Here is a 103342-nt window from a genome sequence, read left to right on the forward strand (position 1 = left end):
GATGGGAATGAATAATATAAATAATATTTGCAAAAACGATAAATTTGATTATTGATTGGAGATTAAATTTGATGTGGGTTGCGGAGGGTGTTATTGAATCGATTCACAATACACCTTCATTGAATAATAAACACATGCCTAAAGGGTATCCCACAGTAACCAGTGTGGGCTTAGCCCACAAATAAAATATAGAATAAGAGAAATTCACTGCATTGTAATTTTCGAGAACCCTAAAATTGAAAATCTTCAACTTTAAATAACTTGAAAATTGTAAAATTTTTTAGTAAAACTTCTGAGAGAAGAGGCTTCTTTTAAATAACAAAAAAAAAAAACCTTTTGAGTGAGTACTGAAACATGTCTTTTACATAACAATTGACTGATTTATAACAAAAACAATGCCGCTTGCGTTTACCAGAGTAAGCAACGCAAAGGAGTGTTAATGTGTTTATCGGTCTATGTCTGTTCCTATATGGTACACTACAGGCCAAACGCGTCGGTCGATTTTGATGATTCTTACGTCAATCGATTTGTTTTAACCTTGCGAGTGCTGCTAGATATGGCAGTAATAAAAATTCAATATGGCGACCACCAGACGGCATATTGTGAAAATGAAAGTGTGTACCTATATGGCACGCTAGTGGCCAAACGCGTCGGCCGATTTTGTTGATTCTGACCTGAATCAGTTTGCGAGCGCTACTGAAGATATGCCCATAATGAAAATTCAATAAAATGAATTTCGGCGAACTACGTTACGTGGGGTATCGTTGGAATAGCTATTAAATAGACAAATCGATTAACTTAATAATCATTAAAATCGGTTCACGCGTTTGGTCTCTAGAGCGCCTCAAAGACCAAACATACAAACATAGGCTGAAAATGAAAGTCGTCAAATTATGGTAAGTGAGGTATCGTTGAATAGGTATTTGAAAATCCTAACTAAAAAGTTTAACCGAAAATTAAAAAAATCAAAAAATCCGACGATTTAAGTATATATAAAGTGAAAAGAAATCAATCGCTATATAAACTGCTTTAAACAGCAGTTTACATAGCGACTTTAACAGTCGGGACCCAGTATTGTGAAAATTCGAGCCGGTGTAGATTTTAATGGGTCCCGACTGAAAAGAAATCAGTCAGCTATGTAAACTGCTGTTCTTGTTTTTTTCTTTTCATTTTATATTTAACTATTTTAGTCGGGTTTTTTAAATTTTTGTTATTAATTTTTTTTTTAAATTTACCAATTACACTCTTGTCATTACCATTGTGACTATAAATTTTTGCCTCAGTTTCTTTGAACAAATAAAATCAAATGAAACAAATGAAAATTTCGATGATAATCTGGTGCATGAAAGCTGGTGTATGAAAAGCAAAAACCTGTTGTCATATAATACAATGATAAAAATAACTTTATGTTTTTTTTTTTACTAAAACAACTACGGTGAAATACTAAGACAATATTCATTTAAATAGTTACATCAAATATTTAAATAGTTACACCGCAAAAGATGTTACACATTTGATATAAAGATGATTATTCAGTAGTTTATATTGTACAGGCTACTCCGTAAAATTATATTATTAAATTTAATAAATCAAAAAACCTTAAAAAGAGAACCAATCTGCATAAAAAATTTACTTTAAGGATGTATGAGCATGGTAGTGGGGGCACAAATTTAAAAATAGATATTTTCAATTTTGATGATAAATTTGTATTATTACTTGACGATATAAGACGAAAAGTAATAATAAAATTTTTCGATATCTGCCTTGATTTTCAAAATATCGAAAATTGAAAATTTTGTTTAATTATTTAGCTTTCGATATTTCGAAAACCAAAACACATATCGAAAAATTTTATTCTTATTTTTCGTCTACATTCATGAAGTTATAACAAAATTCATCATCAAAATTGAAAATAAGATAAAAATAATTTCAACCCTTAATCTACCCTGCTCTTACATCCCTTATATAGACGGTGACATTAATTTTTTTTTCTAATTCATTGCTAATATGTTTACTTTCTATTAAAAAGTTTTTTTAAAATTTGTTTTCAATCATTCCAAATGAAAATTATCAAAAACTTCCAAAATATGTCGTTTTTTGAGATTCCTCCATAAGAGCCAATGTATTTTATATCGATTTTTAATGACTTTTTTCTTAAAAATTTGCACGGATACCTAAGCTGAAATTTTAACCACATATTCTTTGAGTAAAAGACTACACACAAACAAATTTTGAGCCTTTAAATCAAACATTGTTGTCATGCTCATACATCCTTAACTAAAACTGAAGAGAAAAAACAAATTCAGTAGTTTACATAGCTGGTTTAGATTTTAATGGATTCCTACTTTTAAAGTCGCTGTGTAAACTACTGGACTTGTTTATTAAATTAATTTTTTTATTTTACACTTTTCAGATAGGATTTTCAAATAAATATCCTACTTAACATAGTTCATCCACTTTCATGTTATGTACCTATGTTTGGGTCATTTTGGCGCTCTAGAGACCAAACGCGTAGACCGATTTAAATGATTCTGGCCAATTGATTTGTCTATTTAATACCTAGTTAGCGATACTCCAATTAACATAATTCGCTGGCTTTCATTTTTTTCATTTTACAATATGGCGTATGGTTGTTTCCACAATTTTTATAAGTGCCTTGTCTTTAGTGACATTTGCAAGGCCAAGACAAACCAATTCCGCGTTCGATCTATTTAGTACCTACCTGAAAGAAACAAATATACATATGCAAGCTGATAAACACATTACCACTCGTTTCTCCACAATCTTGAAACCTAATAGAGCTAGGTTAATTTTGATGACAAATTTGAAAAGTATAACCCAAATTTAGTAGAATTACATACTTGGTTTATCAAAAATGATAAAATTTGGATGTGATAGAGCAAAATTAAATTTTTTGGATTCTGATGACGTCATAAAGTTCAAAAATTCAATTTTTTTAATAACACAGGCAATTTTTATCCGATCTTATTGGAATTTGTTTTGAAACCCACTAATTTTGGGTCATTCTTTTCAGCTGTGATGTCAGTTTTTCGCTAGCTATCACATATGTGCTTAATTCCGGAACCAGGCGTCCACATTCTTGAAATCTTATACAGCTTGATTAATTTTGACCATAAATTTGAAAAGTATGGCCCAAATTTAGTAGAATTACATACTTGGTTTATCAAAATTGGATAAAATTTGGATGTGATAGAGCAAAATTAAATTTTTTGGATTCTGATGACGTCATAAAGTTCAAAAATTCAATTTTTTTAATAACACAGACAATTTTTATCCGATCTTATTGGAATTTTTTTTGAAAACCACTAATTTTGGGTCATTCTTTTCAGCTGTGATGTCAGTTTTTCGCTAGCTATCACATATGTGCCCAATTCCAGGACCAGACCTCCACAATATTGAAACCTAATAGAGCTAGGTTAATTTTGATGACAAATTTGAAAAGTATGACCCAAATTTAGTAGAATTACATACTTGGTTTATCAAAATTGGATAAAAGGATGTGATAGAGCAAAATTAAATTTTTTGGATTCTGATGACGTCATAAAGTTCAAAAATTCAATTTTTTTAATAACACAGGCAATTTTTATCCGATCTTATTGAAATTTGTTTTGAAACCCACTAATTTTGGGTCATTCTTTTCAGCTGTGATGTCGATAGTTTGTTTCGAAAATCTTTGATCATATGTCGAATTTTCTATACATAATATTTTTTTTCAGAATCACTTGTATATAGTAATGTCAAGCATTGTTTTATTTGGTTGAGTTAATTTACACCTCATGCATCTGATATACATTACTAGAGTAGATTAAATATTAATTAGTTCATAATTTTTTTATTTATTTTATATAATTATTATTATCGTGATAATTTAATTATTCAGGGCATTCCTAAACTTTGTTATCATTACAGTTTATTAAAATGTTTATTAAATACTTTTATGTTGTGTTCTAGAATTAAATACTTTTATGTTGTGTTCAAGCTTGAATTATGCTTAAGCAAATCATACTATTTTTGGATTAAATGAAAATCTATAAAAAAAATTTAAGCGAAAATGATTTTACTTGATAATTTAAAAATAAAATTCTCGAAAGGAAAATTTGTACAATGTTTGGCTTGTCTTACAGGTAATTATTAATTTAATTAATTAATGAGCTTACTTATAAAGCATTTATTATTATTTTATTGTTTATTTTATACCCAAATAAAAAGTGATACTGTGATTATAAAAGTATTCCTAAACTTTTTATGAAAACAGAACGGAACATATATAGAGTATATGTGCATTTTTTATGACGCAGAGATATTTTTTCAATTTTGAGACGACGCAAAGTTCAAAAGGAGCGCTCATTCTATAATAACAATAACTAGGTCGGCCTTTCGGGCCGTAGCCCGTGGCTACCCTGTACACGAAAAGTAGTGAAGAAAATCAAAAGTTTTTAAAGTAATATTAGGAGAACATGTATTAAAAATAGAAATTATGTGTCTAGATTATTAGGAGAGCATCTGTAAAAACTAACATGTTTGCCTAACAAACTTATTATTAAGATTTGTTTAAATTTATGATATTTTTCCGTTCAAGTTATTTTTCTAGCGTGTTTTTTCCTAAGCGGTACATTTTTAGACCGTGAGTATATTTTTCGTCAAACATACACATTATAAGGTTAAATATGAGAGGTGAATCATGGAATTTGATAAAGGAATAAAGAAAATGAGGGTAGGACAGAAAAGAACTTGCTAGAGTAATTATAATATATAAGATAAAAAAATTAAAAATTGTAAAAAATTATTTTATTATTGGTGATTACATAACTATTCATTAATCATTTTAGATAATTCGATCTAAAAGAAAGGTTAGAGTCACTATGTTATGACTTTTCTTTCTCTATTCAATACACCTTGGTAAAACCACCTATATTAAGTTAGCGGACCTTATTCGTGAAATTCATAAATTTGCCACTCAATTATTTTTAAAAAAAATCGAATTCGCCCGATAATTTATCGTACCACTTCTAAATTTTATTTTACACAGAATTTGCCGTAAATTATTTGTGAAATTTTTTATTTTGTCGTTCAATTATTTAAAAAAAATACGGGTTGGTCCGCTATCGTAAACCACTATAAAAAAATGAAACCTTTCAACTTTACCACACTGAAAATTTGCTGTTTTTATCCGCAACTTATTCGTGAAATTTCTGATTATGCTCTCAATTACTTTTCAAGAAAGCAAACTATCTAAATAATTGAAAAGTTCCCAACTTTACCATACTAAAAATTTGTTGTTTTTATCCGTAAATTATTCGTGAAATTTCTGAATTTGTCGCTCATTTACTTTTCAAGAAAACCAAAATTTCCGATAGATTTGTATGAACATTTTCCTATCTTTCATATTATCTGAAACAAATGAAAACAATTGACTGAGCTAATTGTTGAAATACCATGTATAGACAGTGTTGATTACTCTGTCACATTACACATATACCTATACATGTCATACATATATATAACTGATATAGCCATAACATACATACTATACAATTTGCGCATAATTTGCGGCCTCACGGATAAACAGTCATGTTTACGAAAAATGTTTCAAACAAAAGTTGTTTACTTTTTTATAAGGATAATTTTTTACATTTAAACTTTTGTTTTATTCTAATGGTTTACAAGACACAATTGACATATGTTGCTCATTTACGAACTTGACCTCACTTTTTACGTCCTCAGCATTCTATTCAAATTTCAGCTTGATATCTCTTTTCGTTTTTGAGTAACCGTGATGGCAGACGGACAGACAAACAGACAGACAATCAGAAATGGACTAACTAGATGATTCTATGAACACCTATACCAAAATTTTTTTCGTAGCATTAATATTTTTGAGCGTGACAAACTTGGGACTAAACTTAATATACTATGTATATTTCATATATACATGGTATAAAATCTATGCCCATGTTCAATTTTTCGTGTCTTTGGTGAAAATTCTTACTAATATTATAAATGTGAAATAATATTATTTATTGTGAAGTTCTTAAAGTGGTCTGCTAACTTAACATAGGTGGTAAAACCTGTCTTAATAAATCGTTGAATTAAAGAAAAAAATTCCCGCATAAGACACCTAGTATAGTCAGTCTTTTATAGTTTTTACAATAGTCTGTCTTTCTAGAATTTATTTTGAATAGGCACCTATCAAGTGTCGTACAACAATTACCGAAGTGTACTAAAATTCACTTTAAACAATACAATTAATTGTTACCTACTATCCATAAAATTTTTATTGTTTAATTTATTTTTTGGAAATAACTTTCCTGAATTGACTAATTTCGAATTTTTTTAAAATAAATAATGGGGAAATAAAAAATTTGTAATTTTATTAAAAATTTGTATGATCTATTGAATGAAAATACTCAATTGAGTGCAAAAATGGGTGATGTGTATTTAGAACATAGTCAACGAACTCGTTCAGCAAAATTTAAGCAATATATAGCATGTTTTGCAGGTAAATATCACTAATTTGTTACATTATTGCATGCAACTTTACATCATGACTACCCTTACGCGCGTGTCATAAGAATCAATGGAAAATTAGATTGTCAAATTTTATTTTTCAAGTTAAAAAAATTCAGCCAAAAAACAAAAAGTTTTTTTTTGTAAAAATTGGCTCTAATGTGTCTGGCCAGATTTCCCTTCATATTAAGTTATGTGCGTAGTCATGGTAGGGACAATAAAATCGATACCAGCGCTACCAGTGAAAAATTTGGCGTTAAAGGGGGCTGTTATTACTAATTTGCAGTTACATGTTAATGTTATAGAAATGTCAAATTAAAATTAATGAAAAACACGAATTAATTAAACTTAATGCATTAAAAATTGTGAAAATAAGAAATCAAGTTGCACAAATATTATTTTTCAAATGTAAATTATCATAATTATTTATTTAAATTTGTGAGACAATAATATTAAATTTTCAATATAAGTTATAAATGCAATCCATACAATTATATATGCATCTATACAATTCTATAATTAAAGTAGTGTATCGTTACCATGGAAACGCCTCCTAAAAAACTCACGCACGGTGCGAATAAGTAGCATATAATTAACATTCATAATTATGGCGAAGCAGTACATCTGTATAATATTTTATGTCTATAAAGTGACCTATAAAAAGGTTCCAGTTATAATCGGTAGATAGAGTCCTCAGTAGGATTGTCCATTTTTTTTTCAAATATTTTGACATTTTTATAAAGGATCCAAAACATTTAACAATCGATTTGGCTTTTGGTTAAAATTAAATTTTAGATACAGCACGATATTGTCCTCCTTATTCATATACCAAAATGAGCGGATAGAACTATTCATTTTGGTATTATAGCCCTTAAAATAACCAATAAAACAGAAATTTCGTATTTCAATACTGATTAATCATATAAATAGATTATTGAATTAAACAAATTAAAACTTAGGTATTTAATTAATCTTAATCCATGTAATTAAGCGATAATTACTCTTCACAAGGTCGAAAATAATTTGTATTTACCTTTCTTATTTTTATTTATCTAGATTGTTATTCCCTGTTCACGTGAGTGTTTCCCTGTCTTCCTTATTCCTTTATCAAGTTACATGATCTATCAATCATTTTCAAGCTTATTCTGCTGGCCGCTGACGAAAAATAGACTCGAGGTATAAAAATGTCTCTTTGGAAAAAACAGGCAGGAGAAATCATATAGGAGTAAATTTTGTTCACTATGTAATTTGTATATCATATCTGTAATAAAATTGCCTATATATAAGAAGAAAGTTTGTAGCCACGAATACTGGACTGTAGAATTCCGCAAGAGTAGAGCTAGTTTTCTTATAAATGGAGAAATATTTTTATTAGAAGAGTATTTATCGGATGAATATATATGTCACCGAAATATTTTAAGAATCGTTATTTTATAATAAATCTAGACATATTTTAAACTAACGATAAATTGCGTACGATTAATAAGATTAACAATCTAACCTTTTATTTTTTGTAGGATTATAAACTAAAAATGGCTGATTCTCTGTTTACAAATTTAACGATTTGCAGCCGTTAGTTTATAAAAAGAGTCTGGAGATAATGTCTAGGAAATATGTCTCAAAAATTTATTATAATACAAAAACTAAACAAAATATTTAAAATATGCAGTTTATAATAAAAGCATAAATTATTGATTTAAAAAAAATTGTAAACATATTCTAGCATTTCTTAAATATCACAGAATGAATAAAATAAAATAATTGTAAGAAAACTATAAACATAGTCTAGCATCACTTAGGTGTCGTCGAGGAAACAGTTATCGCATATTTTTAGCATGATGGCATTGTTTATCAGATGGTTGATTTCCTAGAATTTTCGCTTAATTTAATTTATCTATTTGTTAGATTACACTTTTATCTAATATATGAATCATTTTAGATCAAAAAAGGCTAAAATGAAGAATTTTTATGTACCTCAACCTATCTGGCCAGTTTTTTTTAAAATGATCAGTAAGGTTCATATATCAAAATCTACATATAAGTTTTTTCCGCTTGAAAGTTTTACCATTGCATGGGCCAAATAAGCCCATTGTAATAGTTCATTTCTCAGGTTATTAACATTAAGCTGAAAATATGCAACAAAATGGGCCAGAAACACATACTCGGAGGTTTTTGGGATAGCTGATCACTATTCCGAAGTTATAATTTCAATATAATCCTCTTGGGGTAATTTACCAGGCTGGCCAAAATTTCAATATTCTGTAAATATTAAACAAAATGGACCCAAAAAGTATTCTGAGAGTAGAATGTGGATATACCTCCTCTGCGGGAGGGGGTCTATATAATTCGCCTCCCGCTGACCCAACACAGCAATGGAGATGAACAATCGAATATTTTCAAATATACCCAAGTGGGGTATCAAATAAAAGAGCATAACGTGTACATTAACGCATGACGGTGTGAAAGTAGGGACTAAGGATCGAATATTTTCAAATATACCCAAGTCTACTATCAAACAAAAGGGCATGTTGTGTACATTAAAAAACTGTAAGTTACATGGAAATTAGTTCACTCGTTTTAGGGTTGTTTAAACTGTTTCATCGTGGCATTATCAAATTTCATAAAATTTACTAGATACTTCTTATATATTTCTATTGGTCTAGGAGAGGGATTTCGGAATTTTGATTCCAGAATCGTCATCAACGACTTCAAAAACCCCCAGTATACTTTTTTGGTCCATTTTTTGAATATTATAGAAAATTGAAGTGTTAAGCCAGCGAAGGCTGAAAAATTCTAAGAGGGAGAGGGAAGCATATCCCCATTCTTACTTCGGAATCGTGATCAGTGACCTCAAAAACCCTTGAGTATACTTTTTTGATCCATTTTGTTGAATATTTACAGAATATTGCAATTTTGGAAATTGGAAATTGGAAATTGACCCATTTGGCCCATAGCAAATACCAAAACTTTCTAGCGGCAAAAAGTTAGATGTAGATTTTGATATATGAACCCTGATCATTTTAAAAAAAGTGACCCGATAGGTTGAGGTTCAAAAAAAATCTCTATGAAATGCTAAAATGACACGACTATAACTAGTTTCATAATTCTTATAATTTTCCTTATGTACACAAAGATACTTTTGTAGTTAGTTCTATGGCAAATTGTTGCGTACCAAGGTAATTTATCACTTTATTTCACCTTTAATATAAATTACCTATGTTTTATTAATTTATAATTTATAAATATTTATAAATTTAAAAAATATTATTTCAACACTAATAAAAACTAATATTAAATAACGCCTATTAAATTATCTTTCTTATTTATCGTTTGATTTATATAATAACTAGCTTGATACTCGCCCACTTCGCTATAGGCTTAAAAGTACAGACTGGTAGAGGCCACCTCGTTATATCCTGTAAATCCCTTGCTCCCTCTTTCATAACACTCGAAATAGGGACAGGGATTGTTTTACACATTTATAGTTTTCAATTTTTTCTAAACTGATAAGAGTCATAACTCATTGATCAGGACAGATTCTCATGAATTGTATCTTGTTTACCATTTTTACAGAAACTTATTTATGGTTCAAAATGTTGCTCATGGATGGATGCGCATTGAAATGGCAGACTAAATTTAATTTTTTTAATATATTTTTATAAATTATAGCTCATGTGTTATTCTGATGCATGAGCTACATTATGATAGAGTTTCATTCAAATCCATTCAGTAATTTGTGCGTGAAAGCGTAACAAGCATACATATGTAGGGAAACATATAAAATATATAGGGATAGAAATTAGTTGGGATTGGTTAGAATGATTTAAACAATCCACTAAATTATTTTAAAGGCAAGCTTGAGATAAGTGTTTTATCATCCTTCCAACTATCGTCACAAAGCGTTAAGGGATAATAACAGTTTTTCCACTTCTGATTCAAAAACTAGGTAGTAAAAGCTTTTGAACGATCCGTAGATGGTTATATTAGACAGACAACTGCTTATTAGACTGTTTTTCTCGATGATACAGCTTTTTGGGGAACCTTGATTAAATTTAAATTATTTAATAAAAAAGGCGATATATTATGGTGAATGTTTTTTGAGATGATATTTTTTTAAACAAACTGGGTTAAAAGTCTCCATAATAATATTCCTCAGTTGTTTCTCAAGATATCGTTATTCTCTCCCGAACAAGTATAGACTTTTAGTCTTAAAAACTTAGAAAGATTTGCTTTTTTCGCGTAGAGATGCTTTTGTGAGACACAATAATCAAACTTCCATACTATTCTTACTTAGTCAGGTTCGACTAATGTATATTTTAAATCCAGTTCTTGCAAATCTAGCAATAGGGTGGAGAACTTGGAGGATAATTATACCATAAATCTGTTCTTCGTCAGAAATCAGAAACGAGGAACACGAGATTGTAATAAACGAGACTTTAAATCAGCATATTTAAGAGGATATTTTACCAAAATTGTAAACAAATTTTCCTAAAACTCAGTGCGGATGTGTATATTTTAGAGCATTTAATATATATTCATTAAATTACTTTTATTTGTTCTAGCAACAATTGCATTGTTTGATGATGGTTTAATGTATGTCTGGCTTTCACCAGTAATTCCAAAATTAATAGCAGGAGATTCTGGGATATCAATAACTTCAGAACAAGAATCATGGCTCACATCAATGCTGTTAATAGCTGCGCCAATTACAGCAATATTTTCAATACAATCAATTCGCTTAATTGGCAGTAAAAATTTAATTTTATTGAGTAATATTCCAATGATTTTATCACTCTTATTGATCATATTTTCAACATCTGTTATCGAATTGTATATATCAAGATTTTTAGCTGGAATGTGTGATGCAATGTGCTTTGTGGGTGCACCCGCATATATTGGAGAAATTTCAGAACCATCTTCTCGTGGAATATTGTCAACATGTATTATGATTTCATACAATTTGGGAGCAGTTATTACTCTATACTTTGGTTATGTCCTTCCTTTGAAAACATACCCACTGTATTGCCTTCCAGCTCCATTTATAATGTTTATTCTTTTCCTGTTCATGCCTCAATCACCTTCTTATCTAGTATCAAAAGGTAAAGTTGAAGAAGCTAAAAAACAATTGGAAGTGATTCGTGATTCTGATATTTGTGAAGAATTTGCAGACATCAAAACAAGTATCGAAAATGATGTCAACGTTTTTGCGAATTTTTTGAATTTGTTCCGAGTGAGGGCCAATATAAGAGCTACGTATATTATATTTATGACAGTATTTATTTGGCATTGTTCAGGATTTATTATTATGGCTATATATTTACACACAATTATCTTGGAAGCACAAATTAAACTTCCTGAAACAACTTCCATTGTAATATATTCTCTTGTACAAGTTCTGTCAGGAATAGCTAGCACATTTTTTGTAGATCGATATGGTAGAAAGCCATTATTATACATTTCATGCACTGGCACAGCCGTATGTTTATGTGCCTTAGGGACTTTTTTTTTCTTCAAAAATATGAACTACAATGTTGAATCAGTGACGATTTTACCATTGATCGCCTTAATTTTATATGTATTTTTCGTAAGTATTGGATTATGTAATATTCCAATTGTATATACATCAGAATTATTTGCGTATAATATGAAAAATTATGCTGGAGCTTTATTCTCTCTCAGTTATAATTTATTTGGTTTGGGTGCAAATTATTTATTTCTGGTTTTAACTAAACATTGGGGTATGCATGTTTTGTTCTGGACATTATCCGTGGCCACATTGTTTGGAGTGTTAGTTACATATATTTGGTTACCGGAAACCAAAAATAAATCAATTATTGAAATTCAAAATTATTTATCATCGCGTAAAAGTAAAGTATCGTTACGTAAGAGCTACGTAGATCTTACAGGAAAAAGTTGATACAAGAATATAAAATAGTATATTATACATCTAGGGAACAAAAGTAAATAATGTCTCAGATCTCATGTACAATGCCCGAGGCGAAGCCGAAGGTGACAAATATGAGATCTGAGACATTCTTTACTGACTCCCGTGGTGTGTGTGTCCTATTTTTCTCCCCGACGGAGGTGGAAAACGGCAACTTTGTTTTGTAAAGTGGGTAGAAAGTTGATACTTTCTGCACGGAGATGAGAAAAATTTCATTTATCATTGTTTGCTGTACTGAAAAATTGTTTTTGCCTTAGTAGTGTTTATAATTTATTCGCCTCGTTGTTATTTTAAATTGTAGTTTTTATCTTGAAGAAAATTATTCTATTTGTGTGATAAGGTTGTCCGAAAATAAGCCTACTGCACTTCGGAAGGTGATTCGGCACGAATAGGAAGAAAAACATGATCCCTTATATGTGTGAAAATCATAATTTGTAAGCCCGCTGGGGCATCATAACTAAATTATTCCGTAAGCGGACTAGAGATTATGCTTTTTTAACTTTTAAAAGGTTCTAACCACTTATGTTTCAGGACCTGTGCAGAGAATCCATGAGGGAGATTAATAGATAAATAAAATTTTAAATTTTTGCATTTGAACTCTTTAATGTATTTTGATACCGTAAATTGGAAATGATACCATATAGATTTGAAATTATTTATCAATTAATTATCATTTTATATATCTTTTTTGAAAATAAGTACTCTGAAATTATAAAGCTTTGTAAAAAATTTAATAATACTACTAATACGGATTACTTTAAATTCTCATTAGCTGACCTACATTTAGAAAATTTCAAATTTTTTGTATCGAAACGCCTTAAGTTGTTTTCTGGGCGCGCTGTTGGACTGTACGCAGCTTTAAGAACACGGATATGCATATGAGCATAAATAATGATACATTGTTTTAGGCGTGGCAAGCTCAGATTCAATTTTTCATTTGTTATATTGCAACAATCTAATACATGATCAATATAATAAAATTATCAATAAAGGTTTGTAAATTTGTAAATATGATCAATAAATATTGACAAACTCCAATTACGTTGCAGTATCATTTTATTTATTGACAATCTAGTTAATTACAGGGTCAAATTGTTTGTGATAGAGTAGAACCTGATAGAATGTGCAATTAAGTATGCCATCGAAATAAGGTGAAGAAACAACACTGCCACGGAAAAAGGTTCTACAAATCGGTTTTGTTCAAGGTAGTATGAGCACCAAAGCAATTTTAGATTTAAGGTTGAAATTATTTGTACCTTATTTTCAACTTTGATAATTAATTTTGTTATAACTTCATGAATGTAGACGATAAATAAGAATAAAATTTTTCGATATCTGTCTTGGTTTTGGAAATATTGAAAACTACATAATGAAAACCCAAAATTTTCGATATTGTGAAAATTACTCCAGATATCGAAAAATTTTATTCTTACTTTTCGTCTTATATTGTCAAGTTTAACATAATTATTATTAAAAATAATTTTTTTTCAATTTGTGTCCCCACTACCGTGCATATACATCCTCAATTGGTCAGACACAACGAGTTTTTTTTTTTCAATAATTAATTAAGGTTTTAACTTTTAAATAGTTTTCTTTTAATTTCTCGACTATTTTTGGAGAAATCTATGAAAACATATCATCCATCTACCGTTGTACCATAAGACATAAACAGAAACTATCACACACTGGTCGAGCGAAACTGATAAAACAGTTAGCTGTTAGCTGACAAAATAAAATTTTGCTGAACCAATAATTTTGTTTAAAAGCGTTATTAAATTACAGTCTTTTCAAATCAAATTTTTCAATATATGATCGCATCAAACAAAACATTTTATAGCTTATAGCTCTTTTTTAATATGTACAGGTTGTTTCGTTATTCGATAGTCACCTGGAAGGTGTTTATATTTGCAGCAAATCATTAGCAACAAATTTGACATATTAAATCGAAAATTCTTGACTCACGAGTTAGAGCAACGTTTAAGTTATTTCATGTATTTCGCTACATGCAAAAAAGTGTAAGCTGTATAAAAATCATTGCACCTTCTAATGTAAGTACCTACCTCAGATCATCGCACGGTGAAAAAGTCAGACGACTTATAAGCTTGGTACGTCTTTATGTACATATCTATATGTATCTATGTAACGGATGACAATACAATAATTTAATAAGTTCTGTTAGATTATACTGATCAGGATCTTCAGAATTAACGATTAACTAAAAAATCTTTGGTGGTGGAAGCGCAGATAACTTTCAATAACACTAATAAATATAATAGTTTCAAAAATTAAAATTCACGCTTTTGTAGCTAGCTGAACTAAGAAGTAGAAAATACATAATAGTCTGAGAAAAAACTTTGTAACTATAGCTGAAGTAAACAGTTGATAATAATTTCTATAAGTTCGAAAAAATAGAAGCGTAGTAAATAATCAAAGTTATTTTCTTTCATCTAAAATAACTTATTTCAATTCACTAGTTACAAAAAATATTTTTTATTATTATTTATTTATTTTAATGAAGTTCTAAGAACTTTTTATCAATATTTCTGTTTTTTATTTCTCAAAATTTGACTGAGGTATTTAATGGAGGTCTATTTTGTAAGGTCAGAATATTCTTTTATTGAATATTTTTATTAAATATTTGATGTCTAATTTGCGTTTGACCTTATATGACGTAGATTGTTTTTCAAAATATTTTTAAATTATTTTATACGAATAAGAGCCACCGGAAACAATATTCTCCCATTTTCGATAATAGGATAACACCCGAAACATGTTAAAAATTTTATGAAATAAAAGTAAAATTACAAATCAAAAATAAATGTTATAAAAGTTATTTATTAAATTGAGTAATTTACCTTAATATCCACAAAAAATGAAAATCCAAAAAATTTCAAATTTTATTTATCAAATTAATCATCCTTTTCTACGACTTTTTTGAAAAATTCATATCGATTCTCTATATGGCTTAGGAGAAATTAACAATCTAAGCCACTATTTTTACAAAAAAAATGATTTTCATTTTTAAGCACAGTTCTTAATTTTGGTATGATTATAAAGCTTAAAACTTGAGGAATATTGATAAAAGTTTATTATGTAAATCGTAAAATATATTTAAAAGCACATTGGCTAAAAAATCAACATTTATTACGACTTCTTCATGTACCACCATGTAAAAAGGTCTGTTTTTAATAATTAATTTATCGTTAACCTTACAGAAAATCAACCTGAAATTATTACAGGAAGCGTGTTAAATACTCATTAATTGACACACAAATTTTCAGTTTTTTAGTAACCATTTCGTTTTGGTAACGAAACACCTTAAATGAATGAACTCATGTCGGGTATGAAGTATTTAAGTAGCTCACTTTGTATATTTTAAAAAAAATTTTAAAACAATAAGAATTAATAAAAGATTGTTATGAATTGATGCAAAAATTTTTATCGATTATGGTTTAATTTATTTAAAATACATATTTTATACTTACAATTAATAAATTCTTTTTAAAATTGATTAATTCAATATACTAATTGAAACAGTGGAATTCAAATTTTAAATAAACCAATAATAATTATAGAAAATTTTTAAAACATTATGAAATAATATTTTTAAAATATTTTTGAAATTCTTTTAAAACTTATTTTGCTTAAAATGTTTAAAACATTTTTATCTGGATACCCGATACAAATTTTATCAAGTTTTATTGGTAAGTAGATTTTTTTTTAATTATATGTTAAAGAGAAATATTCTACAAATAATGTTTCTATATTCGCGTCTACGAATATCATATTCAAAACTGCGAATAAATTCGTGTAAACTACGAAATTTTCTAACTTTGTATATGTTTTTCCCTTTAAATGTCCTATTCGTCGGCCTATTGGTAAATAAAATTGTTTAAAATCAATAATTTAAACGAGTTTGTCCATTATTGAAAAAGTTCGGATTGTGATATTTTTAATGAAAATTCCAGTGACGAAGTTTTTTTTTCCAGAAGTTTTGAAGGGTCGTAGATCGAAGGGAAGGGTTTTTGAAGGTTGAGCCTATAAGAACTTTTTATCAGCATGATCAAAACTACCTTAATTCATAGTTTTCAAATAATTTTGAAACCAAAAATCAATATATCATGTCCGGGATTCGTTAATAATAAACTGAATATTTGAATTATAAATATTTTTATTTTCCAGTAACTATTGGAATATTTTCATTTGGACTTGGACATTTATGGATTGCACCAGCTATACCTAAACTTCAATCAATTAGTAATGAAACGATTAATATAGGAATACAAATTTCACCAGAAGAGGGTTCATGGATTGCTTCAATTGAATTAATTACCTTACCAATCAGTTCATTTTCAACAATATTCTTAGCAAATTATTTTGGTACAAAAAATATTTTAACATTCGCACCATTTCCATTAATTTTATCATGGATAGTCATCGTTTTTGCACAAAATGTTTGGTATTATTATTTTGCTCGCTTTTTAGTTGGTATCTCAGAAGCACTTTTCTATAATTGCGCACCAGTTTATATCAGTGAAATATCCGATCCAAAAATACGTGGTGCCTTACTATTTTTAATTCCTGTCATGTTTAATGTTGGAAGTTTAGTAACATACTATTTTGGATATATTTTATCGATAAAATTTTTTGCAATTTTATCAATTATTCCAGCTTTTTTGTATTTTATACTTTTTTTAATAATGCCACAATCACCATATTTTTTTATTATCCGTAAAAACTATCAAAAAGCTGAAGATACATTACGGTTTTTACGTGGTAAAAATTATCAAGCGAACGAAATTGATATTTTAAGAAACGCTATCCAAAATGATATGTCGAATAAAGTTACGATTCGAACAATACTAAATACATACTCCTATCGAAAATCATTCGGAATAGTTTTTATGGTTATGGGGTTTCAACAATTAGCAGGCACTACAGCTATTGCAAGCTATTTACATCTTGTAATAAACGAATCGAATGTGAATATTGGAACAGAAATACCAGCTGTAATTATTGGATTTGTTACAATATTATCAAGTATGTGTTCAACATTTTGGATTGATCGAAAAGGTCGTAGACCATTGCTGTTAGTTTCAATTTTTGGTGCAGGATTTTTTATACTAATTGGTGGAATTTATTTCACATTAATGGAATATAAATATAATTTAACCAAATACACATGGATACCAACGATTATTCTTGTCTTTTACGAAATTTTTGTAAATTTTGGTATAATTAATATGGCGTTAGTTTTGGCTGGTGAATTATTTTCAACAAATATGAAAAATTATGGTGTTGGTGCTGCATTAATTAGTTACGGAGTATTTGGATTTATTACAAATAAAATATTTCAATTCATAACAAATACATTTGGCATGAGTTATAATTTTTTTGGATTTAGTTTTTTTGCTTTTTTTGGATTTATATGTTTTTATTTGTATTTGCCAGAAACACGACAAAAAACATTAGTTGAAATACAAAATATGCTTCAAAAAGAAAACAAAATAAAATCCTTTGTTTAAGGATGTATGAGCGCCAAAGCAATTTTAAATAAAGAGCTTGTTTTTTTTTTTTTTTTTAAATGAAGATTGGTTAAGTCAAAATCAATTCTGAAATTTTTAAGGAGTGGGAGGGGTTGCTCGATTAATTAAATAAATAAATTACATCAAAAGTAGGCATATTTAATATTGATTTTATGGTAAAATGATAGGTGGATGTTTTCATAGATTTCTCCAAAACTAGTCTGTGGAAATTATTTAAAAAAAACTATTTAAATTAAAGTTAAAATCTTTATAAATTATTGAAAAAAATAAGAACAATTTTTATGCTCGACTAATTAAGGATGTATAAGCACGGTTGTAGGGACACAAAGTTAAAAAAGTATATTTATTCAATTTTGATGATGAATTATGTTATAAATTGACTATATGTATAAGACGAAAAGTAAGAATAAAATTTTTCGATATCTGAAGTAATTTTTAAAATATCGAAAACTGAAAATTTCGTTTAATTATTTAGCTTTCGATATTTCGAAAACCAAGGCAGATATCGAAAAATTGTATTTTTATTTTTCGTCTACATTCATGAAGTTATAATAAAAATTCATTATCAAAATTTAAAATAAGGTACAAATAATTTCAACCCTAAATCTAAAATTTCACAGCGGTGCTCGTACAACCTTAATATTAATCACTTTAAAAGGAAGTCAAACTATTTTTATACAAAACCAAATTTGTTTGTCCAAAGACATTTTGAATAAAAACTCATCTCATCGCCCGCTGATCAAATAGGACGTTTTTAGGCAAGTATTTTTTCAAGAAAAATGTTTACGATAATCCTTTTAAAAAAGCAAATTTCCATCTAGGGTGTCACCTAGGGGGGAGAGAGGGGCAGCTGTCCTTCGCCATGGCTTAGGAGCGACAGTGTAATAAGGGGGCAGCAAACATGTTATTAAAAATTTTTTAAAGCTTATTTATTTTAAATTTATGCAATTTTTTTTCTTAAAGTACAAAATTTAAATTTAAAAAAAAAAAAAATATTTTGGGTTTTTTAATCATTTTGCTCTTCTGATTTTTCCTCTAGACGCTTAGTTTTCGAAACTAAAGAACCTTGAAGGATATATTGGTAAAATTATATTAAATATTTTTAAACTTCAAAAAATCATAATTTTTTTCAAAATTGCAATTGTATATTTGTTTCTAAGCTAATAATATCTTTTATTTATGATAAAAGAATTACTCTAGCAAGTTTTTTTCTGTCCTACCCTTATCTTCCTTATTTCTTTATCAAATTAAATTATTCACCGCTCATTGTCAAGCTTATTATGTCTAGGTTTGACCAAAAATATACTCACGGTCTAAAAATGGAAGGCTTAGGAAAAAACACTCTAGACAAATAATTTTCATAAATTTAAATAATAAGTTTATTAGACAAACATGTTAGTTTTTACAGATGCGAATCTGATACTCTAGACATATAATTACTATTTTTAATACATGTTCTCATAATATTAATTAAAGGACTTTTGACTTTTTCACCATTTTTCTACGAAATTTGTTTTTTGTTGTTTTTTGTTGTTTTTAGCCACGGGCTACTGTAACTACGCATGATCGCATCAAGAACATTTGATAGAACATGATAAAAAAAAATAACAATATAATATGTAAATCGCTTAAAATATTTGGTACCTTGACATAAAAGATTTTAATTTTTGTTATTATTTACACAACTAACTTGTTTTTGTTAATACGGGTCACATTATTGGACAATCTAACTACGGAAAACTCTATCTACCGATTTAAATTAGAACCCTTTTACAGGTCATTAAATAGATATTCTATGGAATGTGGATGCATTATAATATGACCTTTGTTCATGAACATAAATTAGCCGTGTAAAAATAATAAACTTTAAAATTTTTTATGTCGGCATTGTACATAATATTTAAGTGATTTGCATAAACCCATATTTCATATCAAGTTTTATCAAAAATTCTACTATGATAGTAATATTAATAATTTAATTTTTTTGCCCATAAAAAGTAACTGCACCATGTTTCAAAAAAACGACCTTGATTATCGGATTCAGCCAAAAAAAATACGCTGAAAACCATAGATAGAGTATATATGCAATTGAAATTGTAAAGCGCATATTCAAACTGAATTGCGTATATGAAATCTCGAACCAGGGATAATGTTGAATTTTTTATTGCTTGATTCGTTTTAGGTTACGGGAATTCAAGAAAGTGTCCCGTAATCGAGACTTAAGGGATAATCAGGCCATATTTACTTAAAATGTTAAGGGGGAAAAGAGGCAATTGTACGTTTCGGGTCAAAGGAACTTAAGGCAGAATCAGATAAAGCGAAATCTAAAGCGAGTGTAGACTTAAGGATTGTAACATTTTAGTTTAAACGGACTCTACCAAACTTGTTTGATTAATCATATTGATATATAAGAAGTGAAAACAAACAATTGACTGAGTTAATTGTTGAAATACCATGCATAGTCAGTGTTGATTTCTTTATCACATTACACATCCAAACATGTGACCCATACATAACTGATAATCAGGTATAGTACATATTATAAAATTTCCGCCTAATTGGCGCCCTCATGGGTAAACAGTGATGTTTACGAAAAAATGTTTCAAACAAAAGTTGTTTAATTTTTGATAAGGAACATTTTTTACATTTAAACTTTTGTTCTATCTCTAACGGTTTACAAGATGGGTCCTACGGACCCAGGACCCAATTGACCTATGATGCTCATTTACGAACTTGACCTCACTTTTACGTCCTGAGTACGCTATAAAAATTTCAGCTCAATATCTTTTTTCGTTTTTGAGTTATCGTGTCTAAAACAAAAATGGGGTAATGGGGTAATTAGATGATTTAGTGAACACCTATGACAAAATTTTTTTCCTAGCATCATTATTTTTAAGCGTTTCAAACTTGGGACTAAACTTAATATACTATGTATATTTCATATATACATGGTATAAAAATGATCATGAAAGTCAATTTTTCTTTTAACAAACGTAAATAAAAACATTTTTTATACCCATGCAACATTTGGTATATTGTATCTATATACAACTAGCTTGATACTCGCCCGCTACGGTAAAAACCACCACGTTATAGCCTCCACCTCTCTTGATCTAACTTATCCCCCTTCCATAACACTCGAAGTAGATTTCTATTGTTTAAGTGTAATTTTTACACTTAAACATGAGTCCTTGGTTAAACTTAGTCCTTGGTAGAAGAGTTCTACCATGAAATAGTCAAAACTCATTGGGTATATCAGGAAACATGGCCATGAATCGTTTTACATTTACTATTTTAAATTACAGAAATATTTAATTTATGGTTCAAAATGATGATCATAGATGGAACAGTAAAATGTCACATTAAGTTTATTTTTTTTTAAATATATTTATAAATTATAGCTCATGTGTTATTCTGATGTATGAACTATAATCTTGTAGAGTTTCATTCAAATTTGATTTAGCAGTTTTTGCGTGAAAGTGTAACAAACAAACAAACAAAAAAAACAAACAAACATCCTTACTTTCACATTTATAATATATAAAGATTTTTTTTTAAATGTTGCGATGTTTTTAAAATACTTGTTTCAAACTGTCTTGTATATTTATGACGTCCTTCAAACATTTCATAATCCAAGAATTTTTAAATGCATAACTAACTATACATTAAATTAGTATATTCCGCGTCTACAGTAGCGTTTTTAAGTATGCCAATAATTTTTTTTTTAGAGATAAATATTTTAAACACGTTTTTAGTTTCTAAAAAAATTTATTTCGTTTCTTTCTTGGCTAATTATTATTACACTAGTTCGACCCTTGCGGAATTCCACTCCCGTAGTTACCGTAACCCGTGGGTACCCTGTACCCGTGACTCAAAATAACAAACAACAAATTTCGTATGAAAAGTGGTGAAGAAAAATTACGTCATCAAATTGGATGCCCGCGTTTTTGACAGTTTAAAACCGGTTTAAAATTTAATTTAAGTTTTTGGCAAGAAAGCGTGTATGTATTTTTCCGAAATAAATTTTTGGTGGCTTTTTATTAGCAAAATCAACATTTTGAAGTACTTTTTCAAAAATAGTAGAATACCCTATTTTCACTCTTTTTTGGTTTTCTAATGGACGAAATAATTTAATTTTAATTTTATCTTGAAGAACTTAACATTTCAAAATTTATCCCCAACAATATTTAATGGCACTGCCTCCCTCTACGGATAGAACCCGCCCCCTCCCCCACCGGACCAAAGTTTAATAAGGACTTTAAAAAGTTTATGAGAAAAAACTTCAATTTTTTTATTAAAATTTCGATAAAATTAATCAACTAAAAGTTTTATGTTTGAATAAATGTACAAAACATCATGTACAATACAGTCGTTTCGATCCTATATTACATCTTATTTATTATATCTCTAGAGTGTTTTTTCCTGTCCACGCGAGATATCTTTTTTGCCTTGAATTCCAGTTTTTAAACAAACGATCTAAAAATTTAACACTTAAGAAAAACATACTATAGAGAAATATTAAGATTTAATTTTGTTAATTATGTAATTTGTATATCATATTTGTAATAAAATTGCCTATAAATAAAAAGAGAGAAAATTAGAAAAAATAAAAATGTAATTTTCTATAAATTACATTTATAGAAATCCAATATAAACAAATTTTGTATAAATTAAATTGAATATTTTGAGAATGAACGCAAGTTCGAAAGATTTTGAGATCAAACAAAAAAAACTTGTTGTCATACACCAATAATAAAATTATTTTTTATTATTTTAATTATTTATTATAATATAGTATGTACTACCAAAAACCTAATATAAATTCAATTAAAAGAAAGTAAATTACTATTGATGTTTTGTACCAGCCTGTTTTTGGTACTGTTATGCTCTTACATTATGTTAGGCCATCAGTCATCAATTAAGAATCAATGACCCGTTCAAATATTCAAATATTATTTCTAAAAATTATTTCGTAATATCATATTACTAAACATGCTTGCATTTATAATAAGAATCAAAAATAATTCTTATTCTCAATTATCGTCATTATACCATGTATATATGAAATATACATTGTATATTAAGTTTAATCCCAAGTTTGTAACGCTTAAAAATAATGATGCTAGGAAAAAAATTTTGTCATAGGTGTTCATAAAATCACCTAATTAGTCCATTTCCGGTTGTCTGTCCGTCCGTCCGTCCGTCTGTGGACACGATAACTCAAAAACGAAAAAAGATATCGAGCTCGAGCTATTTTTACAGCGTACTCAGGACGTAAAAAGTGAGGTCAAGTTCGTAAATGGTCATCATAGGTCAATTGGGTCTTGGGTCCGTAGGACCCATCTTGTAAACCGTTAGAGATAGAACAGAAGTTTAAATGTAAAAAATATTCCTTATCGAAAATTGAACAACTTTTGTTTGAAACATTTATTCGTAAACATCACTGTTTACCCGTGAGGGCGCCAATTAGGCGGAAATTTTATAATATGTACTATACTTGATTATCAGTTATGTATGTGTCACATGTTTGTATGTGTAATGTAATAAAGAAATCAACACTGTCTATGCATGGTATTTCAACAATGAACTCAGTCAATTGTTTGTTTTCGCTTGTTTTTAGTCTAACTTATAAAAAAATACGTCATTTTTTAAATACACTCATATTTTTTTGTATAAATATCATGACAATTTTATCAAATTTTTGGCAAACAGTTCTTTGTATTATAAAGTCCTGAATAATCTTTGGTCGTATTAAGTAAATATAGGCATATATTTATTATATAAAATATATATATAAAATCAAGCAATTTTTTTCCATATTTGTGTCTGCTTTCTTCACAAGATAAATGACTAAAGTACTATAGTGTAATATTCGTGTCTAAAGTACTAGTGTTATATAAAATTTATTGATCACACAAACTATACGCACCAGAGTACCGCATTGCGAAATTCCACTCGGGTCGAGCTAGTTAGGTTTATTAAACTTAATTAATAATTATAAAAAGATATATTTTAATTTATTTGTTTTCAAAACAATCATCGACGTAAACTTATATTAAATTCATATTTATTAATTATATAACGTTGTAAATTTTCGATGAAACTTCTCCACTTCTAAATAGAATTGATTACTGAAAAATCTACGTGATTTAATAAAGGGGTTATATCCAGTTAGAATTTTCAAAGAATCGATTTTTCCGAGAATCGAATCCGAGAAATATTCAAGAAGATAAACGCGCCAAAAAAAAAAACAAAAAATTTTAACTGACTGTAAACGTCTGAAACTTTAAACGCGTTTTGCTCAAAACAGCGTTTTAATGTCGGTCAGCAAGATTTTTCCCAGGTATTAATCGAACGAATAAGATTTCTTAAAATTATTTGAGACCACATTAAAGAATTTTGTTTTGAAGTCGCCATTTTGTCAAAAATCATAATTTTGACTATTCCTTCGATTAATACCTGCATTCGTCTATCAACTAAAGAAATTTTCTGATTTTTTTCATTATGGATAATCCAAACCAGAGATATGGTGATCACCACTGGACAACTTCTTTTTGAAGATCTCCAGGAGTAGTTTCATAGTACCATTTTTGAAATCGGACAATGGGATCTTAAAATTAAATAAATGTCCTATGTCTATACGTTTTTTATATTTATGTGAAATAAATGGTTTTCCCAAAAAAAAAAAAAAAAAAAAAAAAAAAAAAAAAAACTCATAAAAAACGTGTTTTTTTGTGCTCGAAACACATATCAATTTAACACACACAGGTATAAATAATTTAACTCTTTCCAATTTCGGCTAGATTGTGGTAAAATTTCAATCAAACAATTTGATGGTTGTGTGGATTGTTTATTTCCTTCTGTTTGCTTAAGAGATAATATTTTTTAAACGACACTGACCTATCATCATCGATTCCAATGATTTTGTGAATTTAAAATTAATTATAAGTTTATCAGTTGTTCATAGAAATTCTTCTTCTTACAAAAAGGTCAAGGAATCATTTAAACTGGTTTCATTATCATTCCACACAAATAAAATATTCATATAGTAATATAAATATTTTTGAACGCTAAATTGTTAAATAAGTATTTATTTAATCATGGCAGTTATTATTAATTGTTCGAACAATTAAAATAAATTAAAATATTTAAAAGTGGGGGAATTATTTAAATTTTAAAAAATATAATTGATGTGATATGTTGTGATTATTGTAAATATATATTTTTGGGTGCGTAAAAGTTTAGAAAGTGTGTAAAAAAAAATATGTCCACAATGTATAAAAATATGCTAAGTGGATATCCAATACAAATTTTATCCAGTTTTATTGGTAAGTATTGTTTTTTAATTAGATATTTTTATTATTTGCACGGTCACAATTAAAAGTTTTTTTCGGTAACTTTTATTGCAGTAAAAAGTCAAACATACATTTTTCTTTAGTCACTTACATATATTTATTTGTAAAAACTTAAGATACTCATGTTAAAAATATTAAAGACATTTTGAATCGACGTGACAATAGATCTTTGCCCTGGTGTTTATTTCAATGTAGCTTTAAAATTTGTTAAAATTTGAAAATGCACGAGAATAGATGACAAGCACTTAAATCAAAATTAAAATCGATTGATAAACACAAAAGATATAAGCAATAAAATAATTTTTTCTATCTTATTCTTGCAAAACAACTTTTAATATGTAGTCTCCATGGCAATTTCAGGAATATGACGTCACAAAGTGTTATTTTTCTTTATTTCTATTTGTACATTTAAATCCTTCATATTTTCGTAGTCATTGATCTAAAAATTGATTTCACACGATGTTTTGGCTCGATAACAAACGTCTTTTGAAGCAATAAAAAAAGTTTTAGGGCGAAGGCCTATTCCTTTTTAAAACAGTTGCACATTTACTTTGAAAATTATTTTTTCAAAACTAGCAAAAGTGTGTAACATTAGTTCAGTTTTTCAACGCTACTACCATATTCCATTAATTTTTCTATCAAATTCTGAAATTTTCACATACCATAGGCTATGCTGCGCACCCCCAAAAAGTGCTCAGAAAATGAAAAAAGTCGTAAGTTCGAGATACCCGATTCATACCAATTGAATTAGATATAATGTTTGTCAAAATGCATCTACATTTGTGTAAAATAAATAAAAAAGAGTTTTTTTCCCTATGCCGTGATTTTATGAAAAATGTGTGCTTAAAATTGCTTAAAATTATCCGTGTTTTTTATTAGTTAGTCGAAAAACTATGCCTGAAACAAATAAAAAAAATATTTTTGCCTGACCCTCGACAAACTAGAATATTCAAAGTTCGGCATTGGACTAAAACTGGGTCCCGATTTTCGAGATTGCCAATTGTTGTTGGTCCGCCCAAGAGGTGCGACTACACAAATTTTTGTCTTTAAAACAAGTTATTCATATGCTTTAATGAGGCCTACTCACAAATTTATTTCGTAAGGTCTGTTTACGTACTACTCTTAATAGCCTAGCTCTTATTTTCATCAAGCACCATAGTTTTTTTATTAATCTAACCATTTTTTTATCTTTTGTTCAGTATCCCTTGGTATTCTTTCGTTCGGTTTGGGACATTTATGGGTTGCACCAGCAGTACCAAAATTATTAAACAATGATGGAAACGGTGATGATACACCCGTACAAATATCAGAAGATGAGGGCTCTTGGATTGCATCAATGGAATTAATAACATTGCCAATCAGTTCATTATCAACAATATTTTTAGCAAATCATTTTGGCACCAAAAACGTTTTAGTTTTTGGTCCAGCACCATTAGTTATCTCATGGATATTAATATATTTTGCACAAAACGTATGGTATTTTTTTATTGCTCGTATATTAGTTGGTCTATCCGAAGCGTTATTCTACAATTGTGGACCTGTGTATATTGGTGAAATATCAGATCCAAAAATACGGGGTGTCATGTTGTTTTTGATACCGGTTTTCTTTAATACCGGTGGATTATTATCGTATTATTTTGCTTATGTGTTATCAATAAGAACATTTGCACTTTTATCAATTATTCCTGGAGTATTATATTTCGTCTTATTTATTGGAATGCCACATTCACCATATTATTTCATTATCCATAAAAAGTATAAAGATGCTGAAAGTACATTGAGATTTTTACGTGGAAAAGATTATAAGGAAGGAGAGTTGAAACTTTTACAAGAGGCAGTTGAAACAGAAATGCAAAATAAAGTGAATATTAAAACAGTATTATCTAATCAATCATATCGAGTATCATTTGGAATTGTATTAATGACAATGTCATTTCAACAATTATGTGGATCCACAGCCGTGGCCAGTTACTTACATTATATAATAAATGAGTCATATGTAACTCATAATACAGAAACAGTGGCTTTAATCGTTGGTATTATAACAGTATGTGGCAGTTTAACATCAACATTTTGGATTGATCGTAAAGGTATGTAAAATAAATTTTTTTTTTTTGGTAGGGGTACCTGGACACAGGGACATTCCAGGATATTGTGAAGCCAACGAACTTGCTACAAATGGCACAATTCTGCCGGATAAAAGTATCAATAGACATCCGGGAGTTCCATTTGCGAACTACAAGTTGCTCCTCAAAGAGGATATCTTAAAAAAGGCCAATATTAGATAGAGGGAGGAAAGTACTTGTGGTACGTTCAATCGTTCCGAAGATCTTATATCACTTCCAAGGACCTATTAGCAAAAGAGTTGCGGCTTCTACAGGACACTGGCTAGGTGGTAGGCACGCTCAACGCCTGGGCCTGACAGTGTATCATGATTATTGCAGGAGCTGTCACAGTGAGGAAGAGGAGCAAACAATGCCTCATCTTCTCTGTCACTGCCCAGCTCTTGCCATGAAGAGATGGACTCACTTGAGCCAGCCTTTCTTTGGCGATCTCTCCAACCTGGAGTCCGTTAACGTCCCAGCATTCCTGTTTTTCTTAAACAGCTCCAAATGGTCCATGTAGTAGTGGCCGGGAATACTTCAACCTTTTTGTGGGTATCACAACGGACGCTATGGTCTAACCGTGCCCTACTTCCAGACACTCTGGCCACCTAATCTAACCTAGTATAAATTTTATAAGAACAAAAAGGAACAGGTGAAATTTACAAAAGTAAAAATCCCCGACTAACTTTTCGGATGCGGAACCCTAAACTCACACTTGAAACATATTTACGAACACTCTCCATTAAATTACCGTTCAAACGAAACAAAAAAAATCAAAATCGATTGATCCAGGCAGACACACCGCCACCAATTTTTAAGTTCGGGGGTTAAAACTTGATATAGTCCAAGCAAGGTCCCTATATGTATCGACCACAGAAAGAAAGTAAAGCATGGTCGAAAGTTTGTACCTTTTTGTCTTTAATGTTAAAAGTCATGCGTAGTTCAAACTACAAAAACATTTTGGTAATAATAATATTTTTTCAATGTTTTCTACTTTGTTTCAAAGGAATAATGACTGTCATTATTTTCTTTCACCATTTTGGATCTGATCAGAAAAACCTATGGATATAACGTAACTTTCTTTCCCTGTTCAATAATTCAATTCTTGTTAAATTAGATTATTAGCCCAGATTTTTAGTTAGGCTATTAGGCTTTTACATTTTAAAGATATTTGATCTGTGAAGAGTTATAGTTTTTTTTCTGTGAAGAGTTATGTTTTTTTTTTCGAACACAGCGAGTAATTATTAACATTATTTAAATACATAAAACAAGTCCTTTCAAATATGATGTATCGTATGTAAATGTAATTGCATTGGCGAACTATCTTCAACTTTTTTTCATTATATCAATGTACTATACATTTATAATACACAAACTAGACACAAAGCATAACACCCTGAATAACAGTTGGTTGCATAATTCTCAAAAAATGTAGCCGAGACTGATAAATTGCATTTATTTATTAATAAGTCAAGATGTCATCAATATAATTCAAAAAATATGCCTTATGACAAGAGCATGATAAAAACGGTATTGGAAAAAAACGGTTTTGGCTAATTCAGCACGAAACGTTGCGAAATATATATTGATTATTATCTCAATTAACTTATGATTTGACCCTCAATCTTCTTAACTCCCATCACAATTATTAATTAAATAAATTTTGGTTGTAACGGCGGGAATCGAACCCGCTACTCTAACCATACCGCGCACGAAATTGATTACGCTCTAACCAACTGACCTACTAGGGTTAACCTCTTTACTTTACTCCAACCTAATGTTAATAACAATAAATTTTAATTCTTCAAAAATAAAACTGTAATATGAACATTTAACTTTCGTTACAGGTAGACGACCATTAATATTGGTATCGTTAACTGCATCAGGTATTTTAATGTTATTACTTGCTGTATGGTTCACATTGAAAGACCATGGATTTGACTTACGTTCATACGATTGGTTATTGGGTACAATATTATGTGTTTATCAATTCTTTGTGAATTTTGGAATCATAAACATGTCGTTTGTATTGGCTGGTGAATTATTTTCAACAAATACCAAAAATTATGGAACAAGTACTGCATTAATTGGTTATGGTGTATTTGGTTTTATAACAAATAAAATATTTTTATTTATAAATAGTGCACTTGGAATGAGTTATAATTTCTATGGATTTAGTTTTTTCTCCTTCTTAGGAGTTTTATTATTTTATATATATTTACCGGAAACACGACAAAAAACATTAGTTGAAATACAGGAAATGCTTCAACAGAAAAAGAAGAAGTTACCAAAAATGGAAATGAAAGTTGTTAATAATGAAAGTGTTAAGTGATAAGCGTTAATTACAAGTGTTAAGTGTAAATTAATTTTTATTGGTAGCCAGTTGTTACATTCATTATTTTTATTATTAATGAATGAATCCAAAACTGGATATTGTAAAACTGGATTTAAGTGGATTTTGTTTAAAAAAAATTGATTATTTAATAAATAAAATGAAATACAGGGTAAGACTAATTTTAATAGAAATCTTGTAAACATTGTGAAGATTTAAATTTTGAAATTGATTTCTATTGTTCGCTGTTATTATTTAACCCCATTATCGTAAAAAAAATATCGCTTATCCATTTCAAACTATCACTTTCTGCCAAAGAATGGAAAATGCATTCGTGATATAGTGCAGTCAGTCATTGAAGCGTTATTGCTCCGAATTTTTTTTACTGTGAACCGATTTGCATGAAATTTTGGAATTAGGCTCATCTTACCCTTAACTTCAAAAGTGAAAATGATCTGAATTCTGCACCTACCCTGGGGGATTAATTTTGTAATTTTTTTTTTCCAAAATAAATCGGATATCGATAGAAAGCCTTATTTTAAGAAAAAAATGCTCTAAAAAGTTTTTCAAAAAACCCAATACTTTTCAAGTTATTGACACTGAAAATTTGGAATTTTTTCACGTTTTTCATCATTTTTTTGCAAATATTGTGATTTTTTTTCTCTAGACGCTTAGTTTTCTTATCTATACATATACACATGTATAGTTTATGTGTCTCTAGCATCTCGAGGGAATTCACTTAGTGAACGGAGCTTCTGAGCTACGAATTTTTTCGTATATTTTCTGTCAATTTTTTTCAAAAGCACTTTGTCTTGAAAAATGAAAAAATATGTATCCAATTTTTTTTTTATTCAATCCTTTGAAATGAAAATCGAAATCTCAAATTTTTAGAGTTTGAAGTAATAATAAAAACTTTGTAATTTCTCTAAAAGTGACGAAATGTTTTTTTCTTTTCGGTTAATGGCGTTAACTATAAAAAAAACTATTTCATGTGAATGATCTAATACTTTTTTTTCATAGGCTTAAGTAATTTTTCGAAAAACAACGACAAATTTTTTTTGCGATTATAGTGTTAACTAAAAGCGAATCAAAAAAGAAAATGTTTCGAGTAAAATTAACAATTTTATATTTAGAATGATAATCTGTAAAAGATGAAGGTTTTTAAAACTTTTTTTTTTTTCGTTTTTTTTAGTAGAAAAACCCTCATTAAAAGGCGAAAAAGATTTCTGAGACATACTGTATAGTATTCACTGCAGACATATAATATAGATAAGAGATATGCAGTTTTTTTTGCAAAGAAATGACGATATATGCACATGCAGTTTCTTCCAAAAAGAATTCAATGTTATGTAGATATTATTTCGTATCAATACTTGTGAAATATGTTTAAAAATTCGATGATAAAAATTGGGGATTTTTTTCTGAAGGTTACTAAGTGACCCGTCTAAAATCTGTATGTAATCGTATTCGTTCAGTATATCATTAGTACAGTAAAAGATGTTACAAAAATCGGCTAATAAAGGATAATGAAAGAAACCGCTCACATTTTACTCAAACCTCATGGAAAGTGTTTCTTAGGTATCAAATATCATTAGTAACGCATGAGTAAGTGGCGTAAATGTTTCTATTTGCTAATAAACAATAAATTTTTTGTTCAATGAAACAATCAATGTTAAAAGTTTACTTAAAAAAATTAGTAAATATTCAACTTGTATGACGTAAGTGTTATGTCAAATAATCTAAAACTATTATACATGTATAACGTGTCCGTAATTCAAGTTGCCTATTTATTAATTTTGTGTGTCAACTTTAACATTAATCGTTTCATTGAATTGACAAGTTTTTGTTTATTAACAAATAGAAACATTTGCATCACTAAGTCATGCCTTACTAATGATATTTGACACCTTAGAAACACATTCCATGAGGTTTTAGATAAATGCAAGGAGTTTCTTTCATTTTCCTTTATTTGTAACATCTTTAACTGTACCTTTAAAAACACTGTTATTAAACAAAGATTATTCCTGCTATAACACCGGGTTGTTCTTGATTGCAAATGTATATATTATTTATTATTATTATATTTATACAAATTTAACTATGCGTAATGTTAACAGGTTTTCGCCTAATTTAGTACCCCATGGCATACATAGTACTTAATACTAAATAAAGTAGGTACTCCATAAAAAATTAAATTAAGTACTCAAAAGCTAGATATTTCGGATATTGATATATCACAAAAATCTTATCCACATTTATAGTTTTAATTTAAAAAAAGAACCAAATAAATAATATAATTCAATTCAAAGTTTTTAGTGTTTTAATTTGTTTTTAACACCATGAAATAGTAGCCGCCATAATATTAGGTCATAAGGCTGTGTAAACTAAAAAGTTTAAATTATAAACAATTACCATACAAAATATCAACGCTTTTGTTTACAGACCCCACTGTCGTCATGATCACAGAGTAATATGATATCGGATGCATCCAATGCATCCAGCGTTTTTTTTATGACACTTTTTTTTAAGGGGTTTCGCTGCCAAAATGAAAGTTCAGCCAAAAAACAGACATTTTCGGTGTCAATTATTGAATAGGTATATAATACGCCTTCTGTATAAACAAGACGATTTTCTGTACGGTTTACGATAAATGAATTATTAAAAACAGCCGTTTTTACATGGTTGTATATGAAGAAGTCTTAATTAATGAATTTTTACTCAATAAATGCTTTTTAAAATGTTACCATTTACATAAAAAACTTCAATTTCAAGTTTTAAACTTTAAAATCATACCAAAATAATTTTTCGATAATTTTTCACAAAAGACGTATAAAAGAATGATTAATCGATAAATCAAATGTCAAATTGTTTGGATCATTTTCATTTTTTTGGTATCGAAATATTTTAATAAAAATTTTATGTTTTTTAGTGGTTTATTAACACCATAGAATCTAATTGAGACACTTTTCAAAATAAGTGTACTTAATCGAAAATAGGAAATTTTTTATACAAATACATATTTAAATGTAAATTACATTTAATTAACTTAAATTTAAAAATAGGTATAGTTATAATAAAATGAAATTGCTATGTAATTTCTTATAATAATTTATCATTCATTATATATTCTGATTGAATGTAGTTAAAACAATTAAAATTGAACAAACAAATAAATTGTGATTTATTGTCTCCATTAATTTATTTATTTTCTTAAATATTCCTAATAATTGGTTCTTACTGGCTGGAAGTTGTAGAACAAACACTAAGTGTAAGTAGAAAATGACATTACATTAATAATACATATTTTTAAAATTAGGGGAGACCGGGTACAAAAGTAACACTTTGTACTTTCACCTTGGTTGCAATGGTTAGGTGTTAGTATTTTGATGGAATTATTATATCTCTATATATTATAAATGCGGAAGTAAGCATGTTTGCTTGTTTGTTTGTTTGTTACGCTTTCACGCTAAAACTAGCGAATGGTTTTTAATGAAACTGTACAGCAATATAGCTCCTACTTCAAAATAACACATGAGATATAATTTATAAAGATATATTAATTTAAAAAAAAAATTAAAATTAATTAAATTTGACATTACCATCAATTACAGATTTCTGTAAAAGTAGTCAATATAAAATATTTCACGACCATCTTTCTGATATACTGAATGCAAAATTACGACTACTATTCATTTAAAAAAATAGAAAACCATACATATATTTTCCCTGTGTAAAACAATGCATTATTTCGAGTGTTATAAAAAGCGGATAAGCGAGAGCAATTTTTATCTTTCTTTACTTTTAAGCCCAGCGTAGTGGGTGGGTATCACTCTAGTTGGATATAATTTGGATGTGATAGAGCAAAATTCAATTTTATGGATTTTGATGGCAAAATATTGGGGTTTCTCTGACACAATTAAGATAAAATAATAAGTTGTTTCAAATATATTTTACTACAATAATATATACTTAATCTGCAATTTAGTGGTCTTCCCTCCAAAGGCTATACTCATCATTGTTTGCTTTACATAAAAATATTGTAGATATTGTATCATCATGCCATATGTACCTATAATCTTTTTAGATAACTCGAAGATTGAAATTTGTGTTCCGCATTTTGCATTGTAACTAAAAAAGATAATGTTAAGTAGGTACTTAATCATATTATGTAAACTCCTGTCATAATCTGTAATTCTTGTCAAAAATCTGATAAGAACGCTAGACAACCTCTATACATAGTATAAGGAAATCACAGTGATATAGAAGAAAAACTTCTAAGAAAAATGGTAGGAAGATTCAGTTTTTGAATCCAATATATTATTCTAATTGCAAATAAAAAACATTTGGTTCTTACACCCTTTTATTAATTGAGAATTTCTCGAAATTAAAAACGCCAAGGTGGAAAACGGAGAAGAAGTGGGAACTGTGGGGTTTTTTTGCAAAATATCTCTTAATCAACCATTTTTTTCTGATAGAACTACACTAGCTAAACAATGCCTAAACTTTGGAAAATTTATTTTTATTCCAATCCACGATCTTTTGAACTATTATACAACGCACAGTGGAGTATTTATATCAAATTGCCGCACAAAATATAATGATGAGATTATTGTCCTCAAAATTGATTCAAAAGATTATTTAGATTTATAAACATTTTTTACATTGTCACTTTTGTTCTATCTCTAACGGTTTACAAGATGGGTCCTACGGACCCAAGACCCAATTGACCCATGTTGCACATTTACGAACTCGACCACACTTTTTACGTCCTGAGCATGCTATAAAAATTTCAGCATGATATCTCTTTTCGTTTTTGAGTTGTCGTGTTGGCAGAGAGACAGACGGACAGACAAATGGACTAATTAGGTGATTTTATGAACACCTATATCAAAATTTTTTTCGTATCATCAATATTTTTAAACGTTACAAACTTGGGACTAAACTTAATATACCATGATATATACAGTCAAACCTGGATAGGCGGGAGTTCAAGGGAGCACAATCTCATTCTCGCTTATAAATGTTGCTTGTTTCTCACTAATCCGACTTTCTCGCTAATGCAGGTACATGGGTAACGTTTCTCTCTTAGAGAGGTACGCAGCAATAACAAGTCACAGCAAGGACGAATGTAGTAAATCGTTATCATATGTAATATGATAAAAGTATGTGCATAATTATGTATGCACAACATATATTATGTTATTATGTTGTACATATATATTTTTAATAGTGTGTATATGTTACGTTCATTAGATTCCAACATATAAGTACTGTATAACTGTCGCTTATAGAACTATAGATAAGTAACAGTCTCACTTACGGAGGTCCATGAGGGAAAAACGACTCTCTCTTAAAGAGGTTTCTGTTTCTCACTAATAAAGGTTTTGGGAGCTTAAAATGGCGGGTTCTGGCTATTACTCTCACTTATAGAGTTTTCTCACTTCAATAGTTCTCACTTGCCCAGGTTTGACTGTATTACATATATACATGGTATAAAAAGCAGCAAAGCCAACCTAAACCAAGTTTTAGCTTTTTACTTTTAGAATGAAAATTTTCATATGCACAATAAAAAGTACCCACATTAAGGAATTTTAATTTTATTTCTCTGAGAAAAAACGCAGAGATTTTTACAATAAAATAGTTTTCCGAAAATACGAAATATAAGATAGGTAAATTGAAATATAAAGATCAATAGCAAATTTTACATTTTATATCATTGTGCCCAATTACATTGTTCTTAAAACGCCTAGTTTTAAAGGAAAATTTTTAAAAAAACAAAGCGGAAAATTTTAGATAAATGTAGATTTTTTCGATAACAATAGTTTAGCAATACACAGAACGATAGCGATTAGATACACAGTCTATAACACAACAATTAGGAGATCAGGCAAAAAATTTTAATTTAGACCCTCTTTCAACATCCCAGCAGCTAATTTTTTAGGAAATTTCCTGCCTGATTTATCACCAGTTATTCACTTACAAAACATCGGACGATTATGACTTTTAGATAAGGATGCATGTAAACTAGTAAATAATACTTTTGTTCATAAAATTACGAGATTGATACCCACCCGCTTCGCTGGTTTTAAAAGTAAAGTTTTTGTGAAGATAAAAGTGTTATAGCCTTCACCTTCCTTGCTCTCACTTATCCCACTTCCAAAACACTCGAAATAGGAATAAGGATTGTTCTACACAGATAAAATATATGTACAGTTTTCAAATTGTTTTATTATATATAAAATAGTCATAATTTTTTACTATATCAGAACAGATGGCCATGGATTGTACTTTTATCATTTTTAAATTTTTTGATTTACTATTTTTACAGAAATCTTTGATTTATGGTTCAAAATGATGTTCGTAGATGGTGCAGTGAAATGTCAGACAAAATTTAATTAACTTTTTAGTATATCTTTATAAATTATAGCTCATGTGTTATCAGATGTATGAGCTATATTATTTTAGAGTTTCAACTGAATCCATTCAATAGTTTTTAAGTGAAATCGGCACCAACAAACAAGCAAACAACCTTACTTTCACATTTATAGTATAAAAGAATGTGTGAACTTGTTTTTTTTTGTTCATATAAAATTTACTGATAAATAAAATTCTTTGCAAAATGTTTCGGTCAAATTAAAAATATTTTTTAAATTTATTTAATTATCACTATAATTATAATATATAATTATTTATAATTAACAGTATATTCATATAATTAACAGTAGTTTTTATTGATACTATTTTTTCCAGGCACAGTATAAGTTATACAGTAACATTGTCGTCTGAAAGAACGGGGTAGTTTTCCCCGTAGCCAAATCCAGTAGTTCTGATTTTTTTCAAACTTGTTTCAATTATCAATATTTTCAAAATTACGGAAGTTATAAGTTATAACATAATTCACTATCAGTATTAAAAATATGTATTTTTTTTAAATTGTTTATCTGAAATTACTTGATCATACACGCTCATACATTTTTAACACTATTATTCAAAAAAAAGAAGAGTAATTTTTGGTTTGGTTTCCCCCACTTTCCCATTCACAAAAAGTAGAAAAATAAAGTTCATAAAAGACCCCGCACAAACTTTGTTAAAAATTTAAGTATTTGGTTCTTTTCATAATAAATAAACATCTTCGCAGTGGTGGATCCACCCATATGGACATGATGGACATGCCCATCACTTAAATAGTCTTATGATTTAATAAAATTATATTTTAAAAAAATGAATCGCTTTAAAATTTTGTTTGTTTAAAAATCCGTGTCAAAGCATGCAGATAACAAAAATCGAAAGAGAAATTCTAGTGAAATCGGTAGAAGAGTACTTTCGGAAATCAATTTACTTATCCCTATATTAGATTCCGTTATCAATGAACCAAATGTTTGTCTCAAATATACTTGAATATCGTTATCTAGGCAGTGAAAAAAGTGGTTCAGATGTACCGGTGATTTACTAATGATAGTAAATCAACTGTTATAAATGAATACCGACTCTAGATGGCCAAATGAAAAACAGAATGTAAAATAAATTCCGCTATACCAGAGTTTGGAAAGAAAAACAAATCTTGAATTCGTTATTTAAGCTAGCACTTAAGTAAAATTATTTAATGTAAAATGTAGAGTAGCGTTTAATTTAATTTGAAGTAATAAAAATTTCATCAAAATTTGCAATCACTGTGATGTGCAATCACAGATTTACTTTTGTAATTTTTGTGAGCGAACAAAATAACATCTTACAGGTTTATTAATTTACTAGTGTTCGCCCCACGGCCTTGTACACGTGGGCAATTACACTGTACAAAATCTTGGTCAGGGCGTCATAAATTTTGTAAACATCTCCTTCGTAGGAATGCACTATATCGATCATTATGCGTTCATACTCCGACTCGTATTTAGCTGATTTTGGAGTGGCTGTAACGTGCCCATCACCTTCTTGAGGGCTGAATCCGCGCCTGCCTATGCGTGACCTCACCCCACATATTTAGGAGGAGGTACTAAAAAGTTTCAGCGCTCGAGTTACGACACAAATTCCCTCTTGGGCTCCCCTGTTATCAAGTTATCCGATAATACTAGTTAATTGGAATTATTGGACAAAACTGGGCAACTACGTATACCACCAGTCTGGGTCGACATGTCAATAGACGCAAACAACAAATATATACAGAACGGCGTAATAAATCAAGGCGAATTTAATGTGGCAAAACAAGGTCACTCAAACATGAGTGATCATTCAAATCAAAGTTTTATGACTGTAGGTCTTGGTTAATAAGATTTGTGCGGGGTCCTGCATCAGAGGATTAATTGAAGGTTGATAGTAGGTAATACAACAAAGAAACTTATACATTCACTATACAAAATCATCAATAAATTTATTTATTTTTATCTGAAAATTTAATTTAATACCTACCTGCCACAAAGTTATTTTAAAATGATTATGTGATTAAATATGAAAAAAAATTTATTTATAAATTTGATTAATAGTTTTAAAGGAAATGTGCAATCATTACCAATCGATAGGAAGTTAAAATTTTGTGTAATTAGCTTTTTTAATTTATTAAATATTTTCAAAAGTAATACGAAGATAAATAAAAGTTACAGTGTCAATAATAATGTGGAAAGTTAATCTTTTTAGTGGTATTCCACTACAAATATACTCAGGATTTGCAGGTTTTTATTTATTTAATAAATTATATAATATTTACCTTGTAATCATTGATAATTTATAATCCAAGCAATTTAAGATAAAAATTATGTTTCGGAAAAAAACTGTATAGTAAAGAAAAATTTCTTATACAGACTATTTTTTCACATGAAATATGAAAAAATTTCGAAAAATAAGTATTGTTACGTAAAATACTTCAAAAATTATTGAGTTCAAAGGTGCATATCTCACGCATGTACTAAATTCGACCAAAGTTTTCAGAATCAATTATAGTATAAAAAAAAATCTTTTACTTTCGAAAAAATTGTTAGCTGGGTGTTTTGACTTGCGTTTTTTTGCATTGGCTTCAGAAAAGTTTTCTAAAAAAAGTCTATATGGTTTAAAGCGGAAAGAAGCTTTTTAGTTTTAACCCCCGTGCCATTGGGGTGAAGGGTGTTTATATCGTAAAGTAAATCGGATAACTTTTAAAATATTTTAAAAAGGTCAAAATGCTAAAGTAACCCCCTTTCGGGGGTCTGAAAGACTCTCAGAATAAATACAGCATTTTTTTGCAAGTTAATGATATAAAAGGGAATTTTGGGGTCGCACATTTCGAATTTTCAGTCAAAAAGTTTACTTACCCTCTCCTCTTTTAAGCCACATAAGTAGACCCCTTACATAAATCATCTCATTTTTTTGAAAATTTAAGCATTTTTAAAGCATCTAAGGGGTTTTAAAGTTGCTGATCTTGAATTTATGATCAAATTGATTCAATTTTCATCCCCTCCATCTTTTAGCTACATTAGTAGACTCCTGAAATAAAAAATACGGTTTTTTTGCAAATGAAAACTTTTAATGACATGTTTTTAGGGTAGCTCATTAATTTTTAACCCCTTTATCCTCTTTTAACTCACATAAGTAGACCTCGGAATTAAACATTTTGACATAAAATTCGAGATCAGCGACCATTTTTTGCTTTAATTGCTACTTATGTAAGATAAGTAGACTTCTTATGTAAGCAAATTTTGGCGAATTATTTGGCTTTCCACCAAGGCAGACAGGGAAAAATTTTATTCTTATTTTTCGTCTACATTCATAAAATTATAACAAAATTCACCATCAAAGTTAAAAATAAGGTACAAATAATTTCAACCCGTAATCTAAAATTGCTTGGTGCTCGTACTACCCTTAAACTTGAATATTGAAATTTAAACTCAAATATTTTAATATTTTCCAGCATCATTTGGAATGTTTTCGTATGGCGTTCAACGTGGATGGACCGCACCAGCAATAGCCAAATTAGAATCGAATGAAAGTGGTATACCAATAACGAGTACCCAAGCCGGATGGATTGCTTCTTTAGAATTAATTACACTTATGTTTAGTGCAGTTGTTGTGATACAATTATTAAAGTATTTTAGTGCAAAAATGATAATTCGTGCCCAAATAATTCCAAGTCTATTATCATGGATTGTGATTGCATTTGGGAAGAGTATTCCATTTTATTACACATCACGAATACTTTGTGGAATTGTAAATTCGTGTGTATTTTGCGCGGTACCAATATATATTAGTGAAATATCCCATCCAAGAATTCGTGGTGGACTAATGAGTTTAGTTCCAATTGGAATAAGTGGTGGTTTTATATTTTCATATTTATTTGCATATAAATTATCACTTGAAACATTTGCTACAATTGCAATATCAATTCCAATTTTAAATGCATTATTCGTAATTTATTTGCCAGAAAGTCCATACTATTTAATTTTCCACAATAAATATGACGAAGGAAAAGAATATTTACAAAAATTAAATGGTACAAGAAATATCGAACATGATTATGAATTAATTCGAAACGATTTAGAAATACAAAAATTAAAACCTGGAAGTTGGAAAGAAATATTTGTACATCCCGTAAATAGAAGAACATTTTTTCGATTATCAGTTCTAAGTTTGATACAAGAATTTGTTGGAGCTCAATGTGTTGGATCGTATATACATTCTATTGTTGAAGCATCTCAAACAGAAATAAGTGTTGAATTTGCTACGACATTATTTGCTGTTGTACAGTTAGTTACAAATTTTGGTATTACATTATTTATGGATACTAGTGGTCGAAAAAGATTAGGCATTATTGGATGTATTGGAATATTTATTACAACATTTGTATTAGGTTAGTATTGGAAAACAACTTGACTTTAAGGATGTACGAGGGCCAGGGCAATTTTGGATTTTGGGTAAAAGGATTGATTTTTTTTTATATGAAACTAGCTGTGAACTACCCGCTTTGCTGGGCAACATCCCCACTTGCACCCCTCCCTCCACATTTCCTTGCGTTGGATAACAGTTTTGTAATGTACACGTCATGCTCTTTTATTTGATACCCCACTTAGGTATATTTGTAAATATTCGATAATTCCTTCCCACTTTCTCGCTACACCTTTCTACCCTCCGAAGGTTAAAAGTAGATAAAAACAATAGATCTTTGAAGCTGGTTGTATATCGTGTCAATATTTGAGCTTAATCGATGCACCACTTTTTTAGTTTTTGAAGCATATCCCTTTCAATCCCTATTTCAACCCCTTACTCTACTATAATATGGATGTATTATACATAAAAACCTTCCTCTTGAATCACTCTATCTATTAAAAAAACCGCATCAAAATCCGTTGCGTAGTTTCAAAGATTTAAGCATACAAAGGGACATAGGGACATAGGGACAGAGAAAGCGACTTTGTTTTATACTATGTATTGATGATTGGGCTAAGTCTAAATCAAATCTGAAAATTGGGATTTTGAAAAACAAATTTCATTATTTATTTATTTATTTATTTTTTTTTTTTTTTTTTTGTTATTTAGGTGTATACTTTTTAATTCAACAAACAAATGATCCTCTTCTGGATGGTTTTCGATGGATTCCATTGCTAAATTTGTATCTATTCATATTTTTCTATTGTGTTGGATTAAATTACATTGTAATTTTATTGGCCGGTGAAATGTATCCAACAAATATTAAAAATTATGGTATTGGTTTGGCAAGTGTTTGGTTTGGATTCTTTGGCTTTATTATAAATCAATTATTTCAAATTATGTACAATTTAATTGGACTTTATATCATTTTTTGGATGTTCTCAATTAGTGCACTATTTGGTTTTGTATTTATTTATATTTTTATACCAGAAACTAAACAAAAAACTTTAGCTGAAATTCAAATTATGTTAAATGAAATAGGTGTTAAATCGTGTTAAATAGTCGAACAGGAGTAACAAATGCAATCAATATGTTGTAATTTTTTCCAGGTTCTGAAGCAAGAAGGCTTTAAAAGACTGTTATTTTTTTAGATATTTCATATTTCAAATGTTTTTAAAAACTGTTCGACTGCTGAAACTAGTCAACTAGGCAATTTGTATGACGTAAATGTAAGAAAATGCTCTAAAAATATCGTAAAAGCATCAAAACCCAAAGATTTTTATGTTTTCTTTTTGGAAAACACCGTAAGGTAATATTTTTTTACATAAACAAAATCTGTGATAAATTTTCTTCATGGTGAAAACTTTTTGAAGCTCATTCACCGATTAATTTTTGTACAATTAACTATATGGCCGCAAAATTGTGTACACTTTTGAAGTTAAAAACAAAAATGTGTACGATCTTGGGTATTGGGTCCGTAGAACCCATCTTGTAAACCGTAAGAGATACAACAAAAGTTTAACTGTAGAAATGTTCTTTGTAAAAAAATTAACAACTTTTGTTCGAAACATTTTTTTGTCAATCATCAAAGTTTAACTGTGAGGACAAGGGCACTAATTAGATCTGGAAGGTTAACTAAGCTTATACCTAATTAAAATTCTTAATTAAACAAAAAATAATACCAGAAATTGTACTAGATCCAAATTTACTGAAAAATACAATATTATCGCCAAAATGGTTCATTATCTGATGATTTAAACTTGCTTCTTTCCTTCATTTTATCCGCTTATTTTTCAGATAAAAAAACACCTACTTTTCCAATAAAAGTCAATTGAAGTTGCCGCTCAAAGGTTCTTCTTATGTGGAGAAAAAATGAATACTTATTTTTTGGCCTAATTAGTGTTTTCACAGGTAAACTTTGATGGTTGACAAAAAATATTTCAAACAAAAGTTGTTTATTTTGTTACAAGAAACATTTTTTACATTTAAACTTTTTGTATATCTTACGGTTTATAAGTCCTACGGACCCAAGACCCAAGATCGTACAAATTTTTGTTTTTAGTTTCTTTAAGTAAGTTTTAAATAATGCAGTCGAACAGTTTTTATAAAGATTCATTGACTGGCCCTGGATTCTAAATATCCATATGACCATCATTTAAAGTTATCATTAGTGTACGACCGAAGCTTCAGCTTCGGCTTCGGCCAACCTCCTAGCCGAAGGTTCCTAGCAAACGTCGGAATTGAACGAACTGTTACGAACGAATGCTTCAAGATAAGTTCGCGTAACGCGCAACTACTTTGCTTAGTGTGAATGTTTTGTGTTGTTATTTTAGATCATAATCTCTAGATCAACTTTAATATTAAAGTTTTAAAACCATGTTTTTAAACCTTGCCCGAAGGTTGTGGCGATAGCCGATAAATCGGCTTCGACTTCGGCCAAAAATCGTCCTTAGGTCGGACACTAGTTATCATGTTTCAGAATTTTAACCAAACGTTAATTTCTGCTGGACTATTTAATTACTTAAAGATAATTAATTCTGTTGAACTATTTAATTAATTAATTAATTCAGATAAACGAAATCATTATAATGTGTTTGAAAATGCGTTGAATTATTTTTATTTATGAGAATAGTGCCACCGAGAACTTATTATCAATCCTACCTTGTGAACTCAGCTCGTGGGTATAAGTTTTAGAATATTTATAAAATATTAATATTTATTTTTAAAAATAATAATTTGTGCACGGGTCCATAATTAAATTTAGTTGATGTTTCAATTGTATACTTACTTGCATAATATTTATGCATTTTTATGAAGAAGTCTAATTGTTAGTTGTGTTGAATTGAAGAGCATCTGCATCGAAGTTCAACAATGGATTCTTGAAAATCGGGGAACTCTAGAATTTAGAATGTTTTTCAAAGTTCAAACAGAATAATATTTGACTTAATAGTTTTGTAAATTTCTGCGGATGCTTTTGATTAAAAGAACCATTTGTACGTTAATAAAAAGAAATTTTATATATTATTTCTAGCAAGTTTTTTTTCTGCCAGACCCGTATCTTCCTTATTTCTTATCCAAATTTTATCATTCAACCTCAACCTCAACCTTATCATTTTCAAGCTTAATTATGCCTCGGTTTGATGAAGATCTCAGGGTCTAAAAACTAAAAACAGATAGCTAAGGAAAAACTCCCTAGACAAATAAATGATTTGAACGAAAAAATATCATAAATTAATAAGTTATAATAATTTAAGTTTATTAGGCAAACATGTTAGTTTTAACAGATGTTCTCCTAATACAGAGGAAATCATTAAACCGGAACAACAGCTATTTATTTCGGGAGCGTACCGGTAGTTGAATATATTTTTTAAAACGATATTTTTGTGCTTTATCTTATATATTATTTCTCTAGACGGTTTTTCTGTCGGTCCGCGAGATTTTCCTTATTCCTTTATCAAATTCCTTAAAGCTAATCGTGTTTGCTAATGACGAAAAGTAGACCCACGATCTAAAAATGTTTCTCACCGATTTGGTGCACACTCCGGAATTTCGAAAAGATCGACTATAGTTTAACTTATTATTCTAATTCAGATCCATCCATAAATTAGATCTTATTATGACTCATTTTAAGAAAAAAATACGCGTACGTATGAAAAAAATTTTGACAGTAAAATGTGCAAAAATACGAAAATTGCATTTCCATGGGCCTCATTGGCTAAAAATAGGCTTTCCCAGCGATTACAGATTTAATTAAATCAAAGAACTACACATAATCAAATAGACATATAAATATATCAAAAAAACAATAGTAAGTTGCAAAGTGCCACAATAAATAATTGCATTGTAAAATTTGTTTAGTTATTATTGGATCTTCAAAAACAAACAAAGATAACAGAACTAATCCAATTTCAAATAATCATTTAATTTTCATATTTTTCCATTATTGTTGATGCAAGCTCTATATTTTTCCCAAATACTTAATAAAAATTTCCAATAAATTGAAATTAAATAAAATTAGATTAAAACAACAAATGTAATATTTGTATATGATATTGAATAAAAAAAATTATTTAAAAAATAAAAAAACCCGACTGAGTTTATAAGTATAAACTGAAAAAAAAAGAAAACAAGTTAAGCAGTTTAACAGTGCGGACCCAATATTCGAAAGATTTGAGTCGGTGTAGATTCGAATAGGTCCCGACTGTTAAAGTCGCTACATAAACTGCAGGACTTGTTTCCTTTCTTGTCAGGTTATAGTTAATTTAGTCGGGTTTTTTGATTTTTTAAATAATTTTTGTTTATTTTACTCTTTTAGTTATTATTTTCAAGTACCTCTTCAACAACGATATCCCACTTACCATAGTTTGTCGACTTTCATTTTCAGCCTATGTATGTATGCTTGGTCCTTTGGTCCTTTGAGACCAAACGCGTACAGCGATTTTAATAATTATTACGTTAATCGATTTCGTCTGCCATATTTGATTTTCATAACTGCCAAATCTTCAGTAGCACTCTCAAGGCTAAGACAAATCGATTGACGTCGGAATCATTAAAATCGCCCGTCGCGTTTGGTCTGTAGTTTGCCACAGAGGAACACACATACATTATTTTTCAAATATGGCGTCTAGTGGTCGCCATATTGAATTATCATTACTGCCATATCTTCAATAGCGCTCGTAATGTAAAGACAAATCGATTGACCTCAGAATCATCAAAATCGGTCTACATTTTTGGTCTTTAGTGTGCCACATAGGAACACACATTTTCACAATATTACTGCCTTATCTTCAGTAGCACTCGCAAGGATAAGACAAGTCGATTGACATTTGAATAACCAAAATCGGGCCACGCGTTTAGTCGCTAGTCTGCCATATAGGAACACACAGATATAGACTGATAAACAAATTACCACTTCTTTCCGTTGTTCAGTCGGGTAATAATTGCCGCTATCTCACAATTTATTTACTCTTAAGGGTAGGGATTCATTAAAAAAAAGCATAGAAAATATCATATCTGCCATATAGGAACACACAGATATGTACTGATAAACAAATTACCACTTCTTTCCGTTGTTCAGTCGGGTAATAATTGCCGCTATCTCATAATTTATTTACTCTTAAGGACGGGGATTCATTAAAAAAAGCATAGAAAATATCAGACTTAATTGATATATATTAATCTTTATTAATTGTATTTAAATTCGGATTCATTTAAAAAACTTAGTTTCTAGAATATACGCACGAACACTTTTTCAGAAAAATAGGTAAATAATAATAATAATATTAATAATAAAAAAATTCGTAACGCAGAAGCTGTGTTAGCTAAGCTTAAAATCAAATATTTCTTTTTTTATCTGCAACACCCCCCCCCCCTACAATCCTTGTTTATCTGCCGATTTTTCTCATTAACGAACCTTCAAATCGGACTTGACTTCAAGGTAGAATCGATGAACATTTGAAGAAATTTTTTCAAAATTCCGTCAGCAGTACAAAAGCAATTGCTTCATTTCCTTCGAAAATTTGCTAATTTTCACTTAACAGTAATGCTTGTATATCAAAAACAAAACATGAGTGTTCTAATCGATTCAAACGTGAAAAATATGCTAAAATCTATCGTCTTAATATCTTAAATAATCTAAATGTGCGTTTTCTGAAAAAGTTATGTGCTAAAACTTAAATATGAAGTTTGATAACTATTTCCAATCTTTTGGTAATGAGAAATTGCTACCAATAACTCTCCACTTGTATAGAAGATCTTCATTTGGTATTTTCCACAACAGTTCCAACATATTCCACCCATGTTCTTGAGTAGTTAACACATACATATTAGAAGGATCTTTTTCATGAGCGAATGCTCCCAAAACTAACGATTGGGCAATTCTTGCAGCTATGCATGTCTGAAATATTATATTTTATTAAAGAAAATTAATTTTGTAATGCTAAAGAATAAATAGATATCATTATGGAAAGCGAAGCTTTGAAATCTACTTAGGTATATGGGCTTAGAGCAGCACTTTGTTACTTTCATTCTTTGCAGAAATAATGTTCATTTATGCAAATACGTCTAGGTAATTGATAATTTTTTTTGGAATGATTTTAAGATCAATTTCCATCGATATCAGCGAATGTTTGAATATTTTTAGAGTAGCACTCCTTATTCTAGATTTTTCGATTAAGAAAAACATTCAAACTTCACTTTAGAAATTTATTCATGAATTAAGTTCATTCTGAACACCCACTGGTCTGAAAAATGGTTGATAATTCCAAAATAAATTGTTTCGCTAAATATACCTAACACTCACAAACAAATCATATTTATTTTCAGTGACGGGTTTAAGGAAAAGGGACCATTAGGAAAAATCTCCCTATATTGAACTATAGTTTCAGGACAGAAAAATCTAATTTTAATAGAACGTAAGTTTGAAGAAATTAATGCGTAGAAAATATTATAACTTAACTTATTGAGCACTGACCGTAGGCTCCATTCGCCCCATTTTTTTTAATTTCTCTGAAGGGAGCAGTGGAAAATACTCATTTTCCCACCTGTTAATTCCTCCATTGTTTACCTTAAATAGCCAACCCTAATGGCTTCGTTGATTAAAGCTAATAACATCCTTGGATTAGCTCTGGTTTATGCATGAAGGAGCTCAAGCTCAGCTCCTCAAAATAATGTAGGAGTTCATCTAATCAGCGAAAAAAGTGTGTAAAAGCATATAGGACAGGCCTGTGAGCACGGGGAGGGGGGTCAAACCCCTCTCACTCAGAATCTCTACACACAAATTTGATCTAACGGTTTAGCCTCGTTCAATATACATCGCGGTGTACAGATCGATGCGCATAGAACACATTTTTGATAAAAATGACTGAATTTTGCAAAGGATATCACAATGAGTCTCCGAGTGACTTTCGGCACTACCTTTATCGCACCTACTCCCTACCTTCAATAAATTGATTTCGAATTCAAACACATCTCGAACTGCTAAATATCCAGCCATCACTAAACCTCCCATATCGATACTTTTACTATGTATTATTGCATAAGCTATTGTTATGGCCAATTCAAATAAATAATATGCAACATTCATGTCACCAAAATCTAAAACACCTTTTATAATCCAATAATTTTTAAGGTTCTTCTCAACTACAATATTTTGTTCATTAAAATCGCCATGTATAACGCCTTTATCTAACAAATGTAAATTTGGTTGAACATTCTGTTCAAATGCGTCCACAATTTCATTAATTAAATTTAAATGTTTATCATTTTTAATACAATAATAATATTCTTTCAGTTTGGGTACACATATCATGTGCCATATCGATGTGTGCGTGTCGATACCATCCACTGAAAAATTCTGTAAAAAGAAAAAATTCATAATCAATCCTTGGTAAAGCGAAAAGTCGCCACACCCGTGTATTTTCTAAGAGGAAAAAATATTTAATCTAATATAAATAAAAATTTTGAGAAATTACGAGCTTATAACTATAAATAACATTTTAATTAATTTTACGTTTGTTAATCTTATATATTATTATTACTCTAACAAGTTTTTTCCTGTCCTACCCTTATCTTCCTTATTCCTTTATCAAATTCCATGATTTAGCCCTCATTTTCAAGCTTATTACGTCTAGGTTTGACGAAAAATATACTCACGGTCGAAAAATGTACCGTTTAGGAAAAGACACGCTATAGACAAAAAATTTGAACGAAAAAAAAATTCATTCTTTACAGTTTTCACTAAATTATTATTTTACTTACTTTGAGCAATTGATCCAACTTTGCAACGTATTCACCAATACAATAAAATAAATAATCAGTTATTTCCACATCACAAAATATTGTTCCAGATACAAATTCCAACATTCGAACTACATGATAATTATTTGATATTTTTTCCACCGAATAATATTTTCCATGTACGTTTTTTATTGGAATAGGACATATAATTCCATTTTGAGCTGTAATCAATTATATTTACAATTTTTATTGGCATTTTTTTACATAAAACATGAATGCGGCCAGGCGTTTCGAAACCAAAACGAAAAGGTTATCAAAAAACTGAAATTTACGTCATTTAATGAGTATTTAATACGCCGTTTATATAAATGGTCCGCTTAAAATAGTGCTTTTGCGTAAACTTATTCAAAAGCTTACGCAATGAAAGAAATACCGAGAAAGAAATGAAAGTACCTAAATTTTACCCTGGTCGAAGATCGGGTAGTAATTCCTATAGGCGACGTCGATACCTGGGCGAACCGAGCTCTAAGTGGACTCTGGATCTTTTGTATCGTCATATTCGCAATCAGCGACCTCCGAGTAACAAAATTCAGGACTTTTTATACATAATTCGAGGATATCCAATCAATATATTTAACAAAAAATATATAATTGATCGTTTCGAAAACGGCTAAAGATATCGAAATTGTTTACATTCTTTTTAAGAAAAAAAATTTCCGACAATTTTTTTTTGAAACTTTTCATAAAGTTGATATGGTTTCCGAGATATTGACCAAAAATCGTTTTTTATGTATATACCTATAGCGTTAATTATCGCAACCCCAGCACTTCTGAGATTCCGCGTTAGTAGGGTCTTAAACTAGATGTCGAAAGCTTCCTTTAATTTTAGTTTTTTTTTTTAATTATTAAAACCAGCCCATTTTACATGGTAGTATATGAAGAAGTCATAATAAATGTTGATTTTTAGTCAGTGCGTTTCAAATGTTTTACCATTTACATAAAAAACTTTTATCAATATTCCTCAAGTTTTAAGCTTTATAATCATACCAAAATTAAGAACTGTACATAAAAATGAAATAGTTTTTTTTATTGTACCTAAATATAACATAACACGATTTTGTGCTTCAACAAATGCAATGTCTTTGGACTCAAGACTATTCATTATTTTTAGTACATATCCATCCAAACAAATATTTTCAATGAATTTATTATTAATGATATTTTCAACATTAATTTTATAATTTTTATCATCATATGCTTTTAATTCACTTATATTTACACAATTAACGCCATATAGATTTTTAACTATTTCACAAGCATCTTCATTTGTTAATTTTGGCTTATATTCAATAGCTGATTTAGTTTCTTTTTTATTAGAACTCATTTTAATAGTGCGTTATAATTTGTAATATCTTTAACATTAAACAAATTCTTTTTGAACTAAACTGTTTTTAACTTTAACTAAACAAAGTTATCAATAATTTATTATTTATTTAGTCTTTAGTTTTTTATCTTTATAAATAAATTCGTATGGAATAATTGAAACATCCTGAGATTAGACAGTAATTGTTATTTTATTTGCTTTAATTTAATCAACGTTAAAGATGTGTTTATTATTTCACCCATTCATTTTAATTTAATTATTGATATGGCTATGCAATGTGCAGTGCAATCTAGTAAAATAAATGCATAAAAAATTGTGTACATTTCAAAAAATAAGCATTTTGGGAGAAAATATAATTTCTCAAATAAGTGCGTACAAATAAAATAGTACTGCAAGCATTTTTTACTGAGCTGCTAATGATTTTGGCTCAAATTTTCATCCTAGAACGGCAAAGAAAACATTGTCAGATATCAAAAAAAAAAAAAAAAAAAAAACAGAAAATTTATTTTTATTTAATTTTAGGAAATTTTAACCCTGAAAGATTAATTTTTCAAATATAACTACGCTTTACCTTTTTCAAAGGAGTTTAAATTTAGTAAATTTGAGGCAAACCGTCTTGGTACACTCAAGTTCTTCTAAAATTTAGCTATTTACTCGAACTCTTAAATTTTAAGCAATATATAGTCGTTTTGGGTCTATTTTGATCCTGCAGGTTTTCTTCGAAAAATCATTCGTCACCGGTCTTTAATTTGGAAAAAAGCACTGAAGAAATTTGAGGGAACTTAAAGATGAAACACATCCAACGTTTTCGTACCTCGCATTACTAGCTATGTTCTTTGTATTACATTATTGATTTAACGATTCGTAATTATAAATCCTTTTCTCGATCATAAATCCGTTTCAAATTCAGTAACTATTTTTGTTGTTGAGTCTTTTATGATGTAAGTGCACTGAATATCCCAGTTCTAGACCTTATCTAGACCTATCCGACAGTATTGAGAAAATCAGAGGGCCAGAGCTAATTTTTGGTGTAAAAAAAAAATGCAAGTATTTACTAACTGGTTATTAACACTGTATGTATAGTGTATTTCAACAGTTAACTCAGTCAATTAAAAAGGAAAGTTAGAAAATTCACAAAAAATAGTTATCAATTAAGTCAAGGCAGTTATATTATTACATTTGTGTAAAATAAGTTGCCTAACTACTAATAGACGTTGCACAATGGAAATTTCTATTTTTCAGCGTGCAAAAAATGATTTTTGACTTTTTTATTCAATTGTCTTCTTAATAAAGTATCATCCTCAATGAAATCCCCGGTTTTGAAAATTTTCGTAGGAACGACTTGAATAGCAGCATCCATGCCTGAAGCTTGTGATTCATTTGTTTAATTTCTTGAAAGGGTTATCTTCTCAACTTTTGGAGGATGCAATCGCCCCAATTACATTTCTTTGAATTCGCGAGACCGCCTTTTAAATTTTTTTTTTTTCAAAATTGTTTAAACAATTATGTGATAGCTTTTGTTTGGGATAATACTCCTACTTTTTTTATAATAGCGACCTGGATCTTAAAGTAATATGTGACCTTGAGAAATTCAGAATGTTTTTAAGATAAAATGATGCCATTTATATTTGTATACCTGGGTCTACCTACAACTACAAAGTTTTTTGTGCAAAAACTATTGCTCTACCAATAATACTACTACACTATTCATTCGCTATTTCACATGGTTCGTGAAAAAAAAACAATGCAAATGACTTAAACAAAAGTTTATTATAAGGGCCCCTTGCATACAGAAAGCCCCCAGCTTCCATTGAAAACAATAGACAAGAACATATATACATAAGGATGTGAAATTCGAATGGAGAGGTTAGCAGGAAAAAAGGCGTCTAACTGGGCGAGATCTAGTCCTCGGTCGTTGCGTATTTTGTACTGCGCATCAGGCTGTCTTTTGTTTTTAATCAATAGAAAATGATCGGAAACAATTTCAACTGTTTTCAATCACTTAGACAGCTTGATGCGCAGTACAAAGTACGCTTATAGCTCGGCATAGGTAGTTTCACGTCCTGATATATATACGTTCTTACGTTAGGCATGACCAATCCACGGATCACAGGGTGGAAGCTAGTTAGCACCCTGCGATGGTATTTTGACCAAAAGTGGAATAAGTAAACATTTACCATTTTGTTTTTTTGAGTCAAGTTTATTTTTTATTGAATTCTCTTGCTTACATATTCGATTACATAAGTTTATTATTAATTATTTTTATATCTACATGTTAATATTATTATTACTAACTTAATAATAAAATAAAAATCTAAAAGCATAAAATTATTAACATTATAAACGTCATCAAAAATTTAATCAATAAATCTAAACTAAAACTAACTACGTAATAACTAATTTTGCTATTCTGTTAAAAATTCCAATTTTCTAAGTTTTCCGGTGAATAGCAATAAAAAAAGTACAAGCATAGCATGAATTAAGGGAGTACGAGCTCCAAGGCAATTTTAGACTTAGGGTTTAAATTCTTTGTACCTTATTTTCAACTTGATGAATTTTGTTATAAACTTCATGATATCTGCGTTGGTTTTCGAAATATCGAAAGCTATAAAAATTAAACAAAATTTTCAATATTTTGAAATTTACTCAGGATATCGAAAAATTGTATTCTTACTTTTCGTCTTATTTTGTCAAGTTATAACATAATTCACCGACAAGTTTTGGAAAAATATCTATGAAAACATCATCCATCTCCCATTTTCTCATAAGGCCAATGTTAAATATGCCTACTTTTAATAATCGACAATCCCCCAAAAATTTTCAGAATTAATAAAGACTTAATCCAACTTTATATGTAAAAAAAGATCAAGCCTTTTATCCAAAATTTCCCTAACGCTCGTACATCCTTAAGTAGCTTTCAATCATTGCTTTCAATCAGTTCAGTGTGTCATGCTCAAAAAGTATTGTGTTTAGTTCATACTTCATACTCTTTTCATGTGTACAAGTGTGGTGCAGTATTTTTTATTTCACGTACAAAAATGAGTGACAACGTGGTGAATGGAATTGAAAAACTAGATATTAAAAATCAGGATAAGGCATGAAATATTTATATAATTTAAATAAGTTTAAAAATACCAAAAAAAATGTTTAAATATATTCGAAGAACAATTTATATTCAATATAAAACACACGCGACATTGGTTTGTTCAATCAATAAATTAACCTATTTTGTAACTTCTGTCTTTCTCGGTACCAAATGGTTATGCATACCTAGTAATTAAAGAGGACCGTATATAAATGTTTTACCTGTGAAGAAAAAGTGATGTAATACCGGTAAATATTAACGAGTAATTCATTTTAATCTTTTCAGGCTGCAAAAATGAAACAAAATAAAGAAAAAAAATCAGGTGGTGGTGATAATGCATCAAAAGTAAAAGAATTAAAACCGTGGCCGTCTTATATACAAGATCGTTTAGATTTATGGGATAAGTTAAAAGTTAAATATGAAGAAGAATTAGCATCGAAACCACAATTACCAATTAAAGTTACCCTTCCAGATGGAAAACAAGTTGATGCCGTTGCTTGGAAAAGTACTGCTTATGATGTTGCAAAAAGTATTAGGTTTGTGTTTTATTTTACATTTTTTAGAATAGAGTAGAATTTTAGATTCATTATTATGATTTTCAAAACTAGCACAATAACACGTATCTGTGTGTACAATCTCGCATAAATTCATACATTCCAATTTTTCCATGCAATTCCAGTAATCGAAACACTCCTGGTTTTTATTAAATTCATATTATCGAGATTCTACCGTAAAAGTACTTAGTTTGCACAGTTTCACGATCAACTCTGCTAAACACAGTCATTCTAATTTATGAAAATAATTTCAGCCAGGGGCTAGCAGATAATACAATTATAGCAAAAGTGAATAATGTTTTATGGGATTTGGATCGTCCTTTGGAAGGAGATTGTAAACTAGAATTATTAAAGTTTGATGATTCTGATGCACAAGCTGTATTTTGGCATTCATCAGCGCATATTTTAGGCGAAGCTTTGGAACGTGTATATGGTGGGCATTTATGTTATGGTCCTCCAATTGAGTCTGGTTTTTATTACGACATGTTTTTAGACAGTGCGGGCGTAAGTAAAATAAGTCGAGGTGCAAAGCAGTTAATAAGCCGGGATGCATAGGAAAAGTGGGGAAACAGCACCATTTATAATGAAACTTTTTGTAAAGTGTTTATAGGACCCCAAAGAACATTTAACCAACTTTACCTAATCAGAAGAGGGAGCATGTGTAGCCTAAAATTTTGAAATGCTTATTTTGGCTTATAATTATCATCTAGTAGGTATTTTTGCTCGCTGAATACGGATCCGATGTCAGATTACACGATTTTCTGCCACGGACTCCAAAAATCGTGGCATTTTTGATCCGGAATTCCACTTTTGACACAAAAACGGAAAACTAAGTATTTATCGTACAAACCGTTATCTAGGAGATATTTTTGATTACGAATCTGATGTCAGATTAACGAATGCTGATTACGAATCGATCGATTCTTACGAATTCTGTCGGGTATTCCGTAAATCTTGCCATTTATTGACAAAAATTTAACTTTTTTTGACAAAAACGGCAAAATAAGTATTTGATTCACACTGATTCTATGATATCTTCCGAAAACCATGCCATTTTTGATCAACACTAAATTTGCCGTGCCGTGTTGTGGTCCTATAAACACGTTACAAAAAGTTTTATTAAAATTGGTGCTGTTTCCCAACTTTTTCTATGCATCCCGGCTTATTAGTTGTACTATTTATTTAAAAAAAGATTTTAAAGTTTATAAACTTGATATTTATATAATTTTTTTCTTTATAGATTTCAAACTTAGACTTTCCTTGTCTTGAAACCTTAATGAAAGGGATTGTAAAAGAAAAACAGCCATTCGAAAGGCTGGAAGTATCCAAGGAAGATTTATTAGAGATGTTTAAATATAATCAATTTAAAGTACGCATTTTAAATGAGAAAGTTAAAACTCCAAAAACTACGGTTTATCGTTGTGGTCCATTAATTGATTTATGTGTTGGACCCCACATAAGACACACTGGCAAAGTCAAAGCTTTAAAAGTAACGAAGGTATGAATCTTTTCTAATAATTCGACATTTAGTACAATTAAACTAAATATCCCTTATACCCACCAAAAAAGACGGTTAGGTACGCCCCTGAGAGGCCGAGAGGTTTTTACAACCTAATAAACAATTGTGGATTAATAATAAACAAGATTCGTTAATTTTTTCCTTTTTGATGTTTAGTTTCATTGTACGAATTCGACATTGTTTTTTTTTTTTTTTTTTTTAAATTATATATTTTTGATTTTGATGAATTTAGAATTCCTCTGCGTATTGGGAAGGAAAAGCAGATGCAGAAACTTTACAACGAATTTATGGCATAAGTTTTCCCGATACGAAACAATTAAAAGAATGGGAGAAGTTACAAGAAGAAGCTGCAAAACGTGATCATCGAAAACTTGGTAGAGAACAAGAATTATTCTTTTTCCATGAATTATCGCCAGGATCGTGCTTTTTCCAACCACGTGGAGCTCACATTTACAATACACTTGTGGAATTTATTCGCAAAGAATATCGTAAACGAGGATTCCAAGAAGTTGTAACACCAAATATTTACAACGCTAAATTATGGCAAACTTCAGGTCATTGGGCTCATTATGCTGTAAGTTAATTTAAGAAAAATGATTTTCGTACAATATAATTAATATTAATTTTGATCTAATCATTTTTTCATTTTAGGAAAACATGTTTTCGTTTGAAGTAGAAAAAGATACTTTTGCTCTAAAACCCATGAATTGTCCAGGACATTGGTAAATAAAAATTTTATTAAATATCAGTTTCTAAATAATTTGGACTAGTGATAACTACAATTTGGTTTTAAAAATAAATTTTCCCATTCCGTCTCCACCCGCAAAAACTTTATTATGTTTCTTTTTTAACCCCTGTACCAATAAAAAGAGGTGTTTGTTCGCTAAAAGTTTGATCACTATGTATGTGTGTGTCTGTCTGTGGGATCGTGATCTTTTTTGTTTCGTATGAAAGGTCATTTAATGGAGACTCTTATGTTTCAAGTGCGAGTTTAGTAGATTTGTCGGGGTTTCTAAATTTCATGAAAACCGTTGGAGTGGTTTCTGAGATTCCAGATATACAGGGAAACCCATTTTAATCGATGGACCCGAATATCATCTAAAATACTTACACTACAAACAAATGTTTCTTAAAAAAATTGTTTAGATTAATATGGGACATCATATTCTAGCTGAATATGATGCCCCATGCATCTTCTGGATCCTTTAATAGTTAACTCAGATCCTTAACAGTAGGAGTATTTTTTAATGTATTTAATTTAAAAAATTTTTTTTTTTTACAAGGTCAAACTTTCTAATTTAAAGTGTTGTCCTATCTCCTACTTTTAAGGATCTGAGTTAACTATTAAAGGATCCAGCAGACGCAGGTCAAATCTGACACTAGAATATGATGTCCCACTTTAATCTGAATAATTTTTGTACTAAACATTTTTTTGTAGTATTTTAGAAGATATTTGGGTCTATCTGTATATATACAAGAATTGCTAAAAACAGGCTAAAAACCATGTACTGCACCAATCTTTTAATTTATTTTCTTATTTAAAATATTTTTAAGTCCTAATTTTTATTTTCAGTCTAATTTTTGATAATCGTAATCGATCATGGCGTGAATTACCTTTACGATTGGCTGATTTTGGAGTTCTCCATCGAAATGAATTATCTGGTGCTCTTACAGGTCTTACTAGAGTAAGACGTTTTCAACAAGATGATGCACATATATTCTGTACCTCCGAACAAATTAGAGATGAAATGTTGGGAGCACTCAACTTTTTGAAATATGTATATGGAGTATTTGGATTTACATTCCAATTGTGTCTATCAACCAGGCCGGAAAAATATTTGGGAGATATAGAAGTTTGGAATCAAGCAGAAAAAGTAAATAAATTCAATCTTCTTTCTCAAATAATATGTTTTATCCGAGTTTTTCTAATCATTCTTTTCAATAATATTCCGAGAATGCACCTTTTTTTGTTGGTAATATGTATTTAATTAGTGCTCGTGCAATTAATTTAATTTTTCATTTCAAACCTCGGAATTAACTCGAAAAAATATTCAATCAGAAAACTATTGGTACAAAATAATTCACCATCAAAATTGAAAATATATTCCTTTTAAATTTGTGTATCCACTACCGTACTCATACATCCTTAATTAGTCGGGCACTACGGGTTTTTTTGTTTTCAATTATTTATTAAGGTTTTAACTTTAATTTAAATAGTTTTTTTTTAATTTCCTTGACTAGTTTTGGGGAAATCTATGAAAATATATCATTCACCTACCGTTTTCCCTTAAGACCAATGTTAAATATGCCTACTTTTGAAGTCATTAATTTAAATAATCGGCCAACCCTTCCAAAAATTTTAAAAATTGATTTAGACCTAGCCCAACTTCATAAAAAAAAAAATCACGCTTTTTAATTAAAATTGCCTTGATGCTCGTATATCCTTAAGCAAAAGTTATTAAAGTTATTATTTACACATATTAGGTTTGAAAATTATCCAGTATGTATAAGGCTTAATTTAGAACCTCTGATTTAGAAGGACCATACGAATTTTTGCTCCCATAAAAGTTAACTGTAAGGAAATGTTTTAAGCTTCAAGATTTTATTAGCAGCAGGTTTATTTATTCGTTTAATTTTAGGCTTTAGAAGACAGCTTAAATGCATTTGGTGAACCATGGAAAATAAATCCCGCGGACGGTGCTTTCTATGGTCCAAAAATTGATATTACCATCATGGATGCATTAAAACGTCCACATCAATGTGCAACAATTCAATTAGATTTTCAATTACCAATCCGATTTAATTTATCATACATCAATGAAAGTGGTGAAAAAGTTAAACCTGTAATTATTCATCGTGCAATTTTGGGCTCAGTTGAACGTATGATTGCTATTTTAACCGAATCGTATGCTGGAAAATGGCCATTCTGGATATCTCCTAGACAAATAATGGTAATTCCTATCGGACCGGTATTTGATGATTATGCTCAGTCTGTGAAAGATCAATTATTTGAGGCCGGTTTCTTATGTGAAGTGGATATTGATGCTGGTGATACTATGAATAAGAAAGTTCGAAATGCTCAATTAGCACAATTTAATTTTATTTTGGGTGAGTAATGACAATAAACATTTTATTTTAATTTTATCCTTTTATCCCTTAGAAAAATTCGAAAAAATCGTAAAAAATTATTTGTTTCGGAATTTGATGAAACTCAGTTTATAAGGTAATTTTGACCCAAGAAATTTTTATTTGGCGATTGGCCGAGTAATTTTCGAAAAAAACGATATTTCGGATCGATTTTCGGTATTATCTCGGGAATTATTCGCCCAATCGTTAAATGAAACCGATTTTTGTATTTTTTGGGTCAAAATTACCTTATTTACAGAGTTTTATCGAAATTGGAGACGGTAAATTTGTATCGATTTTTTGCAATTTTTTCAAGGGGTACCCCTTAGAAAAATTCGAAAAAATCGTAAAAAATTATTTGTTTCGGAATTTGATGAAACTCAGTTTATAAGGTAATTTTGACCCAAGAAATTCAAAAATCGAGTTGATTGGGCGATTGGCCGAGTAATTTTCGAAAAAAACGATATTTCGGATCGATTTTCGGTATTATCTCGGGAATTATTCGCCCAATCGTTAAATGAAACCGATTTTTGTATTTTTTGGGTCAAAATTACCTTATATACAGAGTTTTATCGAAATTGGAGACGGTAAATTTGTATCGATTTTTTGCAATTTTTTCAAGGGGTACCCCTTAGAAAAATTCGAAAAAATCGTAAAAAATTATTTGTTTCGGAATTTGATGAAACTCAGTTTATAAGGTAATTTTGAACCAAGAAATTCAAAAATCGAGTTTATTTGGCGATTGGCCGAGTAATTTTCGAAAAAAAACGATATTTCGGATCGATTTTCGGTATTATCTCGGGAATTATTCGCCCAATCGTTAAATGAAACCGATTTTTGTATTTTTTGGGTCAAAATTACCTTATTTATAGAGTTTTATCGAAATTGGAGACGGTAAATTTGGATCGATTTTTTACAATTTTTTCAAGGGGTGTACCCCTTAGAAAATTCGATGGTACCCAAATTTTTTCAACAAAATTAAGGGAAAATAATTGTTTAAATTCAAGGATTTTGCTGACTTCGTTTTTTACTTTCTCAAAAGATTAAAGAATTAATTGGAAATTTTTGTTGTTTTAGTGGTTGGCGAAAAAGAAAAAACCAACGGTACAGTAAATGTACGAACTCGTGACAATGTGGTGCACGGAGAATATTCCATTGCAGATTTAATACAGAAACTTCAACATCTGAAAGATAATCATGTATTAAAGAGTGAAGATAAACTTTAATTTTTTTTTAACTATTTTATATTTATATATTTATGTTAAATTATTCTGCTTTCATAAATAAACTTGATAGTATTCAATGGACATTTTTATATTTACAAATATGCACTTTGGCTAGATTACAGAAAATTTCATTACAGAAAATGATTCTTTGATTTTGTATATTATTTAAAATTAGAAACATTTCGGATGGGGGGAATCTGAATCGCTAATGATAGAAGTTTGAAATTTCCAGAAGATATTGATTTTATACTACAGGTGTTCCATAAGAAAGGATTTTTCGAAATTCATTCCCTAAAAGGGTGAAATAGGGGATGAAAAATTGTATGAAAATATATATAAACCGTCATTTTTGAGTTCAATACTTCACCGATTTTAAAAGTTCTTTCAGCTATAGAATGCTACATAATCAGCAAACTCCCGACTAAAAACATTCATGTATGCGACTAAATATCTAAATCAAAAATTTCTGATTTGACCCATTATCGGTAAAAAATTTTTGTTTTACTCCACTCCCCTTAAACCAAAAGCTAATTAGGTGCCCATGCCAAACGGTTTCACGATCTCAACCTGCTGTAGCAAATTAAGCTCGGTACATTGTTATTATAAGACACTGATCGAGCTCAAGAAAACGGGAATTTTATTTCAATATGTAAAAGTCAACATCATATATCAGCATTATAGGTCTGTTATCATTACCCAACCCTCCCCTCCAATCATGTAACTTTTATCCTAATTTGATTCTATTTACATTTTTATGACTTCATTTGAGTTTATTTCAAATATAATAACGGAGTACATAAAAGAGGTTCGTTTAGTCTATTAAGTAGTTTCGATTATTTGCATTTGAGTTTGAACTTTTATTACCTTTTTTTTACATCTTTTGTTTGAATAATCCCGATCATCTATCAATCACTACTTATCAAAGTTGAAGCAAGCGCGTAACTATTCAATTTTAATTCAGAAAATTAAAATGGCCACAAAACGCGCTTGTGGTTTTGTAATTTTTCGCAAACAATGCCAAATTATTGAATACCTTCTTTTACAAACATCCTACGGAATAAATCATTGGACTCCACCCAAAGGTAAATAAAGTAGGTCTTGATTTTAACAATAAATTAATTTGTAACTTTAGGTCATGTAGATCCTGGCGAATCTGATATGACTACAGCCTTACGTGAAACGTACGAAGAAGCAGGATTAAAACAGGAAGACTTAAAAATTTACGAGGATTGTCAAAAAATTTTAAATTACGATGTACAAACTAAATCAGGAAAGACAAAACCTAAGGCTGTTATTTATTGGTTAGCAGAACTCATAAATCCAAATCAAAAAGTTACTTTGTCGGATGAACATCAAGATTTTAAATGGCTAGGATTAAATGACGCTTGTGAATATGGAAAATTTGAAGAAATGAAATCATTACTTAAAGAATTTGATGAATACATTAAAAAAAATTTATTGTAACATGTTTTTTTCTTAGTTTTAAAATATATCGTAATAAATTTTGACATTAAGCATGTAGATATTATTCTTTATGTTTCCAAAACCTGCCACCATCTGTCGACTGTCAGATTATTGCGTTGACTCATTATAAAAATTCTATAATAAAATCAAGCAATGTACTTTCTCTCATAGTGAAAACCTATAATTACTCTATTTTTCTTAAATTTGCTTTTTAAAAGTTTATCATTAAACAAGTAAAAAAAATTAATTATTTAAAATGAGTTTTTTAAGTAAAGTTTTCGGTGGAAAACAAAAAGATAAAGCTCCCACGACTGGGGAAGCTATACAAAAACTTCGAGAAACTGAGGAAATGCTCACCAAGAAGCAGGAGTTTTTAGAACGTAAAATCGATCAAGAACTTGCTGCTGCTAAAAAACATGGAACAACTAATAAACGAGGTAAGTTTGAAAATTTTTTTATGATTGCCTTTGTTTGCTAATCATCCTTGTTTTTCGTAAAGCTGCAATACAAGCTTTAAAACGAAAGAAGAGGTATGAAAAACAATTACAACAAATCGATGGAACACTTAGTACAATTGAAATGCAAAGAGAAGCTTTGGAAGGAGCAAATACGAATACTGCTGTTCTGGAAACAATGAAGAATGCTGCGGATGCTTTGAAAGCTGCACACAAAAATATGTACGTATTATATTCATATTTTATATTTAATTTCTTTGATAGTGATGGAGGTTATTTAAAAATTTGCTTTGAAATTAGGTCCTTTAAAAATGTTCGAATTCATTTTGTTGTGATAACCAAACAATGTAAAACTTACATTCAATTCAAAAACATCTCAAAGTTTTTATACCCTGTATATATGTAATATCAAGGTATACTAAGTTCAGTCCCGAGTTTGTAACTCTTAAAAATGCTACGAACAAAATTTTGGTATAGGTGTTTATAAAATCAAGTAATTAGTCCCTTTCCAGTCATTGTCCGTCTGTCTGTCCGTAAACACGATAACTAAAAAACGAAAAGAGATATCGAGCTAAAATTTTTTAACGTGCTTAGGACTTAAAAAGTGAGATCGAGAAAATGAACACAATAGGTCAAGTGGGTCCTGGATCCGTAGAACCCGTCTTGTAAACCGTTAGATGTAGAAGATTTAAATTAGAAAGTTTTTACTCATAAAAAAGCAAGACCAAGAAAGTTATCAAGGACACTGAAGGTCACCGATCTGTGTTAATGATAATGGCCTTAAGATTTTTATGATATTTCGATTGCCATGAGACTGTCTTTTAATTGCATTTTGAAATGGATTTGATGTACTTGAGTTGATTAATAAATGACCCCAAAGACTCAGGTTAAATTAGATGCCAGGATAAGATGCCCTATAAACTCAATAATTGTCTGGACCAGATTTTTTATATATCATGTCTTAGGAGATTTTTAGACGTATCGATTAAAATTATGCACCTTGTGTATTTTTTCGCATTTTTAATTAAATGTAACAATAAGTTTTGCGTAATTTTAAATATCCCAATTATATAATTTTCAAAAATTATATAAATTATTTGCAAGGTCATCATATATGCTTATTTGGTTTTGATTATATCAGGCTAGTTTTGAATGACCATGAACCACATATTTTAAATCTAGTTTTAGAGATACATATTATTACAAAAAATCGCGATGGGTGTGACCCTTAGAACAGGGGGGCCACGTTTCCATAAGGTCCGAATCGTAAGGTTCACATAAAAGGTGAAGTAAATCGTTAGCTTTCGCTAGCTACAGAAAAAACCTTTAGCCAAAAATTTTAAAGGAAGGATCATGACTCTAACCTGTAATTCTTGTTTCAAGATCTTTTGACGTTGTTCTTCAAATGAGCTCAAACTTAATACAAATAAATTAAATATTTGAGATTTTCAAAATCTTTAAACCATCTTTGAACATCTTTTTTTTTTTAAACTTGTTCAAAACACAATCTCTCCTTTGCTCTCCATGTTAACCACCCGAACTTATTATCTCGAATTAATTTTATTTTGAATCGTAAGTACAAAAAAAAATCAGAATATGGCTATAGTGAGACAACAACTTCAAAAAAAGCAAATTGATTAAGGCAATGTTAATAGAATATACAGGACTTTCATTCCATGGAACTGTATCAAACAATCTAAATTAATTTTTTTTTTATTTACAGGGATATTGACGATGTTCATGATATGATGGATGACATTGCTGAACAACAAGATGTCGCTAAAGAAATTTCAGATGCAATTAGCAAACCAGTTGCATTCGATTCAGAAATAGATGATGAAGAACTTGAAAAAGAATTAGAAGAATTAGAGCAAGAAGAACTTAATAGAAAACTACTTGAATTCGATGATCCAAGCAAATTGCCAACCGTACCTACTGATGAACTTGCTAGCAAAGAAAAACCATCAAAAGGTATGTCCAAAAAAATTTTCAATTATTAAAGAATGAGTTTTTACTAAAATTTGTTTTCATATAGACATGATTTTATATTTATAATATCTCTAATATAATATTATCTCTTTTAATAATAATATTATCTCTATAATTATTCCTAAGTTAAAAAAAATTCGTAGCGCAGGGGCTGCGTTAGATAAGCAAATTTGCTCAAGGATTGAAAAAAAAAATAAAAACATTTTTCTTAAAATCGAATATTGCAATTTTAGTTTTCCAAGAATTTTTATTTGGAAAACCAAGCGTCTAGAGAAAAAAATCACAAGAGTACTTTTTTGCTTAAAACTGATCAAAAAATACAAAAATATTTTTTATTTTGAAGAAATTCAAAATTTTTTACTTTTCGCATTTTGTAATTGATAATTTGTTTATTTTTCAGCAAAACTATCCAAAGAAGAAGAAGACGAAATAAAAATGTTGGAATCATGGGCGTCATAAATCTAATGTGAAGCAGCCGCAGAAATAAATCACTTTGTTGAACAACAGCCCAGTTTTTAAAGACATCGTTAAGGATGTTGTTCCAGTACAACATTCACTTAAAAGAAGATTTAAATATTAAATAGGCTTTCGATAATATAATTAATTGTGTATATAAAATAAAATAACGATTTAATTATTCATAGTTTTTATTTTTTAGATACTTTTTGTCTAACAATTATTTGCTTTTTGGCTGAACGCAAAATTAATAATCATTTATTTTCTTTTTATTGTGATTGGAAAGATTTAAATATTTTAAAAAAAAGATAAAATAAAATTTTTAAAAACGATATGTTTTATTTTAGTTATTTTTTTGAGAAACTTTTTTCATAGCTTTCAGATTTCTCCATAGCTTTCAGTGGGAATTTTGGATTATAAATTTTTAAACCTTGTCATTGATATTAGTTGTATTTCTGTTGGATAATTAGGTCCTGAGTTATAGTGGGTTCACTGAGCAACTTAAGATTTTTGGAACTTCGTGAGTGGCTTCCTTTTGGCAAATCTACCAAACGTTTCTATGCTAAAATAAAATTTTTTTCCTACAAAATTTAAAGAGAAATTAAAATTAAGAACTTAATATGTTTTACTATTAAATACCAAAGTTTCAGAAATTTTGACTGTTTAAAACATAAAACACAAGATAATTATGCCTACGTTTCTAATTTTGATCAATTTACGTCAAAATTAATATCTAAAATTTTTTTTTTTATTCTAAAAACATTCTTTTCATTTCTGCCAAGAGAATTTTTTAATATTGTAATAAATAGCTGGGAGGACAGTGAGTTTTACATACATACTTTGAAGGGGGAAATCGCGAGCTTTGCAGCTGATTATTTCGCGATTTAATGACAAAAAATTCTATAACTTCAGGATCTCACAGCAAACATTATTCTGTGTCTGTGAAAAAAAGGCCAAATCTGTTGACAAGTGGATTTGTGCTGGAAATATCTTAACATATTATAACTAGGGTAGATTAGTTCTACCCCACATAACTAGGACTCTACCTTCATTGAATGATTCAAAAGTACAATGCCAACTTCTGGCATAAAGTTATTTGCAATTTTGGTATACAGTTTGGTGCACAGGGTGGTATACAGTTTTTATAATGATGATACTTAAGTAAAATATTTTTGAGATTCCTTTTACGCAAAAGACAAAAATAACAACGAAACGGTTCTGTTTTGGAACGAAAATTTTAGAATCGTACCTATCTAAAAAGATAATACCACCATAACAATATGACTTTCTTTGATATTTTTGAGGAAGGAATCTCAAAAAACTAATTTACTCACTGGGAGCATGTCCACCGATATATTCTCTGGCATGTGTATGTTTTGAAACTTTATCATGTTACATGTTGAAAATCAAGTTTTAGACGATATTATATTATGTTCAAATGAACTTTTTTTTTGCTGCGTTTTGGGCAAGGAATCCAAGTCTGAAGTTTGTCAGTTTATTTTTTAATCAGTCTGTCTGTATATGTTAAAATTACTGTAGTATATTGTATCTTAAATTATAACAATTATAAGTCTTGAAAACTAATTTTGAATTTGAATTGTTATAATTATAAAGAAAATGACAATTCAAAAAATTTAAATTAGTTTTAAAAAAACATTAATGACTATTTAAATTTATCAATAAACAATCATATTCAAGGTTATTGAATTATTATTAAAAATATGTGAGGTTAAGATCATTTGAATTTCGCGGTTGAGCAATCGCCAAGTAAGATAACAAACATACCGAATAAAATCTACTGCGACATTTATTGTAGTTATACCGCATTTATAGTCTACTTACATTGCGTACTGACAAAGTTGTGTGTAGTGATTAGCCATCATGGCGAATCCAAGAAAATTTAGCGAAAAAATAGCTTTACATAATCAAAAACAAGCAGAAGAGACAGCAGCATTTGAACAAATAATGCGAGAAGTGTCTGATGCTACCGCGAAGGTAGGACAATACTTAACCATATCATTGTAATGTCAAATAATATTATCATTACTAGACGTAAACAACATATTTACAATCACTTAATGAAAATATTTTTAGGTACACATGTCTTGTTTCAAATGTATGCAAATATTCAAATTCATGTTTTATTCAAATTGGATCATATCAATTTTATTCACTGATCAGGAATCAGGAATCAAAATTATTTTTTTATTTTTTGACAACTCTAACAATATTAGAGTGACACCTGTATATAAATGTTTATTTGTTCCAATAAACAGTACAGCATGATTTGGTACAATTTTTTTAGAAATTAAATTTTAAAATGTACCAGTTCCATTTTGAATATTTCATTTGAAACTAGTTTGGGAATAATTTGTATCAAAAAATAAACATTGACAAAATTTTCATTGAAGCTAAATTAATAATACTTTTCATACGTTTTGAAGTTGGCTTTTTTTGCATAATTGTTTTCAAAGATTTGTTTTATTTTTGTGTTAACGATGATGAGTTTTCATTTCTTGAGTGAAAAATTAATATTTGAATAAGGAAATTGTGCATGAATCATTAGTCATGTTTTTAATCTTATCATTTTTTTATTCTAAAAATTTACTCATCATCGACAGTAAATTGACTATTGCTATTAAATTGATTTGATATTTTTATGATTTAAAAAAAAATGCACGTTAATATTTACAGCCCAGTCTGTATTTATGTAAATTGCAAATTCAATCTGAAATATGGAATTGTTTTGTGTTTTTTGTGGTTATGAAATGATAAGAGAGTATAATTCCATATTTTCGACCTTTGTTATGAGGTAGGAAAAGTTAAAATCTTGAAAAGGTGAGATAGATTTTTCTACAATATCCGATTTGATATCAAAGCTACTTAAAAAATGATTATTGAAAATAATTGAATTATTTTGTTTATGAGATTATTATAAAAAAATTTAAAAAAGAACTATTTCTAGTATAACTATTCTTGAAGGAAAGTAATGAGTAAAAAATGATATCTCGTTTAAGGTAGTACGAGTACCAAGGCAATTTTAGGGTTGAAATTATTTGTACCTTATTTTCAACTTTGATAATGAATTTTGTTATAACTTCATGAATGTAGACGAAAAACAAGAATAAAATTTTTCGATATTTGTCTTGGTTTTCGAAATATCAATTGCTAAGTAATAAAACAAAATTTTCAGTTTTCGATATTTTGAAAATTACTTCAGATATCGAAAAATTGTATTCTTACTTTTCGTCTTATATTGCCAATTTATAACATAATTCATCATCAAAATTGAAAAAATGTATATTTTTTTAATTTGTGTCCACTTCCGCGCTTATACATCCTTAATTAGTCGGACACAACGGGTTTTTCTTATTTCAATAATTTATTAAGGTTTTAACTGATTTAAATAGTTTTTTTATGCCATGTATATGCAATATATCAAGGTAAACTAAGTTTAGTTCCAAGTTTGTAACGCTTAAAAATATTGACGCTACGAACAAAATTTTGGTATAATATCACCTAATTAGTCCCTTCTCGGTTGTCTGTCCGTCTGCCTGTCTGTCAACACGATAGCTCAAAAATGAAAAGAGATATCAAGCTGAAATTTTTAAAGCGTTCTCAGGACATAAAATGCGAGGTCCAGTTCGTAAATGAGCCACATAGGTCAATTGGGCCTTGGATCCGTAGGACCCATCTTGTAAACCGTTAGAGATAAAACAAAAGTTTAAGTGTAAAAAATAAACAACTTTTGTTTGAAATATTTTTTCGTAAACATCATTATTTACCCGTGAGAGCGCAAATTAGGGACAAATTATATAGTATGTATTATATGGGAATATCAATTAAGTGTGTGTGACATGTATGTGTATATGTTTGGCTATCTTTCTTTGCTAATATGATGTAAAAAAAAAAAACGATTGCGTAATCAACACTGTCTTTCCATGGTATTGTATTTCAACAATTAACTCCTTCAATTGTTTGTTTCCACTTGTCTTTTTTTTAAATTTTCACCGACTAGTTTTTGAGAAATCTATGAAAACATACCATTCATCTACCGTTTTCCCATAAATTTTCAGAATTGATTTAGACTTAAGTGTCCAACTTCATATAAATAAAAATCAAACTTTTTATTTAAAATTTATTGCCCTGGTGCTCGTACTTCTTTAAAATGCAAATTATTTTCGTTGTGCCAAAATAATAAATCAAGAAAATTATTTCGTTTGACTTCATTGCCACCTTCCCTTTCCGTAGTTCAAGGTAGATTTGGACTAATTCCCTCTCCCTCTTGATCGGGTCACATGGTTTATGGATGATCCCTTAGTAATGAACAGCGGGCTGTTCAAGAGGTCCCTGTAAGTAGTATTATTTTTCCTATTTATAACCCCCGAACTAAAAAAGAGGTGTTATAATTTGACCGCTATGTGTTCGTGTCTGTCTGTTTGTCTGTGGCACAATAGCGCCTAAACGCATAAACCAATTTTATTTTTCTTTTGTTTCCTATGGATAGGTAATTTAACGGAGCATTTTCTTAGCTATGTTTCAAGTGCGAGTTTAGGGTTCCGTACCCGAAAACATTTTCGGGGATTTTTTAAGTACCTGATGAGTTTAAATCACTAATAAATATAGAGTGAAAGGCATAAAAATAGACAAGAAGAGATAAATAAAGGTTTTGTAATTTGTTATTAATTGTGAGTACTTGTAAAATAAAGTGTATTGACACATGGATATGCAAATATATGATTGTGAATTTATTCACTGCCATAAAAATGCAAAACAATCAATGCTTTGATTATTCATTTACAATAGACAAGTGTCTAGCTCGACGAGATGGGTCGCCACACTGATCAGAATGGCAATCGCATTAATAATTAAAATTCTTCAAAAATTCTAACCCCCTTCGAAAATTAACGATTTAAAATCTCTGAAAAAATTTACGTCAATACAAAAATAAAAGAAATGATTCTTGTTCTGAAAAGATTAAAGATTCATATTCTGGATTTTGTTAGAAACCCTATTGCCACAATTTTTTTTTACCCACTCCCCCCCTCCACAAAAACTTTAATTGTCAATTTTTTGAACCAAGTAAAGCTGGTCTAGGTTCTTTGGATCATTTAACGTCACGAAGACGCGTTGTGATTTTTTTGTAAAGTGCACCGTTTTCGAGATATTGACAGTTTGAAAAAACTCCAACGTAAACCCAAGGCAGATAAATAAGCTATTTACCTGCGACATATATATGTAATTTGCTGGTATTTAGCGACCTCCTTTACTTTGAATAAGATGAAATTCGTTCTGTAGGGTTGTTCTGGGAAATTTGTATGTAGGTGGAGTTCTGAGAATAGTGGCAAGGAAGTTTCTTTTGGGAGTATCATCTCCTTGATCCCTCCCATTCTTTTAAATACCTACTAGAAACAGGGATATTATAAGTTTAACATGCCTGTATATCTTTGTGTCTGTTTGTGGTATCGTAGCTCCTAAACGGATAAATCGATTTTAATTTTTTTTTTTTGAAGAGTAATTTGATCGAGTGTATTTTTAGCTATGCATCAAGTGCGAATTTAGGATTCCGTACCCGAAACAACTAAAAAAGAGACGACGATCTTCAAACGGCTTACTATGTGAATTGAGTTAATGAGTGTTTTTTGATAGTATAAGCCTTCAACCCTCTTCCCATTTTATGTAGATAATTCATGAATTCAACAAAATGATAAAAGAAAAATCTCATTGGAATGAAAACTATCTTTCTAGAAGTATCATATGAGGAATGAATGACTTTAGTGTAGCTTTAGCATGTAAATTCCTACATGCCTTTAGAAAATACTTCATAAAATTGTTTCTAAAAGTTTACTTTATTCGTATTATTTGAAAGTAATCGAAAAAAATAGACCGAAAATTGTATAGACTCGGAGTATTGTTGTAGTTACGACTTAATTGGGTCGAGTATGGTCGAGTTTCTCGACTATAGAAGAGTTGTTTGGGTTATGAAGTTTTTAGACCTTTGGGTTCAAAAATAGGATACTATTACAGAAATTTTTTTCAGGTTATTTTTTCCTAAATCTGATTTAAGAGGTGAAAACTCAAGATAATTGAACTTGAAAGGTAGTTGATTGTATTAAATTCATATAAATATCATTTGAAATGTTTAATTAAATTATTGATTATCTATACAATCTTTGAATAACAATTTAAAAAAGAGTAAATTTAAAAAATAAGAAAGCCAATTTCAATATAAAACCAGAATATAAGAAAATTACTTATATTGTATACATACATATACTCCTATTTGTTCGCTTTGTGTGCTATGGGCAGCGGTGCTTGCATTTGCAGGTGGCGCCAACTTCATCAAAAAATACGCTTCGTATCAATCAATCATTGGGATCATTTCGTGGGGGCTCATTGCCGAATGTTTCAGCTGGAGCCCCTACAACTGCACCCGTTGCATCTGAAAAGGAAGACCAAAAGGTCGGTGCTATTGGGTTCCACACGCTTGTTTGTTTGCTAATTTTGTCATTGACTTTATTTTCATTTGCTTATCGTTTTTTATTTCGCTTTTGTATATATAATTATTTTTCGATATTTATTTCGATAGAATTTTATAAACAATAGATTGCCTTTGTTATTATGAGATTTAAAAAATTGCATTTGAGAGAGTTTCATTCTATATATTTAATTTCTGAGTTTCATATTTTATTTTTTACTGCATTACTATTTTGAAAAATATCATTTCGAATAAACGACCTTGCACAAATCAAATGCAAAAGACCTTACTGTCAAATAGAATACAAATTTGGTAAAAGATCCTTCTTAACATGCTGATCAAAGGTGTCAATAGGCCCAAAGGGTTCGAATGAACCGTTTTTAGATATTTGGAGTTGACAGTTAAAAAGGCTATAATATATATGTCACAGTCAAAACTCTTAAAGTACTTTTTAACGAAAAAAAAAACCGACTAAAGAACTTTTGACGGCACAGGCTGGTCTATACTAGTTCTACCTGAAAATCATTGGTCAATAGTGCTTTTGATTAGGTCAATTAGTGACCTAGTTGTTTTGGTATCAGTTATTCAAAACTACTTTTGACTAGCTTCATTGGGCAATAGTACTTTTGACTGAAATAACAGTCAAAAGTACTCTTGTTGAAGATATGCGCTCAAAAGTACTTTTGACTAATTTTGCCAGTTAAAAGTTCTTTTGACCGGTTAAGGGTATTTACTGTAACATATACATCAACTAGGTTAGGTTAGGTTAGAGTGGCTGTCTTGTGGTGGGACACACTTAGATCATAAGGTCCGTTGTAATACCGAAAAAGGGTTTGTCCATCTCCGGCCAGTACTATATGAACCATTTGGAGCTGCTTAAGAACAGCAGGGGTGCTTTGACGTCAATGGACTTTGGTCAGAGATTTAGGTCGTCAAAGAGAGGCTGGCTCAAATAAGTCCATCTCCTCATGGAAAGCTGGACAGTGACAGAGAAGATGAGACACCGTCTTCTCCTCCTCCACACTGTGACAGTTCTTTATTATTAAACTTAACGTTTAAGTTTTAACAATTCTCCAAAAAACAGGCCGACACTATCAAAAATTCATAGTTTTATTACAAACAAATTATATGAATGCGTGATTGATCATCTTGTTATTATTTATTATTTTATGTATGCTAGTCACGGTCGTTTACACAGGTCCGGCAACTTCTTGAAAAAATTTACTGCCTCTAAAAATTTTCTTTCAACCAATATTAAAAAGTGGTGGAAAATGCCAAAAGTCAAAAACCGAAACACTAAAAACGGTCAAAGTTCGAAAAATTAGAACAGTGGGTCGATTCTTTAGAGCGTCAGGAAGTTTAGTGGCCTAAATTGAAGAAATTAAAAATATGCAATTTGCATAAATAATATGCATTTTACAAAAACCTCCGAATAACAAGTTTGGAATCATTTTCATCACTATTAACCAAATTGTGAACTTAGTATATTTACGGTTAATTTAAAATGCAATTATAAAATGCATATTATTTATGCAAATTTAATATTTTTAATTTCTTATAAATCAATTTAGGCCACAAAATTTCCTGATGCTCTAAAGAATCGAACTTTGACTGTTTTTAATGTTTCGGTTTTGCTTCATGAAGATTGTTATTACTAACTTAGAGAGAATTTGAAATATACTACTTGATAATTTTTATAATATATAGCATATTTTTGTACATAAATAACAACCATCGGTAGCGCAGTTGGTAGACTTATGACACTAAAATAAATAGTAATCCATATGTCGCTGGTTCAAATCCGACTCGACTCGTTAGATTTTTTTTTTTAATAAACCTAATAAACCTGCTCATGTTTTTGTGACATGAGCAATTTTTTGTTATAATATTTATAAATGGTAGAACCAATCAAAAAGAGTTTTTTCTAAACTAGGTTGCATTTCAAAAGAACAATATTTGAAAGTTAGACACTTTCATATAAACAACTGTGTTTGTGTCAAACTTCACCACTCAACCCCGTACGGTAGTTGTAACACATTCGTGGCCCCGTTCGCCATATTTGATCTCGTCATGAGGTTGAGACAATCTCATATCGGTTGATATTAAGAATTTTTTTTCTTGTGTAGCTGTTTGATTGAGAACTGAATATTGTTCAGGCCCCTATTTAAAGCTAGTTTCTTTTCTTTTTTAGTTTCCAAGCCTGTATAAAGTATGGTTAACGATGAATAGATTGTAGGTTACACCTCAGTGTTATCTCTCATTGCAGTGTACTGCAGTATGAAAACTAATTTATAAATAAGAATTCTTTGAACTTCTATTTCCCAAAAAAACGATAAATAGAAATTATTGTAATCGAATAAGGGGGACACCAATTTTAACTCCATCCTCCACAAATTTTGGGGTTTTATGTTTCGGAATACGTAGATAATCAAAACGTAAAAAAATATGAATTTACTTACGACGTGTGGTGTATGCAAAAAAGTTTCAAGCGCTTTTCTCTGGAATTATAAGAGATAGGAAAAGAGAACTTGCATGTTTTTTAATTTAATTTGTTTTTTTTTTTTCGAAAGTTTAATTTTCCAAAAACCCCAAAATTTTAGTGGGTGAAACGGGAATAGAAGTTTCTGTGGAATTATTTGCAATATTTTTATTACATACTCATACACTTGTTGGTAGACATAGATTCAATAAAAAATAGGAAGTGTGTATTTACACGCTAATATGCAAATAATAATATACATTTACATTTTAAAATTGTTTAGCTACGAATGTGATGCAAACGTTTCAAAATTTAATTCGTACCAAAAAGCAACGATAAAAAATTCTCTCAGGACGTAAAAAGTGAAGTCTAGTTCGTAAATGAGCAACATAGGTCAACCAGGTCTTGGGTCCGTAGAACCCATTTTGTAAACCGGTAGAGATGCAACAAAAGTTTAAATTTTTGAAATGTTCATTATAAAAAAATAAACAACTTTTGTTTGAAATATTTTTTCGAAAACATCATTGTTTACCTTTGAGGGCGCAAATTAGGTCCTCTATCACTGCCCATCTCTTTCTTTTCGAAGGAGATGAACTTACATTAGCCAGCTTTTCGTTGACAATATCCGACCTAAAGTCTGTTGACATCAAAGCGCTCATGCTGTTCTTAAACAACTCCAAATGACACATGGAGTAGTGGGAGGGTGGGGGAAGTTTTAATAACTTCATTACCGATGCTGTTTACTCAAATTACTGTATCTTTATTAACATATTAACATGCAAATATACACAGAATAAATACTTCCAGGATGTCTTAAATACAAATATTGTAATATTATGACCTTGTTTTTTACAGTATTAGAAAAATTTTGTAAATAACATAGAATTTAACGACTTTTTTACCCGACTGTTTTAAAATAAAAACAATTTTTTTTATCAATATCAAATTGTTATCGGGGAAATAAGAATTTTTAATGAGTATAATCAGTATATCAATTTTCATAATACAAGAATCGTGTTAGATTCAATTTTGGTTCTAAACTTTTATTTAACGTATAGTTTCTAATTTGAAGCGAAACTCGACATTTTTATAAGCAGTCCATACAATATAATTCACCAGGTTGCATTAAAATTCCTAGGTGTAATAAAAAGTTTTAGAGGTTTTGCTTCGTTTGTTAGGCTAATTTTAATAATATGATCAATAAACAAGTGAAAACAAACAATTGACTAAGTTAATTGTTGAAATACCATGTATAGTCAGTGTTGATTTCTTTATCACATTACACATACAAACATGTGACACATACATAACTGATAATCAAGTATAGTACATATTATAAAATTTCCGCTTAATTGGCACCCTCACGGGTAAACAGTGATGTTTACGAAAAAATGTTTCAAACAAAAGTTGTTTAATTTTTTATAAGGAACATTTTTTACATTTAAACTTTTGTTCTATCTCTAACGGTTTACAAGACCCAATTGAGCTATGATGCTCATTTACGAACTTGACCTCACTTTTTACGTCCTGAGTACGCTGTAAAAATTTCAGCTCGATATCTTTTTTCGTTTTTGAGTTATCGTGTCCATAGACGGACGGACGGACGGACAACCGGAAATGGATTAATTAGGTGATTTTATGAACCCCTATGACAAAATTTTTTTCCTAGCATCATTATTTTTAAGCGTTACAAACTTGGGACTAAACTTAATATACTATGTATATTTCATATATACATGGTATAAAAAGCATTTTAGTTGATATTTTCATTTTTGTGATTTTTGTTAATATCTGCAGACGGGTAGATAAGATAAGAGAAAAATTTTGATACATCCATCATTATTTTTAGTAGCGTTGAAAATACGGAAAATAATACCCATGTATATTTCCAATAGGTCTAAAGAAGTGTGCAGTGTCCTGCTTTAAATGTTCTAATTTAAAACTCAATTCGGATAATTTTGGGAAAGGCTTATCTCCACATTGTTTTCATCGGTGACGTATTCTTGAATATCTCTGCTTCTATTGATTAGATTGAAGTGAATAAGAAAAAATAATTGTTTATTATCAATTTTTGTACCTTGCTTGCTATCGAACTCTGAACAAAATAACCTCAAAATCTCAAGAAAACCGCAATTACCTAATATTTTCAACTTTCTCTGAAAATTTTTCGAAAAATAAAGGAATTGATTTTAAATTCTGGAAAAGAATGTAACTTATGATCATAAAAACTGTGGTAAATTTTGTGTGGTAAATTTTAGCCCGATATGTAGCCTGAATTTTGAGAAAAACGAATTTTTCTGAAAATTTCAACAAATACAGTTCAGGAAAATCGGATTTTAACTTGTTTTTTTTTTTTTTAATTGCAGGCACTTTTGGATAGTGCCAACGGTTTTTTTTCCAAAACCTGATTAATAAAATAATAATAGGGTTTAACCTCCGTTTTTCTGACATACTCCTTATCACGGAGGCCACCCACATCATTACTTGTTAATCTTTATTTATTAAATTACATTAATTTTTACAATTACATTTATGATGTGAGTGGAATCGGTTACTTCGTTCTTATCCAAGCGACGACAATGTGATAAATTTCTCAGATCAATTAATGGGGAATTTTAATTGTTCACACTGCCGCTGCTTGGAATCGAACCCGCAACCTAAGTCTAATTAGTCAAACGGTCCAAGACTAACGCCTTAGACCGCTCGACCATTTAGTAAAGAGACTCAAAACCTGATTATGAGCCAAAACATTACAAAACAAAGTGGATTATTCCTTAGCCGAAAAGTGGGTTATTATATAGTTTTAGCATTGGAACTGCAAAGACCATGCTGAAAATAGATTAAGCTCAATATGAGTGTTTTAATTAGGGTATTTCGAGACGGGCACACTGTATTTCAAAAGATTCATTCTATTATTATTACAATTAAATTCTTTAAAAATTAACTAATGGTTATAAAAACTGTAATTTACATAAAATATTCGTAAATTGTTTTATGAATGGCGCGTCATTTGTTTATTTATTTTATATTTTTCCCATATACAATATTTAAACATGTGTAGTATTTTATACGTTGGTTTATCCAAAATAATTTGAATACACATCAGAAAAGGGATAAGTGAGGCAATTAAAAGATGGGAAACTTAAAAAACAAAAATAGGGCCAATTACATAGAATAAATAGTAATAAAAAATAATCGAATCTTTGTTTCTAAAACTAGGCACATGATTTGGGTCGATATTTGATGAAAAATCCATTTTAAATGTAAAATATATTCAATTCTAAGGGACGCAATCAATATCTATAAAAACAAAAAATAAGAGTAATTTTCTGAAGAAGCTAATTTTATGATAAATTATTTAATTTATAATAAATTTTGTCTTAGATGTTTTTAATTAAATGTTCGATATTTTTATACCATGTACATATGAAATATATCTTAGTATATTAAGTTTAGTCCCAAGTTTGTAACGCTTAAAATATTGATGCTACGAACAAAATTTCGGTATAGGTGTTCATAAAATCACCTAATTAGTCCATTTCCAATTGTCTGTCTGTGGCCACGATAACTCAAAAACAAAAAGAAAGAGCTATCAAGCTCAAATTTTGATGGCGTTTCCAGGACGTAAAAAGTAAGTTCGTAAATGAACAACATAGGTCAATTAGTGCTTGGGTCCTTAGAACCAAGCTATCTAAATCCGTAGAACCCATCTTGTTAACCAATAGAGATAGAACAAAAGTTTAAATGTTAAAAATGTTTCTTATAAAAAAATAAACAACTTTTGTTTCAAACATTTTTAACAAACTGTTCACCATTGAGGGCGCAAATTCAGACAAAAATTTTGTAGTCCATTTTCTCCAAAACTATACAAAATAGCGAGTTGAAAATTTACAGGTAGCTACAACTAGTGGTCTTTTGAAACATTCTCAAAAAATGAAAACAAATTCTAGAAAATACTCGAATATTTTCGAAATCTTCGAAAACCAAATAAATGGTGGCTTTTCGGGTTCGGGCATAATTGCGGTGGTTTTTAAACGCTACTAATTTTTAAAAAAGAATGTAAGCATTGATATTCAACACTTTCTATACACGGTATTTCAAAATTTAACTTAGTCAATTGTTTGTTTTCACTTGTTATATTATGACTTTTGTTTCCATTTATCAAAAAAAAAAAGTTAAAATGGAAGGATATTGTATCTAAATTAAGTGTGATACCTCTGTTTATAATAGAAATGCTATTTATAGAAATCTCATTAATCAGTGAAAAGTACTCAATATATATTCCTAGAATTACGTAAATAATTATTATTTACTTGACACGTTAATTGTCATCATATAATTGATGTAATATCATTATCAATAATTATGTTGATATGATTTTCTTTTGATTTCCAAAATTAACTAAATGATAGTACTAATCATTAATCGCTATTTCGCTAGACTAAAACAATACTATACAACAAGTGAAAACAAACAATTGACTGAGTTAATTGTTGAAATACCATGCATAGTCAGTGTTGCTTTCTTTATCACATTACACATACAAACATGTGACACATACATAACTGATAATCAAGTTATAGTACATATTATAAAATTTCCGCCTAATTGGCGCCCTCACGGGTAAACAGTGATGTTTACGAAAAAATGTTTCAAACAAAAGTTGTTTAATTTTTGATAAGAAACATTTTTTACATTTAAACTTTTGTTCTATCTCTAACGGTTTACAAGATGAGTCCTACGGACCCAAGACCCAACTGAGCAATGTTGCTCATTTACGAACTCGACCTCACTTTTTACGTCCTGAGCATGGTGTAAAAATTTCAACTTGATAACTTTTTTCGTTTTTGAGTTATGGTGATGACAGACGGATAGACGACAGACAGACAACCGGAAATGGACTAATTAGGTGATTTTATGAACACCTATACCAAAATTTTGTTCATAGCATCAATATTTTTAAGCGTTACAAACTTGAGACTAAACTTAGTATACCTTGGTATTTTTCATATACATGGTATAATAATTGATGGAAATATAGAACTTGTTAAAATACCGTAAATCTGCCAGCCACTGGCTTTTAGACCAAGTTTTTAATTGCTGTTTGTAGTGCAAGTATACTAGGTGGTACACTGTACTATTCTAGGCAGTATATTTGATACCTTGATTGTAATAAATTTATGTGCATATACATACATTGCATGTTTCTTTTACATAAACATGGGTCTAACTATTTTCGCTTAATTAATGGATGGGTATAGTTACGAGCTTTCGATTTTAAAAAGTTGAAACTTTTAGTACACGATTCCTGACTGATAATTTTGGATTCAAAATAATTGGTTAGAACGAAATAAAATGAAAATAACATATAAAATAACATAGCTAAACAAATGAGGAATAGAAAAATGTAAGGTAATTTCTACAAAATGACTAGATTACAATTACAATTGGCTTGATCAAGAGCAAATCATGCCATTTTTAACCCCCAAACCAAAAAAAAGGGGTGTTATAAGTTTCACCAGTATGTGTGTGTGTCTGTCTGTCTGTCTGTGGTATCCTAGCGCCTAAATGAATGAACCGATTTTAATTTTTTTTATTCGTTTGAAAAGTAATTTAATGGAGAGTATTATTAGCTATTTTTTAAGTGCGAGTTTAGGGTTCCGTACCCGGAACAAATTTCGTAAAACATCGTTGTGACGTAATAATGTTAATTCAATAGTATACACTGTATACAATTATAAACATTATGCCGTTACACGATATTTAACGAACATTTTATTGTCGGGCGTTTTCGTTTCTTTTTTTAAAACTGCCTGTAACTTTAAAATTATCATGAAAAAATAAAAACAGTTTTGTTATAAAACTTTTGATCTTTCTATTTTTGTCAAAAAAGAAAAAAAAATTTCAAAATTTCCTTTTCTGTTGCATGTATAAAATTCTGCTCTCTTTTAGGCCAAAAAAGTCCTAAATTCCCCCTTCTTACATGGGCAAAAAGCTGGATACTCCACAGATGGCACAATATTGTAAATAAAGCCTTTAAAACCACACTTTAATATTAAATTCCATTGAGTTCAAGGTTCAACTAAATAATGTTTTATTTGTTAAAATATTTTATGTTTAGTGAAATATAATTTACTAGCTTTTATGAATTTTTAATAAACTTTTTTTTAGTTTTTACTAGTTTTTGCTATAAAATTTATGTTCAATTTTTTATTAAATTTTATAGTTAAAAATTTTTATATTCTAAACAAACAAAAAATAAATAATGAATGGAAAGCTGATCATGAAAATAATCTTGTATTGTTTTTTGTCTGTCCTTATTAAAAAGTAGTGTAAAATGCATGTGCCAAGTTAGCTAAACAATTTCGAGGGAAAAATTTTGGTCTTTGAGTTTATAAACGTTTGATTTAATAGCTTAAAGGACCCTTTACACTTAATATTATAGTACAAGAGGCGGTATAAGGTCGTTCTTCACCTTGAATATTACAGTTAATTCATACAGTAAAAGGTAAAGGTGGCTATAAAATTAAATTCTTTAAATAATCAAACAAGCATTTGACTTCTAAAATTAATATCTTAAATTTTCAGAAAAATATCTTAAGGGCTACATTTATAATGTATCAAGGTACGAAAGGAATATAGTTCCTATCGGGTGTCTCACGGCACTTCTCGTTCTTTTTAGTTTAAAATTACAAATTGAATACTGCCATTTGAATACTCAAATTGGAAGTATTTCTTAATGAGGAATGCGAAATTTTATGCGGTCGGAGGTATTATAGAAAACCGGCGAATTTCAATCGCAAAAAACTCGAAAAGTATTGACTTTTCGAAATATGCTCAACTGACACCTTTTGCCCCTAGACGGGGTGGTTCGCACCCCCTAGGCAATAGCGTCATTCAGGATCATATAAATTTTATTTCTTAGGGTCTTATCTACTTACCTTCAAATTTCCAATTTAATCGAAGTTATAGGAATGAATTTAGAGGTTTAACTCTCGTATACTGTGCTAAAAATATTCTTTACACTCTTGATGCTTCTTTTGGGTAAATGAGTACAAGAGTATCTGTTTTGCTTGGACAATGAATAATTCGGTCAATAAAGCTCATACGGGGATGCACAAAGACGATACTGAAAGATAATTGTAAAATTATAAATCAGTTATTAAAGCTTCGCTTGCAATATTAGCTCAGATTTGGAATTTTTTTGTACAGAATGTTTATGTAATAAATTTACTCTAAACAAATATTTAAAATTTGAAACCGCCATTATTTATTTTTTTGGTTATTTTAAAATTAAAAGATTTTGTAAGGATAATAATATTAATTGATTTTTTTAAATTTTATTTTTAGCCTGACGAAAATAATCCACTTACACAAATTGGATTAAATACTCAAACAAATGTAGAAACAGTAAAAACAAATGCAACCCAAAGAGAAAGCCGAGGAAGATCGGTTGGTGGTGGACCTATTAGATCTCGACCTATAGAAAGAAAAATGGATACATCACCGTATTCTAGTGGCCCATATTTAAGTCCGCCGCCGGATACCAGTTGGAGACGAACTAATAGTGATTCAGCTTTACATCAATCTGCAATGCAATTAGCTGGTGAATGTTCAAATTTACAAAGACGACATGCGGATTCAATTGGTAGTAGATGGAGTATAACACAGAGGTCACCATCATCACCGTCACATGAGAATCATCATCATCATCAGCAACATCATCATCACCATCATTACGAACAAAGACCCAGATCATCCTGTGATGTTCCTCGCGTTCCAGGCATTAAGTAATTACATATAATTGATTATTTAATATTTACTTTAACTACTATGATTTTATTTAAAATTTCTTGATAAATTAACTACTGCGTGGATGGTCTCCGAGGTTAATCTTCTTTTATTACTCTGTTTACAGAGGAAAGTCTCGAGTTTTTCTAAATGGCCATTAACTACAGACTCCTTGGACAAAACTTTTAATACACGGCCATTTTTTAAGTTGGGTGTCAGAAAGTAATCTAAGGGAATTAAAGGTAGGGTACGTAGGGAGGCAAATCGAACTTGAACTGTTTGATTTTTTCGATTACGATAGTGGAGTGATGCATTGTGTTATTAAAAAACCTTATTTTTCTCCAAATTTTGTTTTTATTTTCCCAAAAGCAGCAATAAGTTCACATAATACTCTCCGTAGCAAATGATTATTTTTTATTTACGAAGATAGCACAGGTTTGCAGAAAAAAAGTTATCAGAGAAAGTTGAAAATATGAGGTTACTGCGGTTTTCTTGACATTTTGAGGTTATTTTGTTCAAGGTTCGATAGTAGAAGAGCTCGATGTAGAAATGCATAACCAACAATTTCTTCTTCTTCATAATCAAAAATTTATATTTTTTTATTCGTCTCAATCCGTTGAAAAACGTTAACGACGAAAACAATATAGAGATAAATTGTCCCAAAAACCGCATGCAGAAGATCGTGCGGATAGTTCCGGAACCGGAAACTATTATTGCGTTTACTTAAATTTTTCAAGAATAAAATCTATTATCTATTTTAAATTGTAATTTTCTGTTTTGCAGTATATATCCATCAGCGCATGAACCGGGTACAGTACAAATACCAATAGGCAACAATACAGGATCTCTACCAGATCTCACAAATGTACATTTTCCAATACCTTTAAATAATCCATTGGATAATGAACAAGACCAAAGCAGCTCTCCTTACAGTTCTGTAAGTACTAAAAACATATACTATCTAAAAATACTAGTTTGGTTTGCTTTTTCGAAAATATTAATATTACAGACAGAGTGTTCAAAATTATGTACCTTCAGTGTACATAATGGGCTCTTCACAATGTGAATAAAAAGTTTTTCTATTTCTGGAATAAAGTGGCAAAGATTTTAAATGTCTGGTAATATAATTTGTCTGCGAAATCCAAGAATTTGGAGTTAGTAACTATAATAATTTATGGTTTATTTTGACTATTATAAAACTGTTGCCTCGTTTGTCTAGAAAAAGCTACATTTTCAGAAAAACTATATTTGTTCAAATTTCATACTTCTATACCAATTTTATACTTTCATACCGATTAAAATGATCCACCCTGTATAAAGCAAAAATCTGTACTATGTATATCGAAGAGTCCAGGGTCGGAAGTGAGGTAGCGGTATGGAAATTAAGTGATTCAAATGAGAAATTAAGTAAGAAACATAATTTTGCAACACTCTGTTTATTGAATGTGTGTGTGAGTGTTTTACATAACAACAAAATGTTTTATTGAAGAGCCCTGTTAGTGCAAGTCCAGCTACCTTATCACCAACGAGTTTACCAACCAGACAACCATCTGCCAGATTTCAATTTTCACCAGGAACGCCTGGAGCTCGTGCATCTAGTCCAATAACATCAACACATCAAGTAAGAATGGAATGATTATGTAATTGTAGACAACAAGCGATGTATTTAACTTTTTAAATATGTAGTAGAAATATGTTATTATTTAGCAGTCAAATTATTAAATGCATGTACCATCATAGTCGCTAATAACAGTATAGATAGTATGCAGGGTGTCTAGCTAAGTTGGCTACATATGGAAAACTTTTTTATTATAAGGTTTACGAAAAAACAATTTATTCTTTATAAAAATATATAATATTACAGGATGTCCACAAGTTGTAAAAGTTCGATAAGAATGTTAATCGTCGTTTAGAAATATTGACTATTTATAACAGATAATATAAGAAACGGTTCAAGAAATCACACCCGAGATAAGTAGGAGTGTATTTAAAAATTTTTGTAAAAGAACAATTACATGTATGGAACGCCAAGGTGGATACGTTGAGGCAAAAACGAATTTTTTTATTTACAATGATAATTGTAATGTAATGTATGAAAAATAAATGTTTGTGTATTAATTAGTTCGTTATAAATGTTTCAAATTAGCAAATAAACATTTTAAGTATGATGACTGGTTAATTTGGATAACAGATAACGTGTTTTATAAGTAGGATTTGTAAAATTTAATTTAAAATTTAAAGTGGTCAAAACATTCCCTTCGTTAACAATTCATTTCTAAACAGTTATTTTTAGTTCGTTTTTGCCTCAACGTATCCACCTTCGTGTTCCATACATCTAATTGTTCTTTTACAAAATTCTTTAAATACATTTCTAAATATCTCGGGAGTGATTTATTGAACCTTTTCTCTTATTATCTGTTCAAAAGAGTCTACATTTCTAAACGACCATTAACATTCCTATCGAACTTTCTCAATTTGTGGACATCCTGTATATTCGATGTAAAAAGTGAATAGTTGAATGTTAATATTTTTGGAAAAAGATCTTTTTATAAAGAAAAATTTTTTTCGTAAACCTTATAATAAAAAAGTTTTCCAATTGTAGCTAACTTAGCTAGACACCCTGTAGATATTTTCTTAAGGCTGTAACATATTAGAGTCATTTCAACTTATATTAATCCTAGAACTACAGACCAATTTTTATACCTGTAAACTACCAACCGGGGTAAAAATTTGCCCAACGAGTTTTTTATTCATAAAATCGTCCTGAAAGCAGTAATTTGACTCATAAGTATAGGTTCATCTCTACTTAGCTGTTCATATCTTCTTTTTGATTGAGGCTCCAAGATTGAGCCTTGGTTCAAAACGGTAGTTAGTACGATATCTTTTAATTGATGTTAAAATGTCGGTTTTTAAAACGTAACAGTTATTACCACAAAATAATACAATCCCGCGTCGTAGAAAATAATGCTTTTTTATACAGGGTATTTCTTTTTGCATAGTATGTTACGGACCATTAGATAAAAATTGATTCTTTTTTTTATTTGTTTTGTTTTGTTTTTTTTTTTTTTTTTTTGTTTTTTTTTTTTTTAATTTTTATTTTGCATGTTAAATATTGTTGTTTCAGAATCACTTATCTGTTCCTGGTAATAGTATAAATTCTAGATTTCTTCACCATAGTAAGGTAGGAATTTAATATGTAGTTTTTGAATTTAGCTATGATTTGTTTTGGTGCTTTTTTACGTGTTTTTAGTGTATAAATATCAATATTGAGGACTCCAGGTATTTACAATAAAATTTTAAATTCATCCCTAAGGCCTGGATAATTTTTTTGTATTATAAATACATATTTCGACTACAATCTAGTTACCATCAGTAGGAACTAGCTATTCGTAGTTATTCTCTTGAGAGTCAATCCATATTTCCCAGATGAATAATTACCCCAATTCATACTGATGATGAATACATTGATCAAAATACGCTTTTATAATACAAAAAATTGATCAAGATATTGGGACGAATTCAAAATTTAAACTATACCTTTCAGGAAGTTTCTGTAAAATGGATCATAGTAAAACTCGAAATGTCTTTCAGACTTTCTGTTTTTGTATACCCTTCAGATGTAATTACGTTCGGTGATGTTACTACAAAATAAGTATATGCCATAAGTAAAAACTAATATCGTTTCAAAGCATGTACACTCTAAATGAAAATTAAAAAAATAGTACCCTAAATCCGCCAGTGTACACTTAAAATTATTTTAACTGTATGATTTGTTAAGAATAATGTATTGATTGATTTGAATTACAGGGTATAACACTGGATAATACTTTAACAAATATAGCAGATTATCAACAGCAACAATCACAACAATATCAAGTGAATAGTATTCCAAATATATATCAACAGCAACAATGCTCACCACCATCTCCTATAGCAAACGTAAGTATCTTTATCAAATATCTATCTCTTCTTATAACGAAAACATCTTTAAATATAAAGTCCATTTAGATTTTCGGATCAAACTAGATGGCACAAAAATGGGATTTAAATTTTTCAGTTCCTTATTAGAATCTGTTTGACATATTGAAAATTTTAAAAAATCGAGTCTTGAAAATGTAAAAAAAGTCACCAAAATACTGGCCTGTTACAAAAAATTTCATTCTGAATAAGATTATAATAATCGTGTTAAAATTATTCATTTTAATTAATCTGCAGCTACCAATTCATTAATAGCTATGCTATGCTTGATTTCGCTTAGATCACCTACTAAACACAAACTTTACTTTCATCTCTTGGTCAATTAAACGGTTTTCGGCCATATTTTTTCCAACGTATGCTAATTTGTGGTGTATATCTTAATATATATAAAAAAAAGTCGGGCTAGACCATTTACAACTCAAGAAAGGCTAGACCGATTTAAATGATCTCTGATTTGTTGAATTCGTCACCACCCCAATAGTAGAATAACTATTAAAAAGTCCCCCCTCCCTGATTCAAGAGAGGTAGGGGGATGAAAGAGTTTATTAAAATCCGTCATTTTTGAATCCACTACTATTAAATTGTCAGCAAATAACATGGTCTATATTTTATTTTCTAAAAAATTAGGGTTCCGCATCAAAAAACTAAAACTCATGGTTTTATGAACAAAAAGAGGGGAGGGGGCAAATGAGAGCAGGGGAAGTTAAGATTATAGCGCGATAATTTTTGTTTTTGAAGTTGAAATTGTCTAGCGAAAACGACATTCATTGACTGTTAGGCGGTACGAAGTATGTTAAGTTAGCTAGTTGTATATTAAAGAAGTGACCAACTCTTAAGTTATTGAAAAAAATGTAATTAATTCGAAATAGAAAAATAATATGGTTCTAAACGCTTTAGTTTTAGTATGATACGCTGCTTTTAATTAAAAAAAAGTGAAAACTTTGAAAAAAATTAAGAATGCTACGACTGTTAATTTTAATCCTCGGTTTACGAGTCAAAGTTGGTGCAAATAAACTCTAGTACAACCTTCTTCAAGGGAGCATCGAATTTACGTAGACCTTGCATGGTAATGGAGATATTAATATTACTCTTCTTAAAATGAGGTTCCACCAGAACTGGATTACATTTTTTTAAAGTTTTTATTTGTTAATTTCTTTTTTATATTTATTTATTTATTTTATTTTATTTTATTTTTAACTGATTATTTTTCACAGACGCCGACTTACGAAAATTCCATATGGGACCAACCCCAAATCAACGTACGTATAATTTGCCCTTTTGTGCACTTTTCATCGTGTAATCTCCACTTTCAATTAACACTTCTAAATCACCAATTATCATCTTCTAAATTTGTATTTTTCCTAACATTTTTCTAATCGTAAAACAATTAGAAAGCTCCATAAAACGTTAGAAATAACGTAACTTACAATAAGTGTCGAAATATCAACTAACAAGATATTCTGTACCGTTAAACGCGTTTTTTCGATTTTTATCTTTCAAAAAAATTCAATATATATGTGTATTAATTTATTTCAAAAATTTTTAAATTAAGTAATTCTAGAACTACCCGAATACGAGAATGAAGTTTTTGACTTATATAATTTTCATAGATTCATCAGACATTTGCACTTTTCTGAAAATAGTTCCGATGAAAATAATAGTAACAAAAATTTTGCTCCTTTATTTATAAAGAATGATTCAATATTATGTCCCTTTCTTTTCGGGTGTTAATTTAAAAACTAATTTTTCAAATTAGTTAAATGAAGTCTTTATCAAAGATAATCGTAATAATATTGTTTAGAGCAGGGGTAGAAGCAGTCTGAAGATTAAATCTTTTTTAACTTAAAAAAGTGACTTACGAGTATATGTTATTTTTCTCAGGGTTTATTTTTATTTGACTTATTATTACATCGTGGTCTTAGTAACATAAAGAGTTGATTAGAATGTTGACTTTCCTTGAATACGTCATTGTTTCATTCTTCACTGACCTTTTTTAAGTTTAATATTTAAAAAAGTCAGCGCCATACTACTATTTAAATATTAGGTATATTTTAATAGTAAAAAAATTAAATTTCAGCGTCATCCTGCACAAATGGGTCCAAATACAGGCTACAGAAGTCCACAGACACGGCCAAGTCCACAATCATCACCTGGTGTAACCGCTGACGGTGCCCGACATTCAGCACCATGTTCGCCATCTGCTCCACATAGTCCATTACCATCAGATAATTATATTTATAATCAAACAGCGTTATTACAACAACAGTTTGAAGTGTGTTCAATGGTTAGTGCCAAATAAAATTTAAGCGTTTAACTCGTTTTTTTGTCATTCGAGTAACTTCGTCGATATCATTTCATTTTCCATTCAACGATTAATCATGCTTTTAGTACGTTTACAGTCTTCTTAATCAGTGTTTGCTTTTTGAGTGCATAATTATTAATATGACGTCAAATAATATTTTAGGTTTGAAAAATAACTAAACACATGCGCATCTTCTTATAGTAGGTTGGTTAATGACCGATATTAGATAAATCTATGTATTTTCGAGTCGACCTTTTAAATTGTTTGCAGTGATTGTACATATACTTAATGACTTTTAACAAAGTTCTAAATTTTAAGGTATGCAGAGCAACTATATGGAAGTAATTATTATTTTCAAATATCTTGAAAATTATACGGTTTAATGCAAAAATGTTAATGTTCACATTTTTATCTTTTTTATCCTGGGAATATATAGGGTGTAAGCAAATAAGTTTAGGAATTTATTATTAACATCCATTTATAAAAGATATAAACATGAGTCCTAAAAACGTCCTCTGTCAAAGTTTTGCTCTATCTCTAAGAGTTTTCGTAAAATTTCTTCTCTCTATCAAACAGTACTGTTACGAATAGAGAAAATTGTTATTGATAGAGCAAAATTTTTTTTTAATAAATAATAAATTCGAAATGGTGCACGAAATTTGTGATGGCCGAGGTGGGCTGTTTTTAGACCCATGTTCACATATGAACTTTTCATAATATTTTGATTTAAGAATAAACTGTTAAAGATTTATTTGTAGAGGTAATGTTTTCCCAGCGAAAATTCGATGATCATTTTGAAAGAGATTATTGTCTTTTAAATCCTGATATTAGAGAGGGTTGTCCGATTATTTAAATAAATAAATGGCTTCAAAAATAGACATATTAAACATTGGAAAGCGGTAGATGGATGATATGTTTTCTTAGATTTCTCCAAAACTAGCCGGTGGAAACTAAAAAGAAAAAACTACTTTATTTAAATTTTATCGTTTACTGTCCATACTATATTGATCTTCTGGATGGGTCGCAAAGTGATCTACACTTTTTAAAAGCCATATAAGGGTATATATGACCATTGTATAAAATTTCAAAGTTCCACTCAAAAATGCAAAGTGAGGTCGAATAGCCACTGTACTATTATTACCTTTTGTTTTGAAACTAAACTCTATTATTCATTTTTTCGCATGCTGCAGGGTGTGGTAAGTATTGTAAGTTTTAAAATTTATTTTCAGACTCAGTTCTACGTTATGCCTTATTTATGTCCCTCGATTTATTTAAACCCTTTAATTTGAATACACTTTAACTTCCGTATTCTAAATAACAACAAAATATCGCACGTTAATAAGCTTTTGGTGAACTTTGTGGTAATATCTTAATACCATTGTGGCACTTAATGTATAATGTACAAGATGTTTATAAAAAATTAATGAGTGATTTTTATGGATTATTTTATAAAAATTAAATGTATTTTATTTTAAAATAGCTTTTAATTTGAGGGTGATTGGTCGCCAAAAATTGTAATTCAATTTTGCTGTTAGTTTGAGTTTACATTAATGGTTTAAAATCATTAGAAAAGTATTGATAGGCAACGGAAAACTAGAAACTTCAAAGATTAATTTCTCTAAAAGTCTCTGTCTGGATTATGTCGAAACTGTTAGCGAAATTACAGCCTGCTGTGATAATAATAATAATACATAGCCTATTGTACAGCAAATAGGTACTTACCCTAGCACCTAGACTAAGTGGTCCTCAGTGACCCAAAGGCGAGACGTCTCCGGGTAAGAGAGATGCTATTTTAAGCAGACGAAGCTATAGCATTCTCTGCAGACGTCACGCAAAAAGCTTACAGCTTCTCCACCGGATATTTTTCCAGATTGATGAATCCAAGGTTTCGGACCCAAACATCCTAATCCTGACGCCCTGCAAGTTACTGCCGTCACAAATAACATGCATGAAGGTTTCATCATCCTCCATACCTACAAGTTGAATCATCAGAGATCTCCATGTTATAAAGGTGATAGTTCAGTCGACAGTATCTTGTCAAGAGTCTCATCACCCTTCTCAACTGTGCTCTAGTGAGTTTCATGCGAGCATAGTCGAATGGCCAAGCTGTAGTTATACACAGTCTCTGACTGCTCTAATTAGGTGGGTTTTTTCATAAAGTTTCCACATCTGCCTTGACTATCCTCACTTCGACTAATGATAAATTGACAGACCAATTAATAATAAATTTGCTTATAGATTCTGAATATTCGATTCAAGCTCTTAGTAAATCCATCTTTAAGCTGATCTCGAATAGAATCACATCAGTAATATGATGATGACAACTTTTAAATTCTTGCTATCTTATATTTTCTCTTCTCATTGAGACATGTTTTTTTAGTTTTTATAAAGGAATCAAAAACATCGCTCTTTAATTTTTCTTCACATCTTTTAGCATGGAAAGGACACCGTGCAAATTTATGGAAAAGTAGTTTCAGTACAATTGGATAATTTTTTGAAATTTTATAGTTTTGGTCTGATCTCATTTGAAGAGCCAACGGGAAAAACGTGCATTAACGAATTTTACAGGAAACAAATTTTAAAAGTGAACTTAACCCGTTTCCATCTTTATACGAAATATTAAAAATATCTTATCTACAGAACTAAATACTTTCTTATTGTTAATATTGGTCTAACATTAAGAGGTTATATCCAGCTTTAAAGAAAAAATGATTATTGATCTATTACTACCCGATCAGCTGATATAGCTTGGAAATACCTTAATCGTAACAAGAAATATCTTATTATCCTATTTTTTATGGACTTTTTTACGGTTGGCTTTTTTTTATGATATTGCTTGTATTTTGAACAACCTCCTTCAACCTCTAAAAATGAACAATTTCCCGCCAAAACGTTTGTTGATGTATATGAGATCGTGCATAGCACAAAACCTTGAGACTGCCTCAAATAATAAAAATTAACAATAATAAAACCAGCTAAACAATTCTACAAAAACAACTTTTTCATATATTTTTTGCGGAATCCTTTGTATTAAATGTCACATAATCGATTTGCCCTTGCCACTTAATCGTCATTAATTTAAAAACAACTTTCTGCTCAAGGCAATTAAATAAAGGTAAAAATAATAATTACACTGAAACTTAATAATTATAATAATATTTCTGAAACTTGAACGCATAATAATAGAATGTATGACTGAGTCAAGAATATATATTTGTGAAAATCATTTTTCAGTTCATATACGAGCACACACTAATCATTTTTAATGCTAGAATATCATGGACAAATTTAATATTATTCATGCATTTTGAGACTAGCCTAACAAATCGAAAACTATTTAGATGGAATTTTTTTATATGAATATATTTTCTTTTCGTTTGTCTCTGTAGCGTTTACTGTGGAAACTATTTGGATTTAAATAATTATACTTTTCCAGAAGCTAATAAGAAGCTGATATTCTTTCCGAACTTGACGACCTTACAAGAAGGAATTAGATAGGTCTGCGACCAAGAGTAGTTGTAGTCAGTCATTACAAAAAGACTGAAAATTTCACAAGTTTTAACCACCACCGCGTCCTCAATCGTAAGCCTATTCCGTGTTCTCAAAACGCGTGACTTTGGGCCCCAATAGGGTGCCAAATATGTAGCATCTGTCTCAAGTTTGAGCTCATTTTGGAAAAAGTAAAACTGATTTTTATCTACAGATATAGTCGATGTGAGATCGTTCGGAATTGTAGTAGGGGCGTTTAGCAAGATCGTTTAAATCGGGACATTAATTTTTCTTAAATAAATTTTCTTTATAAAAGACTAAAAGACTGAGACTATTGGTTAATTTTTTCCGACTATATCGTTTTTCATTACCAATGAAAATTCTTCTGTTTATATTGCAGAAAAATTCCATACAAATAGTTTTCGTAAAAGTAGCAGTCTCGAATTGGATTATAAACTTCCAAATAAAAATAAATACTATGCACCATTTTTTTTACTTAAATAATTATAAATCACACACATTAAAAGCATTATTAGTCATACGAAAGTTAATAACGAAAAACAAATATCAAAATATCTTAATATTACAAATTAGAAATAATATACACAGGCCTCGCCAAAAGTCTATACACAAGCGAATATCTCAAGTAGTGAATTTAGATTCAAAAAACACAACTTAATTTATCATTAAGCTTGGTTTCATGAGTGCAATTCTTCGGAAATTCCTTTGAAAAAGATACACAAAAATGCAAAGTCTAGCCAGCGAATAATACTTCTATTACACTAAGAATCCGCGAAAAAAACTTCGGCCAAATTACAAAAGCTTATTCTCTCATATGCGGTACTGGTGTACATTAATATAGTCTAATCAGTCAAGCTATCGTTATCTATCGTTAGAACAGGCGTCATTGATGCACAGTGAAAGAACTCATATTTCTTGAAATACATGAAACAAATTTTCTAAAGCTAAAATTCATTTTGCATTGAACTATAGGACGAAATTGTAGTTCAAACTCAAAGCTCCTGTCAAATGCTTTGTGCAGGTTTATTTTAAAGCTTAGATTCCTAACTTTAAAATGGGATATCATAGACCACATTATCTTAATAAAAAGTCAAGTTATGAGCGAAAAAGTTCGAGAAAACCGCTATTTTTCATAAATAAATATTTTTTTAAATTCCTGATCGAACACATTTCTGAAAATTCTAGTTATCAACTCGTCCAGTTAATATGTTTAAACACATTCCCCACTGTTTTTTATAGTGCTTTTTAACAATTTTGTGAAAAAAACGAATTTTGGATTCAGATTCTGCGTGCAAAAATAAATCGAAAACGTTTACTCGTTCTCGTGGAAGTCAATCGGCCACGAAAATTTCCTTGGCTTCCGTATTAGTAATCCGCTATCACAGAATTAGCTATTATCATTTCATCTTTTTTTTTAATTGGCTGTTAAACGCCCAACCTCACACAAATTGTTAAATTGTTTTTTTTAAATTTACGTTTATTACTCGAGATAATCAGAGATTTGCAGACTTTTGTCTAAGGTTGTATATAAATATTTAGTTGTGCTGTTATAATGAAACAAAAAATAATCAATCGTAAATCGGTAAAACATTTGAGGTTTGTGGTGATGTTGCTCTAGGACTGGGCGCAACTAGTGCAGAGTCTCGTCGAATCAGGTTGTACATGGACTGCACAAGTGCAGGTGATTAACCCCTACTATATTTAACAACTATTTAAGAACAAATTATTGTATTTCAATTTTTATATGCCTTTTATTGCTTTAGATCAAATTTGTTTTTCAGTAAACTTTCTTCGTTTAATTTCAATATTTAAAATTGATTATTATTTATTCCAGTTTATTGTTATTTATTTCAGTTTTTTTTATTGTAAACTGTGCGCACATTTAAACTTATTTTAAATTGTGTCTAAATTTAAAATTTTTGTTTAAGCGTTTGATACAATTTGTTGAGTTGACAAAAACTAAATTAAATTTAAATTAAATGCTCAATCAATACAATAAAGTATATAGGTTTTGAGACGGTTGAAAACACACCGTTTCGGGGGTGTTTTCGTGTAAATCAACTAACATAAATACGTAAGTCAGAATCTAATTTATTCTGGCAGTAACCAGACTCCTTGACGCGAGGTCTTAGGCGTTGAAAATGACGCAAAGCTTCCCGCTTGATAAATTCGTTTATATCTTCGATTTGAAGTTTGTGGCGAAGCCGTTCGTTTCGAAAGTATCAAGGAAACCTACTGCAAAGAAAACCTTTCGTTTCAGAATTTTTTTTTGTTTTCTTTTTTTACGATTTTTAATAAGCGTATTCAAGATTGATTCTAGAATTGGTTCTTTTGAAATAATCGCATCTATCTATCTCTGATGAGAAAAGTTATTTGAAACCTTTTATTATTCTCGAAAGACATTCAAAGATACCAATTTCATTAGAATTCAACATCAGATATCAAAGTTATAAGTTACCAATTGATAGTGGAATACTTTCCCCTATTCTGACAACTTCGAATTGTATCAAATGACCTGAAGTAAAATAAATTGTTTCAAATAAATAAAAAGAGAAGAAACGTCTTTTATCTGTAATATATGATTCGATTCTTTACCACAACATATTTTAATTAAAAAAAACTTAACAAAAATGTGCGTCATTGATTGCCGTTTAAAATCTAATTTTTAAAACTGTTTTTAACTAAAATTGTGAATTATTTTTTATTATACAACTTGACAATCATTTGTAATATCGCTTTGCAGAAAACTTTTAATTTCATACAAATATTGCATGTGAATGTTTTTTAAAGAGTATTTAAACAAACTTTATTCTATTGTACAATAGAGATTTTTTTTTTAAAGTAGAATATTTTTTTAAAATTTTTTCATTAAACAGCTCAACTGTTACTGCACGTGCTTTTTTATTTTTTAAAATTTGTTTCTTCGAATGCATATGTATTTTTTATACATAAGACAATTAGTGATTTTATAAAATAGTGGGTTCTATAAAAAATGGTATAATTACTTGTTTTGAGATTCTAAAAGCAAAGTTTGTTCTATGTCGAGTATCAATGAAATCATTTTACTTCGCAAAAATTCGAATTTGGATTGAAGCTATTCTAACATCACGCGTTTAACTTTGTTGTTTTTTTATAGCTTTCCGATTTTTCCGATGTGATGAGCTTTAAATATTTCGACAATCATCCCTATATATATAACTGCCCCGAAAACAAACAAAAAATTTTATTTTCACGAAATCTTTTTTCTTAAAATGCAAAATTAAAAAAATTTACAAGTGTAGTTGCCTCTATCCGTGGACACTGTATATATCTTTAAACGAGCATATAAGACCGAGTTATTCGCCGACAAAGGAAAAATATTCGCCAATCATTTTTCGTCGAGATATACCTGTTCAAAAAAATTTAATATATTTTAAGTGCGCCACTCGAAAAGACTTATATACTTTTGTACATTCGAAAAGATAGACGAGCACTTTTTAAACTGAATGAACGATATTTTTATTAACAAATATAGGATATCGACAAAATCGATTGTTTAGGATCTGCTCAGCCAAATTGATCAAAGAATGAAATCAAAATGAACTTTTATTTTTACCGTAAATACGTAAATATTGTTGAAGCATAATTTTGATAACAATGTTTAAAATAACGCTTATCATCGATGTAGAACAAAATCTAAAATCTAAATATGCTTTTAGAAATTGAAGAAACAAAATATAACAAAAAACGAAACTATTTGACTATTTTTGTTAGATAAAATTACACATTTACTGAATTAATATAATTTATTAATTTATTCATGGTGAGTATGCATAGTCGAGCAATTAGCGCCAAATATTTAGCATTTAAATTTATTAATTTAAAAAAATTATAATTAAAATTATTGTCAATCACATAAATCAACATTCTTAGTCAACATTGTTGCAGAAAATCAGTAATCAAGAAGAAAGTGAGATAATTTTGTTAAATAAATTTTCCTTTAATTTCAACCAATTTTATTTAGCACGGAAAGTTTATAATTTATTTTATTTATTTATTAAAAATTACATAGTCATGTATGTAATCGATGGTGTCTCAAAAAGGACTGGAATTTAAATGATAAAGAAAACGTACTTTTTAGCCTAGAATTTTTAAAAGTTTTTCCACGTTTAAAAATGGAATACTATATTAATTCCTTTTAAATAATTTCGCATTATGCAATTGGAATATGTTAATTTGTTTTGGAAGTCACAAGAAGTCACTAAAATCGTGCTATTCATTTTGTAACTCAAGAAGGCACATGCTAAGACTAATAGTGTAAGGTCGACCTTCACCCATCTTATAACCAGGTGAGACATATTTTTTATGAAATTTTATTGATTGATAAATACGCTTATGATAGCTTGTCTATGGAAAAGTATCCTTGGCTATTTTTAATCAAATTAATTTTAATCAACATTTTCCATGAATGGTTTTTGCAAGCCTATACCATTATTTTCGTAATTAAATTATCTTTCTTCTGCTACCAATTTCGATTGGTTAACAGAACGGTGTAGTTCTGTTCATACTTTATGAACAGGTAAGTCAATATAGGTAACTACATCGATCTGTGAACCAATCGAAAATAATATCGGAAGAAAGATATTTTAATTACGAAAATAATGTTATAGGCTTGCCTGAAAAAAATCGTTTGGAAAATAAATGATTAAAATTAATTAAAAATAGAAATGAACACTTTTCACAGCTATCATAGGCATGTTTATCAATCAATAAAATTTCATAAAAAATATGTTTGATTTGGTTATCAGTAGGTTGAAATTCAACCTTACACCGTCTCCTGAATTATAATGTATTATTCCTTATTTTAACTGTCTGAATTGCAGATTATACCGTGATCTAAAACTATATAGTGCCGTTTTGAGTCAAAATTCCGGGCCTTATTGCGTTACCCATGACCAATATACATACTAACCTAAATAAAATATCATCTGATTATGTAAACTAGTGAATCGAAACGAATTTCTATTTATATTCCACATTTAATTTGTTTAAAAAATGTAATCTAATATTTTTGAATTAACATTGGCGACGAAAGTACCCTCTTAACTTTTTTAGAAATGGCATTGCTATCATTTTTAAGATAAATAACACGAAATATGAAATTTAATTCGATTAACTTATTTCGTCTTTGATTTAGGTTTAGTATGTATAAATAAATATCTAGTAGAACTTCATTTTGATTGTAATATGCATGAATACACAATTTATTTTTTAATAATACCGCCATACTTTGAAAATTAAGAATGTATTATTTTTCAAAAATAGATCAATCATTGTTTAAAAAAAGTTTTACCAGGTAATGACAGGGCGGTAAAAATTCTTTCAGGACTGCGTTTGGACTAATTAAGAAATAAACGTAATAATAATTGTGTAACTAGTTTTCCCTATCTGTTGTACTCCGTCAAATTCGTTAGAAATGCCCCCCTCCCTTGTTACCGTTTATTTCTGAAAGAACCTTAACCAACTTTTTGAATATTGTCTCGTATGTGACCCATTGACTTTCAGTTTTGACCTTGGATGATTTTCTTGCATTTCTGTTATTTTGATCAAACAATTACCTGCACATCCTTTTCGGGTTTGATATTGTAAGCCTTCTGACAATAATTTCTTTGTTTTAATATGCGCGTTTATTAGCCAAATATTTAATTCGATTATTTCTTCCATTCTTTCATTAAAAAAATCATATTTCTTAAGCTATAACGTAATCTCTAAGTTTCTAAAAGGTTCGAACAATGCTCTACCACTTTTAGTACATCTTAAAATAAATGGATTTGGTTAAACTTACTTTCAAACAAGGTTGTTCCTTTGGGCGCTAGATGGTCCTAAACTAAAAATTTTTTATCTTTTAAAACGGTAATTGTGATTTTGGTAAAATTTAGTTTGATGACTTTTTTTGAACATAAAAAACCCATATTCTCTCGATGTGGCTTTTCGGTGGATTGTTTTAATTTAAAAAAAATTTCTCTAGAGCCAAATAAAGCAAGTTTAGGTAAATCGACTTTCTTTGGTTATGCTATATATGGCAAAACATTTTACCAATCTTTTAAAGATCCTTAATAGAAATAACATCTAAGGATTTTAATATTGTACATATTGTATTTGAAATTCTAACTGCCAGTTTTCAAAATATAAGCGAAAAAAAACTCATCCCTCATGTTTGCCTTTCCTGCAAAATCCCAAAATTTTACGTCGTTTAATTCTTAATTTGTAAAAAAGCGTCAATTGATGCTAATTTTTGCCATCCTGACATTTCTGCTTAAGACCCGTTCATTGATTGAGCTAAAAATATTGTGTATAAATATTTTATTATATTTTAAACACTTTCATGGCTGATTTTGCACAATGTTTTTATTTTGATTGAGTACAGATCCGTAATTCTTGCAATTTGTTAAAATTTTTAATTGTATGTTTCAGGTGGACAATCCAAATCCAGTCGTAACTAGCAATTATAACATAGAAACCAGTAATGCAAGTAATACGCATTTTACCCAGGTAATTTTATTTATTTTTGTTATAAGAGAGTAATCAAAAAATGTAACCATTCACAATGTCTGTAAACCTGGTAGGCATATACTATCTTATATGAAAAAAACAATTAAAAACTATAAAAAATCCAATACATTAGCAATTTGTTATCTTTATTTTTCGCATTTAATTATTTACTTGTCTCACTTGTTGTTAGATTACTATTTATTTGCCTTCCATATAAGATGGTGTATGCCCACCAGGTTTACAGACATTGTGAATGATTAAATTTTTTGATTACTCTCATTTTGTTTTTGATTTGCACTATAGCCATATCTCGCAATCTTCAGATCCAAAATTGGTAAATATGTATAAGATATGTCTTTACTTAATTGAAAACAATCTGAAACAAAAAAGAATCATTTTGTAAATGAAAAGAACTATTGCGGGAATGAATTCATTATCACACTAGGGCGGAAATGAACTATTTTTCCCACGCATACTGAGTAAGAAAAGTACTTCTTTTCTCACGGGCGTAGATAAATTATACTGTTTAATCATAGTTTCATAAAGCCCAGTGGATAGTTCTGCTGCTAATCGCTTGTCGCACGCCATTCTTCGCTTTGTGTTTGAATAACTGTTGGGAAAAATACCGAAGTTGCGAAAATAAAATAAAACTCCTACGATATACAAATTTGCGCGTTTAAGAGACAAATCGACATTACAGCTGTGTCCAAGGTTAAACAAACTTCTATTTTTTATGATGTCTTCCAATAAAATTTTTTCGAAGGAATTAGTTATTTACAGGAGATAAAAAGTAGCCTGCACTTCTTTTTTGCCCACCAACCAACTCTGTGCTAAAAATTTAAATTATATTTTCTTTGGTTTCAGGCAAATTCAGATTTAACAAACATTGTAACCAGTGAATTAGGTGACGGAGGATATTTTAGTACTTCACCTTCGTTACCGTATACAAATGCACCAACTAGTCTACATACAACCCCTAACACTCCAACTAGTATTCCCGACATTATACTTACAGGTAAACATTATCAGTTCAATTATTATTGGGTACTTAAAACAATCGCCGTTTTCAGCAACTTTTTTGGCGATTTAGTTTGTATTAAATTTAGATTTGTAATCCAACAGATACTGAAATTTTTCTTGAGGTTTAAAATGATTGCATTACTTTACAATAATAGTACAATATACTATACAACAAGTATCAAATTGTGCGTTAATACGAATACAGGCTAAGTACTTTGTTACCGCACTGTTTTCCATGCGACAAATAGCATATTATCAGCCTAGTACTACAAATTTACTTGTTACAACAGGGTGGTAGTAGACACATCTTCGATTTTTACAAAAACTAGTGAAATCGATTCTAAGGACCAAAAAAACAATTTATCATGTTCAAAAAAAAAAATGCTCGAAATGACTTATGACATCATTCTTCAACAGAAATATCACTTTGATAGAAAGACACGATTTCATAGAGGATATTATCTTGATAAGCAACAGGACTTTCTACCAATACCGAACCTTCGAGACCTGTCTCTGAAATAAAATTACTAAAAATTGAGAAAAATTTCTGCCCCGTATCAAATAAGCTCTCTAATGATCGCACAAACGTTACATTATGCTGGCAGATATTTTTTCCGTGCCATATTCTAGAATATATATGTTTTATCATCAGTATGATGAGTATAAACAAGAATATTATTAACAGATTATGGCTAATCAATACACAAACTTTGGATATAAGATATTGTGCTTAAATTTAAAATTATATAGTACAGACAATCAAGTCAAATATTCACCTTGAGTTCAAAAATTACGTGATGAAGATGAAAATTTGATTATAGGTAGTGGATAGGTTGTAAAATGATAATTTTAATGGCCCTTTATCATAAGAGGGCCAGAAAAATTTGGAAAATGGAAAAAACTAATATTAAAAAATAAGTTTTTTTTTTTTTTAAATTAATACGTTTGCTTTAAAGAATGTCTCAGAATAATCAAAATTAATAGTTTAAGACAAGATATACGCTAAACAAATTGTTTATAAATAAACTATTTATTGTTGCATGGAAAACCGAGCAGAAAGAGAGAACTAATCCAATATTCGTAAATAAAAATAGCGTGTGCAACGCGTACGAACTGTGTATTAAACACTTAAGGTTGTATTCTGGTATAGAAGCCTCTATTGTAGGCATTTCAAACTAAGATTATAAGAAAATGAAAAACATTTATTTTCATATGATATTTATTGATATTTTTAAAATTTAAAATTTCTTTGAATTACGGGCCGTTAAAATGAGGGCTACAAAAAAAATACGACACCCGGGTTGACACGATTCTAGCCCTTATAAAAAAAATTTTGAAATGTCGTTATCGTCTGAGCCTCGTTCAAAAAAAAAAACTTCAAAAAATGGCGTCGAATTACAAAAAAAATGCATTTTTACCCCTTTTTTTATCTTTTAGAATTTTTAAAAAACACTTAAAATTGAAATTATTTTAAATCCGAGATTCACACGATAGAGATATTTATAATGATAATTCCCATCAAATTTCAAAGAAATCGGACGAGTAGAACTTGAGATATCATTTCAACCACCTCCAAAAATGTAGTTTCAAAGAAAAACGCATTTTAAGTTTGAGAGACAATTCCGGCAGAGTAACTTGGATTATAATATGACTCACTTTGGATAAATCGGCGATCAGAGATCCATACACTGGCCCTTCTTCTACTTCATATTCAATCTCTCAGCAAATAATTCGAATTTTGAAAAATCCATTTAAGGACATATTGTTAAGGGTCTAACCTTTAAAAATATGCAAATCGGATTTCTTCAAATTTCTAGACCAGAATACTACCTTAAGCTGTATTCTTACTTCTAGCTTTATTCACGTATACGTTAGAAATTTCACGCACTTACTGTATAATGAATATACTATTTTTAAATATTGAATGAATATCCCATGTGTGTAATAAATCCATGTTCTCAGCCGGCATTTTGGAAAAGTGCATTATTTAATATATCGGAAACTGAAATAATAATATTAATATTCCAAGCTCTCATAACAGAAATAATACCTCATAAAACACCTAAAATTAACGGGTGATAAGTATACTAAAAAAAAATTAGCAATATGATCAAACCAATCATGAATTTTTCTTAGTGAATATCTTTTAAAAAAATTTTTAAAATAGCAAAAAAAAAAAAAACTATAAAAACACCTCATTCAAAATTATACTATTTATGTGGTAAGTAATGCCTAGTTTTCGAAGAAAAAAAAAACTTGCTACCGAAAAAATGGTTTGTTAACAATTTGCTAATGGTTTTATAGATTTCTCAAATCCTGGAGACGATTTATGTCGAGCCGAATTAAGCAAGGAGTTGGGATCAGCAATAACCGGTACATTAGATACCGATTTCTTTCCATCAGATGAAAGTTTACGTGAAGGTTTAGGACCGCTTGATTTTGACGGGCTACAAATGTTAACAGATCCTGAATTAAATGTTATTTCAGACTACACCGAAGATCATTTTCGACAGGATCGATTGTAGTGAGGCAAGTAAAAGCCTGTTTAAATAAATAATAATGCCTGTGTTCGTTTTAAAATTAAATTTAGTGAATGTAGTAATTTTTTATGGAAGACTTTAATTTCAGCTTTTAAAGAAAAAAACAAAACAAAAACTGTGACAAAGAGGGAAATGAATGTTTTGACCTCTTTTTTTAAGACTGATTATTGTGTGTGTAGTGAAAGTAATGTGAACTATATCCACGTTTCATTGCCATACATTGAATTAATTGGCCCACGTTCAATTTAAATAATTATATATTAATATTAATATATTATTACTTGACCTGTGTAAATACATTTTTTAAAAGTTCACTTTTTTCTTACTTACTCCTTTTTTACAAATTACCTTTTAATTTTTTTTAATTTTTTGTTACATTTCGTTTTAGTCAAATGTATGGTTTAGAATGTTGTTTGTACGATTTTTTGTAAAGAAATGTCAGAGATACTTTTCATCATCCACTTTATAAAAAATTCGAATATTTAAATTGAGATTAGTCTGATTAAATTCCAAAGGTTTCAAAACTCTCAAATTAAGTAGTTTCAAGAAGTGTTTCATATACAATTCCAAGGTGCCTGAAAAGAAATATTGATCTGAAACACTATATAAAGTAATACGCTTACAGGAAGTTATGTCAGCATTCGTATTTTTTTAATTGGATGATGATATGTTTTTAACTTTTTGTGACAATTTTGGCAACAATGGCAAAATTTGAACATTAAATCAATAAATAGTACCTCTTTTTTAATGGTAGAATTATTTTTTAGATCAGGAGTTCAACGAATTAAAATTATGCATCAATTTTCTTAAAACTTTCAAATTATTATTAAAAAATTAAAAAAGTTTTGTTATAAAACTCAAATGTGATCTTTCTATTTTTATCAAAAAAAAATTTTGTTCAACAATTCAATTATTTGAATCTCAAATAAGAGTAACATAATTTTGCGACAGATTCTAAGTGTTTCCAAAATTTGGGTATTTTTTTCCGTTTCTTACCCGTAGCTCCGTACCTATGCATTTTATTTTGGTAGTATGTTATACACAAGGTTGAAGAAAACGAAAATTATAAAAAATTTTCTTACGTTTTTTTACTTACGTTTTCTTACGACCAATGGGTATGTTTGGTAAATGAGGTATAGGTTTATAAAAATACGCCTATGAGCTTTTAAAGTCTATTCGGAAATGGGGCTTAACTTGTAAATATTTGGTTTTTCAATAATTAAATATATACGTTAAGTATTCTAAATATACACACCGTGGACACACCGTTTATTTGATGAAACTCGTAAAGTTTAATCAATTAAATTAATAAGAATAAAACTAGCTTTTGTTATTCCTAGTTCCGTTTGAAATCCTGATAAAATTATTTAAAGCTATTTTAATAACTCTGAAACGTGCCTTAAGTTTACTAATAAAAATTAATCCTTATCTTCATCATAATTCTTTTTAAGTTCTTTAATTAATATTTGCCTGTTAATGAGTTCTTTGAACGTTCGTATAAGTCTCAAAATATCGTACGAATTTGAAATATTATTAAATAAATAATTAGAGCGTTACTTATGAAAAAAAATTTAGTCACAAATTTTGAATAATTGTACCTACAACGATTTTGTGTTCATTATTATAAACTAATTTTACTAAGCATTCAAAAAGACAAAAACGTGTGCCATAATTTTACCTAATTAACATAATTTTACTATGAAACATTTATTAAAAATCTACTGACATTTCTTTATAATTAACAAATCAATTCGAGAAAAAACATTTCAATTATAAATATTCAAAATGATTTTCATTTTTTTCTAAAATGTTTGTGACAAAATATGGAGTTTCAGATAATCAAGTTTAAAAAATTTTAAGTTGCTGATTTCAGATAATTTTTTTTTTACATTTAATATTATTTTAGCTTGTAAGGCAGCGCAAATTACACATGAGGAAAAAGTTGTTAATTATAAATGGTGCTTTTATTTAAATGTTTGGACTTCATTAGTACAAATAATATAAACTAGCTCGACACGTGAGGAATTCCGCTCCTTTAGTTATCGTAACCCTTGTACCCTTGGCTAAAAATAAAAAATTTATTGTAAAACATGTATTAAAAATAGTAATAATATGTCTAGAGTACTAGGAGGAGTTCAAATTTAAAATATATAGTCGCTAAAGGGGCGACAATAAGGTGCTTGTCTAGAGCGCTCTTTACATTTAATTCGCTTCTGTTCCCAATATTAATTATAACCGAAGCTGTGGATTACATTTGGCTGTGCATCATATGTCATACAAATTGCCATAAAATACACTTTGTCTCATGTCTCATACATGTACAAGTTGTACAAGTTTAAAGTTCTACCATTTTAATTACACAAGTTGTAAAAGTTTAATGTTCTATCATTTTAAATACACAAGTTGTGAAAGTTTTAAGTTCTATCATTTTAAATACACAAGTTGTACAAGTTTAAACTTCTACCATTTTAAATACACGAGTTGTACAAGTTTAAAGCTCTATCACTTTAAATGAAAAACCTTTATGAATGAAGCCTTAAAATAAGAGCAGCATTATACTGTTTATTCATAAGTATCAGTCTGTTTTACAAGCTACGCAATTTTGTTAATTAAATTATTACTACCAAACCAAAAAATAATTTTTATTCTGAACACATATTTTTATTTATTGAAAAATTTTTTTATTCATAAAAACAACAATTTTTACCAATGGACATTCCATGAAATGAAAAAAATATTATTGTTTTTTTTAAGTAAATGATTGAATAACTTGATTATGTGAAATGACTATGAGTCTAAAACTAAAACATTTAGGAGACATTTTTCGTAAAACGCCAATAGTATCGATACTTATAAAAAAAAATGCGGCAATTACTTAGTATAGAAAATAAATTGAAATAGAAAAATTGAATCCAAGTTAAAAGAATTTTGAAATTATGTTTCTTTTTTTAACTAAGGTAAAAAAGCCTAAATTAGTTGTTATTTGCTATATACAAATTTTAAATTATATATATATATATTTTTTTTTTAATGTATAAATAAAAAGTCTTTTATTTTTTTGTTGCTCAAAACAAATGTTTT

The 103342-nt window shown here is 29.4% G+C and overlaps 9 protein-coding genes across 12 annotated transcripts; 8 read left to right on the forward strand and 1 right to left on the reverse strand.

Moving 5' to 3' along the window:
• The first annotated feature begins 6382 nt into the window (after nt 1-6382).
• LOC123299031 (facilitated trehalose transporter Tret1-like) lies at nt 6383-15281 on the forward strand. Its single transcript, XM_044881168.1, has 3 exons — nt 6383-6520; nt 11091-12941; nt 15269-15281. Exons 1-2 carry the CDS (start codon nt 6445-6447, stop codon nt 12443-12445), a joined length of 1431 nt encoding a protein of 476 aa, XP_044737103.1. The 5' UTR covers nt 6383-6444; the 3' UTR covers nt 12446-12941; nt 15269-15281.
• A 525-nt stretch (nt 15282-15806) lies between these two features.
• LOC123297707 (facilitated trehalose transporter Tret1-like) lies at nt 15807-20230 on the forward strand. The gene is made up of 4 exons (XM_044879462.1): nt 15807-15813; nt 16655-17074; nt 17222-17796; nt 20201-20230. Exons 1-4 carry the CDS (start codon nt 15807-15809, stop codon nt 20228-20230), a joined length of 1032 nt encoding a protein of 343 aa, XP_044735397.1.
• A 5061-nt stretch (nt 20231-25291) lies between these two features.
• On the forward strand, nt 25292-29970 carry LOC123297708 (facilitated trehalose transporter Tret1-like). The gene is made up of 3 exons (XM_044879463.1): nt 25292-25346; nt 26573-27463; nt 29326-29970. Exons 1-3 carry the CDS (start codon nt 25292-25294, stop codon nt 29808-29810), a joined length of 1431 nt encoding a protein of 476 aa, XP_044735398.1. The 3' UTR covers nt 29811-29970.
• An 8292-nt stretch (nt 29971-38262) lies between these two features.
• LOC123299033 (facilitated trehalose transporter Tret1-like) lies at nt 38263-41803 on the forward strand. Its single transcript, XM_044881170.1, has 3 exons — nt 38263-38473; nt 39685-40620; nt 41307-41803. The coding sequence occupies exons 1-3, from the start codon at nt 38416-38418 to the stop codon at nt 41693-41695; spliced, it is 1383 nt and encodes a 460-aa protein (XP_044737105.1). The 5' UTR covers nt 38263-38415; the 3' UTR covers nt 41696-41803.
• Nucleotides 41804-46164: 4361 nt separating this feature from the next.
• LOC123297710 (hydroxylysine kinase) lies at nt 46165-49758 on the reverse strand. The gene is made up of 4 exons (XM_044879466.1): nt 49470-49758; nt 48396-48595; nt 47575-47991; nt 46165-46533 (listed from the first exon to the last, which is right to left on the reverse strand). Exons 1-4 carry the CDS (start codon nt 49756-49758, stop codon nt 46330-46332), a joined length of 1110 nt encoding a protein of 369 aa, XP_044735401.1. The 3' UTR covers nt 46165-46329.
• A 2937-nt stretch (nt 49759-52695) lies between these two features.
• LOC123299024 (threonine--tRNA ligase 1, cytoplasmic) lies at nt 52696-59349 on the forward strand. 2 transcript variants are annotated; one of them, XM_044881159.1, is made up of 9 exons: nt 52696-52853; nt 53129-53379; nt 53652-53901; nt 54638-54895; nt 55149-55490; nt 55568-55638; nt 56490-56790; nt 57556-58024; nt 59120-59349. In XM_044881159.1, exons 1-9 carry the CDS (start codon nt 52797-52799, stop codon nt 59266-59268), a joined length of 2148 nt encoding a protein of 715 aa, XP_044737094.1. In that variant the 5' UTR covers nt 52696-52796; the 3' UTR covers nt 59269-59349. The 2 variants fall into 2 exon arrangements, with proteins under 2 accessions (XP_044737094.1, XP_044737095.1); XM_044881160.1 differs by lacking the exon at nt 52696-52853 and adding an exon at nt 52887-52958.
• Nucleotides 59350-60092: 743 nt separating this feature from the next.
• LOC123297711 (bis(5'-nucleosyl)-tetraphosphatase [asymmetrical]) lies at nt 60093-60790 on the forward strand. Its single transcript, XM_044879467.1, has 3 exons — nt 60093-60350; nt 60401-60728; nt 60784-60790. Exons 1-3 carry the CDS (start codon nt 60239-60241, stop codon nt 60788-60790), a joined length of 447 nt encoding a protein of 148 aa, XP_044735402.1. The 5' UTR covers nt 60093-60238.
• A 38-nt stretch (nt 60791-60828) lies between these two features.
• LOC123299045 (charged multivesicular body protein 4b) lies at nt 60829-63814 on the forward strand. 2 transcript variants are annotated; one of them, XM_044881186.1, is made up of 4 exons: nt 60829-61169; nt 61232-61409; nt 62911-63158; nt 63592-63814. In XM_044881186.1, exons 1-4 carry the CDS (start codon nt 60989-60991, stop codon nt 63633-63635), a joined length of 651 nt encoding a protein of 216 aa, XP_044737121.1. In that variant the 5' UTR covers nt 60829-60988; the 3' UTR covers nt 63636-63814. The 2 variants fall into 2 exon arrangements, with proteins under 2 accessions (XP_044737121.1, XP_044737120.1); XM_044881185.1 differs by having other exon boundaries at nt 60831-61169; nt 63577-63807.
• Nucleotides 63815-65460: 1646 nt separating this feature from the next.
• LOC123299028 (CREB-regulated transcription coactivator 1-like) lies at nt 65461-100494 on the forward strand. Of its 2 annotated transcripts, XM_044881163.1 has the most exons (11): nt 65461-65627; nt 79940-80379; nt 81164-81317; nt 81870-82001; nt 83505-83561; nt 84188-84319; nt 85573-85617; nt 86436-86642; nt 96624-96701; nt 97566-97716; nt 100026-100494. In XM_044881163.1, exons 1-11 carry the CDS (start codon nt 65514-65516, stop codon nt 100244-100246), a joined length of 1731 nt encoding a protein of 576 aa, XP_044737098.1. In that variant the 5' UTR covers nt 65461-65513; the 3' UTR covers nt 100247-100494. The 2 variants fall into 2 exon arrangements, with proteins under 2 accessions (XP_044737098.1, XP_044737099.1); XM_044881164.1 differs by lacking the exon at nt 83505-83561.
• The last annotated feature ends 2848 nt before the right edge of the window (nt 100495-103342 follow it).

This window comes from Chrysoperla carnea, chromosome 4 (genome assembly GCF_905475395.1).
Source record: "Chrysoperla carnea chromosome 4, inChrCarn1.1, whole genome shotgun sequence".
NCBI lineage: Eukaryota > Metazoa > Arthropoda > Insecta > Neuroptera > Chrysopidae > Chrysoperla > Chrysoperla carnea.

What these genes read in the sequence shown, in the direction of transcription:
- LOC123299031 (XM_044881168.1), top strand. Translation starts at nt 6,445, where the DNA reads ATGGGTGATGTGTATTTAGAACATAGTCAACGAACTCGTTCAGCAAAA. An exon ending in ATATATAGCATGTTTTGCAG is followed by an intron (nt 6,521 to 11,090) that starts GTAAATATCACT and finishes TATTTGTTCTAG; the next exon opens with CAACAATTGCATTGTTTGAT.
- LOC123297707 (XM_044879462.1), top strand. An exon ending in TGTCATGTTTAATGTTGGAA is followed by an intron (nt 17,075 to 17,221) that starts GTTTAGTAACAT and finishes ACTATCAAAAAG; the next exon opens with CTGAAGATACATTACGGTTT. An exon ending in CTGCATTAATTAGTTACGGA is followed by an intron (nt 17,797 to 20,200) that starts GTATTTGGATTT and finishes GATTCGTTTTAG; the next exon opens with GTTACGGGAATTCAAGAAAG.
- LOC123297708 (XM_044879463.1), top strand. Translation starts at nt 25,292, where the DNA reads ATGTATAAAAATATGCTAAGTGGATATCCAATACAAATTTTATCCAGT. An exon ending in AATTTTATCCAGTTTTATTG is followed by an intron (nt 25,347 to 26,572) that starts GTAAGTATTGTT and finishes TCTTTTGTTCAG; the next exon opens with TATCCCTTGGTATTCTTTCG. An exon ending in ATTTTGGATTGATCGTAAAG is followed by an intron (nt 27,464 to 29,325) that starts GTATGTAAAATA and finishes CTTTCGTTACAG; the next exon opens with GTAGACGACCATTAATATTG.
- LOC123299033 (XM_044881170.1), top strand. Translation starts at nt 38,416, where the DNA reads ATGTGGAAAGTTAATCTTTTTAGTGGTATTCCACTACAAATATACTCA. An exon ending in AATATACTCAGGATTTGCAG is followed by an intron (nt 38,474 to 39,684) that starts GTTTTTATTTAT and finishes AATATTTTCCAG; the next exon opens with CATCATTTGGAATGTTTTCG. An exon ending in TATTACAACATTTGTATTAG is followed by an intron (nt 40,621 to 41,306) that starts GTTAGTATTGGA and finishes TTTGTTATTTAG; the next exon opens with GTGTATACTTTTTAATTCAA.
- LOC123297710 (XM_044879466.1), bottom strand. Translation starts at nt 49,758, where the DNA reads ATGAGTTCTAATAAAAAAGAAACTAAATCAGCTATTGAATATAAGCCA. An exon ending in TCGTGTTATGTTATATTTAG is followed by an intron (nt 48,596 to 49,469) that starts GTACAATAAAAA and finishes AATTGATTACAG; the next exon opens with CTCAAAATGGAATTATATGT. An exon ending in TCGAAATCAATTTATTGAAG is followed by an intron (nt 46,534 to 47,574) that starts GTAGGGAGTAGG and finishes ATAATATTTCAG; the next exon opens with ACATGCATAGCTGCAAGAAT.
- LOC123299024 (XM_044881159.1), top strand. Translation starts at nt 52,797, where the DNA reads ATGAGTGACAACGTGGTGAATGGAATTGAAAAACTAGATATTAAAAAT. An exon ending in GATGTTGCAAAAAGTATTAG is followed by an intron (nt 53,380 to 53,651) that starts GTTTGTGTTTTA and finishes AAATAATTTCAG; the next exon opens with CCAGGGGCTAGCAGATAATA. An exon ending in AAGCTTTAAAAGTAACGAAG is followed by an intron (nt 54,896 to 55,148) that starts GTATGAATCTTT and finishes TGATGAATTTAG; the next exon opens with AATTCCTCTGCGTATTGGGA.
- LOC123297711 (XM_044879467.1), top strand. Translation starts at nt 60,239, where the DNA reads ATGGCCACAAAACGCGCTTGTGGTTTTGTAATTTTTCGCAAACAATGC. An exon ending in TCATTGGACTCCACCCAAAG is followed by an intron (nt 60,351 to 60,400) that starts GTAAATAAAGTA and finishes TTGTAACTTTAG; the next exon opens with GTCATGTAGATCCTGGCGAA.
- LOC123299045 (XM_044881185.1), top strand. Translation starts at nt 60,989, where the DNA reads ATGAGTTTTTTAAGTAAAGTTTTCGGTGGAAAACAAAAAGATAAAGCT. An exon ending in TGGAACAACTAATAAACGAG is followed by an intron (nt 61,170 to 61,231) that starts GTAAGTTTGAAA and finishes TTTTTCGTAAAG; the next exon opens with CTGCAATACAAGCTTTAAAA. An exon ending in AAAGCTGCACACAAAAATAT is followed by an intron (nt 61,410 to 62,910) that starts GTACGTATTATA and finishes TTTTATTTACAG; the next exon opens with GGATATTGACGATGTTCATG.
- LOC123299028 (XM_044881163.1), top strand. Translation starts at nt 65,514, where the DNA reads ATGGCGAATCCAAGAAAATTTAGCGAAAAAATAGCTTTACATAATCAA. An exon ending in GCAGCTCTCCTTACAGTTCT is followed by an intron (nt 81,318 to 81,869) that starts GTAAGTACTAAA and finishes GTTTTATTGAAG; the next exon opens with AGCCCTGTTAGTGCAAGTCC. An exon ending in GTAATACGCATTTTACCCAG is followed by an intron (nt 96,702 to 97,565) that starts GTAATTTTATTT and finishes CTTTGGTTTCAG; the next exon opens with GCAAATTCAGATTTAACAAA.